General features: G+C 42.4%; 1 protein-coding gene and 1 long non-coding RNA gene across 3 annotated transcripts; one reads left to right on the top strand and one right to left on the bottom strand.

The window, feature by feature from the left end:
- The first annotated feature begins 31,401 nt into the window (after nt 1–31,401).
- On the top strand, nt 31,402–126,468 carry DYRK1A (dual specificity tyrosine phosphorylation regulated kinase 1A). Of its 2 annotated transcripts, none has more exons than XM_084614547.1 (11): nt 31,402–31,483; nt 88,695–88,894; nt 99,873–99,965; nt 102,202–102,390; nt 103,728–103,875; nt 116,154–116,440; nt 118,459–118,605; nt 119,013–119,153; nt 119,439–119,745; nt 120,091–120,215; nt 123,231–126,468. In XM_084614547.1, exons 1-11 carry the CDS (start codon nt 31,474–31,476, stop codon nt 123,846–123,848), a joined length of 2,265 nt encoding a protein of 754 aa, XP_084470673.1. In that variant the 5' UTR covers nt 31,402–31,473; the 3' UTR covers nt 123,849–126,468. The 2 variants fall into 2 exon arrangements, with proteins under 2 accessions (XP_084470673.1, XP_084470674.1); XM_084614548.1 differs by lacking the exon at nt 31,402–31,483 and adding an exon at nt 75,649–75,666.
- Nucleotides 68,450–74,978, bottom strand: LOC311515131. The gene is made up of 3 exons (XR_014710058.1): nt 74,925–74,978; nt 73,403–73,575; nt 68,450–68,782 (listed from the first exon to the last, which is right to left on the bottom strand). It is a non-coding gene; the product is annotated as an uncharacterized lncRNA (long non-coding RNA).
- Nucleotides 126,469–144,179: the final 17,711 nt, after the last annotated feature.

Here is a 144,179-nt window from a genome sequence, read left to right as displayed (position 1 = left end):
TTGATTCTCTTACAAAGTTTTTTAATTTGGGGTATACATTTAAGTTGAGCCTGTATTATAGTATCTTTAAAAAGTTTCCTTGCAGCTTGCAGGGATTTCACTTTTTAAATTTCTGTTTAACTGACTTCCTCATTTTTGTGTAGTCCCCCTTTCTGAAATTAAATGCTACAGTGGTGGACTGCTGTGGTGTTTTCCCAGCCATAGGGTTGTTAAATGTAATTATATTATGGCCACTATTAACAAGCGGACCAGATCCTGTGCTTCGCTTAGGACTAAATCAAGAATTGCCTCTCCTCTTGTGGGTTCCAGGACTAGTTGCTCCAAGAAGCTGTCATTTAAGGTGTCAAGAAACTTTATCTCTGCATCCTGTCCTGAAATGCCATGTACCAGTCAATATGGGGGTAGTTGAAATCACCCATTATTAGTGAGTTTTTTTTGTTTGTAAAGCCTCTCTAATCTCCCTGAGCATTTCACAGTCACTATTAAGAGCCATGAGATATGTTCCCCTCCCCATGCCACAAACACAGATGAATGCAGAGATGGGGAGGACACAGTAAAATGGGTATGGTTTTGCAGTGGGGATGCTCACACCTGGACTAGGCTAATTAATGTACCCTTAAAGTGAAATGTTCCCCATCCCCAAAGAAAGAATATTTAATCGTCGGATTTGTTGTTACCTTGGGGCAATAGTTTGAAAAATCTACAGATTGAGGCACCAGGATATTACTGTTCTGCACGTTTTAGTTGAGATGCCTAGAAATAATCTGTTCAAGTGAATGACTGGATAAATTAAAATAGCAAAAATTACCAATTTTCAACATCTTAATTTATATGAATGGTGTTAATGTTTAATTAAACACTTTTTTAATGAATTAATGGAGCCAACCCATGGTAAGCGTTAAAAATTATATGAAAAGATATTTTAAAGTGATTGACTTGTCCTTTCCCTGTGTGTGGTATCCTGGGTTCAAATGTAAGTATAGTAGAACCTAGGAGTTACAAATATTAGAGTTACGAACTGACCAGTCTACCACACACCTCATTTGGAACTGGAATTACAAAATCAGGCAGCAGCAGAGTTAACCCCCCCCCCAAAGAAACCAAATGCAATAAAGTGTTAAACATAAACTACTTTTTTTCTAAAATAAAGGGAAAGCATCATTTTTCTTCTACATAGTAAAGATTCAAAGCTGTATTAAGTCAATGTTCAGTTGTAACCTTTTGAAAGAACAACCGTAACGTTTTGTTCAGAGTTATGAATACCTCCATTCCTGAGGTGCTCATGACTCTGAGGTTCTACTGTAGTTAAAATTGATTGTTTTATTATTAAACCTGTTCAGTGTGTGTGTGTACAAGTTTCCACTTGTCTTTCAGAGAGCTAAGTAAACTACAGACAGCCTCTAGTTTATTCTGATAGCAGGGTCTGTTGCTGAGGAGCCAGTAAGAACTATGCACATTCATTTTCCTTGTAGAGGAAGCAGATTGGTAGCATCTGAGACCAAGGACATAGAAAACCACTATTCAAACTGAAGTAATGGGGTAAAGAGAAGAAAACTGCTGTCTGTCAGGCAAGGCAAGTGTTAAGTACTTGCCCATTTTTTTTCCATTGTCTTGAACACATGGACTCTTTCTCATGCAGATCCCTGTTTTGTCTGTCTGGTTATCACAACAAATTTTGTTAGTACACCTAAACAAATAGTTACACGAACATAACATAAGAATGGCCATACTGGGTCAAATCAGTGGTCTATCTAGCCCTGTCTTCTGGCAGTGGCCAGTGCCAGATGCTTCAGAGGGAATGAACAGAATAGGGCAATTATTGAGTAATCCATCCCTTGCTGTCCAGTCCCAGCTTCTAGCAATCAGAGGTTTTAGGGACACTCATAGCATGGGGTGCATCCCTGACCATTTTGACTAATAGCCAGTGATGGACTTATCCTGCATGAACTTTTTGAACCCAGTTATACTTTTGTATAACATAGAGGTGATAAATGATTAGGGGACTGGAACACATGAGTTATGAGGAGAGGCTGAGGGAGCTGGGATTGTTTAGCCTGCAGAAGAGAAGAATGAGGGGGGATTTGATAGCTGCTTTCAACTACCTGAAAGGGGGTTCCAAAGAGGATGGCTCTAGACTGTTCTCAATGGTAGCAGATGACAGAACGAGGAGTAATGGTCTCAAGTTGCAGTGGGGAAGGTTTAGATTGGATATTAGGAAAAACTTTTTCACTAAGAGGGTGGTGAAACACTGGAATGCGTTACCTAGGGAGGTGGTAGAATCTCCTTCCTTAGAGGTTTTTAAGGTCAGGCTTGACAAAGCCCTGGCTGGGATGATTTAACTGGGAATTGGTCCTGCTTTGAGCAGGGGGTTGGACTAGATGACCTTCTGGGGTCCCTTCCAACCCTGATATTCTATGATTCTATGATAGTTCGTTTTTAAATAAGTTGTTTTACAGGGCTGAACTACAAAATACGTGTTGGGTACAAATCCGATTACAGTCATTTGTGTTAAATGGTTTCATTTACTTTTCTTTTTTAAATAATCCAGTGATGGTAGTAGAAATTCATTGGCTGTTTTGATATCTGATTCTGGTTTCTTTATTATTGGAAATTCTGATTAACAGCTAAAAACACATTTGATGGTATACTGACAAACAGGAAAACTTACCCTGGACATCTGAAATATGGCGATAAATTTGATAATGTTATGGGAGGTGATAATCAGATGTAACGTTTGAGAATTCACTTATCCATATGTGTAATTCTTCACCTCATATTTCTGGAATAATAAAATCTAATATACATTTTTTTCTAGAACCACAGATGCATAGGTGTAGCATCTTGTACTTTTTTCTTTCTTATATGTACTAACTTCTTTGTAATAAAGGTTCAGTATAATTTTACAAGTTTAAACTTTTTATATAGGCATTCTCTTTTTATGGTATGCATTTTAACAAGTTAGGACCTGATACTGCAGATATTTACATACATGCAAGTGGTCACATTTAAAGCAGTGGGATTGGTTGATGTATGTTAGTGTGTGCAAGATAGGGCCTTGAATCTGCAGCAAGGTATTACGCCCCCCGCCCCCTTTCTCTTTTTAGCTAGTGTCACAAACTTTTGATTACAAAGTTAATATAATTTCATTGTTGGATGGCCTACATATGTCAACAGACTTTCACTGTTACTCTGTATATTGAATATGCAATATGTTTTATAAGTTTTGTTTTACTGTATGTGTTCATGAAAGTTATTTATATGACACAGCGTCTGGGACACATGGTATTACAAATGCTACGTGTGTACAAGGTTGAAGGGAAAATGTATAATCTAGTATTATTTGAGACATAATGACTATATATGAAAACTGTATCATAACTACTTCCCCTGTGTATGTATTAATATTGTTTTATTTTGTCTTACTATAGTGCTTAGAAACTTTGGTCAGGATCTGGTTGCCATCGTATTGGGTGGTGCATAAAACACAGCATAAATGCAGTCTCTGTCCCAAAGAGTTTACAGTCATAAAATCTTGACTTGACTGATTATCCATTCAAGTGCATCATTCTCCTAATGTAGGAGTTTTTTTGGTGGGGAATTAATAAATATTTCAAAAAATGCTCAAATAAAACAAAAGAGAGTGCATGCTAGTGTACTTGAAGGTCTGTTGATTTGCAGAACTTTGGCAATAGCACATCTACATTTCATTACCTGCAAGTGTGGCTAGAAACCACTGATAATGTCTTAGGGTGGTGCTCTGGAGAGAGCCTCTGTCCTGTCCACATAGGATCTATAGAGCAGCATTCCAAACTGTGTGTTTTGCACAGTAGCCCTTTGCACCTTAGTGTCTGCATGAATCCTCTTTCATTCTCTTTGCCCCTTCCTTAGCCTACAAACTTCAGTACGCTATGAAGCTAAAGTAGCCACCCTCATGTTCATAGCATGGCCTTCCTTACACTTTGAGCTTAGTGAAAGACCTTGTGTGGAATGTATTGCACATATAAAAACAGACCGTTTGAACAGAAATGCTCAGCCACCTTAACTCTAGTGGCTGGTGCCATTACCAATATAATTTTTTTTTTTAAATTGCTCTTCCCTGTGTCCCCATAGGGTATAAGTATTTCTTGTGCAAGGGGCTACTTTGTATTTAACCGCAGATACAAGGAAATATGTATGATTGCAGATTGCTTCACCATAGAAGTCTGAGTATAATACACCTTCTAAAATAACATCTACTGTCCTTTCACTTAATTTGCATAGTGCCCAGTTGCTCTCATTTACAGCAAGCTAAACATGTTTTAAAAAAATACTTCCTTAATAGTAAAGGTAAAAGGTTCCTAAAATGGGGAAAGCTTGTTTGCATTTGAAGGGGAAATGTTATATTTTATCATCAGGCCCTTATGGTTTATACCATAACTGTCAGATACCTGTTTCCCAATTCAGGTAAATATTACCAGAGTTAAATAGAGGATCTCTATGTCTAGTAGAAAACCAGAATGTTCTTACTCACCATCCATTTATTCCAAGACATTGGTACATGAGATAACAAGTTTAGTCTTTAGTTCACAAGATTAAAGTATATATTTTGAAATCGTTCTCTCTTCTACATGACTTAGAGATAAATGCTACTTCTACTTTTTATTATCAGTTTAACTACTGCTTTTGTAATGAAAATAAAAGTATACGATGATAATGTTTAGCTAAAGAACCCATTTTTTCATTGGTGTAGGGAGAAAAAGATGTATGTGTATGGCAAACTTTTTTTTTTTAAATGTGTACTTACCTGTTGTAGCCCAATGATTGGATGAATGTAGGTTTGTGCATTTAGAAATAAATTGCCATGCTAGATCAGACCACTGATCAATCTATCTCAGTATCCTGTTTGAGGGCCAGTTCTGGATGCTTCTGGGAAGGTGCAAGAAATCCCATATTGAAATAACCTGCCTATGGTAGAAGTTTCTTTCTAACTGCTTGGGGTTAGTGGTTGGATTATGTCCTGAAGCAAAAGGCTTTGTAATTATAGATAGTTTTGTCCTGTCTAATGTAACTAAAGATGCTCCTTGTTAATTTCTGATTCTTTTTAAAGGATTATAACGTTTTAAGTTTTTGGCCTCAATAACATCTTGTGATAGAGTTCCAAAGGCTAATCGTGTTGTGTGGAAAAAATATTTCCTTGTATCCGTTTTACATTTGTTGCTCTTCAATTTTATTTGTCTCTTATTCTATTATTATGAAAAAGGGTGTATGGAAGTTTTTGACTTACTTCCTCTACGTTATTCCTTTTACACACCTCTATAATCTCCTCTCATATTTGTCTGATTTCTAAAGTATAATATAGGTTTAGGCCAACATTTTCAGTCCTCCATGCCTAAGTGTTAGGCTCCAAAATCCATGTTTAGGCATAAGTAAATCCTGTCTTGAGTCTCCCCATCCCCCTGCAAAGACACTGAGACGTCTAGTTTTTGTTGACTTGCTTGAGCTGTGTGTGTTCAGCAACTCTAAAAATGAGGCCACTTTTATTTTGGTGCCTGAATATAGGATTAGGAGCCTAATTTTTGGTCAGATTTTATCCTTAATCTTTTTAATCTCCTGATGTGACATTAGTTTCATGTATTCATTGCCTTTCTCTGGACTTCTGTTATTTCTGTTATAGATATTTAATTAAATTGCACACATGTTAATGCAATGTTAAGGTTGTATAGTTACACCTGGGACCTGTTGCTTAGGGAGCTCACAGCGGAAAGCTCAATGATGCGTTGTTTAGGAAGTATACAGTGGGACAGTATACAATTCCCAAGTTACGTGCCGGTGTTTAAAGGTGCTCCTAATGGAAAATGATGGAAAATAATCAGTGTCATGGCTAGGGGAAAGATGTGATTTGGGATGTGTGTGTCTTAAAGACAGCCTTTCCCCTTACATTCTATCCTAAGATGATGATGAAATTACAAAATTACAAGCTATTTTTTCCACAGGACATATGCCTCATTCAGAGGAGGTGCTTTGGGAATGATGCAGCATTCAAAATTTGTTTGTATTCTTTTCAGTGTGTGGCCACACAGGTTACTTTGGATGGTGCTGCACACCATCCGAACCTTGCACTAAATAGGGAGTTAATCATGGGCTCAACAGTGCAGTATCTGAGCCTAACAAACACTGTTGAAGTTATTCTCCTAGCACCGAGAAGCAAAACTCTCCATTAATCTTGGCTATCTCAATGATTGGACACAGAACTTGAGAGACAGGGCCTGATTTTTCAGAGTACAGCACGTGGCATTTTTTTTTTTTATTGGACTTCTGTGTCTACATAGTGCTCTGAACATACCATTAGTTCTTGCAATAGCTGTAGGACATTGGTTCTCAAACTTTTGAACTGGTGACCCCTTTCACATAGCAAGCCTCTGAGTGCGACCCCCCCCCTTATAAATTAAAAACACTTTTTAATATATTTAACATCATTATAAAAGCAGGAGGCAAAACGGAGTTTGGGGTGGAGGCTGACAGCTCATTACCCCCCCAGGTAATAACCTCGCGACCCCCTGAGGGGTCCTGACCCCCAGTTTGAGAATCCCTGCTGTAGGAGGTAGGGAAATAAGTATTAACTTGTTTTACATAGGGGGAAAACTGAAACAGAAAGGCAACATGACTTTCCCAAAGCTACATGATGAATCAATGGGAGAGTCAGGTTTAGAACTCTAGGCCTTCTGGCTCCCAACCCTGTGCTTATTTCCTCTAGACCTTACTGCCTGAGATGATGAACATCTACATTTGCGATTGATTTTAGCTGAAATTGTGAGGGTTCAGTACTTCAGAAAATCAGGCCTTATGCGTCTTAAGTTGGGGACCCAGAAAATGAGAATAAAATTAGTGGCCACATCACAAAACTTTGGTGTAAGGGACTTGCCATCTTCACATAGCAAGCCTATGGTGGGGTCAGGGATAGTAACCAGTTCTTTTGTGTGGCATTCATCTACCTTAACCATATTTCCACCTCTCCTCTTCCCAAAGTCTCCTGCCTCATTCAACACATGTCTTCCAACTTTGCAATAAATTATGCAGAGTTCTTATAATCCACCCGTTTTACTGCAGAGCCTGGATTCATTCTCTGTGTGCTCAGAGAGGCAGGTGTCCTTTAGATAAAATAGTATGTGACCATGTAATTAAAGACTATTGTGATACATATACATGGATAACCTTAATTCTGGCATTTCCTAACTTTTGAGTGCTCGACTTTTTAACCTTAGTAACATTCTTCTAGATTTTGTTTTTAGAATGTAAGTTTGTTAGATTGCTTTCCTTTTAATTAAAAAAAATGTATGTGCAGCTGTAATGCCACCTGATATTAGCAAGATTTGAACCTGGTTCATCAGCACTGCAGCACACACTGCTGCGATTTGATCCAAAGAACTAGCTACAGTAGGAGTGTTCTGTTATCTTTGGTGTACTGGCCACCAACTGATCCACAGTATGGTGAAACAGTGGCTTATAATATACACAAGTAGCCCCATTTTACAGGCAGCTTTTTTGTGAACTTAGGTTTAGCGGATTCTTTCTTGACAGTGGATAAGTGATTTAAATGTGATATTGGAAATCTAGGTTCAGTTTCCAACTTGTATAACCTCTTATTGGCGCATGAGACCTTGCTTAATAAGTAATAAAGGGTTTGAAATGGCACAAATTTACTACCTGTTACTATGAACACTTGAACTCAAGATCTCTTGGGTTATGTCTCACAGCCCGAGTCAACTGATGGGCTTGCTCTGCAGGGCTAAAAATAGCTGTATAGGGCAGTGGTCTCCAAACTTTTTTGATCGCGCACCCCTAGGGAAAAAAAATGTGACACAGGCGTGCAGCTGAAGGAAAGGGGGAAAAGTGTGGAAGAGCCACCGCAGAACCAAAGGTGGAAGAGCTGTGGCAGGCATGCTGGCGGCGCTCCTCCTGCCATGCACCCCCAGGGATTGTCTTGCGCACCTCACTTTAGAGACCACTGGTATAGGGATTCAGGTTTGGGCTGGAGCCTGGGCTCAGAGACCCTATCCATTGCCAGGTTTCAGAACCTGAGCTCCAGCCTGAGTCTGAACTACTACACAGCTTTTTGTAGCCCTGCAGCATGAACCCCACAAGTCCAAGTCAGTTGACCAGGGCTCTGAGAATCTCTGTTGTGGGTTGGTGGTTTTATGTGTGCATTTATGTATGCATGTAGCTGTATAGATCAGTGGTCTCCAAAGTGGGGTGCGCACAAGATGATCTCTGGGGGTGCGCGGCAGGAGGAGTGCCGCCGGCACGCCTGCTGCAGGTCTTCTACCTTTGGTTCTGTGGCGGCAGGAGGAGCGTGCCTGTGGCAGCTCTTCCACATAGCAGCCCCTCCCTTTTCTTTTCTGCGGCGGCACAACTGCGGCAGCCCTTCCCTTTTCTTTTCTGCGGCGGCGCGCTTGCGGCAGCCCCTCCACTTTTTTTCCTTCGTTGGCACGCCTACATCAAATTTTTTTTTCCTGGGGGTGCGCGATCAAAAAAGTTTGGAGACCACTGGTATAGATGAACCCTTGGTTCCCAGCCCTTCCTATAGGCCACAGGGAGATGGGAGAAGTGCAGGAGGATTCCATTTTTTTTCTGTCACATCCAGGGTGTATTCGATTTAAATCAAATTGATTTAAATCACTAGTTGGGAAGACTCGATTTAATCATGGTTTTCTACATAAAAGTGCATTCTTGTTGGTTGTTATAAACTTAATACATATTCTTCACAACTCAGAGATAGATGTAGGTTTCATTTTTAGAAGGTACACAGTATATATTTTCAAACAGTGATTTATTTTGAAAACTTTTCAGATTAGTTTTACAGCTATATCAGAAAATGAATGATTGGTTATTTCATTTATCAAAGGTAATTGAAGCAGATATTTATGAAGTCATTGGGAGGTGAACTATCTCCAATTCAACAGGATAGTCATTAATATTTGGAGGATTTTCTTGCCATGATGTATTAGGAGACCATCACCGGACAGACATTTAAATTGTTTTATTTAATTAAAACAATAACGTTAAGTATTCTGGATTTTTTTCTTCAACAGCAAACATATAATATTTTAACAAAACAAGCATATGTCCCTCGCTTCTCACATTTATCTCCAGACTTCTCCTTGTCCAGATCTATTCTGCCCCCAACCATCTTCTATTCATTGAACTTTTAGAAACTTTGCACTTTTAGAGAGAGAGAAGGGATTGACTGTGTACACAAATTTGCAGAGGGACAATAGAGTTGAGGTTTTTTAGGTCTCACCTCTATTTATTTATTTATTTTAAAATATTTTTGCTGTTAAAAAGGATTTTACTTCTGGAGACACAAATCCAGTTTGTGGACTGCAAAACTAAGTGTCTCTGATGGTATCTTCTAGACTGAGCACTGAATCCCATTGGATAGATAGAAGGATTAATCTAAATAATCTATACAGAAGCCTGTGGAATCCCATAAAATTCGGTTCCTAATCCATGAACTACTGGAACTCATTTACAAAACTTTTCTTAAACTTTACATGAATATATTGTCTCATACTATAGAATTAGAATTTATAATCCCTATTCCATGATGAGATATCTTTGAGCTATAATGTATCTTAATTAAAACAATCTTTAGATAAGTTTTTTCCTCAAAAAGCATTTTATCAAAAAATCCAATTTAAATCTGATTTTTTTTTTTTTAATTTAAATCATTGATTTTTATTCACCCTGGTCACATCTAGAGCAGTTCTGTGTGGCATGCTGAAGTGAGACACCAGGGTGGTACATGTGCCGTGCTAACAGAATGTTCAGGGTTTTTGGCAACAAGCCAGGAACAAGCTGTGCAGAGGAAAAGAGAGACAGCAAATGCAGGATTTTGAGCACTGGTGTCTTGCTCAAATCTGAATGGACTCTTGTGGGGCCAGCAAAAAAGGCATTTTGTTGTTGTCCCCAGAATTAGTCTTCTGCCAGAGTTTAACCTCCTGCTGCAAACCATGGAGATGCTAGAGCTCTTTGATGAAAACCATTGGAAGAATATTTATAATAGAAAGTGTTAGTTGAGGTATTGCTGCTGCTGCCATTGCCTCTGTAACAAACTGCACAAGGTAGGGAGGAAATCTACTCAAGATGACCAGTCCTTATCAGGGACATCAACTTAAAGCACATTTGAAATTTCTAGACTAAATCTAAAAATTTGAAATCTGAATTATGTTGAGTCACAAAAGTGTTAGAAATAAATCAAAAAATGAATATACAATTTCTGGACCCTCACATCTTCCAGACTCATCTGATGTACCTCTAACATTTCCAGTTAAATTATACCCTGACATAAGATCATACATACAAAATCTTTGTATGGATTGGCTTTTTGCTTGGCAAAATTGAAGGTTTATACAAGGTTTTCAAAATTGAGGTTATAATGAAAGGCTTGTTTCAACCTTACTAGTCTTGGAGACTAGCATGTCTCCGTAATTTGCAAAAATTAAATTGCAAAATTAAAAAAAAAGGGCTTGTGGCCTTTTCTTTATAGTGTAGGACAGTGGCTTTTGACTTGTGGTCTGTGGACCCCTGGGGGTCAGCACACTATGTCTAAGATTTCCAAAGGGGTCCGCATGTCCATTTGAATTTTTTAGGGTTCTGCAAATGCAAAAAGGTTGAAAACTACTGATGTAGAAAGAAGGTCCGGAATGGTATTTTCTTCTACCTGCCACCTTTTTTAAAATTTATATAATAATAAAAAGAAAAGGAGTACTTTTCTTAGCGGTCAGCAGGTTTCCGGTATAGGGCGGTGTTTATGTGTTCCGCCCTATACCGGAAACCTACTGACCGCTATTCCTACCTACATGCCTCCAGCTTTCACCCAGACCACACCACACGGTCCATTGTCTACAGCCAAGCTCTACGATACAACCGCATTTGCTCCAACCCCTCAGAAAGAGACAAACACCTACAAGATCTCTATCAAGCATTCTTACAACTATAGTACCCATCTGCTGAAGTGAAGAAACAGATTGACAGAGCCAGAAGAGTACCCAGAAGTCACCTACTACAGGACAGGCCTAACAAAGAAAATAACAGAACGCCACTAGCCATCACCTTCAGCCCCCAACTGAAACCTCTCTAACGCATTATCAAGGATCTACGACCTATCCTGAAGGACTATCTCTCATTCTCACAGATCTTGGGAGACAGGCCAATCCTTGCTTACAGACAGCCCCCCAACCTGAAGCAAATACTCACCAGCAACCACACACCACACAACAAAAACACTAACCCAGGAACCTATCCTTGCAACAAAGCCCGTTGCCAACTGTGCCCACATATCTATTCAGGGGACACCATCAGAGGGCCTAATAACATCAGCCATACTATCAGAGGCTCATTCACCTGCACATCTACCAATGTGATATATGCCATCATGTGCAACAATGCCCCTCTGCCATGAGAATGGGGTGGGGGGAGAAAACCTTTTGAAGTGATAAACACCCATTTTTTCATGGTCTGTGTGTATAAAAACATCCTCACTGCATTTTCCACTTTTATGCATCTGATAAAGTGAGCTGTAGCTCACTTTTGCTCACTTGTACTCTTTTTCTTTTTGCGAATACAGACTAACACGGCTGCTACTCTGAAATATATAATAATAGAAATTTCCATCTTGTCTGTCATGGAAGACAGAACCTGTGGGATTATGATATCAAATACAAGGAAGTAAAAACTGATGGGAGAGAGAATTTTTATTCATACTGTTTTATTTTTAATGTCTATTTAACACTCGAGAGAATAACTTTTTAATTGAGAAGACAGGTGTGGTGAAGCCTTAATGTTTGAGACATATTTGAACTATCCAAGGAGTTCTCTAATAAAAACTGGGAAGAGCAGCCCTAATATCCTGAAATTTTAAGGTGAAAAACAAGCAAAATCTTCTTTCTCTCACCCTTTAACCCTTTCTTTTGTGGAAAACAAAACCTTTTAGGCCTTCGTTACAAAGAAGCCAAAGGAAGAGGGAGTAAAACCCCTTCTTTTTATTTTGCAAATCGGATTTACAGATCTGCATAAACATTAACTTGGCTGGACTGCACATCCTGTGTGTGTGTTGTATGTGTGTGGTATACATTTTACAGTAGAAATAGTAATATATTAAGCTTCACATTTAACCAGTAAAACAGGAATAGAAAATACCAATTACAGAGAGACCACAGTTTGACTGTAATCTTGTCGGACATTCAAAACACTTGTAAAATCAGCTTTTCCGACAACAAATTCTGTAAAGATGTTATCAACACAGGCTCTTCACTCCTGCCTTTCTCATGGTAGGAAGCACAAGACCCAGGACACTCCCAGATTTAGGGCTTCTGTTTCCTAAAGGCAGCAGTAGTGTATTGGGACATGAACCATGCCCCTACTAGTGGGCACATGCTACAATTCTAATTGGTGGCCTTGGAATCTTCTAATCAATAAAGAGTTTCTTGCAGGTGCTTCATCTATTCAGCTGCTGCTCTGGTTCTTTATGGTATCTAGCTTCCACTTTCCGTTGGGTATCCTGTTTGTATGCCTTCCTACTTTCCAGTGAGGTCTATTTATTATACTTTTAAAATAGTATCTTTCAGGGTTCTGTAACGTTTTGACTTCTTCTAACCAAGAAGCCCTGCTCAGTCTCTGGAAGCACTCAGTCAAGTCAAGGTTTACGTGCTTTGATGTTTTGCTTTGGTGTCTATATCTCAGCACTGTATTTTTTTCACTAAGCCTTGGTGGTGGTTTTTCTCCCTGCGGGTTCAAAGTTCTCAGTTTCCTGCTTTGAGTGTCTTCATTTGCCCTTCAGGATATCATCCATTTCCTCAAGCCTTTAGGAGGAGGGAAAACTGTTCAGTCACTTCAAGCAATGTCTGCGTGACTGAAAAATCTCTCATATATTAGCATGTTCATCAGTATCGTCTTGATCACACAAGTGTCATGGGTAAAGCTTCCAAGCCTACCACAAGAAACCCCCTAGCAATTCCTGCAAGTCCAGCATGAAGCTAACCTGGAGTGCTCCAAATGAATATCTCTCCAAGTGAAAACATAAGTGGGCCTTCACTGCTAAATGCTGGTACTGCAGTGGCACAGACCCAGCTGCCTCTCCAGGTTGGCCTAATGGAACATCTTCAACTCTCCACCACAGTGTCTTTCAACATCTCCTCTGCAGCTGGGGACTCTGCCATGTGCTAAGACCATGTAGCCATTAATTTATCTTTTGGATCAGTGGTTCTGAGCTCTGGCTCATTGGATGAGATCTCATTTCTTCATAAGAAGTGCTGAGAGAAGGAGCTGAAAGAGCCAGCAGCTCTCCAGCTCTGAAGGCTGCAGCTTCTTGTTAAGGCACCTGGCATCCTCCTTTCGGTAGGGTTCAGGATAAGTAGACGAGTCAGGAATCCTGATTACTTCTGTATATTTGGGAACCTGGACAAATCACTCCTTATTTCTGTGACTGTCTTCAAGGTTTCTTCATTATTTCCTTCTTGTCCTATGTTGGGAATTGGCTGAGCTTGATGGGCAATGGGAGTGATTTTTGTACAGAGATCAGCCCCCACTCAACACTGGGAGTTGAACCATTTACTGGGCAGAGTATTGGTTCTGACTCCTGAGACACTGTTGATGACCCATGCCCCTCAGTTGCATCCACTTGTGTGAGGGCAAGATCTTGATCCTACTGAGATTCAGAAATTGGGCACTTCTCATGCCAAATACTAGGACTTAGAAACTGGGGCACTCTTCAATGCCAGATACATCTCCATGGTAGGATACAGTGATTCTACATGTGAGGATTCAGCTTCCCATCAGCTTCTCAAAAACTTACCACGTCAATTGGCCTTGAGTTAGGGTTGATACAGATAACTGTCAAGGCCTAAAGTGGCACCTGAGCCAGTAACTCCTCTTCAACACCTCTGTGACCTTGCACCCCTATTTTGGAACAGCTGATGGTGTGGCAGGTACTTTACACTGCTTCTGCTTTCTTAGAGGTGGTTGGGGGGAAAGAACTCCTCCCCAAGGACGCCTCTGGCCACATCTTCCATTCAGCACATTGAGGTATCACCTTATATTCTCTTGTGGCCATGTCCTTTCTCTTTTGCCCTTTTGTGAAACAGAAAAAAGAGGGCCTGCTTCAAAAGTTATCTTTTCCAATCACAATACTTTTTAAGGGAGCATAGTATATATTTACATAAGATGCTCTGCATCTGTAGCATTAGCAGTCACCAAAGGATACTAAGCCCCCTTTCAATAAGCACAAAAAACAAGTTATGAGGGGCTCTAGAGCATCTAGTGATCCATCCATGGTTAGTATCTGCTGGCATTTCAAGGGAGACAAGGGGTGTTCTAATTCCTATGGCCCTGGTCATCTCAGACACCTGGTTTTGAGCACTGTTTGGTAGGGCTCTACAATCAGGTTTTTACAAAGCCCTTCAAGTTCTCTCTCTATTATGCCATCTCCTGCTCTCAGTCACATTCTGTTAAAACTCTTGAGAATCTTATTGGGAAGAGATGCTTTCAAGAAATCCAATCCCTCCTGGTAGAGACTTGTCAACGTTTAGTGTTGTTTCAGGTACTCTTTGGTAATCAAAAAGACAGGAGGTCTCCCACTAATTCTGTATTTCAGGGTCCTAATTCAGTGTTTTGTCAGAGAGATTCAAGTTGGTCATCCTGAAAGAAGATATCCCTGTTGTAGAGCAAAATGATTCGGTATGCACTCTAGACTTTGGACATTTATATGCACTTGGAAAATATCTTATCCTTACAAAATTAATAGTGCAACTGCCATATTGTATCTTGCCTTTTGATTTGGCATTAGCATTGTGTGTTTGTATGAAGTGTGTGGTGGTAGTTGTATCTGCTTATACAGAACAATTCTAATCCCCCTACTTAAAAATTGGGTAATCAAAGACACTAGTTTGGAGGATGTCAAAAGATTGTTTTTTTACCATTAGGGCATTGGAGGTGCTAGGGTTCAAGTTCAACTACCCAAAGTTTCAATTAGTTTCCATCTGGCAATTAGATTACATAAAAGCCTTGCTAAACAAAACTCATCTGAATGTTCTCATGTGAGAGAGCCTCCAGGGGCCTTGAGATCGTACGGGAAACAACTATCACATCTGGGCAACAGGTGTCTTCTGGACTTCCCTGTTCTAATAGCAGTCTAAGGACAAGATTAATTTAGGATTTGAGTTCCAAACACTTCCCATCCAAATTGTGGTGAGCATGGCTGTATCCAGCTGCTCATCATTGTTATGGAAAGGAGCATAGTCCCAAATTCATGAAGGATGTTGAGAGCTGGTATACCAAAAATTAGCCCCAATTTCAAGTGTACAGTCTGACCACAATATCATACATAAACAAATTTGGTTGTACCAGTTGTGTCTCCAGTGCCAGAAAGCCCTGCAGAAGTGGCAATGGTCTCTGACCTCAAGTGTATTTCTGGTTGCCTTGTATCTAGCATGTAGACAGAGTCAGTCCACAGTAGATCTGCAGGAATGGTCTCCGGATTCAAGAGTTATAGTAAATAGTTATCCACTGATGGGGGACATAAGAGGTGGTGCTTTTTGCCACCTGTTTGAACAAGTTATCTGTCTTCTGCTCATGGCACCAAGAGAAGAGTTTGCTGCCCAGAAACGTTTTCTCCGTCTGTTGGGGTACAAGGCTTCTGTATGACTTCTCCATCAATACCTCTTATAATGTGCGTTTTGGCAAAACCCAGGAGAAACCAAACGCTCAATGATCTTCTTAAGACAAGTTTTGGTTTTCAACTCTTTTGTATCAGAGGGCACTGCACTTAATCCAGCCCAGGAGCATTTTTCCTGGCAGCTTGGCTCATGTCATGGTCCAATTCCATAGGTACCAGAAGGATTTAGAGTGATAAGTAGAATAGGTTTGAAGAGTGGTGCAAACAGCCCCAGATTTGACCCCTTGACTAATATTGCTCAAACTACGTGACAGTTTTACCTCTGTCTGATTTATCTGCCAAATAACTCTGATTGAATTAATCTAATTCAATTCATGGAACGCTCCAAGATAGACCAGTATCTCTGCAGCCTTTGTTAAGTTCATGTAGGGCTTAATGCTATTAACCTCTAATTAACATCATGCTATTAACTTTTCTTTAAGAAAAAGCCCTTGCGTCATAGGACATTGGCAAAACTTTTTTGAACCATTTAGTGTCTGCTAGTTTAAGATAGACAAGTCAGACAGGAAATAATGCACAAATATTTAACAGTGAGGGTAGTTAACTCAGTTGAACTATCGAGATGTAATGGATTGTCTACTACTTGATGCCTTTAAATTGATTTGATGTATTTCAAAGAAAGATGCTGTAGCTCATCCAGAAGACATGGGCTTGCAGTAGAAACTACTAGGTTAAACTGTGTGGCCTGTGTTATTTAGAAGGTCAGGCTAAATAATCAAATGGTACCTTCTGGGCATAGTTTTTTTGATAGAATGTAATTTTCCTGTTGGCAGTGACTTCAGGTCACAAAGTGAGAAAGTTTCAGTCTCTAGTGATTGATCTACCTTTTATACCATATTTTACAAGAATAAGGTGGTGCCATGAACTCCATCTGAGATTCCTATCCAAAATGATAACAGATTTCACCTTAAGGAACTTATCATCCTGTCAATATGCTTACCATGTCCTTATGGTCATCCCAGTGAGGCTCTTTCCCACATACTCAACCTTTAAAGGTCCTTGGAGTTCTGCTTAATGGGCTGATGCTCTTAGAAATTCCGTCAACTTTTATTTCCTCTGAAACTTTTATTTCCTATTCTGTAGGCAGTGAAGTAAGTCTTTGTGTGTGTATTGTGAGCTCATGCCTTAATTGAAGGGTATGGTTGTTTTACTATATTTACAGGAACATATTTTAAGTCTATAATTAGTCATTGAAGTCCAATGAATGCTTACAAATTAATAACATCCCTACATTTTAAATCTGACTAAAAACTTGCTCATTACTCCATTTAAGGTCAAGAAGTTCTTTTAGAGAATTTGCAGTTTGAGACCTGCACAATTTGCAGGATGAGAAAACTGCACAGTTAGAGCTGAAGAAATCCACCTCTTTCTCCCACTGGAACCTTTTATAAGTCTTGGTTCAGAAATCCCTCTGAGCCAGGGTCCGCAGAACCACAATTAAGCTGGTAAAGTCTTCCAAACAGGCTGAGGAGAGTTTTGATGCTGGGGAATTAAGCCTTCTCACTACTTATCTCCCCCTTCCTGGGAAGAAGAAGGGGGCGGGTTTTAATTCTTTTAGCCACCAGAGTTCTAGAGCTGCACAGTAAATAGTAAATAGACTAGTGGTGTCCTTGTCCATGCTAGGACTACTACTTTCGTGGAAAATTGGGGGAATTTTTTAGGTTAAAAATTATAATGTAGATTACAGCCATATGGGTGGTTTTACGCTCTCTGGCTGCTGGCATCTACTCATATGTATGCATACAATTTGAATATCCTAAATTACAAAAGTCAAAGGACAATTCAGCTCATTGTTTACTTTAAATTAGGCAGGGTCTGCACTTAAAACTACTCCTGGGGGAATTCTGTGCCAAAAAAATAAAAAATTCTGGGCACAATATTTTAAAACTCTGCAAATTTTATTTTTCAAAATAACACTACATAATCACACCAGTTTCATTTATTTTGGTAATTTATTTCAAAATACCTGTCAGCAAGTATGTCCGTAACAATACGGACACGCACAAATTCCACCAGGAGTAGAGAGTGAAAGAAACACCTATGACAACCCGGTTCCTGTTTCTCTGCCCCTTTCCACTTCAGAGCCCAGTCGGGGGGTAAGACACCCACAATCCCTATCCCCAGAGCCCAACCATAGCCTCCGCCCCCCTCCCCCACCTGAGCCCAGCTGCGGGGCCCCTTCTTGCCCTGTTACCTGCAAACCTCCCCCCCCCCCAGCCACAGGGCCCCTTCCCCCCCCAGCCCAGACACCTCTCCCTCCCCCCCAGGGCCCAACTGTGGTCCCCCCAGCTCAGATACCTACCACTCAGAGCCCAGAGATCCAGAGGGAGAAATAGCCTGATGCTCGGTCCTGGGCTTGTGTAGATTTTCCTGCGTGCTACCGTCTCCTTCCCTCAGTGTGTGCGGGGAACTGCAGATGCCGGGAACCCTCTAGCTCCTTCCCCATCCCCTGGCAGTGTCTTCTAGGTATGAGTTGGCCTCTGTAGCGTCCTGCGGCCCCTAGTGACGGGCAGCAGAACTGTAGCCCATGGGGGAAGGAAATTCTGCATGCACATTAATTTCTGCAAGATTCTGCATTGTGCAGTGGTGCAGAATTCCCCCAGGAGTAACATAGTTAAGGTGGTCAGGTGTGAAACATCGACGCCCCTGAGTGTTGTATCTATACCAACCTAATCCCTGGTATAGATGTAACTGTGTGTTGAAGAAGAATACTTCTGTTGGCCTAGCTATCGTCACTTGGTTTTTCTACAGCAAGGAAAAACCACTTCTGTTGCTAGGCTGTGTTTTTATTATGGAGTGGAGTTATGCCTGCATAGCTACAGCACTGTAGCTGCGTTGCTACAATCCTGGTAGAGTAGATGCAGCCTTAGTCTTTGTCCCCTTTTTGGGTTCCTTGCTAATAATACCAGCCAGCTCATTGCATTGCCCAAGAAGGCCACAGAATGGGGCACTGCAGCTGTTAATGGGATGACATTGAAGTGTGAAGCTGCCTTACAAAGGATCTAGTAAGTTTCTTTTATTCCATGGTATGGTTAAGACCATTTTAAAATTCCTGTATATAATCTACACAAGTTGCTTGTCTGATGCCATGTAACAGTGGTTTTTAACCTTTTCCCATTTGTGGACCCCTAAAAACTTTTGAACGGAGGTGCTGGACTCCTTTGGAAATCTTGGACATAGTCTGTGGACTCCCAGGGTTCCGCGGACCGCATGGTGAAAACCATTGCCGTATAAGAAAATACTGTGGGTTTGTCTTACTGTAGGAAATTAGCTTGATTTAGTACACTTGGGTTATTAGCCTTGCTCAAGTGAGAGCAACCACATTGCAAAACAATACTCAAGCTACACAGAGTTGATTAGAAGCACAGAGTGATTGAGTTAGGAGATGATGACCTGATGTAAGCTGACCAGCTGCATTCCCACAGCATTACTAGCTACAGCATCAGCAGCATTAGAGTTTCAGCCTATCCTAACAGGCCAGCTAGCTTGAGCTAAACCAGTGATACTCACCCTTCATTGGTTCAGGAGCCAAATTAGTGATCAGCATTACTCAAAAGAGCCACAGTAGTGTGAATTTGTTTCATTTACTATTTTTTATATATAATTCCCACAGCAAAATGACTGACCAAGTATTATTTTATCAACTACAGTTGGTTAATAACATAGAAAAAGCTTCCCAATTGGTTAATAAGTTCGGTTAATAATTAAATCACACAATCTGTATTTTACTATTGTGCTGAAAAGAGCCACAGGGAGACTCATTAAAGAGCCGCTTGTGGTTCTCAAGCCTCAGAGGTCTGAGTATCACTGAGCTAGACTCAAGTTAGAGACTTTTGCTTGAGGACAGGAGTTGGGTTAGAGGTGAAACTTGAGTTATACCTTGAGCTAACTATTAAGTGAAAAGCCATGGCAAATACCCGTTAAAAGGTATTGCTTACTTTTAATCCATAATTTTTTGTGTGCAGAATACTGTAGTAGTGGCTGTGTTTCAGTGGAGTAGAGCATTTTGACATCCTTCAAGATGAAAGGTACTGTATAAATGCCCCCCCCCCCCAAAAAAAAACAACAAAAAACACCCTAGCTCTTCTATAGGGCTTTTCATCAATAGATTTCAAAGCGCTTTACCAAGGAGGTAAGTATAATTATCCTAATTTACAGATGGGTCAGCTGAGGCATAGGCAGGTGAAATGACTTTCCTGATGTCATCCAGCAGGACTGTGGGACAGCTGGGAATAAAACAGTCTCCTAAGTCCCAGTCCACTATTCTCTCCACTAGCTCAAACTTCCTCCCCATGGTATTTGATGTATTCTGACACATACCAATACATTTACTTAATTTTTCTTAATTAGCACACCACCTGTAAAACAAAACTCAGGGAAGATTCTTTGGGTCAATGACGGAATGTGGGAAAAGTCTTACTGGTTTTTTAGACACATGATATGATGACAGCTGTGCATCTTATTACATAGGGATTTTTTTATATCACTTGTAAATAATTTTTCATTTCTTAGTTTATAATGGTCTGTTTGAGCAGGTTTTTACATTACTCAATCATCTATTCAGAAAGAGTTACTATGTCTTTTTTTGATCTCTTGACCCACGTTACAATAATTTTTATCCTTAAAACATATGAAAATGATTTGTAATCATCATTACGCAAATCAGGGTCTAAAACTACATTATGTCATTGTGTGGGACTTGTTCTATTCTGTATCAGAGCAGTATCGCAGAACTGCTGCTAGAGCAACAAACTAGTAATTGTTTAAGGTCCAATAGCTCATCTTCCATGTTGTTTAGAAACACACCTGTGGACCATTGGAAAGCTGTAGTTCACATAGGTTTATTCACAAAAGTTGACCCTTAAAATTATGCTATTTTGATTAGCATTTTGTTTTATTACAGTTGATAGAATTTCTACCCGGTTTTTGCAGCTGCCCTTGAGAACCATTGGAGGTTTAGAAAACGGTACCTTCTAAAACTTTGTAATTACAATTGAAGTGTTCGGTGGGGAAAGCTAGATGATGATCTGATTAATAGGTCTGACATTTTGCAGCCTTTCTTGAGTTAGTAGCACTTCATTACAGAATACTGATGGTGAGAACTCTTGTAATACTTCTCAAAACTTTGGTCCTGGACGAACGTTAGTTATTTTCATCCAAAGTAGATTTCCCCCATAGCCAAACCCCTTAAAACATCACAGCTGTGTTTATTGAAAGGGACAATGGAAACAAAATTATTACATTATAATTAAAGTACTAGTCAACAACCACCCAATAATGATGTGGTAAACGTATAGATATACTAGTATGTAGTAAAGATCTGTGAGTTGTCGATGAGTGATTACCTGCCTTTGAACTTGTTTACATTAATTTTAATTTACGAAGTGCTGGATTAAAGGGACAGTTTTAATTTAAATCTTACGTTTGTCTTAATATTTTTTCCTGCTGTTATCAATACTCAAAATAACTATAACTCAAAAAGATTAGAAAAAAATGGGGAGGCTCACATCTTTTAGAACTGTTTCTGGCTATCTGCAGTTTAAAGAATTTAGCTGTGGTTTGGTTTAAATTTGGTTTGCATTTTGAAGGCTCTCTTCCCAACCACAAGGACTAAGAACAGTTTTATATGAAATCCTCAGTTCTGGAGATCAACTCTACAGCAAAAGATGGATTCTTCAGTAAATTTCACAGCGCAGCGGTAGAATCGCACAATATGTGGAGCCCTACCTAGAATGGGATGAACTGATTTACAGTATTCTCTTAAATGTTCTTTGTGGTACTGTAAGATTACGTGTGTGCTATCACACTATACATTTTTAATACATGCAACACAGAAACTAAATATACTCTGTTAGTACAATTACACACAAACTTGTACATCACATACCATCTTCTAAAGAAATTGTGTAGGAAGTACACATTAACAAGAAAAAGACCAGCCCAGGATTGTTTTTTCAATATATGAAGTAGTTTGAGCAACTTCCAGTATTTAAATAGTTTAAAATATATTCATTTAACACCACACAGAAATAACTCCTACAGCAAAGTATTCAGTTTTTAGAAACGTAATTATAACTTGTTTCCGATGTGAATTTGTAATGGAATTGTTTCCAATTATCACATAAACATAACTCTTTAATAGTTGTTGTAATATTCAGTAAGCTCATTAAATGCTGCTAAGACAAGCATGTTGGTTTAAAGATTTCATCAGCAGTCAAACAGTAGTTCTGAATATTTCAGCTGGGGGATGGGCAGCTGCTTCTGAAGCATCTCTTTGCTTCCAATACATGGGGGATGGGAATGTAAACAGAGCAGCATGACTTGCTGTTGTAACCAGAATCTTAACTCCATGCTTATAAACCTGACTATATTGCTTTCATTTAACAACATAAAACTCCACTTTCCCCAGTTTTATTGTGCATTGTCTAGTCAACCAATTACTAAAGCCAACTTAACATTTTTATATGTTGTCAGTATAGGAGCATGAAAAAATTCTGCTGGAATTCCATATATCCAGAATCACTAGATTAGCAATAAAGATTTCATTTTTTTCTTGAGATAGTTAATAATCTCTAGAACGATAGCCCTAGTTAGAGATTTATTCTGTCCTTTGAATAGCTATCAAAAACAGCACTTGCTAATCCTTACAGTTTTTGTATTGTTTCCTGTATTTGAGGTGAAAATAACAAGGGACTAAGTAGTGAAAGCTAATTCTCATTAGAATCATATTAACTGGACAATGTGGGATTTATTTTCAAAATATTTACTACTTTTTTGTGTGAAATGAGGGATAATATGTGGCTACAGAACGGACTTTGAAAAAAATTCAAAATAGCATTACCTGAATTAATAAACAGGCATGGATGGCGTCTTCCTAGCTTCTACTGTGATAGCTACACGTCGTATTAGTCCTCACTTTGCCTGGGTTGAACTCAGATAAGAAAGATATGTTTGTGTTGCACAGTAGAGGCTGACTACACATACTGTCATTATCAGAACTGGAGCACAAGTTGAAGTTCAATTTAAAATACAAAAGTGATATACTATGTAAAACTAGTCTCACAAAAATTTTTTCACTGCGGGCAAGTAATCTTTTTTGGAACAGTGAGTTAAAATTTTAGTTTTCTCACCATCAGAGCGGTGGTAATGGTGGAGTAGATTTTGTGTTAGACCTGGTAAATTTTCATAACAGTTTTGCAAGTTTGTAAACTTACAGAATATTTCCCTCAGAAATGTATATAAAAAACTTGCTTTGAATGTACAAAAAAAACCCCCTAAATTGAAAGTGTGTGTTATTGGTGAACGATGAGTAAAGATACGTTTTACTCACAGGTATTTTTAGTAAAAGTCATGGATGGGTTACGGGCTGTAAACAAAAATTCATGCCACATGACCGGTCCATGACTTGTACTATATACCCCTGACTAAATCTGGGGGAGGGGGAAAGCCTGGGGGTGCAGCGGTGGCCCAGGACCTGCTCTGGTGTTGGGGGCGGGAGGGCGGGGAGAAGGAGAAGGGGGTTGGCGGCATTGGCTGGCTCTGCACGTCCCTGGAAGTAGTGACATCCCTCAGATGCTAGGCAGAGGCATGGCCAGGCACCTCTGTGCGCTGCCTCCTCCCCGAGAGCTGGCTCCGCAGTGCCTGGCCAATGGGAGCTGCAGAGGCTGTGCACAGAGCCCCTGGCTGTGCCTCTCCCTAGGAGCCGAGGGATGTTACTGCTTCCAGGGAGCCCCCTGAGCTTAAATGCTCCCAGGGCCCTCACCCCTTCCTGCGCTCCAACTCACTAGTGCTGAGCGCCTCACCCAAACTCTTGCTGCTGCTGGGTGAGGGGGAGGCACAGCGGCCCTCTGGCCAGCCACACCGGCTGCTGCAGAGGTTGCAGAAAGTCACGGAATGACACACTCGCAGCCTTAACTATGAGTCAGTCAAGTTTAAGGTGAAGTAGAACAGTCTTGAACTGGCTAACACTCAAAGCCTGTAGATGTCTGAAAGGGATGCAACCAATTTGAAACCTGGTTGTATTCACCTATTTTAATCCCAGTATTGGTTTACAAAAGACCCACACTAAAATGATCCCATGCACAGTTCTGTAAAATGCACAAAATAACCTAAAAAGAGAATATTTCAGTTGCATAGGTTCTTAACTTTGAAACCTAGAGATGACCTAGCCACTTCAAGTATTCCACTGCTGATCGTTTTAGTTGGAACATCCAGCTAATATGCTTATTCCACAATACCAAATCACCTAGCCTTCACAAACAAGTGCCTTTCCACTTGTTTGAAGACATTTGGATTAGAAGTAAGACGTTTGAAAAGTCAAATAATGTGATCAGTATGCTATTTTCTACTAAATGTTCAATGTACTGTGCACCAAGTATACAAGCAAGCAGGTTGTGTAAAACTGGAGTTGTATATATTGATTTACACATTGATATAAAATGTATCTAGTATTTTTATTTGAATGTTTGATTCTCTGTATACCTTAGATTATGTACTGTTTATTTGGATAAATTTTGCTTTGTACATTAGATAAAAGACGTTACACTGTATTTGTGTGTTGAAATATTGGTTGAGTATCACTCTTGTTAGGCCTTTAAGGATGGAAACGAGTATATACTTGATCATAAGCTGGTTTGTTTATAAGCCGACTCCCCCAAAAAATGGATAAGTAAAAATGGAAAAATTTTATGACCCTATAATTCAGGGGTCAGCAAACCTTGGCTCCTGGGCCATCAGGATAAGCTGCTGGCGGGGGCCGAGATGGTTTGTTTACCTTGAGCATCTGCAGGCACGGAGGTAAATCTAAGTAAACAAAGTGTCCCGGTGTGCCAGGGGACGATGTCTCTGGCCTGGCTGGAGCTGTTCCGGCAGGCTGGGCTGCGCGGCCGCAGCATGTTCCAGTGGGCTGCACTGGGCAGCATGGCCGCAGCGTGCTTTGGCGGGCTGGGTGGCGCAGCCACAGCCTGCTCTGGGGGGCTGGGCCAAGCGGCGTGGCTGCATTATTGTATCTTTTTAGTTCCATTTATACATAAAAATGAGTGCCTATGCCATTGCCCCAGCTTTTGAGCCTTGAAAGCAGTAAAATACACAAATGTACTTTTTAAATGCACGAGAATCAAATTCATTCACCGTTATACAAGGCACTGGTGAGACCTCATCTGGAATACTCTGTGCCGTTCTGGTCTCCCATGTTAGAGAAGGGTGAATTCAAACTGGAACACGTACAGAGAAGGGCTACTAGGATGATCCGAGGAGTGGAAAACCTGTCTTATGAAAGGAGACTCAAAGAGCTTGGCTTGTTTAGCCTAACCAAAAGAAGGCTGAGGGGAGATATGATTGCTCTCTATAAATAGAGGGTTTAGCTGATCGCCATATTTGGGGTCGGGAAGGAATTTTCCTCCTGGGCAGATTGGCAGAGGCCCTGGGGGGTTTTCGGCTTCCTCTGCAGCGTGGGGCACGGGTCACTTGCTGGAGGATTCTCTGCACCTTGAAGTCTTTTAACCACGATTTGAGGAGTTCAGTAGCTCAGACATAAGTTGGGTTTGTTATGGGAGTCGGTGGGTGAGATTCCGTGGCTGCTTGTGTAGGAGGTCAAACTAGACGATCATAATGGTCCCTTCTGACCTTTAAAGTCTATGGCTTCCACAGCAATTATAACTTGGCCCCTTTTCACACATGTATCTTGTATTACTGTGTATTATCGTAACTTACATGTATGTATTGGACAATAAAAGTTAAGATTTTATACTGTAATACCAAACTGTATGTTCAGGGTAGTTACAGTTGCTTGTAAGAACCATAATTTTGAATTGCCTCAGTAGTACGTATTCAGGATCCTGTCCTAGAAAGTAAGGGTAGACACAACTTGCAAGATTGGGTCCTTACTGTTGAAATTTTGACATATTAGTAATTCTTGGCATTTTATTTATATAGTATTTTAAATGGAAAACAAACTGTATTTACGTATGATATCTTTTTAAATTTGGCAGATTGTTTCCTATAGAATGTCTGCATGAACCAACATCATTGTCATCGTAGCTTCAAGAATAGGCTGTTGCAGGTATAGAATAAAGGAGCACAAGAGTGATTTTCTGTTTGGTTCTACACCAATATCTGGTCAGTTGTATGTTTGCTAGATGGTTTGATTTTGCTGTTTATGTACTCTTGGATGTTTCTACTCTAAGAACATAAGAATGGCCATACTGGCTCAGACCAGTATTCCATCTAGCTCAGTATCTTGTCTTCCTGGCGTTGGCCGCTGTTGGTGCTTCAGAGGGAATGAAACAGAACAGACAATCATTGAGTGATCCGTCCCCAGTTGTCTACTCCCAGCTTCTGGCAGTCAGAGGCTAGGGACATACAGGGTATGGGGTTTTAAGAACGTATGTTTCTCACGTTCAGGTAGGCCTGTTGGTATCAATGTATCAAGGACTATTGATCTAAATGTTGCACGTTTTTGACTACTGTTCCCTATATCTGTAAGGAGGAATATACGGGTTTCTTGTATGCCTCAGGAGAATTGCTATTAGAAGTTACAAAATAGCCTTTCTGTGGAGAATAGAGGTCCTTCCAGAAGCTGCTGTTGAGATAGACAGTCTTTCAATCCTTTATGAAAGCTTCTATTGAGTCTTGTGCAACAGTATTGAGCAAAGAAAGTTAATCTGTAATAATAAGTAAAAAATTCTAATAAAAAAAATCCATGTAGCCCTGTTCATTCATGCAGTGTTTTGTGTATGACAAAGATAGTTGATCCTTTAAAAACTTTTATTTAAATTTTGTTCTCAGAGGAATGTTTTGATTGCTATAGAGCAGGGATTGGCAACCTTTGGCCCGCGGCCCACCAGGGTAAGCCCCCTGGCGGGCTGGGTCAGTTTGTTTACCTGCTGCGTCCGCAGTTTGGCCGATCGTGGCTCCCACTAGCTGCAGTTTGCCGCTCCAGGCCAATGGGGCTGCGGGAAGTGGCGTGGGCTGAACATACCCTGACGGGCTGCGTGCCAAAGGTTGCCAATCCCTGTTATAGAGCAACAGTGAAGCTGTGGTGAAAATGTTTTCTGTGGTGCTAATTATAGTTCATGAACTCTGTTGCTTGCTTTCTGTCTTTTGTCCTATCCAGTAGTAAAATGTAGTACTTTAAACACTACTTACTCTAAATTTTATTTTAACAGTTAAAGTAGAATTTTAACCTGTGTTTTAACGTATCAAGTTGTAGTTCTCCAATACACCTACAGATTTAAAATTATGAAATGTGGACTTCTAAAATTATTATTATATTCGTACCTAGAGGCCTTAGTCTGGATGGGTATGCCATTGTGCTCACATGTAGTAAGAGATGGTCCCTATCCCAGAATAATCTCAGTTTAATTTGAGACCCAATGCAATAAGTGAATTTGACATAAAAAAAAGAAAATGTGGGGAGGGATGAAGACTAAGGGTAATTAAAATGACATCATAGCATTGCACAATTTAATGGTGCCAAATCATTTTACTTCTAAAAAAAAAAAAAAAAATTTAAAATGTCATCCTGACTCATGCACAATCTACCTGTTGTTGGTTAGCTGGTTTCTTATAGAGGTCACAGCAGAAGTATATTCTGAGGAAGGTTTCAAAGGAGGAGAGATTTTTCTTTTTTATATGAATGGTGTTAAGGAGCAATGTGGAAGAAATCATTGTGAGAGATGCTGACAAATAGGCAAATGAAGGCTGGTTGGGTGAGGGACAGTATAGGTGGGTCTACATTACAGAACATTATTATTTTTTGTGTGTTGTTGTGAAGAATAGTTAGGTACCATGTCGACCAGAATCTTCTTATAGCATATCCTAGGATGAATTGTGTTCATCAGTATGTAAGTACACTGAGTAAATATTTTGTAAGAAAAATGACCCCCTAGTTGAGTTTACTGTGGTGGAGAGGGGAGCAGTGGAGGGATTTAGAGTAGAGTGATCCAATCAGAGTGACTGGTAAGGAAATTGAACCTGTCATTTATATTTTTAATGGATCATAGAGGAGCAATGTATGTGTTGGGGACATTAAAATAGAGGTGGGTCTCATTTTTTAGGTGAATTGTAAATTTGCTGAAGAAAGCATTTGGGGGTGGAGGGTGGCATGGAAGCTATTCAAATTCAGGTTGAATTTGATGAATAGTTTTGGTCAAAAAACCAAACCAAAGCCCCAGAAAACCAAAACTTGACTATTTGTTTTGGGGAATTGTTGAAATGAAAAGTTTCAACATTTGTGAATTGGATAATTTTGGCTTTTTATGTTGAATTGACTTTTTGTTTCAACTCAACACGTTCTAAACTTTTTGTTTGTTTTTTGTTTTTTTGTTTGTTTTTCAACTTGGTGATAAATTTTTTTAAAAAGCAGTGTTCATTTTTCTGACCCCCCCCCCCCATTTTTTCACTTTGGTCACCAAAACAAAAAAATCTATTATTCACTCAGCTCTACAGAGGAAGCAGCAACAATAATTAAGTTGAGAGATAAGAGCCTGAACGAACGTTTTAACTGTATTAGTATTAGAGGATTGATGAAGACTTGCATCTGATCTATGGTGACCACTCTTGTCTCTTGGTTTCAAATCAAATGAAGCTTTTTAAATTAACTCTTTTTGCTTGTAGTGTCATGCTCAATCCTTTGTCTCCACCCTCCTTTCCTATCTCTTTCCTAACTGCCCTTTGTTTCTTCCTGTTCTTCCACAATTGCTTCATTTCCTATTTTCAATTCTTCTCCCTTCTTCTTTGGTAAAGTAGGTCATACTGGATTACACACTAGTCCATGAAATCTGAAAGTGGTACTTCTTTTGAGGAGGAAGTTGGTTTACTCTCTTAATGACCTAACAAAGAGCGTGGTGAGGGAGATTCCTTCTGGACTCTTGTGGTGATCAATGTATGTTGTGACTCATGAGTCCATGTGCCTCTATTTTAAATTATGCAAAAACGTATCTGTTGTTGGTCACAAAACTATCTGGCCCCTTCTTAAAACTAGCACTTCTTTTTGTATGTGACCCTCTGTGGCTTTCAGTTTCAGAGGTTAAATAAGGGGGGGAGGGATAGCTCAGTGGTTTGAGCATTGGCCTGCTAAACCCAGGGTTGTGAGTTCAATCCTTGAAGGGTCCATTTAGGGATCTGGGACAAAAACTGGGGATTGGTCCTGCTTTGAGCAGGGGGTTGGACTAGGTGACCTCCTAAGGTCCCTTCCAAGCCTGATATTCTATGATTCTATGCGTTATTGAAAGTCCTAGACAGTTCTTTGATATTTCTGATCCTAATGGCATACCTTTCTGATGTTAGTGTTTGGTAACTTGAAAAAGTTTGGAACAGTGTTAAGGAGACAATATTAAAACAAATATGCTGGATTGCAATTGTTGTGGCTGCTTGGTTACATCCACCCACTTTATAACTGTTGATTTCCTTTTCCTAGGACTTTACATTTGTTGTTAGTGAATCTCCCGTTATCGCCTGCAGCTCCAGTCTGCTCTAATCTTGCTGGATTGCTTTAGAATTTTAATATGTGAGAGATACTCTTCCAGTCTGGTGTCTTTTGCAAATTTGATCGTGACTGAATTTTGCCAGACATGTCACAAAAAGATACGCAGCCATGCAGGATTCACAGAGGGATGTGCGTGCTTTTTTAAAAATTGTGTAGAAGGGTACTGGAATAGTTTGCAATTAGTGGAAAGCATAACTATTTGTATATGAACAATCTGTTCACCACTGTGACAGAATCAGTTATGTAAAACTTGGAACAGTTCTGTAAGATGCAGATTGAGAACTCCTAAATTTTACTGGATGTTGTAATTTTATAAAGTTGTCACTTTTTTTTGTATTATGGGACAGAGTAAGTAAAGAGGAGAGATTGATCAGTATGACTTCAAACTTTTTTGATTCCCAGTCCCATTACCCAGGAGACCGTGCTCTCTTGTGGTGTAGCAGTCAGAGTTGGGAACGATACTTCAGATCATGGAGTACCTTTATTCAGTATATCATATTTTCTCTTCCTTTAATTCATACAGGTGTCCATTAGCTTTATATAATTGTTACTTTACACAGGGCAAGTATCTTTAGTCAGCTATCAATGAAGACCTCAAAATTTCTTTCTTTGGTGAATGGCACTAGCTTAGAGCCTGTTGATGTGTTTTCATTTTCATGTGCCATGGTGGTGAACACTGCATACGAGTCCATTTGCGTGTCTCATCCTCGCTAGTCTTTATGAAAAGAAACTGTTCTGTGTCAGACTTTCACCAGTTTGCCACCCAACTCTATCCTTCAGAACAACACAAGTTTCTCTTTTGTCATTATTGTAGTATGCAGTTCTCTCACACCCACTACACTTTTCAGTACCTCTCACTGGCCCACTTTTTCTCTGCTTTAAGAACTTGGGTGCAACCGTAAGCTGAATTTGCCATTTTGTTCAATTCCTCTGAATGATTTTACGTTTCACAAAACTTTTGCTATAAGAAGTGCTGGAATATGTAGGAAATGCATGAGTATGTTTCCGCTTGTAGACCGAGAAAGTTTATAAAGCGACTAAAAACGTAGTTTCATGCTTGAAAACTGAGCAGGTGGTGGTGGCATAAATTATGACGAGATGAAGTTCAGTAGGCTTAGTTTTCTTAAGAAGAAAATGATTATTTATTAATTTTGAAAATTAATATCTCAGGAAGTGCTTGAATACTGATTTGGTGTTGTCAGAGGATGCAACGTAGAATAGAGATAAACTTGCTTGCACTGAATCTGAACACAGATTTTGCATATCAAAACAATTAACCAGTTTAGTAATTCAAAAGAATGTCATCTAAAATACTGAGTTCTTAAGTATTTTGATATTTTGCATAGGTTGCATAGTAAGTAAAGGCCACATATCTTGGAGCATATTTTGAAAATGGGCCATTTTTACAAAAAAATGTCTGGTTCTTTGTAGATACTTTCTGCTCTTTATTTTTGTTGGAGTAACAGCTTTCTTCCTTACAGCTCACCTTTTCTTTCTGATTAATCTTGTTGTGAAGTCATAATTCTTTGGTTCTGAAAATATATTAATATTTAGAAATGATGCTGAATTAGATCATTTATCATGCGAGATCAAGCAGAAAAGCTGGACTATATGAGGGAGATCCCTCCTTACACTAGGTGTGTCTATGAGCTTTCTGTAGTGGTGATTCAGTAAAGTCATACAGAATTTTAACATTATTTATTAGTTTTACAATATTATTGTAGGCTTCTATAACACTTAACATCCAAAGATATCTAAGAGCGTTGCCAAGGTGGGTAAGTATTTCCATAGAGGAACAGATTAGCTAAGAGTCTGATTATTCAGTGGTGCTGAATTAGAGGTGGGAAATGGAGGGTGAGCAGCATCTCTGAAATTTGGGCACTGTCTGATTTGTCACTGACAGTTGGGAATAGAACCCAGGTCTCCTGATTTCTACTCTTTTATACAGTAACAGCTCAGCACTTCTTCCTTCCGTGTAAATATATGATTTCTTTGAAGTTGTGTATGTCTTGCACTAGCACCTAGAGGCCATGACCAGTGACTAGGGCCTCGTTGAACTAGGCACTATACCCACACACATAACAAAAAGACTGTTCTGTCCCCAAAGATTTTAAAGTCTTAGATCCTTTATTAGAAATGGATTATCAGGGTAATTGCATCTTGTATTTTTGCCTCTTGTTTTAAGCTATTTTTCTTCATTTTACAGTGTTGTGTTTTGCTGCTGGACACTCCCCTGCCACCCACCCCCACAGGATGATATGAGACTTGAAAGAAGACGATGCATACAGGTGATCCTACTTTTGAAATTCATGTAGAAAGATAGATCTATATTGTTATTTTGATTTCTATTCTTCCTTTGGATTTTTTTCCTACACCCCAAAACTGCATCATTACAACCTTCATAAAACATATTTACAAAAGGAGTAGAAATCATTGAAGCACCTTTAATTTTTCGGAAATGACTGTCTAGAAATTATAGTTTGAAATGTCCAGTAGGAAAACTGTTTTCCTGAATGTAGATTCTTTTCCAGTTTTCTCTAAATAGATGGCCAGGCAGTCAAAGTGTTGGGAAAGCATATTGCTTTTATATTAAGTCCCCCTTTCTTTGTTAATATTCATACCTTTCATACCTTTCCCAGTTACAGATTTCCAGTTGTGTTGTATAATTATGTGAATATAAATTTTAATGTTAAAATAATGTATTATTTTTGATCACTTTGTAAAAAAGACCTCAAGTATGCATCTGACAAACTATTTTAAGCAAGGAAATAGTTAACACTGCTTCATCTCTAACTCTCACCATTGGACCTAGATTTCGTAATGGTTTCATAGGAGTTGATGATATAGCCCTCAACTGTTGCAGTATACAGCCATTCTTCAAGCTGATGCTTTGTTTTTGTGCCTTTTTTAAAACTGGAAGTTCTAAAACAAGTGTGGATAAAAAAATTTCAAAACCTTTTCAGATATCATACCCTTTTTGGGGGGAAAAGGGGGGCGCTGCTATGTGGATCTCTCAAAATGTCGTGTATATTTTGTTTCAACCAGAAGGGCAGTACTATGGCCAAGCCTCAAATCCCGGAAAATGGGATACATAATGGAAAAAAAACAAATGAAGCAAAGTAGATTCCTTGGGCCTCATAAGGCTGGAGCAGGAGTGTAACTGCTTAGTTGCAATTAGTTTTACCAAAAGTTTTGATATATGTGGAATCTATAAGTTAAGAAATCTTATTTCTGATGATATACATAAATTCTTTTTTTTGGGGGTATGGTTAATAAGTTGATCTGAAAAGTGCTGATATTCAAGAGATAGACTTGCACTTACATAAAGTATAGTAACAGTAGCCAGCTAAGACTATAATAATCAATTGCTCGTATTCCAAAGCCTCTAGAGGTGAACAAACACAGAACAGAGCAAGAATTTGTCATTTGTTTGTTTCACTTTAAAACTCATGCATACTTAATTAAAAGACAAAAAGGATAGATGGCTGCATGCATGCATATCTTTTGATTGAGAGTCCTTAGTTGCATAGATCCTTCATGCATGAACTGCTTCACATGATGTATTTACATGGAGCAAACCGAATTAAGTTTAAGATGCTGTAGATGGATATCTTTCTTTCAAAATTAAGTATTTTGTCATTTCGTTTAAATATCTGAAATATCTTATGGTGATAGATATAAAAAAAAAAGTGCTTTTTTCTGGGGACACAGTTGAAGAAAATTGTTGATGCCTGCCACCCAATGGAGCTAGGAATGAGGGCTTCAGAGTGTGGGAGGGGGCTCTGGGCTGGAGCAGGTGGTTGGATTGCGGGAGGGGGTCAGGACTCTGGGCTGGGGGTTCAGGCTCTGGGGTGGGGCCAGGGATGAGGGGTTTTGGGTGCAGGGAGGGGTTCCAGGTTGGGGGGGGAGGGGTCAGGACAGGGGATTGGGGCACAGGGTTGGGAACTGGACTTACCTCTGGTGGCTCCCGGTCAGCAGTGCAACCGGGGTGCAGAGTCAGGCTTTCAGTCTGTCCTGGCACCATGGACTGCGCTGGGCCCCGGAAGCGGCCAGCATCAGGTCTGGCTCCTAGGCAAAGGCGCACAAGTAGCTTCAAGCGACTCTCGCCTGCGGGCACCGCTTCCCCTCCCTCCCCCAGTTTCCATTGGCCAGTTCCCGGAGTGTGGAGCTGGTGCTCGGGACAGGGGCAGCGTGCGGAGCCCCGTCGCCTCCCTGCCTAGAATCCGGACTCGCTGATGACCGCTTCCGGGGCGCAGCACGGTGGCAGAATAGGTAGGCACTAGTCTGCTTTAGCTGGACAGCACCGCCAACGGGAATTTTAACATCCTGATCAGCGGTGCTGACCAGAGCAACCCCAGGGCCTGACTTGCCACGACCCAGTACTGGATCACAATCCGAACTTTGAAAAACGCTGGCCTAGTGGACACGCAGCATATACCAGCAAAAGGAGTTACTTTGTGTGTGCAGTTAAACCACCTCCGTGAGCATCATAAGATATACCAGCAAAAGGACTCTCTTTCTGGTATAACTTGCATCTGTACAGGGGATTTTGCTGGCATAGCTGTCAGAGGTGTGATATTTTTTTTTTCTCCTCACATTCTTAAGCGATATAATGATGTCAGCAAAATTTTGTGATATACTCCTGGCCTGAGTGCTCTCATAAGGATATCCAAAAACAGTACTGAGAATCCCCTTCTGTTTTAAGGCTACCACAAACACACTGGTGAATAAGCATGTTTGGGAGATCATACCATGCTAATGGTGACAGCATGAAGATGGGATAGTTATCATGTTTGGTCAAATTCAAATACTTATGTATGGTGATCGAAATCTGTGGCCATGTTAAATAAGGAAATGTATGTCATGGGTTTTTTGTTTTTGTTACTGTGCAACAGAATTTATCAAGTATTAACTCCTTAATCTCAGCCACCTATATGGTTAGGACAGAGCTCAAAGTGGATAAATTACATATTTTTATGTATGTTGATCATCCTATATTCAGTGTGAAGTTATTCTGAGCGCACCATGAGATGAGCTGTGGAATGATAGATGTCTGAAATGTTAAGGACTGGAAGATTCTGAGCCACTGTATGTTACATTTTAAAACTTCTAATTCTGAAGTTGATAGAAAGTGTAATAATACTATATCTTACTTCAGTCTACAGTTGTAAAACGCTGCTCGCTGGAAAGGGAACAAAGCCAAAGTAGTGCTCCTTCTGACATTGTATTACAATGTTGATATTCTACAGTTTTTTTTTTAAATTTTTTGTTTGTTTTTTGTGGTCAGATTGCTTATTAAAATTATTTGGAGAAAGTTCGAACACATTTTGGGAAATAAAGAGTACAGAGCTGGAATTACAGATTTGTAAAATATTTGGGTGTTGGTTTTATGTAATAGTAAAAAGAAAATGACAGTATGAAGGGTTGGACTGTGCCTTCTGTGTGATTGTTTCTGACATAGTATTTAACTGCTAATTTTATTAAATGTTCACTGCACCTGTTTTAAGAGGGTAACTGTTGTGCTATATTATGAACAAGATCTAATGTTGCTTCTTCAATTTTTGTAAATCATTTGTTCTTTGAATGATTGTCCACAAGTATTCCGCTTCTTGTACACATCTGCATGAGATTAGAGTCTTTTGAGTAACAGTTTATTTTGGTGCCATGCTGCACCTGCAAGCCCTCTGGTCACCCTGAAGCTGAGGGTAAAACAATAGTGCGGCCACAACCACTCTCCAGTTCTTTCTTACTGCTCATAGCTGTGATACAGAACACCTATAGTGTCTGCATCTCTGTATGCTGTACAGTTTTTCTTTCAAGGTAGATACAGTTTAATTCTTTTAGTCCATTGACTTAAAAAAATGGATTTTAGGGTCTTTGAGTCCATGTGCTGCTTTTGTCACCCGGACCTGCCTGTCCATGGTGGAGACAAATCCCCTGGATTAAAGATCTTCCTCTCTTTCAGTGGAAAAATCCCCATCAATGATGGAGACTCCAGGTGCCTCTTCTGTCTGGGGCAAGTACACATATCATGAAAGTGCTCTATAGCTGCTTTTCAAAAAGAACCCAGAGTCCATGTGTCTTGACTCAAACTTTTCTTCCTCAAGAGCTCAATGAGGGTTTTCTTGGCACTGGAAGGCAAGAAGACTGGTCTTTACCAGACCACCTCTCAGAGCTCCCCAGTAAGCCATCTGTCTGTCTGCTGTGGCTTCCAGAGCCCATTTGGGGTTGAGGAAGTTCCATTTCTGTGCTATGGAGTTGGTCAGTACCTCCTTCATCTCTTCAGCCCAAGCCTCTGATGAGAGAGGATGGAAGGAGCATCACTCTTGAGGTGGCTAGAAAAGGAGATCCTCCTTCTCTGGATCTGAGCAGATCCAGCCTAGGAGGCAGTTTGAGGCCCAGATCAGGTCCTACTGATGCCTCAGCACCAAGCAACCATTGACCAGCCTCTGCGGATGTTCCAGAACCTGACAGTATATTTGGTACTGGCGACCGAGGATCAAAGTGCTTGGCGCTGAAACAATCAGCACAGAGACACTCTGCACTGAAACCAACAGTATAGAAGTGCTCTTTGGACCTCCTGGCACCAACACGGTAGCCCCGGCACCAGAAAAGTGTGATCTGACTGATAGTTTTCCTTCAATACTGAAAACCTTGGCACTGACTTCTGCCCTGTGCTCTGTGGTACCAACCATTCTTCCTGAAACTTTGCCCCGGAGCCTCTTTGTGGTACCAATGTGGTTCATGGTACCAGTAGATTTAGTATAGGACCAACCTGCTGTTCTATTGCTGTCCTCCACTAAGAAACTTTCTACACTGGTTTCAGTACAGGTTACTTTCATATTCTCGAGACATCTACACCACCTATGGAGGGTGGTAAATCCTTGCTTTCTCGTCTGCCTCAGAGGACCAGTGTGAAACGTCTGCCTTAGTCCCTAGACCCATACAACTCTAGGTTGTCTGAAACGGTATTCAGAGACTGTCTCTGTAGTCCCTCCTGTTGGAACAACCATGAGCAATACCCTGCATGGTACCTATCATGGTCTGAACCTCACTTTTCCAGAATTCCATGCAGTCAAGCCCCTTCTGGGCCCCGGGGCGGGGAGTATGCTCTACTGACAGGGTTCCCACTGCCTCTCTGACAACTAGAGCAAGGCCCTCGTAGACCTCAAGATGGTCACGGTACTCAGCTGGAACCTCATGTACTTGATACAGAGAGCGAATAGAAGGACTTTCAGGAAACTGAAAGTCAACCTGCCCAACAGCAATCTCATCCTCTTCACCTAATGAAGCAGTGGCCATGATAGTTCTAAACCAGCCTGTAGATTACTGGATCTTTGAGAAACTTCCAGGAGGATGGCTGACACTCTGGAAACCCCAGTTGAGACTATGCGACTACTTCTCATAGACTACAAGGCCAGAAGGGACCATCAGGATCATCTAGTCTGACCATCTGGACATTGCAGGCTACAAAACCTCACCAACCCATTCCTGTAATAGACCCATAACCTTTGGCTGAGTTACTGAAGTCCTCAGATCATGCTTGTAAAATTTTAAGTTACAGAGAATCCACCGTTTACACTAGTTTAAACATGCAAGTGCCCCATGCTGCAGAAGAAGGAGAAACCCCCCTGGGTTCCTTGCACTAACTTCTTGACATCCTGCACTTGTTGGCCCCTGGTAGATTGGCAGTACAATCGTGTATGGTCATTAATGGACTCCAGTATGCAAGATCTCTTTCACAGATGTGGGTGCCTGACTTCAGAGCTGTTTGCATCCAACCAGAATGTCAGATGCTCTAGAGCGGGAGCCAGTCCTAGCTCTCTGCCTTTCTGATTCCATGGGCACGGGATTGATGTATGCCTACCCTCCAATTCCCCTGATACCCAGAGTCCTCAGTAAAATCACAGAAGACACAGTTCAAATGATGATGCTAGCCTAGCACTGGAGTGGCCCAGATAGTTCTAGTTCTCAGACTTCTTGAACTTGTCAATATGGCCTCGACCATGCTCTCACATACCCGGACATTAGCATGCAATTGCAGGGATAAATCCTGCACCTAGAGATATCTCTCCATCTCACAGTCTGGATGCTAGCTAGATGATATCCACTGACAGATTTTGCTATTTAGCGGTTCAAAACATCCTGATTTTCAGCAGAAAGGACTCCACCAGACTGAACTATACTGCTAATTGGAAGAGATTCTCTATCTGGTCCTTGGAGAATTGCCTCTCCCTGGGATGCACCTCTGTCTGCCATCCTGGACTGTCTGCTTGCTTTAAAGTATTTGGGCCTTTTCATTAGCTCCATAAAGTGCTTCTCTTGGTGATCTCTGTTCACCATCCCCCAGTGGAAGGTCACACTGTTTGTTTTTTCTCAGTGACTAGATTTCTCAAGGTCTCATTCATGTCTGTCAAAGAGGCCCTCCACCCTTCTGGGACCTCACCATTGTTCTAACAGGTTTAATGGGAGGGGACCCCCTTTTGAATCTTTGATGACTTGCTCTTTGTAACGCCTCTCTGTGAAGACTGCATTCCTACTGGCCATAACCTCAGCCAGAAGGATAGGAGAGATTGAAGTCCTTATTATGGTCAGGCCAGTTTATAGAGGTTTCCATGGTTGCAAAATGACTTAAAGACCTCAGTGAATGACTTCAGTCTTAATCGAATAATCCACCTACCAATCTTCCCTAAGCATCACTCCATTTGAGGAGAAGCTATAATTCACACTTTGGATATTGTCAGGGTTTTTTCCTACTGTCTAGAAAAAAGTCCTTCAGAAATTCTTCTAGATTGTTCCTCATGTTTGCTGACAGGATGAAAGGTCGGTCAGTCTCCATTCAGACTGTCAGAATAAATCTTGGATTATATTGAAATGTGCTATGTGGTGGGACACTTAGATCCATCTGGACAAGTTAGAACTGATTCCGTCAGGGCTCAGGAGACCTCGGTTTTCTCTCTGTGCATGTCCCTACCTCAGAGGTTTGTAAGACAGCTACCTGGAGTTCAGTCTATATCTTTTACTCAGCACTATCTCTTAGTAGAGGGCTCCAGGTTAGACACCTATCAGTAGACTCCCAAGTATCCACCTCCAGGGTACGAGTTACTGTTGCTTTTGAGGGGAATGCAGAAGTGGAATGCATGTGGACTATCACTCGAAAAATGGTTGCTTTATAGTGATTGGTTGTTCTTCGAGTGCTTGCTCATATCGAGTCCAATTAGATGTGTGCGCGCCGCGTGCGCGATCGTCAGAAAATTTTTACCCCAGCAACACTCGGTGGGTCGGCTGAGGTGCCCCCTGGAGTGGCGCCTTCATGGCGCCGGATATATTCCCCAGCCGACCCAGCGCTCCCTCAGTTCCTCCTTACCGCCCATGATGGTTGTTAGAACTGTGGGGTGCAGTGTAGCTGATCTTCACTCTCTCTAGCCTTCTCTCTTAGTATCTGTTAATAGTTGTAATTAGTTGTTAATAGTTAGTGTAGTTAGATTAGTGTACTTAGTAGGGTGGAGTGGGGTCTTCTCCCCTCTCCTCTGTCCTGGAACTGCGGCTCATGCCGAGGTCTCTCGGCTTGATTGAAGCTGATGCCAACGGGAGACCCCCATGACTCTTGCCTAAGGTGTCTGGGGGAATCCCACCAAGCAGACAAGTGCTGCATTTGCAAAGCCTTCAAGCAGAGGACCAACTGTAAACTCAAGCAACTCCTTATGGAGGTGGCACTTAGCTCGGTCCCTTCCTCCGCGCACCGGGACTCGGCGTCATCTTCGGTGCGGAGTGCCCCTGCGGCACCGACTGGTCCAGCATGGCGTTCAGACTCTGCTGAAGACTCATGGCGTCGGGGCCCCCCCCGGCACCTCCACCACCGAGGCGCTGGTCCCTTTCTCTGGGCCAGAAGAAGCAGCAGCCCAAGCAGGTGACGACTGCTTCTTCTTTGTCGGTTTGACAGCCACTGATGCTTCCTGCATCGCAGCCAGAGCCACGTCCATTGCTGGAGCGCACAGGACAAGTAACAGCTCCTGCACCGTCGACTCCGCCTCCATGTTGTCACGCTCACAAGGTGGCCACCATGCCTAGGACCAGGGTGAGGACGGTGCAGGACAGTGGCTGGACGAAGGCCAGGACCCAGGCCAAGGACCTCCACAATGGTCTTTTTGGACCCCCTGGGCATACCATCAGGCCCAAAGGGTTCATTTAGGGCTTCCTGTTCCGCCCCTTTGGAGCCCTGAGTACTGAAGTCTACTCTGTCTCCCCCCCGGGGGGGTTCTGAGGGGACTGCTCCAGTGCCAACACAGGCCCACGCCCCTAGCGTGGTGGACCTTGGGCAACAAGTTCCTCCACGTGAGGACCCCACGGAGGATCCCTTAGTCCTGGGGGTATCTTCCTCGTCCTCGCCTGATGAGGCAGTGGCAGGGACTACGGTTTCGGGCCCTCCTCCTATGGACCTCCGCGCCTACCGGGAGCTGCTCTGCAGGGTGGCACACAATATAAACCTCCAGGGAGAGGAGGTGGTAGAGGTAGAGGACCTGTTGGTCGACGTTCTGTCTGCGGAGGTACCGTCCAGGGTGGCCCTCTCAGTTATATGGACTATACAGGCCAATGCCAAGACAATCTGGCAATCTCCAGCCTCTCTTCCACCTATGGGTGGAAAGGAAGTATTTTGTTCCCTCAAAGGAGTACGAGTACCTCTACTTGCACCCCCAACCATGTTCCCTTGTTGTGGCTTTGGTCAACGAGAAGGAATGGCATGGTCAGCAGGCCCCAGCGCCCAAATCAAAGGATGCTAGATGCCTAGACTTGTTTGGACATAAGGTGTATTTGGCTGGAGGCTTGCAGCTCAGGGTGGCCAACCAGCAGGCACTCCTGAGCAGATACGATTGCAATTCATGGCACTCTGTGGAGAAATTCAAAGAGTTGGTTCCACAGGAGTCCAGAGAGGAATTTGGAGCTCTAGTGGAGGAGGGCAAGAAGGTGGCCGGAACCTCCCTACAAGCCTCTCTGGACGCGGTGGACTCGGCTGCTAGGACCCTGGCCTCAGGCATAGCCATGCACCACATCTCATGACTGCAGGTCTCTGGCTTCCCACCAAAGTTGCAGCAGACCCTCCCCTTTGATGGCCAGGGCCTATTCTCAGACAAAATAGACTCAAGGCTGCAGAGTCTGAAGGACTCGAACTATTATGCGTTCTTTGGGAATGCATACCCCAGTAACGCAGAGGAGGCCCTTCAGACCACAGCCTCAGAGGTCCTACCCTGCCCCTTGGCCAAGATAGGACTTCTTTAGAAGACGCGGCCAAAGTGGTAGAAGACAACAAACTGGCTACCAAGCTGGCCAGGGCCCTCCCAAGCCATCGGCTGGGCCTAGCAGAACTTTTGAAGGTGCGCCCGAGGACTGAGCACCAGTCTCCATTCAGGATTGTTCCCTGCCTTTCCAAGATCATCTCTCCCATTTCCTCCGTGCATGGTCTCGCATAACATCAGACCGTTGGGTCCTTCGCATGGTGGAAAGGGGTTACTCTCTTCAATTTGCTTTCCCCCACCCTCCTACCCTGTCTCTCTTCAGGGACCCTTTTCACAAGCACCTCCTTCTACAGGAGGTCCAATCGCTCCTTGCTGTGGGGGCAATAGAGGAGGTTCCAAGAGAGTCAAAGGGCAGGGGTTTTTATTCCTGCTACTTCCTAATCCCCAAGGCCAAGGGCAGGCGTCAGCCCATCCTGGACCTACGCGGACTCAACAAATTCATGGTAAAGTTGAAGTTCCGCATGGTCTCTCTAGGGACCATTATTCCTTCCTTAGATCCCGGAGACTGGTACACCGCCCTCGACATGAAGGATGCATACTTCCATATTGTGATCTACCCAGCGCACAGACGCTTCCTTCACTTTGTGGTCAATCAACAGCACTTTCAATTCACCGTCTTTCCTTTTGGCCTATCTGCAGCCCCCAGGGTGTTTACCAAGTGCATGGCTGTTGTGGCTTCTTTCCTTCGTCGACAACGGATCCAAGTGTTCCCATACCTCGATGACTGGCTTATTCGGGGCCGCTCCAGGGATCAGGTGCAGTCTCATGTCCAGCTCACCATGAACATGTTCAATCGACTGGGCCTCCTGCTCAGTGTCACAAAATGTACTCTGATACCAACCGAGAGGATAGAATTCATAGGAGCAGTCTTAGACTCAGGCCTAGCCTGAGCACTTCTGCCGGAAGCATGCTTCCAATCCCTGGTGAACATCGTCCACAGCCTGCAAAATGTCCCAACCTCAACCGTGAAAACATGTCTATGCCTCCTGGGACGTATGGCCTCTTGCACATATGTGACCATGTATGCCAGGCTGTGGCTACGTCCACTCCAAGCCTGGCTATCAACAGTATACCGCCCAGCTTGAGCACGGTGGCTACCGTCCGCCAGGGATATTAGCCTCTCTAGACTGGTGGCTGAACCCCAAATCAGTGTGCGAAGGGGTGCCATTTCACGCCCCGCAGCCCTCCATACACAGGGGCTATGGTCGGGAGGAGAGTTATCCCTGCACATCAATGTACGGGAACTCAGCTGTGCACCTGGCGTGTCAGGCATTCTGAGAGCGCATTCCAGGCTGTTGTGTTGCAGTCCTCATGGAAAACACAACGGCCATGTTTTACATCAACAAGCAAGGGGGAGCCCGGTCATCCCCCCTCTGTCAGGAGGCCACTCATCTGTGGGAATTCTGTATAGCCCACTTGATCCATCTGGTGGCGTTGTTTCTCCCAGGAGTCCAGAACACCTTAACAGACCACCTCAGCAGATCATTTCAGACTCAAGAGTGGTCGGTTTGCCCGGACATCATTCACTCTGTCTTCCTGAAGTGGGGCTTCCCCCTGACAGAGCTATTCGCCTCTCGCGAGAATCGGAAATGCCAAGTGTTCTGCTCTCTACAAGGACACTCTCCAGGTTCCCTGTCAGACGCCTTCCTCATACAGTGGAAGGATCACCTGTGCTACGCCTTCGCTCCATTCCCGCTAGTCCACAGGGTGCTGGTCAAGCTGTGCAGGGACAGAGCCTGTCTGATTTTGGTCATCCCAGCGGGGCACAGGCAGCACTGGTATACCACTCTCCTAGAGTTGTCGGTGGATACTCCAATTCCACTCCTTCTGTGGCCAGACCTGATCACTCAGGACCACCGACAACTCTGTCATCCCGACCTGCAATCTCTTCACCTCACAGCATGGATGCTGCATGGCTAACTCAATCTGAGCTGTGCTGCTCTTGCTTGGTACAGCAGGTAGCAAGAAGCCCTCTACCAGGTCCACATACTTAGCTAAGTGGAAGCTTTTTTCCTGCTGGTGCGCTCACTCATACGGCCCAGCTACAGGCGTCAGTACCTATCATCTTGGACTACCTCCTGTCCTTAAAACAGCAGGGCTTGGCAATATCATCCATCAGAGTGCAGCTGGCAGCTATTTCGGCTTTCCACCCGGGCGAAAACGGGCGTTCGGTCTTCTCCAATTCCATGGTCAGCAGATTTCTCAAGGGGTTGGAGCGCCTGTTCCCACGAATTCGACAACCGGTCCCTACGTGGGATCTTAACCGTGTCCTCCCCAAACTCATGGCCACCTGCTCGCTCCTGTACGTTTCCTGGAAGACAGCCTTCCTCGTAGCTATCACTTCGGCGAGGTGTGTCTCTGAGCTCTGGGCACTCACATCAGAACCGCTGTATACGGTGTTCCATAAGGACAAGGTACAGCTGTGGCCCCACCCGGCCTTCCTCCTTAAGGTGGTGTCCTGGTTGAGATGGAAGGCAGACGTCTTCCTCCCTGTCTTCTACCCGAAGCCGCATGCCTCTGGACGGGAACAACAGCTGCACTCCCTGGACGTTCACAGGGCCCTCGCCTTCTACATTGAATGAACGAAACCTTTCAGGAAAACATTGCAGCTGTTTGTTGCTGTGGCAGACCGGATGAAGGGCCTTCTGGTCTCCTCCCAGCGCATCACATCATGCATTCGTGCGTGCTATGACTTGACTGGTGTCCTGACTACGCACCTTACAGCCCACTCCATGCGGGCTCAGGCTTCATCTTCTGCTTTTCTGGCACATGTACCCATACAGTAGATATGAAGGGCAGCGACTTGGTCTTCGGTGCATACCTTCGCCGCCCACTATGCGATAATTCAGCAGTCCAGGGGTGATGCCGCATTTGGTTCAGCGGTCCTTCACTCCGCGACATCTCACACCGACCCCACCGCCTAGGTAAGGCTTGGGAGTCACCTAATTGGAATAGATATGAGCAAGCACTGGAAGAAGAAAAGACGGTTCTTCGAGATGTGTTGCTCATATCCATTCCAAACCCGCTCTCCTTACCCTCTGTTGGAGTAGCTGGCAAGAAGGAACTGAGGGGGCGCTGGGTCGGCTGGGGCATATATCTGGTGCCATGAAGGCGCCACTCCAGGGGGTGCCTCAGCTGACCCACCGAGTGTTGCTGGGGTAAAAATCTTCCGATGATCATGCGTGCGGCACGCACACACCTAATTGGAATGGATATGAGCAACACATCTCGAAGAACAACAATTACAAAGGTGAGTCACCGTCTTTTCTCTGAGACTTGTCCACATGTATTCTACAGCCTATCCTTTCCCTGATACTGGATTCTGTTTTTTGTGAAGGAACTGGAGAATGGTTGCAGCAGCCCTACCAAATTCATGGTCATGAAAAGCGGGTCACGAACTGTGAAATCTGATCTTCTCTGTGAAATGTGCCTCTGTGAAATGTGCCTCTGTGAGGGCAGTCCAACTGCAGCTCCTATCATGCGCTGGGCTCCAGCTGCTAGTCCTGATGGGGCTTGGGAGGGACAGGACATCCTTTTCTCCTGTAGGGACCATTGCTGGGTTTGGGTCAAACCCATCTCTGGGAATCTCCCCGGCTACAGGAAGCTCTGCCCCCTGCTCTGTTTATTGCTCTCATCACTCCCCAGCTGCGGGGGGAGGGATCACTGTATGGGGAGAAGCCATGGAGCTCCTTGCAGCTGGGACAGGTTCCTGGAGATGAGTCTGACCAGTTCTGTTTTGTCTTGATTCTGGTTGGTGGCTTATGTATGTTCCAGTCTAAATATATTGGAGTAATCTTTTTGTAACTTTTCTACATATCTTGTACTGGTATTGCTTGTACTTATTTGCTGTACAGACATGTCTAGACATGGTAGAGGTTTCTTAAAGGAAGATGTCAAGAAGATAGTCCACCTTGGGTGAAAGGTATGCCTATTGACAATGTTAGTTATATGTAGCTAATGAACAAGCATTGTGTCAGGATCCTGGCTGTCGGGGTGTGGGCTGAGGCTGGGGCCTGAGTTGGAGGGGACCTAAGAATGTGGTCCGAGTTCAGTCTAGAGGGCCAAGACCTGAAGCAGCAGTCTGTACCAGTGTAATGCTGTAGGTAAGTTGGAGTTGAGGTCAATGAGTTGTACCAAGTCAGAGCCAAATGAGTCAGCTGAAGTAGGATTAGTGGAACAGAGGCAAGGTGAGATGTCGGGAGGGAGGCAAGGTGACTGGGGATCTGGAACTAAGAGCATGGTAGGTATTGGGAGTGCACAGCAGGTCTGTTTGCAGTAGCAAACCAGGGATCCACAGATAGCCTCTGGGTGTTTTCCCTTGGTCCAGATATGCTATTTAAGGCCTATCAAGGAACATGGTAGACTCTGCCAGTCTTCACCTCTGTGGGCAGGACATTCTGTGATATTTGAACCCGTAGGGCTCGTAGGCTGTTGTTCCTCACTTTGCCAGAGCTGTTGGGTGCTGGTGTGAACACACTGACGGATCCTCACATGTTGTGGGTGAAATATAATTTTTTTCTTGGGATAGACTAATGGTCTTACTTGAATAGAGGCCAGGAAGGAAATCTCAGTCTCTTGGTGGTGGTGGACAGAATGCAGTCAGATATGAATTGAACACAGTGGCCTGTTCCAGGGCAACAGTAGTTATGAAGAGTTGCACATCATGACGGAAGAGGAAGCCTAGCTGAAAGTGGAATTCTGTCTTTCAGGAATCTAGTTGTAGTCTACTCAACAAATGAGAACCTTGACTTCAAAACTAGATGTGTACTATAATCTTTGAATTTTGGGTTAGAGTTTTAAAAACCTTTATGCCTGACGTTAGACTCCTAAATCTGTATTTAAATACTTGAATAAAAGTTGCTTGATCTATTCGAAGGTACTGGGCACCGGTTGCTCCTCATGACACCAAGACACTGAAGTCCAAAATTTTCAGACTTTAGTGTCTTGGTGTCATGGGGAGCCACTGGTCTTCCCCCCCATCATTGTAGCAAGTGTTTATGGCACTACAGTGGCAAAGCTGCAGTACTTCAGTTGTGCAGCTGTTGTGCCTGTGATGTAAATAAGCCCTAGGTTTTCATCTAAGAGGAAGTAGATGCCCACTAAATTTTTAAAATAGGATTTTTCCTCAACCATAGATCAGCACAGAAACTAACTTACTTTTTTCCTAGATAGGAAAGGATTTAAAACAGAAGGCATTATTGGCAGCCCCTATTTTCTGTTTGTCTCCTATGAGAGAACAATTTTGTTGGGTTTCTTGAGGGACTCAGACCTTTCCTAGTGGGTACCTAGCCTTTTCTTTTCATCCCTGGGGATTGCCTTTTCTTTCCTTGTGGCATGCAGTGGAGTTATGTCAGACAAATGAGTCTTAGAAATACATATAACTAATATGACAGGTTTCAGAGTAGCAGCCGTGTTAGTCTGTATGCGCAAAAAGAAAAGGAGTACTTGTGGCACCTTAGAAACTAGCAAATTTATTTGAGCATAGGCTTTTGTGAGCTACATCTCACTTCATCATATGTGTCCAGATGGTATTTTCTGTTCAGTTTACTCTGTGCTGCCATACCCAGTCCTTTTTCCTGTTCCTTTTTTGGGGGATCCCTTTTTTAAGAGTCTCTAAGGTGCCACAAGTACTCCTCTTCTTTCTTAAGAAGGAAAGAGAAGCCTCTGTCTTCTAAATGTGAGCAATATAGAATCTGCACCAGCATCATAAGAAGGCATTTTATTCCCCCTCCTCATTTCTAGGAACGATTTTTTCTATATCTAGAGTTAAATGAAGGTTCACATAATCCTTTCTGAAAGCTAAGAGACTGGTTTGTGCCTTTCAACCCAGCGGTGTTATATTTTCATATATTTATTGGCCAGCAAAAATACCTTTAGTTCGGAATTACCAGTACAAAGTGGTTACTTTTGGTGCTTTTACAGCTCCCAAATTCTTCATTAAATGTCTAGGTGTAATGTCTGTACACTTAAGATGTTGAGGTATCTACATCTGTCATTACGTGAATCACTGGTTGAAAGGTGAATGAGAGCACATCTTCGGGGAATTCATTGTGTCCTATAGATAGTGGATGTAGTTCCAGGGTTTGGGTTTGAGGAGAAACTGAGAAAAGCCTTCTTTTTGCATAAACTTAGACTGTGGTGTTTATAGGGGCTGTTCTGGAATCTGCCAGAGAGACACATGTCAAGGGATGCAGAAATCTGTGCCTGTGAAGGACTTCATTGAAAGCCATATGGATCATTCGATTTTTGAGATTTACATGGCTTCTTGCATTTAAGTGATATTGTTTATTAGACTCAGGGTGGAAGCTCTGGCAGTGTACTTCTTGGGCAGTATATCAAAATCAAGAGGACAATATACAGTCCACTTTTACTGTGCTTTGAACTATCCAAGGTTCTCTACTGGGGTGGATAGTACCAGAAAAAAAAATTCAGAAAGTACCATTCAGTCCTCCTTCATCAATTGTAGCTGTGACAGATGCCTTGGTCATAGGTTGGAAAGAACTCAATGAACAATCCTGGGTCTCTTAAAAACCATAGTCAAAACTTCATATAAATGACTTAAGAGCTGAGAACAGTTCAATTTTCATTCTTTCATTTTGAGCTTTTCTATCTCCAAATCACGTATTGGTGGATAAGTCTTGATGGGCACCACTATGAACTCATATTATATAAGATGGCAGGGTTGCATTCATTCTTTTCTGTCTTACGAGAACATTGTGTGGTTTTGTGAATGGTTGTCAGATATCAAGTCATATCTCTGACCCTTCATTTTCTATCAACAGATTTAGAAGTCAGAAACTACATTGTTTTACACAAATAATCTTTACAAGACATTAGTCAGTCAGTCAGACATTTTGTCACAAAGGAGAGAGACGCATGCCTTCAGTTTTGCTTTAGAGGTGCAAAAATTCTAGTTCCTTGATAGATGTTTTCTTCTATACGGAAGTAAGTTGATATGCACCTGCCTTTGGCACACCTGCAACCAAGGGTCCTTTAAGAAAAGAGAGGACAAAGTTCATGTGATATTAATAGGTAAAGATACAGTTATATCATGGTGGTCACCACTTCTCATGGAACCCATGCATTTGTCTCTTTATTTCATCTCGGCCATGAAAGGTCGCAGAACTGTGAATGTTGCCATTTATATAGACCCTGCTGCTGCACATTAGCAGTTCATTAGTTTGTTTTGATCAGTCGCATAGTTTGCTTTGATTTAGTCCCGTTGCAAAGGGGGCTATGTCAAAGTGAACTAATGAACTGCTGTTCCTCAACAGCATGGTCCAGAAGGTTGCCATCATCATAGCGTGAAATTATCTTTTTTTTTTTTAACTATGCTTGTGCTGTGAATTAAATATAATTTTACTGTGACAAAATCGTATCCAGGCTAATAAGTTTTTCTTGGCGGGTTGCTTCTTACTTCCATTCCTTGCATTGAAACCTAATCCATTATCTGTACTCTGGACCTCCTGTCTCAAGGCCAGAATCCAGTTTTTCATCTGAATCTAAATTCTCTTGGGCTGGTCGGTTGGGGTTTGGCATGTTGCTGATTTCTGATTTTGACTGTTCCCAAGAAGTTCAACAGATCCTTCAAGAAGTTCAAGAGGCCCCTCTCACTCTTAAGAGAATGCTGCTAATCTCTTGAACAGCCAAAGAATTGAGACTTGTGGGACATCTTTTTATCCTCTCTGAGGGCCCTAGAAGGAAAATAAAGAAAGGTTTTGGTGGTGAAGTCGTGCATCGTCCAAATCAATTCTTTCCAAGTGGATAAAGTGTCAAGTCTGAAAGCTTGCCTCTCTGCAGACAAAGTCCACTGCACTGGAAAGTTAACTGTCATGGGCTGAGAAGGTGTATTCATTGCTATTGGAGATGTATAATCCAAGCTTCCTGGGTTACCTATTCTACACTATTTATTTTCTCTGAACACCACAGATTTATGTTCAGTTATCAACTAGCATATATTATTCAGTAACTGTGTGTTACAGGCAGTCTTCTTAAGTTTGGCACTACACTGATTTGGGAGGTCCCAAGTGATTGGGATTGGCATAGATGGAAGAGAAGAAAATTCTCCTTACCTCTGTTTTCATTGAGATCTCTGATGCTGGTCTAGATCTCCTCCTCTTTGCTGCCTCTTTGAGGATAAACTCTTGTTTTAATACAAAGATTTTTTTGTGGGATGGGGAATGTTTGTGAGCAAGTTTCATGCTAGTGTTTCAGGATCTCAGGTTTGTGAGATTTGTATTTTACTTAGTATATTACATTTTTAGAAGATACAACCGAGTTCTAGTAACAGTTCTAGTAATGTTAGTTAGGCTGCAATATTTAGATTCTATATTAAACAAGTTGATTGGGGACTATGGCTCCTTTATGCTACAAATATAACCATGTTGCAGACACATTTACAATGTCATTGTCTCCTGACCTGGTTATAATATGGCTAATGTTCTATTTGTATCACAAACTGAAATTGTGTTGCAACTGGGTCCCATGACACAGTTATTTGTAATGTAGATGAGATATTTATTAGAGCAGAGCTAACCCTGCAGGCTTCAATTCTTGTTAAGTTTTCATATTGAACTTGTGAGGTTCAGTTCACAGGTTAGTAAGTTTAACTCTAAAGAGTTGCATAGTTGTTTTGTACTTAGTCCCACATAATCCCTTCAATGCCCTTCAAACAAGCTTTTGAGCCCCCTTCATTACATTAGAGGTCCCTCCTCTGCCTAAAAACCCTCTTGCTATGGCACTGGGTCCAGGAGGCTCCTCTGTGTCTACCTTATCTTTTAGCCACCCTGAAAGGGGTGGTAGAATGTTTGTTTTCACCCCTGCTCTTCTCCCTTCAAATCAGGTATCTTGGTAAAGATCTCAGTTTCATATCTCTGAAAGAATCTTATGGTGGACAGGATGTACCTATTTCTCTTCTCCCCTTCTCCCACAGTAGTGCAGCAGAAGCAGCAAACAGGCTGCTCTGAGTAACTTGCTTTGGGCGGCAGGGAGCAGGTATACAATGCCCTATTAAAAACTGGGGAGACACACACACACACACACACTCTCTCTCTCTCTCCCTTCTCTACAAAATTGTGGGTGGAAAGGGAGATGAGAATTGTTGGGCTTATTCGTGAAAAGGGGGAACAGATGGAGATAGGTCAGTACAGAGTGGGTCACAAAGCTAAACGTGAGTCTCAGCCCAGGTTTCTGAAATTCTTGTCACCAGGGGCTGAGGTTTAAAGAAGCAGGGAATCTTAAATCTAGGGTAAGTTTAAGATTTGTTGTAAACAATTTGCACAGCTCTAAAACTTATAAACTATCATTTCCAGAAAATCACAGTCGTGAGTAAAGGAATTTCAACAATTTCTGGAGTACAGACTGCTTTGATTGTAGACCAGAAACATGAGAACATATAGATGTCGAGATATACAAAGTATAATACTTGGAAAATAAAAAATTGTGTGTATTATATATATATATATAGTTAAGTAATATACCCTTTTTTAATGTTGTGTTGTATTTAAAGAATCTTAGTACTGCTTTGGGCAAATAAACATTCACAAACTAAGTTTTACTACTTCAGATTTCAGTTTGCGTTCTCTCTAATGAGAAGGTAAATCAAGTAGATAGGAAACAGTGCAATTTATTAACTGGGATGAGGTTGTTTAATGCTTTCACAAAGTCTGAGTGTAGAGTATCAGGAACTAAAAGTTGAACGGAGACACTTCTGATTTGGGTTAAATACCACTGCCAAAATATGTAATTTTGTTAAAGAAATACCTGGCTGCTTCTTTTCAAGTGCACTGATTTTATGAAAATAGGAAAAAAATTATTTTAAATAGTTTTAAGTATGGTTTTGGTAGATACACAGGAGAGGTGTGTGTAAATAGTCTGAAATTTTTTTAAGTCTGTTCCAGTTTTATTTGTTTAAAAGCACATATATTCACGAAACTCAAATAAATTGCTCTAATCTTTACACACCTATTCTTTTGTTTGATTGAAGTCAACTAAGGCCTTGTCTGCACTAGAAAGGGTTTGCTGATACGAGTTACGTCTCTAATAGGAGGATTTGCAGCAGGGTGGATTTAATTTAACCATGGATTTCTACATAAAGGTGCACTCTTGTTGGTTGTTATAACCTTAATACATATTCTTCACAACTCAGAGATAGATGTAGGTTTCGTTTTTAGAAGGTACACACTATACATTTTTAAAGTGATTTATTTTGAAAATTTTCAGATTAGTTTTACAGCTATATCAGAAAATGAATGAACGATTGGTTATTTCATTTACCAAAGGTAATTGAAACAGATATTTATGAAGTCATTGGGAGGTGAACTATCTCCAATTCAACAGGATAATCATTAATATTTGGAGGATTTTCTTGCCATGCTGTATTAGGAGGAGAGCATCACCAGATAGACATTTAAATTGTTTTATTTAACTAAAACAACAACATTATGTATTCTGGATTTTTTTCTTCAACAGCAAACATATAATATTTTAACAAAACAAGTGTATGAATTTTTGAATTTAGTTAAACATTTAAGGTTTTTAAACTCAGGTTTGTTTTTGTGAAAAATTTTTTTTAACTAAAATAGTTAGTTAAAATATTTAAATAAAAAGACAACAAAAATTAAATCAACTGTCAGCCAGGTCCACATGAGAAACTTAAAATATTGGCTTCTGCTGCTAACTCGGTTATCTTCACTGTCATTTTCCTGTTTGTTCATAATCTGGAAAAGAAAAACAAGCTTTCTTGCTTTTTCAGGTAGCAAATGATTTCTCAGTTTTGAATGAATTAGTCCAAAGGAAGAAAATATTCTTTCTACACTGGCAGAAGAAGCTACTGCTGTTAAAAGTGAGATTATCACTTCAACAGTCTCAGAATCCAAGTGCTTAAGGGACTTCCACCGGTTCACTGGGTTTGATTTTCTTTAAAACATCATCAGCAAACATATATTTCTTGAATGGTTCACGCTTAGCTCTGAAGTTTATTATAGTTGGCTTTATGGAGGGATGATTGCTGGATGTCCATGTCACAGCCGACTCCTCTTCACCAGTTAAAGTTTGACCCTGGTACCGAGTATTGAGAATATTTGGAAAAAAAAGAGCTGGAGATAGTGCTTGTCCTGTTTATTTTTTTTAATGCTTGTAATTTAACTGTCATTGACTATTTCTCTTTTTAAGATCTCACTCAGTTCCTTGCAAATTTCAACAGTGTCAGCAATAAAACAGCTATTTCACTGCATTTTGTTCAAGCTACAGAAATAGACTTCAGGGTACTCAGCATGTGTTCAACATTTCTCTTATGCCCAGTGTTGAGAACTTTGGCAGTGACAGTGCTATCTATATTTTTCACGATTTTGTTCTCAAACTGTCGTCAGATTAGGCCAGTTCTTGATCTAGTGCTCAAAACAGTCCACTACTGTGTTCCATTGCATGTCTTGTGGGAGAGTTAGCTTGGTTCCTCCCACTTTTTTCAGAGCAGCTGCTGCAAAGTGGTTGCTATGGAAGTATTTTGCAATTTCAACAACATTAGCCTTTGTTTCTGGAAAACTGAAGTCTTTGGTTAGGAGGTGCATCAAATGAGTACTGCAACGTATGTTGTTAGCTTGGGACTCTCTTCTAAATAATTTCTTCTCATCTTGGATACATTTGCAACATAGTCTGTGACCAAGTTTCGTACTAGACATTTAATTATTTTTCACAGTTTGTTATAGCTTTTACTATACTGTTTATACTGTACTACTATTTGCCTGCAACATCTGCTTTTGGGTGGACTGTATCCTGGTCTTATGACTGAACCATGTTAATGAAGTGTGGGTTCTCAATCCTATAGAAAGGGGAGTTTGTTGATTAAACAAACCAGGCAATTTTTTCATCAATTACCTCTTTTTGTAATCTGTTGGTTCTTATCACAAACTTATCTATGGTGGCTTCTGGATGATGGAGAGTTTTTTTATTTTCTTTTTGCTAAAGGTGATATACTGTGACTGTGTGATGTACATGATGTGACTGAAACACTATCATTGACAGATAACTCTGAAACTATAGAAAATGATGGTGATCTTGAAGGTTGATAGTCTTCAGAATCTTGTATGTTGAGGATGGATTCTCCTAAACAAAATAAGTCAGTGCAGTTATTTAATTATTATTACCATAGTGCTCATTTAGTATTATTCATTGACACTCAGTACTACTTTAAAGGTGAAATTGTAAAAGGAAGATCTGCCTATATCAGCTATTTTTTTTTATCACAACTGCATCTAAAATGATTGTACCATAAAGTAACGACTGTATTTTTTGTTCAAACATGAGAATGCAAGAATAGTCCAGAAGGAAGACAGACAGTCCTTAAGAAAAGTATGGAATAAAAAAGTTTAGCAACCTGAAGATCCTGCGTGTTCAGACATGTTCCTTTCATAATCTTCAATGCAGCTTCCTCCTGAGAGGGAACACTTCTCATGATATTGTTTCATTGAGGCAACCAGGCCTTGCATTTCTTTGTTGCACTGTTTGCATTTTGCATGCATGCCTTACCCACAGGTAGAGGAACTTCTTTAAAATATTCCCAAACTGGGTCTCTTTTACAGTCTCCTACCATTATAGGTTTTCCCTTCTAGTGAGAGAATAGTATGGTAGATCTCAAATCAGAAAGGCCTCAAGACTTCTGGAATATGCTGCTCAAACAGTTCCACTTTTGTTTCTACTGCTGGTTCATCCCTTCTCACATTTATCTCCAGACGTCTCCTTGTCCAGATCTATTCCTCCCCTGACAATCTTCTGTTCATTGAACTTTTTGAAACTTTGCACTTTTAGAGAGAGGTAAGGGGTTGACTTTGTGTATACAAATTTGCAGAGGGACACCTCTATATATTATTGGTTTAAAAACATTTTTGCTGTTAACAAGCACGTTATCTCTGGAGACACAAATCCACAGTTTGTGAACTGCAAAACTAAACATTTCTGATGGTATTTTCTAGACTGAGCCCTATTTGGTAGATAGAAAGATTATCCTAAATAATCTATACAGAAGCCCCTGGAACTCTATAAGATTGGGTCCCTAATCCATGAACTATTGGAACTCATTTACAAAACTTTTCTTAGACATTACTTGAATATATTGTCTCATACTATAGAATTAGAATTTATAATCCCTATTCCATGATGAGGTATCTTTGAGCTATAATGTATGTTAATTAAAACTAGCTTTTGCTAGGTATTTCCTCAAAAAGCATTTTATCAAAAAAATCCAATTTAAATAAATCCGTTTTTTATTTAAAAAAAAATCATTGATTTTTACCCACCCTGATTTGCAGTGACAACTAGCTATATAGAAGTTCAGTTTACACTTGTTCAAAAGGACTTTGTTGCCAGTATGACTGCACCTACAACAAAATTTTTGCCAACATAGCTGTTTTAGTTGGGGTGTGATTCCCCCCCCCCCAAACTCCTAACCCATGTGGCTATGCCTGCAAAACTTAAGTGTATACCAGGCTGAAGGCCACACTGCGAGAATGCTTGTAGTAGCTGTAGGATTAGGCATTATCCAAAGCCTTTTGGTGGAGGGAAATAAAATTCCAAAACCACAGGACTTGTGAATATAGGAATGTGTTTTATAGTATGCTTCTTTTCAGTATTGTATGAGAGATGAAGCCTACCTTTATGGTACGCATTAAAGTGCAGTCTTCATTGAGTTCATATAATGAAAGTAGCTTGATAATTAAGGCAATTGTTAGAAAGCAGATTTTACAACTGAATTCTAAAATGAAGTGTATTTTTAATCCAATTCATGTTTGTCATAATTATTCAAAACTATAAAACTTCTTTCAGACCCCTGCCTCTGGCCAGTCTGTTTCCTTGGTCAGGTATTACTGATTTATATCATGTGAGACTATTGCACATGATGTATTCATCTTTTGTTTAGCTCTTACATTAACAGTTTGGCATGTTGGCTGTGCATACATAGGATAGATGTTTCCCATTTCTTCTCTACCAACTGTTTAAATATATCTCGTGCCTCAGTATCTACACATGAAAAATGACTTGAATTATTCTGTTTCTCTTGCTGGCACTTATGTATATAGGAAGAGAAAAGTCTAATTTCTGGTTGTACTATAGATTAAGAAAAAGTTTATGAAGATATTTAGGATACTTATAATGGACACTAAATTATGTATAATTGAAAAGACATGGGTTTTCCTTTTTAGCAGTAAATGGTCTTGTATTTGTGATTAATTATGTTTACAGACATTAGGCTAAGGTGGTCTGTCTATTGTTGTGTGTGTTTTATCCCAAGAAAGTTCTCAGTCATCTTTTTTTTAGCTCTATGCTAACTGTAGGGCATTGTTTCAGTACATAATTATTAGTGTAGGATTCACCTAATGTATTACATGGGTATGATTGTGCAGCAGGTAACTTATGTTCAGTCTTATCTGTTACTTTGCCTTGTAAACCATTAAAAATTTTAAGTATTGGGAATTGATGTTTGGTCTTTGGAGTTATGGAGATGAGGTTGCAGCAGTGTTAGAGACCCCAAGTTAGCTAAACCACTGATAAAAAGCTTTACTTCTCCTGAGGAGATAGTGGAGCAGACTAGTTGAAGTATTAGTGCTGCAAAGTGTTGGTCCAAATAGATTGCTGAAAATCTTGTAAGCTTATGGTCAGATAATGCCTTCCTTCTGCTCTCTGCCAATGCTGCTGCAAAACTGTCTGTGCAGTAGATATACTAGATGGGCATAAATTGAAAGGCTGTAAAAATTTAACTGTTCAAATGAGATAAAGAATAAACTGATTTTAATGTAACTACTAGGTGGCATGTTTATACTGAGACTGTAATATGATGATGTGTCCTGAGGAAATGTAAGAAGAATTATTTTCATTAGATTTCATGTTAACAACTTTCATTTTGAACATGTTTCAGAGTAACAGCCGTGTTAGTCTGTATTCGCAAAAAGAAAAGGAGGACTTGTGGCACCTTAGAGACTAACCAATTTATTAGAGCACATGGTTCTTCCAAGTGAGGCATCCCATATAATTTTTTTTATATTAAAATTGTATCATGGAGATAAACTTTTGACATAAACTTTTGCAAATTGTGTTTAGTGCTCAAAGTTCTGGCTGGTATAGGGATTGGTAATGAAATACAGAGTCTGTCACCTCTTCAGCTGTGACCTGGATTGGGCCACTAGTATTTGAAAGTCGTTACCCTCTGACAGCTAGGTGATGGACAGAATAGTATTATGGCCCATTGACAGGGTTGGGATGCATATATTGCTGCTACTTCATGTACCTGGCCTGTGGTTTAAAAGATGACCGTTTCCAGGGCTGTCAGACACCTTTCACAAGCACATAAGAAAGTGAATTGCATTAACACTTTCACTTCACTGCAAATCTGTAGAAAATGAGGTAAAACATCTAAAGAATCTCTTTCTTTGCTACATTATAAAGTTAAGATATGTAGCTGCATTCTGCTTTTAAATGGAGGCAGAATGGTGCAGAGAAATAAATCTGAGTTAGTCTTTTTGGGTCTTGTAATAGATGTTTAATTTTAAATGGACTGAATCACGCTGAATTTCAGAAGAAACATATGTATGGGATGTGAAAAATTCTCTTAGAACTATGGAAAGTATTAATGGTCAATACTGTTGTTTGTATTTATACATATATAATTTGCCTGTTAGTTATATAGATACTTATTGAAACACATTAGTTTTATTTTACTTACATCCTTTAAATTTTGTAAATGATGATGATTTGAGGAAAATCTAGCCATTCCCTTGCATTCTAGTGTTTATATCTTGGCACTAATCTGTTAATTGAAATAGAGTTGAGTGTATGGAGTATTGTAAAATATTAAAGTAGCTTCCTATTTTATTTTATGCTTGTCCTCCACAATGATCAAAATATCTGGAACTTTGGTGCATGGGATTAAAGGGAGTTTTTTAAAGAAGTGTATTTTAATTTTTATTATAGCAATTGTTCTACGTATACTTCATAAAAACAAATCCTTGATAAAGTAAACTGTGTTCCTCCCTTGCTATAATTGTCGGCTTTATATATTTAAAATGTTTTACATTTTTTTGTTTAAATTCTTCCCTATTAGAAGTGTATGGCTACCTTTTGCAGTTGTATACTTTAAAAATCCCAGAACTTTGAATGATTTTTTTTCATGCTTACAGTGTGGCTATTCTGTGAGAAGTTTAAATCCTAATGCAGTACTTAGCTATAATCCTTGGGTATCATTACTGTATTACCCCTTTCTTTGGGGGTGAACTGTAAAGCATGATTCTGATCCTTTCTGGGTGTAGCTAATTTTGCTTTAAACTTGAAAGTGTGAACAACTTGAAAATATGATAAAGCTCAGTTTCATTTCTTGTTTATTGCTTGTTTTCCTATTGGACAATAGGAAGCAGCTCTACCCTGGCAACTAAAGTATGCTATTTGCATAACCTGGTTTGATTGGCCAGCTCGCTGACTAACTCTTCCAATCATATGGTGTCGTTTTAGTGGTAGGCTATGCTAATTAGCTGCTGTTGCTGGGGTTCCCAGTGGTTTCTGTGTGCTGTTCTGCTGCATTGTGTTGCCTGGTGAGAGACATTGATAAATGAGTATTTAATGATCTGCAGCAGTTCCCACTCACTGCAGGCAGACACAGATTTTAGAACAGAAGTGGAAATAAGGATTTAATTGCTGTTAAATATCTATAACTGCTCTATATACACTTAATATTAGGTTGATACGTAAAATGCTTGCCTTTATGGAATACTTCATAGATTTTTAAAGAGGAAACAGTGCAGTGTAGATGGGTTTTATTCAAGGAGGAGGGCTGGGGTTTTAGATTTTAAAAGGGCCTAGTATCAAAGTAACAAGACTGATATAAGCATGACTTTGTCTGGGAACATTAATGACGCCAAATTAATATCTGTACTACCTATATAATATCCCCTTGTTTTCACAAAAAATGTTTAGACTGTGTGTCGATACAATGTATACCCAGATTGAACTCTCTCCTGTAAGCACAGTAAATTCAGATGTCATTGGGTTTTTCATATAAATGTGTTTGAGAGGTTAGCATGCATGCTATCTAGGCAGTGTAGTTCTGGACTGAAACTCAAGATATCTGGGTTCTATTCCCAGGTCATCTGCTGGCTGGCTGTGACACCTGGGGCAAGTCACGTGTCTCTGTGCTTCAGTTTCTCCATCTCTAAACTGGGAAGAATAATACTTGCCACCTTCGTAAAGCATTTTCCTGTTGTGTGGTGCACTGATGAAAAGCATTCTGCGAGAGCTAGGTATTAGTATTATTATTGGTTCTGCTTAAGAACATTGGTTCTTCTTCGAGTGCTTGTTCACATCCATTCCAATTAGGTTTGTGTGCGCTGCATGCACTGATGTCGGAGCTTTTTCCCTTAGCAGCTCTCATCAGGATGGCAGGGGAGCCCCCCAGAGTGGCGCCCTCATGGCGGTGTATATAGTACCTCCCTTCAGTTCCTTCTTACCATCCATGGCGGTGTTGGAATGTTCTCTCTCTCAGCCTTTCAGTCTTCTAGTTAGAGTTGTTCTTAGACAGTTATCAGTTAGTTAAATACTATTGTATTCAGGTGTCTGGAAGCTAGTTCCAGCACCAGCCTTGGGCTGCAGGGCGTGCCGCAAGTCTATGCCTAACAGTGACCCCCCCATGACTCGTGTCTCTGGTGTCAGGGAGAGGCTTGTCGGGCAGAGCGCTGCAAAATCTGCAAGGCCTTCAAGCTGTGCACTAAGAAAGAAAGAGACTTTTGCCTTAAGCAGTTGCTCATGGAGGCCGTGTTACAACCACTGGCCCTAGACCGACTGGCACCGCCTCCAGCTTCCTTAGTGTGAAGTGCCCTGGCATCCGTGTGCGATTTGGCACCGTCCAGGCACTGTAAATCGCCAGCATCGAGACGGGACAGCTAACCTTGAAACCGGTTGACCTCTCTGCGTAAGCGTCACAAGAAAGGGGAAAGAGGGTGCTCTCCCCAAATTGCCGCTAATCCTCTCAAAAAGTCCCTGGCGTGCAAAGACAGATTGTGGGCCTGAGCCCGGAACTGGCACCATAGTCTCTGGCACCACAGGCCCCGTTGAGTCCGGAACCCAGCGAATTTAGTGCCGATGAATGTCTGGAAGAGGTCCTGGAACACCCCTCCATGCCTGACACTTTCAAGGCAGCGAAAGACCTCATTGAGCTGTCGGTCCCAAACCCCCGCCCGTACAGGGAGAAGCCTCCGGCACCACCCAAGAGGCTGCTGTCCAGAGGGAAGCCGGCAATGGTACACTGCTCAAGGTCACCATCTCGGCACCGCTCACGGCACTGTTCCCGTTCGAGCTCGGCATCCCGCTACTCCCTGGCACCCGTGACCCAGCGTGAGGTTATGGCACCGGAGGTGAACCTGCGAGCGGTACCCACGGCGACTACACGCCGATCCATGACATCATCGGTTGTGCGGCACCGACAACCTCACCGGCACAGAGTAAGAGGCACTGGTCCCGGTCCTGAGACTCCTGGTACTGTTCGCTGTCCAGGTCAGCCGGGCTCCGCTCCCTGGCCCCTCATGTTGTGGCACCCTATGGCTGCTCAACATTCGGCATTGCCCTGGTCCTCTCAGTCAGCATCCTCCAGCTCTGAGGCCAACACCAGTCGCTCCAGCTGTAGCAGACATCGGATCGTGGCCAGCAGAGAATCCCACTCGGCATGGCAGCCACAGTGGCCTCCTCTGGGTCAGTGGCCTTTCTGGACCCCATGGGCCTACCATCAGCAGCAGTGCACCATATCCGGAGCCTCCAGGTCCGGATACTCCATGTGTCACCATTCTAGGTCGCCATACAAACATGCATCAGGGTCAAGGGAGGCCACTCTCTCCAGGCCGCCCCAAGAGTAACTGGAGATGCCAGGCCCAAGGCCCGAGCCTGTGCCAAGCACTGCTACACCTCGAGAGGGGTCAGCCCCATCGGGCCCTGAAGTGACCCAGGCCTATGGGGACACACAGGAGGGTCTCGATGAGGACAACCAGCAGCACCTCACTTCCTCCTTTTCCCCAGACGAGGCTGTGGCGGGTACATCCGTGTCAGGACTGCCACCAATCAACCACAGGGCTCACCAAGAGCTGCTCCGCAGAATCACCTTCAATTTGGGCCTTAAGGCGGAAGAAATTCGAGCAGAAGGATCCGATGGTGGACATCCTGGCTCCCGAGGGTCCCTCCAGAGTCGTGCTCCCTCTCATAAAGACCATACAGTCGAACTACAGCACTATATGGCAGACCCCGGCCTTGATCACACCGATGGCCAGGGGGGTAGAAAGGAAATACTTCACCCCTTCCAAGGGCTACAAGTTCCTATTCTGCCATCCGACTCCCTCCTCCCTAGTTGTTTCAGCAGTCAGTGAGAAGGAACAACAGGGCCAACAAGCCTCAGCCACAAAGGCCAAGGAGGCCAAACGTTTGAACCTCTTTGGTAGGAGGGTCTACTCCTCTGAGGGCCTCCAGCTATGCATAGCCAACCAGCAGGCTATCCTTAATAGGCATAACTTCAACTCTTGGATGGCCGTCTCCAAGTTTTAAACATCGCCTGCCCCAGGACTCTCACTCTGAGTTTGCTGTGTTATTCAAGGAAGGAAAGGAGGTGGCTAAGACTTCTCTACAAGCCTCCCTCAATTCGGCTCACTCTGCTGCCAGAACCATTGTCTCGGGGGTGGTCATGCGACACTCAACATGGCTCCAGGCATTGGGCCTCCCTTCAGAGGTCCAGAACACCCTCCAAGACCTCCCCTTTGAGGGCTTGGGCCTTTTCTTGGAGCAAACAGACTCCAGGCTGCACAGCCTTAAGGATTCTAGGGTCACGCTGAAGTCGCTAGGGATGCATACGCCGGCAACCCAGAGAAAGCCCTTCAGGCCTCAGCCTCCTCAGCAGAGGCAGTATCAACCCTGCCCCAGACAGGAGCGGTATCACAGGTGGGGCAGAAATAACAGGCGTAGACCGCAAAATAACATGCCTGACCAAGGCCAGAATAAACCCCAGCCTGGAAACAAGCAAGGGTTTTGAAGACACCCTCGAGGACAGTGTACCAACCCAGTACCTGAATCCATCTCCTCGGTTTTTAAACCAGCTATCCCACTTCTACCGTGCATGGTCCCGTATAACATCAGACCTCTGGGTCCTATGCATGGTATAGGTGGGATCCTCCCTACAGTTCTCCTTTTTCCCTCCCTCCCACCCACCTTCCCTGTCCCTCTCATGAGCAACTCCTTATGCAGGAGGTTTGTTTGCTCCTCGAGATAGGGGTGGTGGAGGAGGTTCCACAGGAGCTAAGGGGAAAGGGGTTTTACTCCCATTACTTCCTAATCCCCAAGGCAAAGGGGGGTCTTCGACCCATTTAGACCTTCGCGGGCTCAACAAATCTGTGGTCAAACTCCGGTTCCGCATGGTCTCCCTAAGCACTATCATTCCATCACTAGATCCGGGGGATTGGTACACGTCCCTCAACATGAAGACACCTACTTCCATATTGCCGTTCATCCGGCGCACCGACTCTGCTTCTGGTTTGTTATAAACCAACATCACTACCAGTTCACGGTTCTCCTGTTCGGCCTGTCCACAGCTCCTCGAGTGTTCATGAAATGCATGGCGGTGGTGGTGGCCTTCCTGCGAAAAAGGCAAGTCCGAGTGTACCACTACCTCAACGACTGGCTACTGACAGGTTGTTCCAAGGACGAGGTCCAGTCCCACATGACAGTGGTCATGGACACAGACTGGGACTCCTCCTCAACGTACCCAAATCATCACTCATACCTACCCAAAGGATAGAGTTTTTAGGGGCAGTCCTAGACTCGGTACAGGCAAAAACGAGCCTTCTAGAGCCCAGGTTCCAAGCCATCGAACAGATTGTCAAAACAGTGCCTCAGTATCCCACCACGACAGTCAGGTGTTGTCTGCAGCTAATGGGGCATATGGTAGGTTGCACGTATGTGGTCAAGCATGCCCGACTGAGACTCAGGCCAATACAGGCGTGGCTCGCACTATCTTACCGTCTGTACCGAGACCCCCGGACCTTGTGGTGACAACCTCGGGAAAGATACTAGAATCCCTGCATTGGTGGCTGGACCAACCAGTGGTCTGTGCAGGAGTCCCCTTTGCCAAGCCCCAACCTTCTCTGACGTTAATAAGACGCATCAGATCTGGACTGGAGTGCACACTTAGGGGATCTGAGGACACAAGGCTTGTGGTTGAGGGATGAGATACCTCTCCATATCAACCTGAAAGAGCTCAGGGCGGTTCATCTGGCCTGTCAAACCTTTCATGCCACTTTGCAAGGTCACAGCGTGACAGTCATGACAGACAACACCACTGCCATGTTCTACATAAACAAACAAGGCGGAGCCCGCGCCTCATCTCTCTGCCATGAGGCTCTTCTTCTCTGGGACTTCTGTATAGCGTGATCCATTCAGTTGGAAGCATCCTACCTTCTAGGGGTACGGAACGAAGCTGGCGGATCGCCTCAGCAGGTTATACCACATGAACGAGTAGTCAATCAGATCGGACATTATACAGTCAGTCTCCCAAAAGTGGGGGTATCCCCAAATAGACTTCTTTGCCACCAAGAGTAACAGGCAGTGCCCTCAGTTCCGCTCATTCCAAAACCACAGTTGGGGCTCTATTGCCGATGCGTTCCTAATGCCCTGGGGCGAGGGGCTGAAGTATGCCTTCCCTCCTATCCCGGTCATCCACCGGGTCCTCCTGAAAATTCTCAGGGACAGGGCAATGGTTATCATGGTTGCCCTGCCTTGGCTGCGGCAGCATTGGTACATGACCATCCCAGAGCTGTCCGTAGATGACCCGATAGCCCTGCCTCTCCACCTGGATCTAATCACACAGGACCACGGGCGCCTCCTCCACCCGAACCTGCAGTTTCTACATCTCATGGCTTGGAAACTCCATGGCTAAATCCCATGGAGAGCCAGTGTTCTGAGTCGGTGAGACAGATTCTCCTTGGTAGTAGGAAACCTTCCAGTAGGGCTACCTACCTGGCGAAGTGGAAAAGCTTTTCCTGCTTGTGTGAACCCAAGTGCCTTCAACTGCTCCAGGTTCCTATCCCGGTTATTTTGGAGTACCTCCTACCCCTTAAGCAACAGGGTCTGTCCCTTTCCTTCATCAGAGTGCACTAACAGCCATTTCAGCTTTCCATCCAGGGGAGTCTGGGCACTCAGTGTTTTTGAATCCCATTGTGGGGCAATTCCTCAAAGGGCTGGAGAGGGTGTTCCCATACTCTCGCCCGCCAGTCCCAGCCTGGAACCTGAACCTGGTCTTCTCCAAACTCATGAGCCCGCCGTTTGAGCCCCTGGCTACTTGTTCCCTCCTCTACCTTTCTTGGAAGGTGGCATTCCTGGTGGCCATTACACCAGCAAGGAGGGTGTCCGAACTGAGAGCTCTCACCTCTGAACCCCCTTGCACTGTGTTTTATAAGGACAAGGTGCAGCTTAGAGCACACCCCAAATTTCTCCCCAAGGTGGTCTCCCAATTTCACATGGGTCAGGACATTTGCTTGCCGGTGTTCTTTCCGAAACCCCACAGGAGTCCGAGACCCCGCAGCCTACACACACTGGATGTCTGAAGAGCCTTGGAGCTCTACATAGAGCGCACAAAACCTTTCCGCAAATCAACCCAGTTGTTTGTCACCTTAGCCGATAGAATGAAGGGCCTTCCTGTCTCTATGCAGTGCATATTGTCCTGGATCACAGACTACATTCGCACGTGCTACGAGCTGGCCAAGGTCCCAGCGCCAACTATTACAGCCCATTCAACCAGAGCGCAGGCATCTTTATCTGCCTTTCTGGCTTAGATCTCCATCCAGGAGATCTGCAAAGCAGCCACCTGGTCTTCAGTGCATATGTTTACAGCCCACTATGCTGTTCACCAACAGGCCAGAGATGATGCGGTGTTCGGCAGAGCTGTTCTTCAGTCAATCGTTCCATGACTCCTACCCTCCTCCAATGGTAAGCTTGGAAGTCACCTAATTGGAATGGACGTGAACAATCACTCGAAGAAGAAAAGACAGTTACTTACCTCTCGTAACTGTTCTTCGAGATGTGTTGTTTACGTCCGTTACAATACCCCTTCCCCTCTGTTGGAGTCAAAAGCAAGAAGGAACCAAAGGGGGGTTGGGCTGGCAGGGTACTATATACACCACCATGAGGGCGCCACTCTACGGGGCTCCTCTGCCATCCCTACTGGAGCTGCTAAGGGAAAAAGTTCCGATGTCCCAGCACGCGCACACCTAATTGTAATGGAGGTGAACAACACATCTCAAAGAAGAACAGTTACAAGAGGTAAGTAATCGTCTTTTTTTCACCTTCGACTGATGTATACATCATTTTCCTTCTTGCTGCTTTCTTGCCTGTTCATAGACCAACTTACCTCCTTTAGCCTTCTGTTTCTCTTTTCTGTCCACATTCCCAAAGAATCAGAGAAATGTATGGCTGGAAGTGACCTTGAGAGAGCATCAAGTCCAGCTTCCTGCATTGAGGCATGATCCAATAAACCTAGACCATCTCTGGCAGGTGTTTTATCCAACTTGTTCTTAAAAGCCTCCAATGACTGGTATTCCACAACTTTCCTTGGAAACCTAATGTAGAACTTGACTACCCTCATAGTTAAAAAGTTTTCCCTGGTATCTAATCTAAATCTTCCTAGACACAGATTAAGCCCATTACTACTTGTCCTACCTTCAGTGGATGTGAAGAACAGCTTGATTGCCATCCTCTTTATAACAGCCCTTAATATATTTGAAGGTCCCCTCTGTTGTCTTTTTTGAAGACTAAATATGCCCAGATTTTTAACCTTTCCTCATACGTCAGGTTTTCTCAACCTTCTATCATTTTTGTTGCTCTCCTCTGGACTGTCTCCAGTTTGTTCACATCTTTCCTAAAGAGCGACGCCTAGAACTACACACAGTACTCTAGCTGAGGCCTCAGCTGTGCTGTGTCTTACATATGGCACTCTTCTTAATGCCCTTAAGAATGATACTGGCCTTTTTTGCAACTGCATCACACTGACTCGTATTCAATTTGTGATCCACTATAACCCCCAGATCACTTCTAGTGGTGCTACCCATTAGCCAGTTATTCCCCCTTTTGTAGCTGTATATTTGATTTTTTTTCCTTCCTAAGTTTAGTACTTTGCACTTTATTGAATGTCATTTTGTTAATTTCAGACTAATTCTCTAATTTATCAAGGTTATTTTGAATTTTAATCCTGATCTCCTAAATTTGAGCAAGCCCCTCTTCTCCCCCCACAGTTGGTGTCATCCTCGGATTTTATTAGCATACCCTCCATTCCGTTATCCAAGTCATTAAAGAAAATATTGATTGGCTCAGGACCCAGGCCTCTGACCCCCTGCCGGGCCCCACTAGATACAGTATTACATTGTTGACATAGATTTAGTTGGTGATTCACTATAACCTTCTGATCCTTTTCTGCCGTCCACCTTCCTAGGCAGTCATTTGCAATTTTTTATTTGTGCAATGGATTATTCCTTCCTAAATGTAGTACTTCGCATTTGTGTTTTAGTTTCATTCTGTTTAATTCAGACCATTTCTCTAGTTTTTCAAGATCATTTTGAATTCTAATCATGTCCTCCAAAATGCTTGCAGCCTCTCCCAGCTTGGTATCATCCACAAACTTTGTGTACTCTGTATGCCATTATCCAAATCCATTTATGAAGATATTGAATAGAATCAGACACAGGACAGATCTCTACAGGACCCACTTAATATGCCCTTCTAGCTCGATTGTGAACCATTGATAACTGTGCATAGAAACTGGCAAAAAAGGAGGCTAAAAAGGCAATTGCAAAGGCAAGAACGGAGGCTGATCAGGAAGAATTATATAGAAAGCTGGAGGAAGATGGCAGGAAATCAATTTTTGGATTGGCAGTAAAGGGGAACATTGAAACACAAGATATGAAGAAATATTTGTGTGTGAAAGATGGGAACTGTGTGGTGACTAAATCTAAAGAGACGTTAGAAGTATGAGAAAAATATTTCCAAAGGCTGTTAAATGTGAAGACAGAGTTGTGAGTGCTAGGTCCACCAACAATTATTGTGAAGCCTCTCAAATGTTATCAGTCTCTGTAAAGGAGGTAAAAGAAGCACTGAATAAGATGAAGAGTGGTAAAGCTGCTGGTGAAGATGAGACAACTGTTGATATGATCATGGTATTCTGAATACAGGACAGTCTGAATGCAGGAAAATAGTGGCTACAAAGATTACTTGGTGGATCAAGTTAGATAACAGAAGACTAGAGCACGGGATTGATTGTGCTTCTTTGGAAAGTTAAGGGTGATACAAATGATTCAAACACCTATCAGGGCATCCCCCTTTTAAAACAGCTTGTTGACAACGTGCTTGAGAGAGTTCTAGAGGTTAGGTTGAGGTGCAAGGTGGAGGAAAATATAGGAATGGAGTAATATAGCTTTAGGAAGGGAAGGAGTATTGTAGATGCAAATGAGGTCAGTTTGAAAGAAAGATAAATGGAGGGTTTAACTGCTAGGTAGCATTTATTGCTCTTGAGAAAACATGATCTTGGTTCTGTGGGAGTTGGTGTTTGGAGTATTAAAATGGATGGGTGGGGTCTTCAAGAAGTGGAGATGATAGAGGAGTTGTATCAAGGATCAGGAGCTAAGGTGGTGACAATGCAAGGAATTTGAGTTTTGAGGTGACAGTAGGATTGAGACACGGCAGTGTGTTGCGTCAACTTTTCTTCATCCTAGCTGAAGAGTTCATTAGTAGGAGAACTAAGCCTTTGGAGACCCAGAGAAATTTAACATATGCTGACAATCTGGCCTTTTAGCAGACCGGAAAGAGGACTTGGTAAATATGGTATAAGAGAGGGCATTCATGTTTGAAGATCATGATTTGAGGGTATAAACAAAGAAAATTGAAGTCATGTAAGTGGGAAATGTAAAAAAAGACCTATTGATTGAAATTTCAGGAGAGAAGCTGAATCAGAAGTGTACTCTGGAAGTATACTTAGTGCCCTTAGAGAGACATCTGGGGAATTGAAAAGAAGAAGCTGATGTGCATGTGTGGCAGTCAAAAAGATAGCAGAAGTAGTGTGGAACCGGCAAGTAAGTCACAAACTGAAAGGAAAAGTGTATGTTTTGTGTGTTTTGTCCCTGTCTACTCTATGGTTTGGAAATGGTGGGTCTCAAAGAGATGGAAGAAAAGATGATGCAGGTAGTAGAAAATATGCAGAGCAAGATGGCAGGCAGCGGAGGGTGTACAAAGTGTGTATGGAAGAAATAAGGGAAAAGATGAACTTCGGCCTCTCAGGGATAGGCTGAAGAGTGTACATTTGAGGTGGACTGGGCATATGATAAGAATAGGAGAAGAATGACAATCAAAGAAAGCATGAGAGGAAAGCTGTTTTGAAGAGAAAAGGACTGGAACTCCCAGACCTACATACCCATGCCATCGACTGGAAGGAGTGGCAAAGAACTGTGGGCAATCCAGTTCCAAGTAAATGGTCAAAGGAGTTGAGTAGTGAAGTGATTGAACCGCTCCACATACATTTGTTACCACGTGTTGATTTGTAACTGAGAATGCATTACAAGGTTAGTAAGATTACCTTTGTGTTCTAGTAATGGTGTAAGCTACTTTGACCCTTTGGCATATATAGAGCCAAATTCAGTCTTGGTGTGAGGAAGTGTAAATCCCTTAAATCACAGATGGTGTTCACTCCTGGCATAATTGGGTACATTTGAGCCATGTTTTTTGTTTTTCAGATATTTTTGGAAAACATCTTTGCTCCCACTTTTCCATTTTTAAAAATGTCAAGAGACTCTCTACTTTTAAGACAAAAACACCAAACCTCTGATAATTAAGGGTTTACTCTTGGGAAGAAAGCCATTTGAGAGTCCATTGGGTAATAGCAGAAAGGGTATTTTGCAGTGGTCTGCAGCCATTTTCAGTAAATGTTGACGTGAGTTGGTGTAGAGGAATACGCTGAAGTATAAAGCAGTATTGGGAGTATCTTGGAATATATTTGGATTTAAACTAATAGTTTTTCTACTTTTAATATTTAATTATGTTTTGTAAACCGTGATTTGAGAAAACAGACATGGGCACACACAACTTTTATTTGAGTATAAACATTTAACAGTTTCTTTTAACAGATTAATTTAAAAATTGGCAGTACATATGTCAAGAGGCTGGAAGATGATAATGTGTGATATTGGGGAGTATGGTTTGGAAAGGAGAGTGTTTGAGGCCTGGAAAAATATGAATTTAGTGGTTCCTTAGCAGCTTATATCTGGTCAGTGGAATGGAATTTATAGGCAAATATCAACTTCAAAATAACATTTATCTGATTTTATTTTACCTACTGTTACAGGATTACTATGGCTGAAAGAGAGACAAAATATTTTTGTCTTTCAGTTTACTTCATGCATTTGTAACACTGTATATAATCAATTTCTCCTATTCCTTGTATGGGTCCATAAAATTGGCATTGGGACTCAAACTACATTTAACAATTTTTTAAAAAACTGCTTAAAGTTCACAGTGTCAAATAAAAAGAGTACTTGTGGCATCTTAGAGACTAACCAATTTATTTGAGCATAAGCTTTCGTGAGCTGTAGCTGTAGCTCACGAAAGCTCATGCTCAAATAAATTGGTTAGTCTCTAAGGTGCCACAAGTACTCCTTTTCTTTTTGCAAATACAGACTAACATGGCTGGTACAGTGTCAAATAAAATAGCTTGTAAACATTCTAAATATGTAATTACATTTACATTTTATTCTTTGTTTCTCTGTGTATTGTTTTGAACCTTTTATTGATCATAAAATACAATGTATCCATTTTCCTGCAGGTGTATATGTTCAGTTTGTAGTAAATACAGGGATTTTCATTAAGGCAAAAAAAAAAAATTACAAACTGTGTAGTCCAGTAGACTGAGTTGTGTACTTGCAGAACACGTATTAGAGCTATAATAGATCTGAAGGAATCTGTGCTTCTGGCGGAATTCTGACCACTGTGCGCGGGCAAAATTCATGTCCCTGAAGATTTCTTTGCTTTCTCACAGAAAAGTTTTCTGACTGGGCAGCAAAGGGAAGCTGTAAAAGTGGTCACGTGCTCCTTCCCAGCAGCATAGGCATGTTGTTCAGGGTGCCTGGAGGAGCCGGTGGAGAGGAAGGCAGGGCTGGAGATGCCCCGAACTGGTGGCTCCTACCCTGTGCCAGGCTCAGCTGCTAGTCCTTGCTGGGATGGAAGCAGGGGAGGATGGGACTTGCTCTTCCCCTGCAAGGAGCAGCCAGATCAGACCCACCCCTGGAAACCTCCCCCAGCTGCAGGAAGCACCGCACACTCCCCCATCCCTTGCTTCCTGCCCCCATTGCTCCTCACCCATGGAGGGAGGAGTCACAGTTTGGGGAGCTGCTCCCCTGTCTCCCCAATCCCGTGCATCCAGACCCCACAATAACCAAACTCCCCTGGCAAGCCTCACTTCCCACCACCCGAGCCCGCATCTCTGAGCTTCAACCCTGGCATCCAGAGTCCCGCTGCACTCAGACCTCTTTGGGTCCTATGCACTGCATCTGGACCCTACCTCTGCACTCAGACCACCCCCCACTTGAATCCCCACCCTGATGAGCCACACCCCGATGAGCCTTACCAAGGGTGGATTTGATTTAAATCATGAGCTATAATGCATCTTAGTTTTTCTCTCAAAAAGCATTTGATCAAAAAAAATCTGATTTAAAATTTTTTTTTTAAAAAATTGATTTTTATCCACCCTGGCCTATCCCCTGCATTCACAACCCCCCTGCATGCAGAGCCACCCACTGAGCCCCAATCAGCTGCACCCAAGCCACCACTCACCCAGCACCTGAATCAGCCCCATCTGCCCTCGCCTAAACTCACTCTGCTGCACCCCAATAACCTTCACCCCCCCTGCAGAGTCCCATTGTCCCTGCACCTGGAAACCCCCCCCCCCAAAGAGGCCCAGTGCATCCAGATCCCATGCACCTGTACCTTCCACTGAACTGCCCTCATCCAGATTGCCTCATACAGAACCTTCTCACCCCACACTAAGTCCCTCCACCTTTGGATCCTGCTGGATTGAGTCTGCCTGCCCACACCTGGTATGGAGAGGCAGGGTCCCAGGGTGTTTCTGGGGCAGGTCCAGGCCTTGCAGTGGGTCAGGTTCAACCTCACTGTCGAGTCCGTTCCAGTGACGGGAGGCCACAGGGAGATCTCCCACATGCATGCAGCCAGTGGCCTGTGCTCCCCACTGCCATGCTGGAGCCAACATTTATTTATTGACAAATAAGATTTGCAAAATTTTGCATATTTTTAAAATATTGTGCGCAGAATTTTTTTTAAACTGGTGCAGAAATCTCTCTAGTAAATCTGAAAAAGGCAAGGATGATGGTACTGATGTAGCTTCACCATCAGCAGTATCCTCTGAAAAATAAGTAAATCTGTAGTACTGTTTAATCTTGGATTTATTTCTGACCTTTTAATCTGGCAGATACTGAACTATATTTTCCTGATTGGTCTTTACATGCCAATCTCTAGTTAGCCCTCTGTCTTTCAGAGAGAGCTTCTTAAGCACTTTCATTTTATAAGCAAATGTTGGTTAGAACTCATTTTCTAAAGTTACCTATTGAATATCACCTGTTCACTTTCATTTGCTGCAATTAAGTTCATGTGTATGCAATTTGTCTGAAGTAATCTGCAGTTTCTCAGACAAATTGGACAGTTTAATTGTACTTTGTCAGAACAGAACAAGCTAGGTAGCTCTTATGAAGCCTCTCATTCGGTTTACTGGATCAGTACAACTGTCTGACATCACAGCTTTATGAAAGGGACAATCTGAATTTATTGCCATTGCTATTAATTATACACTAGTGCCTTCTGGCACTGATGAGCCATGTTCTTCTTTAGTCTGTGACACGAAGAACTGAACTGCCTTTCCTTAAGTCTGAGTATTTCACTGTCAACAGAATTGAATGTCTCACCTAAAACTCTCATTACATCTGCACAACTTTCAATAGTAGGAAATCTTTCTGGCTTATTGAGTGCTTCAGTTTTCTTCCTGAGAGTTCAGTAAACCAAAGTTTTTTTATAGACTTAAGCACTTCCCAACGTTTTTCTTACACAACAATTCTGAATGATCTGAAAAATCCAGGCCTGGGAACCCTGAATTAGTGAACAATTTTGACCATAATCCCTGTACCTCTGTTCCTCATTTGTAAAATTGAGATTCCTTACCTCAGAGGAGTGTTATGAACATAAATTTGTTGTTTGTAAGGGACTCAGATACTCTGGTGATGGGTACTTTAACAACTCTTTATTCAGAGCAAGTTATGAAGAGTGCAGTAAATAAGGCATGGGGCCATCCAGTGAATGAGGAGGATAAAAATGTTGAATATCTGCCAATTTAGTGATCACTGTCCATCCTGGGCACTGTGCAATATAGGAGGCCAGACTAGATGATTACAGTATTCCCTTCTGACCTTTGGAATTTATGAAAAAGGCAGGCATCCTATGGAATAAAATAGTATATGAGCATGTAGTTAAAGACTGACAGAAGGGGATGAATTAAAGTTGCACAGCTCTGCCAAGCTGCTTCAACTGATCCTTCCACCATTCAATATAGGTACACCTAACACAGTGAACCCTGCAGGAATGTGTGCAAATACTGTAATTCAAATCTGTGAATCATAGCACAAACAGTGGTATGTTCTTAGTCCTTTTTCATCTGCTTATTGTAGATTTTTTTTTTTTTAAGGCCAGAAGGAACCATCAGATCATCTAGTCTGATCTCCAGTTAAGAGATCAGAGAATTTCAGCCAATTATTCCTGCATTGAGCCTAATAACTTGATTGACTAAAGCATCTTCCATTAAGGCATCTGGTCATGATTTGAAGACATCGTGGGATGGAGAATCCACCACTTCTTTTAGTAGTTTAACCTTGTGCCACACCTACAGAACCATGCCCCAGCAGCTATTGCCTGTTCTGGAGGGCAGAGTTAAGGTTGCGTTGCAGGGGTGGCATGTACCTTTACTTTGTATTTCCTGGTTTCTAAAGGTTTAAATTTAGCCCGTCTCCATATTCTGGAACCTTGCATACCAGTGGACAGCCTTAATTTTGTGTTAACTAAGGCTTTGTCTACACTGCAGTTTTAAGTGGACCTAACATAGGTTGACTTACAGCCACCGCATTAATTACTGTGGTGGCAGATGTCCATGCTACCTTCTTGCCTTCACACTCCTCGCTGGGAGGAGTGGGGGCAGCAGTGTGGGGCTTTTTGCCTCGGGCAGGGAGGGGGCAGCAGGGCTCCCTCCAGGGAGCCTAGGGAGCAGTTCAAGCCGGGAACCTGCGTGGCAGCCTGGCTTGGAGCAGAGACAGGGCAGCAGCCTGGCTGGGGAAGCTAAGGAGCAGGCTTTCTGGAGCCATGAAGTTGACAAGAATGATAACAAACAGCCGATATAAGTAAGGCAATGCCCACACAGGCTCGGTGTCGCCCTAACTACACTGCCATAAGCCCTATGCCTCTCATCAGTGTTGTTATAGCAGAGGATTTACATCGACGGGAGGAGCATTTGTGTGTACACCTTCAGTTTTTTCAACAAAAGCCGACTCTTGACAAAACTGTCATGTAGACAAGGCCTAAGTTAGAGTATTTAATATGTATTCAGTGTATAGGTATAAGTAAAATACCATGTATGTTATGGTATTGATATTTAGAGATTATAGTATGTATATTATACATTGTGACAAAGTTCCTCCTATGCGTTGGTGGCTCCTGCACTTATTGGAGGATTTTCTCACCTCAGAGGTTCACTGCAGTCCTCAGTTTGGCCACTTTTATGGCCCAAATCTGCCATTCACTTAGTTAGCCTCATCACTGGCCAGCATGGGGGAAACAGAGAATACTTGCAGTCTATGTGTCCCACGTGGTAGGTCAGGGACAGGGCAGCTCCCTTTCCCTTACCTTCACTTCTGGTGTTTCTCACAGACCAGGTCAACTCCTCCTGTGTCCGATCAGGAGTTGGGGGGATGGGAGGGAACCCAGGCCCACTCTCTATACCGGCTTCCGCCCCAGGGCTCTGGATAGAAGCTTTCCACAATGTTCCCTGTATCAGCTGCATGACAGCTACAACTCCCTGGGCTACTTCCCCATTGCCTTCCCCCCAGCATCTTCTTTATCCTCACTGCAGGATGTTCCTCCTGAAGCCTGATCATGCTTGAACTCTTCACTCCTCCAGCAGCACACCTTCTTACTCCTTGCTCCTGGTGCACTCCCCTACTAACTGATGGAGGGTCCTTCTTAAACCAGGTGTCCTAATTAGCCTGCCAGCCATAATTGAATCTAGAAAGTCCTTAATTGGTGCCAGGTGTCTTGAGTAGTTTGCCTGTCTTAACTCGTTCTGGCAGGTTCCTGATTGCTCTAGGGCAGCCCCTGCTCTGGTCACTCAGGGAACAGTTTTCTGTTCACCCAGTGGCCAATATATTTGCCTTCCACCAGACTCCTGTATCCCACTCATCTGGGTCTGTCACAACATGTGTGCAGATCTAGTTATTGGACCCATGAAACATGAACCAAAGGCCTCCATGATAAGAGAACTAGAAATGTAAAGGAGAACTTCAGTTTTCTTTGTATGAAGTAATTTTCTAATAGTCTTCCTTGGGAAGATATACAGTAGAACCTCAGAGTTAAAAATACCTTGGGAATGGAGATTGTAACTCTGAAATGTTCGTAACTCTGAACAAAACGTTATGCTTGTTCTTTCAGAAGTTTACAACCGAACAATTACGTAATACAACTTAATAAACTTTACTATGCAGAAGAAAAATGCTGCTTTTAACCACCTTAATTTAAATGAAACAAGCACAAAAACAGTTTCCTTACCTTGTCAAATCTTAACTTTCCCTTTATCTTTGTAGAAGTTTACATTTAACACAGTACTGTATTTGCATTTTTGTTTTTATTTTTGTTTTTGCTGCTGCCTCAGTGCAAACTTCCGGTTCCAAATGAGGTGGGTGGTTGACTGGTTGTAACTCTGGTGTTCGTAACTCAAGGTTCTATTGTAAGTGGCCAGATAGTGGGGAAAAAGAACGTTAATGGACATCTATTTAAATTATAAGTACACTCACCTGGCAAAGCTACCCCATAACCCAGGGGTCGGCAACCTTTTAGAAGTGGTGTGCCGAGTCTTCATTTATTAACTTTAAGGTTTCGTGTGCCAAGAATACATTAACGTTTTTAGCAGGTCTCTCGCTATAAGTCTGTATAACTAAACTATTGTATGTAAAACAAGGTTTTCAAAATGTTTACGAAGCTTCAATTAAATTAAAATGCTGATCTTACACCACCGGCCCGCTCAGCCTGCTGCCGGCCTGGGGTTTCGTTCACCTAGGCCGGCAGCAGGCTGAGCGGAGCCTGCGGCCGGGACCCCAACTGGGAAGGGGCGGGCAGCCAGAACTCCAGACCAGCAGCGGGCTGAGCGGGGTTGGCGGCCGGGACCCCAGACCAGCAGTGGGCTGAGCAGCTCAGCCTGCTGCTGCTCAGCCCACTGCCAGTTTGGGGCTCTGTCCGCCGGCTCCTGGCCCTGCTGCCGGTCTGGGATCCCAGCCCTGTCCACATCGAGTGGGTACCTACCTTCTCCCTGGTTCTAGCCATTCTCTTCCTCTCTCTGCACTGAGATGAGGGTGGGAGTGTTCTAAGTACAGGGCTGGGGGGTGAAGGAGCAGGCTGGGGGTTGGGGTGCAGGTTCTGGCCAGGAGCTAGAATGAGGGAGGGGGGCTCAGGGTTGGGGCAGGAGGGTTGGGTGTGGAGCACTTACCTGGGCAGCTCTCATTTGGTGCTAGGGGTGCAGATGGGACTGTGGGTGTGTGTGGGGTGCAAGAGTCAGGGTAGGGGTCTGGGGGTGTGTGAGTAGGGTGCAGGAGTCAGGGCTGGTTGTGTGTGAGGGGGTGCAGGGATCAGGGCAGAAGGCTGGGGTCATGGGGGTGCTCCCAGCCACCTGCCCTGAGCGGCTCACGGCAGGAGGCTGGAGGGGATATGCCGATTCCACCCCCTTCCCCAGGGTCCCCCGAGCAGAGATCCTGAGCATGCTGTGGCTCTACTTTTCCCTCTCTCCCTCTGTAGCAAAGGCCATCAGCTGATCAGCCACAGGGAGGGAGAAGAGGAGGGGCAGGAACCCAGCACACCCGGGGAAGCTCACCTGCCCTGCAAGGAGAGAGCAGTGGGCAGGGAGCAGGGAAGAGCAGGCTGGGCCAGATTTTTAGTGACAATTAAAAATTGGCTCACGTGCCATCTTTGATGGCAGCTGTTGGCAGCCAACCTTTCACTGCTAGAGTTGCTACATTTCCCTGGGCCACTTCCCCACAGCTCCCTCACTTTTCTCTCTTAATGGCTTCTTCACCCTTACCTTAAGGCTCCCTTTCCAGTGGCTTGAGGATGTCTTCATTACCCAGCCCTTCAGCTTCACTTCCTCTCCTCAGCTGACTGGAGTGAGCTCTTTTATAGTATCAGAGGGGCCTTAATTAGAGTCAGTTGTTCATATTAGCTTAACAGCCTCACCTGACTCTTTGCAGGTTAATTGGAGTCAGGTGTTCTCATTAGCCTAACGGCTTCAGCTGACTCTTTGCAGGCTAATTGGAGTCATGTGTTTGCCCTAGCCTGGAGCAGCCTGTGCTCTGGTCAGTTAGGGAACAGAAAACTGCTTCTCCAGTGGTCAGTAGCTCTGCCCTCGCTCCTCTCTGATAGCCCTCTAGCTTGGAGGAAGATGGGAGGCTGCTGCTGCTGCTCCTCCAGCAACACCGCTGGCTGGGCCAGGCCACCCCCTTCTCTGTTACCTGGTTGCTGGCTGGTGGACACCCACCCCTACCCCCCTGGAACCTTCCATTACTGCTGTTCCTGCTGCAGCCCCTTGGCGAGGCCTGCTGGCTCGCTCCCCAGAGGAGGGGAGTGAAGGGCCCCAGCCGTTGCTGCTGTGGACACCACCACCTGAGTGGGGTCCTTCCTGCCTGGTCACTAGATTGCCTGCTGGAGCTGCTGTTGTTGCCTGGGAGCTGCTGGAGCCTCGAGGAGGAGGAAGAAGAGGACTGTCCGCTGCTGAGGGAGCGCGCAGAGACTCTGCAGACCACTGTGGAGGGGGCCTTTAAGACTGAGTAACTTTTGAACTATGCTCTTGTGGTGGGGGGTCTTGACTGTGTTTGTGGGGATATAAGGGGTGTGGTGTGGAGCCTCTCCCCTCCCCTACACCACCCCCACTGGCTGCTTATCATCTGCCTCAGCTCCTGCCTCTGGGACTCAACTGCTTGCCTGGCTTGCCACACCCTTTTGGTGCCATTTGGGTCTGAAGCAGCAGCCAGCAAACGTTGACATTGCCTTTTTTTTTTTGCAAGCGCACGTGGGTGCACATAGCCCCCCTCCCTCGGGACTGACCCTCCCCCCCTTCCCTGCAGCAGTCTCCTTCTCTCCCCCCCACCCCCTTGCAGCTCTTTGCCCTCCATTTCTGTCCTAGCCCCTCAGCAGCTTCAGTTTGCCTGCCCCAGCTTTTTCCCTCTGCAGTTTTTGCTTGTTTGTTTGCCCTGCCCCAGCATCTGAAGCTAGCCCCTTGGTTTCCCTGCCCTACCTTCAGCCTGGTTGTTCACCCCCCCCACCCCCGCGGCCCCCTACCCTGACTGGCCCCTTGCTCTGTGCACCCATGCCTCCTCCCATGCGCTTGTGCCCCTCCCCTGTTTCAGTTCACTGCATACCGCCCTCCCATGCTATTATAACTCTCCCTCCCCTAGTGCAGCTAGGGGAGCTGGAATTCCTTCCTGAGTTGGTGACTGACACCCCTCCACCCCACCCAGTCTTTGCCTTCGTAGGCCACCTCTATTTAGCCCCCTGCTTCTGGCGCCCTCCTCCCCTGCCTAGAGCCTAGTGGAGAGGAGTGGTTGACCTGTTTCATTGAGCATTGCCTGAGCATTGCCTGGCCACCACGGATGTCCTCCGGGAGATTGTCAGCCATCGCTCTCTGATGGACGTCTGGCAAGACTACCACCCGGACAATGTCTCAACGTTCATCTTTGACCGTGTGGAGGCCCATTGGTTGCTCCACTCCTGGTTGGATTTCATATAGCTATCACGCCGTCACCTTTCACGGGCCCACTCCTCCAACATCCGGCCGGCCCTGTTCTCGGATCACCACCTGGCGACTGTGACTGCCTCTCTGTGTGGAGAGGCCGAGGCTGGCCTATTGGCATTTTAATAACAGCTTGTTGGAGGATGTGGGCTTTGTGTCGTCCTTTCGGGAGTTCTGGCTGGCCTGGCTAGGATAGAGGTGCGTCTTTCCCTTGGCGCGGCACTGGTGGGATGTGGGGAAGGTGCGCGCCCGGCTCTTCTGCCGCGACTACACCCTGGGCGCTAGCTGACAGAGGGATGCGACGATAGAGCAGTTGGAACGGGGGGTCTTAGAGCTGGAAAGGCATCTGGCTGCTAGCCCCAAGAATCCACCCCTCTGCGGAGTGTGCCGGGAGAAGTGGGAGGAGCTCCGGGCCCTTGAGGACTATTGGGCCCGGGGCGCCTTTGTTTGATCCTGCATCCATCTCCTTCGGGAGATGGATTGCGGCTCCCGCTTCTTCTACGCCCTGGAGAAAAGGAGGGGGGCCAAGAAGCACATCACCTGCCTCCTGGCAGAGGACGGCACCCCCCTCACGGATCCAGCAGAGATGTGCGGTAGGGCCAGGGCCTTCTATGTGGGCCTTTTCTCCCAGGATCCGACCTATCCTAATGCTTGCAGAGTGCTCTGGGATGGACTCCCGACAGTCAGTGCGGGCGCCCGACAGCAGCTAGAGCTGCCTCTCACTCTGGCTGCGTTCTCGGAAGCCCTCCGCTGCATGCCCACTAATAAATCCCTGGGCATGGGCTGGCTGACTGTGGAGTTCTACCACGTGTTCTGGGACATCCTCGGCCCAGACCTAGTCACCATCTGGGCTGAGTCCTTGGAGAGCAGGGTCCTCCCCCTGTCGTGCAGGCGAGCCATGCTTGCCTTGCTCCCAAAGAAGGGGGGCCCTTGCGACCTTTGGAATTGGCGTCCCGTCTCGCTTCTCAGCACGGACTACAAAGTTGTAGCGACAACCATCTTGCTGCAGCTACGGTCCGTTCTGGCAGACGTGGTCCACCCCGACCAGACGGACACCATCCCGGGCCGTACCATCTTTGACAATCTGTATTTGGTCCGGGATATCTTGGAGCTTGGGTGTAGGAATAATCTGTCGTTCGCCCTTCTGTCCCTGGATCAGGAGAAGGTGTTCGATAGGCTGCACCACGGGTATCTCCTGAGCACTCTGCGAGCATTTGGCTTCAGACCCCAGTTTGTGGGTTTTCTCCGGGTGTTGTGCACCTCCGCGGAGTGTCTGGTCAGGCTCAACTGGACCCTGACCGAGCAGGTCAGCTTCGGGCGGGGAGTACGGCAGTGGTGCCCTCTCTCAGGCCAGCTGTATGCTCCAGTGATCGAGCCCTTCCTCTGTCTCCTCTGCTGGAGGTTGACGGGGTTGGTGCTGCTGGAGCCGGAGTTGCGGCTGGTCCTGTCGGCATACGCTGACGATGTGCTCCTTGTGCCCAGGTGTCTTGGTGTGGGTGGAGGCTTGCCAGGTTATCTACTTGGCGGCCTCCTCTGCCCGGGTCAGCTGGGTCAAGAGCTCTGGCCTGGTGGTCGGGAATGGGTGGCAGGTGAGCTTCCTCCTTCCCGCACTTCAGGCCATCCGGTGGAGCATGGGTCCACTGCTCTGTCTCGGCGTTTACCTTTCTGCCACGGATCCGTCTCTGCCAGAGAACTGGCAAGGTTTAGAGGGCAGGGTGGTAGAGCGGCTCCGGAGATGGACAGGACTTCTCCGGTGCCTCTCCCTCCGAGGGAGGACACTGGTGCTCAATCAGCTAGGCCTGTTCATGCTCTGGCAGCGGCTCAACACACTGGTCCCGGCCCCGGATTTCCTGGCTAACCTCCGAAATCAGTTCTGGAGTTCTTCTGGCCAGGACTGTACTGGGTCTCTGCAGGAGTCCTCCACCTGCCCCTGGAGGAGGGAGGACAGGGCCTGAAGTGCCCGCACACTCAGGTCCACGACTTCCGCCTCCAGGCCCTGCAGAGGCTCCTTTATAGTGCAGGTAGTCTGGCGTGGAGCGTACTGACGCACACCTTCCTGCACCGCTTCCGAGAGCTCAGATACGACTGGCAGCTCCTTTATCTCCATCAGAGAGATCTTCACGAGACCTCCTCCGGACCTGGAAACTGCTCTCGGCGACCAGGTCTGTGGCAGCCACCGAGGGGGCGGATCTCCTTGTGGAGCTCCAGCTACACAACCCCCAGCTCCATGTGCAGGTGGCGGAGTCCCCCTCAGTGCGCCAGCGGTTGGTCCTGGAGGAAGTCACCAGAGTCGGAGACCTCCTGAACTACGACCGGGGAGACTGGCTGGATCCCCTGATGCTCGCGTGGCGCATGGGGCTCTCCAGGCCTCATACTCCCCGGTGCGTACTTCAGGAGGCAAGGGCCGCTTTACCGTCCACAGCTCGGGTTTTCCTCGACTGGGTCGTGCGAGAGGGCATGCCCCACCCACCCTCCACCCCAGGCCCTTTGGACCTTTTCATCAAGCCCCTGCCCTGTGGACGTTCCCTGCCATCCCCGCCCCTTTACCGTGAGCTGGCTGCACAAGTTGCAACCGCCTCGGTTCTGGACTGCGCCGAGAAAACATCTGTACACGCTTGTGCTCCACACCCTTCACTTCCTCACCCTTGCATCCCGTCCCGACACGAAGTCGCGGGACCTTCTGCCACCTCTGGAGGGTGAGGAGCCCCGGTGGGCCATCCTATATTCCACCCTGGTCCCAAGGCCTGCTGGGGACATCAGCTGGCAGCTCCTTCACAGAGTCTTGAGCACGGGTGTGTACTTGGCTCAGTTCATTCCCCTCCCACACACCTGCCCCTTTTGCGGCATGAGGGAGACCCTGGCACACGTTTACCTGGAGTGTGCCAGGTTGCAGCCCCTATTCCCACTCCTCTTGGACATCATGTTATATTTTTGGTTGCACTTTTCCCCTCACCTGTTCATCTACGCACTCCCCATCCGTGGCCTCACAAAGTCGCAGGACCTCCTTGTCAACATTCTCCTAGCCCTGGCCAAAATGACCATCAACAAAACCAGGGAGAGGAGGTTGGCCAATGGGGGATTCCTTCGCCTGTGGGGCCTATTTTCGCTTCTCAGTCCATTCACGTATCTGGGCGGCATCCGCTGGCTCCCTTGACACCTTCGAGGAGCAGTGGGCACTGTCCGGGGTTTTCTGCTTGGTGTCCCCGTCAGGTTCCCTTTGTTCAGCTCTGTGACCTCACTCCCGATCCTGTTATCTCATTAGGTGTCACACGGAATTATTTGGTTTCCTGGACCTGTGGATCCTCCCCTTAGGCTGGTGGGAGGTCCTTTAGCAGTGGGCGGGCTTTACTTGCCCACTTCCTGGACACCAACAGGACTACTCTACTGTACCCAACTGGCCTTGGTCTATCACAAAGAGAAGAAAATTTAGTTCATCCTCAGAATAGGTTTGGAGCCACTCAGCCATTAAATTAAGTGCAAGTTTAAAACATTGAGTGTGGAGAACTTCTACCATCATTCAGTTGTTTTGAGGCCATAGCCCCTCACGCATCTCAAGACAGACCAGAACAAATTAGTGAAATCAGTTTTAGGGTTTTTATACTGGTGCATTGTAAAATCTGAGGACTTCCCAGGTTACTTGGATTGGCATTCGGAGGTATCTGATGGTCTTGTTGGAGTCTAATGTTCTTTCTTTTCCTTCATTCTTTTCTTTTTTCTTGTATTTGTAGGATGATATAGTTATAAATTTAAGCTTTTCCATCAAAACAAGAATTAATCAGGAGGGTTATGATGCATGGTGACCTAAAAGTGGTCAAGCTCTGGATCATTATAATCTTTTCTGAAAGTTCATTCCACATCTGGATCCCCTAGACCAGGGGTGGACAAACTTTTTGGGCCAAGGGCCACATTTGGGTGGGAAATTGCATGCTGGGGGAGGGGGTTGGGGTGTGTGTGTGGGGGGGTGCGGTGTGCAGGAACGGGCTCAGGGCAAGGGATTGGGGCAAAGGAGGGGTCCAGGATGTATGAGGGGGCTCAGGAAAGGGGGTGGGGTGCAGGAGGGGTTCAGGCTCTGGCCCAGCACCGCTTATCTAAAGTGGCTCTGGGGTGGCAGCGGTGCACACCGGGGCCAGGGCAGGCTCCCTGCATGCTTGCCCTGGCCCCATGCAGCGCCTCTCTGGGAAGCGGCCAGCACCACATCCCCCTGGGGGGAGGGTGGAGTGCACACAGCTCCACGCGCTGCCCTTGCCATGCCTCCAGGTTCCCCGTTTCCGGCCAATGGGAGTTGCGGGGGGCGGTGCCTGGAGGCAAGGGCAGTGCATGGAGCTCTTTCCCCACCTCCCCCCATGGGGGGCAATCCCACGGGCCAGATCCAAAGCCCTGAGGGGCCTGATCCGGCCCATGGGCCATAGTTTGCCCAACCCTGCCCTAGACTGAAGGTGCCTTGTCTTTTGAGTTGCATGGTTTGTTCTGAACGTTATAATCTCTGTTGTCCCTGAGGAATGCATCTTGGATGGCAGTTTGTAGATGCTCTTGCATTCTTCTAAGTAGCTAGGATCTGATCTATTAATGGCCTTAAAGATCAGGACCAAGGCCTTGATCTGACAGTGGAAGACTGGAAGAGAGTTGAGGGACCAGAGCAAAGGGAATGATGCACTCAGAGTGTCTTAACTTGTTAAAGAGGTGGGCCGCCTCTATGTATCAGCTGGAGCCTGTCCATTATTTTTACATCAGTTTAGATATAGCAAATTACAATAATCCTCTCTGGAGGTAACATACTCAGATTACCATGATCAAGTTATCTTATGGGAGGAAAGAGCAAAGTTTGCTAGTAGGATGGAGATGAAAAACAGGCCTTTTTCCCCATTTCTTTAATTTAAAAAAAATAAAATAAAATCACTGACCGTACCAGATCATCCAGGCTCAGTGATGAGGCAGAAAAATAACAGATGCTTTACCCAACTTTGTCAAACTGGATGCATATTTTCAAAGAAAGGAAAGTGTCCCATGTAGTTTCTAGAAAAAGCAGCAGCAGTGGCTTTCAGTGGGCTGATGCTGTGTTTTGATTTATAAGCCTTGAAAGGTTTGGGATGTAGCTGAGATAGTGTCTCTGAACCAGTGACATATTATTTCAGTTAATATCAGCAGAGGTGTTTGAGCTGGTGTTCCTTCAATATAACTGAGATTTGCTGGCAAGCCTCATGTCATTGGAAGAGGAGCTTATGCTCTCACTGTATTTAATTGGTCTCGTTTACCTTTTGCAGAAAAAGATAAACGATGGTTTAGATGAGCAATTACAGCTACAACTATTGGTCCTGAAAAGAAATGACTTGAGTTATTGAAGTGCTGTGCTGCCTATGCCTTGTCTATCTAATAATGCAAATTGTGGAGATATAGCCATAATCATGAAGACAGGGTCTTTCAGTGGTCTTTCACATATACTGTGTCCTTGTCTGAAGCCCAGCTGAGAGGCATCCAGGATGTTAGCACATGCCACTTCCTCACAGATTTTTGCCTGAGAGTCTGAGGTTGAAGAAAAGGTCATAGTTGGAATGGTCTTCTGGATCAAGTATTCAATTTCTGATGATCAGGTGAAGTTAGTTTTTCAGGGAGATTCTCTGAAACAAGGCTGCGATGGTTTCTTTTACGAGTGAAAGGCATTGATCGTTTCTATTAGGTGCTTTTCCCAGCCGGCACAATTATTGAATTATTTCACATATGGTAGCTCTGATCTTTTCCAGAGTTTCTTGAGATTCACCAGTGCAATGGAGCCAAACTCTGGGAATGGGTAATGTAGTTTGGTCAAGTAGATCTAATCTACGTGGATTTCAGTAAAGCATTTGATACAGTTCCACGTGGGAAATTATTAGTTGGGATTAATACGAGAATCGAAAGATTGGTAAGGCACTGGTTAAAGGAGAGACTGCAATAGGTATACTGAAAGGAGAATTGTCAGGCTGGAGAGAGCTTACTAGCGCAATTTCTCAAGGATCAGTCATGGGACCCAATCTTATTTAACATTTTCTTTCATGACCGTGGCACAAAAAGTGGGTGTGCGCTAATAAAGTTTGCAGATGACATAAAGTTGGGAGGTATTGTCAGTATGGAGGAGGACTGGAATATCATACAAAAAAATTTTGACCTTGAAAACTGATGTAATAGAAATTGGATGAAATTTAATAATGCAGAGTGCAAGGTCAAGCACTTACGGGCTTACAACAAGAATTTTTGCTATAAGCTGGGGACAGATCAGTTGGAAGCGACAGAGGACAACGAGAGACCTGGGTGCATTGGTCAATCATGGGATGACTATAAGCTGCCTATGTGATGCGGCCGTGAAAAAGGCTAAGACAGTCCTAGGATGCATCAGATGTGGTATTTCCAGTAGAATTAGGGAAGTGTTATTACTAAGGCTATTACTTCGTAGTAAGGCTACAGTTTTGTCATGAAGGTCGCAGAAGTCACGGAATTCGTGACTTCAGCCCTGGCGGCTGGGAACTGCAGGGTCCTGCTGCCTCCTGCAGTGGCAGGGAGCTGTAAGGTACCCCACCGCCTGAGGCAGCAGGCACCCAAGCTTGCAGCCGCCATAGGCAGGTGGGTACCCCAGAGCTCCCGGCTGCTGCGAAGGACACGGGGATCCTGGCAGCTCCCCACTGCAGCGGTGGCAGGGGAATTCCCAGAGTGCTCCCTATCGCTGGGGAAAGGGCAGGGGAACCCTGGAGCTCTGAGCCCCCCCATATGGTGGGGCCCCAGAGCTCCCAGCCATCCCGCAGCTGCCCAGTCCCTTCCCATTTTATCATGGACAGGTCACAGGTAATAAAGAAAAATTCATGGCAGTCCATGACCACCTGTCCCTGACTTTTATTAAAAATATCCATGACAAAACCTTAGCCTTAGTTATTACCATTATACAAGGCACTGGTGACAACTGATCTGGAATACTATGTGCAATTCTGCTCTCCGTTCTTCAAGAAAAATGAATGCCAAATTGAACAGGTGCAGAGCAGGGCAACTAGGATGATCAGAGGAATGGAGAAGACTCAGAGCTTGTTTGCTATGTGGAACAGCTACATTGGCCATGATTTTGGTGCTGTGATAGTGGAAAAGAAGAATGCTTTAGTTTCTTTACTGTGATGGTGTAGTCCTGTGAACAGTTTTTTGTGCTATTGGCAGATGAATTCGGGTCCAGTTTTGTACTACTTTCATTGTAATCCTCTGCCTATACATTTTTTCCACAGCAGTTCATCTGAGCTATGATGGTCTATGGTGGCTTGGGGCCAAAGTGTCAACTGTAATGGTCGTCAAGTCATGGTACTTATTGGGAACTTTACTTTGTAGGTGGGTGCCTTGTTTTCCCAGGATGAGTTGAAAATTGAATCATCAAATATTTTCAAGGATGAACCAGCCTTGATTGCTTCCCTAGTAAAATGAAGGAAAGGCCCTGATTTTCGTTAGGATGTGGCAGTTGCTGGCCCAAAAAAGTAAATGTGATTTCTCCCATACTGGAAATTGGTCCCGAGTGTATTTGGCTAAGTGTGAGAGTTGGGGATGGTGTGAAAGCATCCAGTGGTTCCCCCGTAAACTAAAAGATCACACACTAATACTGGCGTTTACTTATATGGAAGTTGAAGTTGCTGAGTATGACCACCCTTGAGGTTCCAGAACCCTCCTGGCCAGCGGATCTATTATGTTTTTCCAGGAAGTTTCCAGGATTTTCATCTGAAGAGTCTAGACCACCAAGAGGCCTAGCTTTTTTTTTTTCCCTCACAGATTAGATGGGTGCACTCAAATATTACTGTTTCTGTAGTGCAGTGTCCCCTGCATCTGAGGTTAGTGGGATTAGGATGGCTATTCTGCCTACTTATTTATTCTTTCTAACTCATTGGATCTTTCTTGGCTTTCAGTATATTGTAATGACTACATAAGGATTAGATGTGCTAGAGTAGGGTTGGAAGTGGCATTGAACCAGGTCTGTGGTGCAGGCAAGATCAGGTTTCAAGGATCAGATTTTGAATGGTGGTTGTTTTTGTTGATGGCTGACCTTGTATTCATCAGCAGAAGCCTGACTTTCTCTCAGTTTCTCTGTGTCTCCATCCCAGTGACAGCAGGAATTGGTAAAGTTAGGAACAGTTGGTTTCCAGATTTTTCAACAGGCCTTGTATTCCAGTTGTTAAAATTCTGAGTGTTTGACATTGATGTGCTGGCCTCTCATGGAAAAGGTTTGCATGGTGGAATTGATCTGTGGAACCAAGCACACAAACCTTGCACATTTTTATGTGGAATTGTTCCAGCTGGTGAATAGCCTGGTTAATTTGGGCTGCCTCCAACCTGAAACAGTCCAGAAGTTGATACAGAATGTAGTTGCCCACCTATTAAATGGCGCTTCACAATAAGCGTACATACAGCAACACCGCTGCTCAGTCGATTAGTTTTCTTTTGGCTTCCATGTTGTATTTTAGTTATTTAACAAATAATGCCCTAAATGTAATGAAACTTGGCCATCTGAGAAATCTGTATGTCTGTGTGATTACTGCAGCTGTCATCTATAATGAAGCTTGAGTGAGATACTGCTTGGTTTAAGTGGGTGGAGACTACTAATGAAGTATTCTGTTACTGGTCTTCTCTGGAAGTTATTTTACCTCTAGATCCACTGGAACCTGGTTTTGTTTAACCATGTAGGTGTGCTGCAAATCTTAGTGTGTCAGGTTTTTAGCTCAACAGGGGACATAAGCCCAGGATCCTTGTCTGATGCCTTTTTAATCTAATGGTTTGGTGTATACTTAATTGCCAGTTCCATTGATTTCCAGAGTGCTCTGCAAGAGAAGAAGGTACTTGGCCAAACTATATGGATGGCTCTCTTGTGGTTGAGGCAGTTTTGGTTCCCAAGCAGCCTGAACCTGTCAATCTGCCAACCAAGGACCTTGCATCTGCTTCTGGATCTGCTGTTGCAGGATGAAGAGAAGATTCTGTACCCAGATCTGAATTCCCTTGATCTCACAGTTGGGCTGCTGGATGGATGTTGGAAGTAGAGCATTTGTGCTCTTTACCTGTTCAGAATATTTTAGTGAACAGTAGAAAGTCTCTTTGAGGTGCTCACCTGGTGAAATGGACAAGGTTTTCTTGTGGGTGTCATCAGAAGTCCCTGATTCCACAAGAAACTTTGGTGCTGGAGATTTTAGACTACTTTCTGGGCTTGAAGCAGAGTAACCTTTCACTGAGCTGAGAAACAGTCCATCTGGTAGTTTTTTATGCACACCATCCGCCTATAGAAGGTCACAGTGTCTTTTCTTATCCAATTGTAATCAGATTTTGAAGAGCCTGGCTAAGGTGTTTCCAGCTGTTTAAAAAAAAAACCAGTCCCACCATGGGACCTTAACTTAGTACTTTTGGCCCTGATTGGGCCTCTGTTTGAGCTGATGGCAGTCTGTTCCCTGTTACTTTTCAATGAAAACATCCTTTCTGGTTGCCTTTACATCTGTGAGGATGGTAGAGAGAGAGACCCACCCATTTATTTTTTATTTATTTAAATATTTAAATTGTAAGCTTTATTTTTTAAATAAAATTCTGTTCAACCCTGGAAGACAGAAACTAAAAAGTGTTTTTAAGATAAAATCTTGAGCAGAGTAGAAACCAATGAAAGGACCTCTGCAGAGTACCTGAAACAGTAGCTCTTAAAAGGAGTGAACCCAGTTAGGGCTCTGTGGACTCCATGATGCCTGGGAAAATTGGCATTTTTCAAGGTGTTCTAGAACTCTGCATTTTGGCCACAGAATTTTTCATTTTGATGCAACAAAACATCCAGCCTTTATATGTCTCTTTCTCCCTGCCCTGCAGTTGCCTCTTGCACTTCAGTTTTTCCTGCCTAAAAGGTAATAAATTGGGTTGTAGTGCGTGCTTCCTGGTGGAGCTGTGCAACAGGGATCAGAGAGTTAGGGCTAGAGTCCAGCTTGTAGTCAGGGAATATGGATCCAGAAATGCAGATTGGTGAACTAGGCTGTCTGTAGAAAAGCAGAGTGGCTGAGGCCCCAGGGAAATGAGCTGCTGAATCTGTATACAAGTTATCCTCTTCCCTGGAATGCTTAAAGGAAAGAGTTACTTTTGTCAAGGCGCCTGGACAACATCTTGGGAGCAGAGGCCTGGGGATTGTAGCTGGCCTCCTTGGAGATCATAACAAAAATTCCCATCTTTGAAAATAATCACTGACATATTTTATTGGTATTTTTAATTACGAATCATAGGTGAGGGTGTCTGTGAATGGGAGTTAAGGGTTACAGTACTCTTCTCTCTGTGAGTATTCAGCCACAATTGAGATCAGAGGTACTCAAGCTGAAGCTGTCTCAGTATAAATGAGAGGAATCCTGCTCAGAGGGCCTTTGTTTTGGAATTTGCTTCCCACTTTGGTCTGCCAGAGTCCAAGTTTGTTAACATTGTGGGCACACTTCAAAACCATCTTCTGTCTCTTTTCTGATGTCGGGGATGGGGTAGACTGCACGGATATGATATGGGCAGTCCTTTCATTATTTAGGTATTTTAATGTATGGGATAGGCCTCTAAACGGACCTTAAATTGCATTTTAGATATTTCAGTACATAAAAAATGGTGGTAGAATAAATTAATGCTTTTAAAGAATTTATGGGTTATTGCTGCAGAATTTAGTCCATTGTGTTGCAGCATACACAGGGCTCTGAAGTTATCCTCTATTTTAAACAGTGTCCAAGACATTTTATAACTATTGTTTAAATGACTCTGAAATTAAAAATTTCCTACTTTCCCAAGTGTTGTGTGTCAGCATAATTTGAAAAGTTCCCTTTGGGGTGTCTCCTTTGTCGTAGTCATAGACTTTTGAAGCACTAGGTTGTGGCGGCGATGTCTATAATTTAAAAAAAAATAAATACTCAACATGAGGAAACCTTGTTTTAACAGAGACAGCTTTCCAGCATCAGCCTGTTAAAAAAAATTGTTCATTAAAATTCTTGAAGTGTCTTATCTTGGAAAGAGTTGTGGTCTAGTGTTCAGAATTGAAGACTTGCCTACATTAGGAAATTGTAGGGGAGAAAAAAAATCTCAGTGGTGTTACCACTAGATCAGCATCCGTAGGAGAGCTGGTATAGAGAAGGGTTCAGCAACTGGACCCATTTAACCTTGTCAATTAAACCTGCTTTTTAGCAAGTTGAACATAGCAGTAATATGTCAGAACCCACCAGTACCTCATCTGTTATCGCTTCTGCTTAAAACTAGTTTAGTTTTAAAAAATTGTTTTCCAAGTATTCTGCCTAGAGCTGGGCAAAAATAGATTTTTGATTTGCTGGTAGTTTAAAAAATAAAAATCTTTCAGGTTGACCCAAAAACAAAAATTCAGAAAAAAATTAGGCAAATCAAAGAAGTCAGTTTTAGAACACTTCATCTCAAAATGTTTTGTTTTCAGGCATTTTTAAAGGACTAAATTCATGAAATGGGGGAAGTTTTTGTGCCCTACTTTTAATTTTTAGCCCAGTTAGTTAAGACAGTCACCTAGAACGTATGAAGCCTGTTTTCACTTCTCCCCTCTGCTTGATATGGAACAGCTCTAATTCCACCTGAATGTCTATTCTTTTGTTATGATTCTGCAATATTTTCCATTTGTTTACATTTATGTTTTGTCCCTTTCTGCTGTGTGAAAGACTCTCACGATCCAGGAGAACTGAAATGATGAAATTGATCGTATAGAAAGATCTCTCATGGCATTAAATAGAGAAACCACACAACTATATTTTCTTCTTATCTCTTTTCAGTTATAATGGTAGATGTTACTTGTAAAAGTGGGAGGTAAACAACTTTTCTAACACATTTTTTAGTTTGTCACTTCAATGCATCTCTGTGCCACAACTTTCCCATTTGTAAAATGGGGTGTAATAATACTTTTTACTCACCTTTGTGCACTTTAAGATCTCTGGATTAATGCTGCTGTATATGTGCAAAGTATTGTTTTATCTGGTATTATTTATTTTATGGCCTTGGAAATGGAGGTCAACTGGTGCAAATACCATGAGGATGTAAACATTACACTAAAATCTTGAATTGTTTTTCTAGGAGGAGAGACTTCAGCATGCAAACCTTCATCTGTTCGGCTTGCACCGTCATTTTCATTCCATGCTGCTGGCCTTCAGATGGCTGGACAGATGTCCCATTCACATCAACAGTACAGCGATCGTCGGCAGCAGAACATAAATGACCAACAGGTTTCTGCCTTATCCTACACTGACCAGATTCAACAACCTCTAACCAACCAGGTATGTGATATCAGGAGAGAGGCTTTTCTGTTTTGAGATACGTGCTTTCTTCCCTAAATATTTAAATATTTTGGGACACTTTACCCATAACTTTGTTTAAAATAGAAACCTCTGTGATTACAAGGTTCACATCTAATGCATCTAGATCAAAACTTTTGATATTTTTAAAAATTGAGAAATACTATTGCTCCTTTGTAAGAGGCTTCAAGAGACAATCATTTGGCAGTTAAATAAATACTTGCCTTATTTGTAAAAGGAAATATTCTATTCTAACCATTCTTGACGTGGAAAGGAAGTAAAGTAATCTGAGGGGAATTTATGGCAATTGAAGATTAATCTAATGTTAATCATGAAAAATGTAAATTGAAGTCCAAGTTTGACTGCTTTATTTTTATAAAGAGGGAGAATTTTATAGGTAACTTTGGATTGTAAAGTTATTATACAGAACTTTATAAAGATCTTGATTTCAAAACAATAATACAAATTTATACTATCACTGGGACTCTTTCACTGCTCCTCTCCCACGTCAGAGTTCTGCATTCTCATATATTAGCTTTTATCTTGCATAGATGAAGTGAGCATACTTGGGGAGTAGGAGGACTCCAGCTGGGTACTTACTATCTGGCTGACATACCTTCCCTAGTGTCATTGGACTATGGCAGCAGCTCCCCACGTATGAGGGCTAGATTACCCCCTTGCTCTTCCCGAGAGTATTCCTCTGTAGTTCCCCCCTTCTTGAAAGCAGCAAGGAAGCTGACCGCCTGCTTAAAGGGGGCTGTTTAGCACCTGCTCCCTGCTTACACCCAGATTGACTGACTGATTTTGGATTTAGGAAGTCTTTAAATTTTGCCTTCAAAGCATACAGGATAGTAAAATGAGCCCAACATAAGAGGAGGGAATGCTGCTGCTGCGCCCTGGTGCAAATCATCCCATCCCCATCTAAGCCACCTTGGATGTGCTGCAATACTATCATGAGAGCTTTACCAGGACTCCCCAAGTGTGTTGCTGTGTGGAAAAGCAAGATGAGGGAAGGGACCACAGAAGAAGAGGAGAAGAAAGAGATTAGAGAAGATGAGTGTGATCAAGATCAGCCCTAAGAGATGCAGGATTCTCTGGCATGTAGGGGGGAGAGGGAAGTTCAGGCTGTTCAAGTGAAAGGACTTATCAGACTTACTTTCCAGGATTGCTCAGCTCCTGAAAATTGGAAATGGAAGAGCCAGGTGATCTGATACCAAGCAATCCCATCCTACCTAGTTCATATAGGTCCCAGAAAACTCCATATGTTAAAAACAAGACATGATGGCTCAAGAGTAGAAATCTCTGTTAAGAAGTTGCCTGCAGGCAGGCTTGTGAAGATCCTATATCTGCCAACAGAGGAAAAAAGCCAAGATCTGACTGTCCATCAGTGGATATAGCCACCTCAAGAGTGGCAAAAGGGGTGATAGTACCTATCAGAAGGCGTGTTTTCCGTTTAAAACGGTTGCTTAAGAGAGAGGTCAAATCTGCTTTTAAAGGAGCATTTAGCTCAGGAACCCTGCAGGGGACCCTGTATGTGATTTATTCTTCTAGGGTAATGTTTGGTGAATGCACAGATTTTTCATGTTCTCTAATGCTAAGGATAAATAGATGGTGATGGCTGAAATGCTGCCCTTGTTGGAAGCTGCAGTGTTTTTCATGGCAGATGCGACATACAGCTTAACCAGGACCACCTTAGTAGCCAGGGTGATGTTCATAACAGTAAAGAGGTCCCCGAGGGCTGAAGCAGTGGTCAACTGATTAGATAGCCAAGGCCAGCCTAGCTCCTCTACCCTTTAGGACAGCAATCCTGCTTGGCAAAGAGCTTCAGAAGCTGTAGGAAAAACAGAGTCTTCCCACAGTACACCACCTGCAGACACTGGTACAAATCTCAATCTTGGCCGGCTCTTGCCTCTCTAAACCTACCCCCATCAACCAGGGAAAAGAATTTGGCAGGCTTCTTTTTGAGGAAAAAAATCTGTGCGCTTCTCTGTGGGTACAAAAGTAATTAGGAGCCCCAGGCAATCAGCATGAAGGTATGCAGACGCATACCGCATCTTTGCCACTTCCTAAATGCAGAGGTTAACACCACTTCAGATCATTGGGTATTGCATGCAGTACCCTGAGACTTTTGAGGAGAGACCCACTCCAAAAGCTTTTTTTACTTAATTACTTCAGCACCAAAAAGAGGCAGGATGTACAAGACCATAGACACCCTGCAGAATTTGTAGCAAATCCCCAAAATCATTCCAGTTTCCTAGAATTTAGTGGGAACAGGGGACCTATTAAATGTACTTCACATTTCCCAAGACTAGCAATGGACTGTGCCCAGTTCTGGACCTGTGTTTGGCACTAGTGTGACTGCTGTTGGGATAGTGTGCCCCTTTCTGGGGTGTAGAGTTCAAGAAAGATATTGATAAATTGGAGATCGCTCAGAGGGTAGCCATGGAATGATTAAAGGATTGGAAAATATCCATTATAATGATAAACAGGTTGAGCTCTTTCAGCCTATCTGAACATAGAGAAAGTTAAAGGGTGACTTGATCACAGTCCATAACTACCTACATAGCAAACAAAAATTTGATGCTAAAGAGCTCTTCAGCCTAGCAGATAAAAGTATTACAAATAAAAATGACTGGAAGCTGTAGCTAGACAAATTCAGACTAAAATAAGGCAAACGTTTAACAGTAAGGGTAATTAAGCACTGGAACAGTTTACCAAGGGATGTGGTGGATTCTCCATCACTGGAAATTTTAAAGTCAAAATTGCATGTTTTTCTAGAAGATATGCTTTAGTTCAAACAGGAATTAATTCAGGGAAGTTCTATGTCCTGTGTTATACAGGAGGTCAGACTAGATTATCATAATCATTCCGTCTGGTCTTAATTTGTGTATCTATGAAAATAAATTCTTCATTTCAGGGTTAGCGAAAGATCAAATCTCAAATTAGGGATTTGGTCAGTCAATTCAGGAATTTGCCTGTTCCCTGGATCTTCAAGATGCCTGTCTATACATCCAAATTTGGCATTATATCGATTAATCCTATTTTACACAATATTTGGAGCATTTCCGGCAATATCAAACTCTCCCAAAATAGGACCTAGATATGTACTGTGACTGCGATGAATTTCCTCTGACCCAAATCAGGCTCCAATATGTAGAGCCAAGGTAGGATCATCAACAGGGGGTTTCCTGTCACAGTGTCAGCAGCTGGCCTGTCTGTGAGCCCAGTTAACATACAAGCAGATAAAACCTTAATTCAGGGCAGGTGTCGGAAGCAGCAATACCAGTTGCCAGCCCTGTTGCAACTGCAGGTAGTGTTCTCCTGGGATTACGTATGGGTGCTGGAGTCTATGGCAGCATGCTTGACAATAGTTCCCTGGACCGACTTCCAAATAAGCATGCTACCATGTTTTCTGTTTTCAAACTGAGCAGAATCAAAGAACTCCAGGCTATATCATCAACTGCTCTCTGCATTCAGAATGGCTCTAAGGTTGTGGCTAGACAACACAAATCAGAAGGGTTGCTCCCTCGGTTGTCCCTGATAATTGGCTGATTAAGACTGGAAGCTTGTTAGGATAGGGAAGCCAACTAAGAGAGGCTGTGGCTCAAGGGAAATGGTCCACAAGGGAGAAGAGCTTGTAAATCAGCCACCTCAAAATTAAGGCTTAAGACTCACCTTGCTCCACTAACACACAGCCTGGAGTTCCCCTCCTCTAATTCTATTTAAGATCCACTCCAATCTGGCTTTCACCCCTTGTATTCCACTGAAATGGCTCTCATTAAAGGCTGTAATGACCTCTACCTAGCCAAAGCTCAGAATCAGTATTAGATCCTTATCCTTCTTTACCTGTCAGCCGCTTTCAACACAGTCAGTTGTACACTTCTTGAAATCTTTTCCTCCCTTGTCTTTTTGTGACTGTCCTCTCCTAATTCCCCCTCATCTCTAATCTCTCCTTCTGGATATCCTTCGGAGGATCCTCCTTATCACCATCTAGTTTTATCAGTGCGTTCCACAGGGATCTGTCCTTGGTCCCCTTGTCTTTTCCCTGTATAGCCTCTCTAAGTAATCTCATCCTAAAACACAAATTCAGCTATCAACTCTGAGTTGATGACTCTCTACTCCAGACCTGTCATCTTCTGTCCAGACTAAAGTCTCTCACACACTCTCACACACTCACTCTCGCTCAACTTGGCTAAAATAGAACTTGTAATTTTTCTGTCCAGGTCTTCCCTACTACCTCCTTTCTTGATCACTGCAGACAACACCACCATCCTGCCTGACACTCGGGCCTGTAACCTGGGTGTTATCTTTGACTTGGACCTCTTTAGGTCCTCACACTAAGGCTAAAGTTTTGCAGATTCTTTCTGCATAAAATCTCTGAGATATGGCTTTTCCTATCCAACTGCAGTTTAAGTTCTCATCCAGGCTTCTGTCTTCTCACATTTTGATCACTGTAACATCCTTTTGTCTAGCCTTGACAAATGCAGTCTTATCCTTCTGAGAATTGAGAATGCTGCTGCAAAGATCATTTTCCTATTCCTTTGCTTTGACCATGTTGCCCCATCTGCATCCCTCCATTGGCTCCCTCTTCAGGATTGAATCAAATGTAAGCTACCTGTCTTCACTTTCAAGGCCCTTCATTCCCTATCCCCACCCTACTTCTTATCTCTCATTTTCTATTGAGATGCCAACTTCTAGCTCCAATTGGCACATGATGCCAGTCTGCATTGCCCACTTGTCAGGTTTTCAAACAAGCACTTCTGTGCTTTCTCCCATGCTGCCCTTCATGCTTGGGAGGAGCTCCCAATAAGCATTCTCAAAACTAACTCATTATTCTCCTTTAAAACCTTTCTCAAAACTCTACCCATGTTGCCTACAAAAAAGCTTGACAGTGGCTAGCCTGCTGATACCACTGCCCATCATGCTGACCAAACTGTGTAATTGTTTCCTTGTACTTCCGCGTCTGTTGTCTTGTCTTATAATTTTGTAAGCTCCTTGGGGCAGGCTTTGTCTTTTGCTCTGTTTGTACAATGCTGAGTACAATGGGGTCCTGCCTATGACTAAGACTGCTATGTTGCACAGTGATACAAATAATAATCATGGACTTAATGAGCCCATTTAGATAGTCCAATATTGTTATCCTGGGCACATACACACATTGTCAAGGAGGTACGAATAGCAAGGGCATGGTTAAGAAGCTGCTCATGCTTATGACCTGGCCAGAAAAAGCATTTTGAAAGATGTCACCCACAAATAGCAGGGGATCAAAATGACACTGTAGACTGGCCAGGCAGGCAACAGGTATGTCCATGAGAGGTGGGAACTCAGTTGTAAGATGCTTACTGTAATATGTCAAACATAAGGAACCCCGTAGATCGATCTGATTGCCATCAAGATCAGTAGGAAGACAGAGGTGTACTTCAGCAGATGTAAGGAGCATAACTCCCTGGGAAATAGGCATTCTGCCTCTCCCAACGGGTTTTCTCCTCACACATCACCATCAGTAACAGGATACTATGTACCAATTTACCAGCCCTGCCGCACACAGTAATGGTTTCCAATGACAGATCAAAGATCCAGTTTATTGTTTTGGTGCTACCGTACATAGCAGCCTCAGGGTCGCATGTTACCCAAAGGGAGGAAGCCGCCTTGGGTATGATTTCTTAGTTCAACCAGATGTTCTGTAATACTCTCTTGCAAGACCTACACACCAAAAAAGTGGTGGTGTGGTGTTTTTTGTGTTTTTTGTTTTGTTTTTGCTTTGTTGTTTCAGTGACTGTATTTGTACACAGTGTGAGTGAGGGTCTTTCTCTAGCGGTTTATTTGCCATGCTGAGATTATTGGACAAAATTTTTAGTTTTATAGACTCCAACCTCCATCTTCTGGCCAGACTGCTGCACTGCACCACTTGCTCCTGTTCAAGTTCAGTGCCTTGGCTGGTGAGTTCAAGTGCTTTTGCTCTGACAAGAGACTTTCCTCAAAATTCCTAAACCTTCCATATCTTGAACAAGCCTAATTCTTCCTAATTTCAGTAAAAATTTCTGTTGGATTTTTAATAGCTCCTCTCCAAGCCCAAATGTTGTATTAATATTTCCTCAGCCTCTATCTCAGTGGGACAAATTAAGGAAATCTTTTTTCAGTCTCCAGGACTCCTCATTTCTTCTTAGTCTCCTTGTTTCTAGCATTTAGGACTGAAATGTTTTCCACAAAGATTCTGATGTTGGTGGATACCAAAGGGAGCACACAATGATTTGGAAGAATATACAGATTTCTCTAAAATGGCCTTCATATCTATTGTCAGTTGTCTCCTGTCCTCTATGATTGCCAAAGGTTGTATGGCTTATTGTTGGGATAGAGCATCCAGCAAGAGGAAAAAACAACTTCGATCCAGCAAGTTGACTCTGGTTTTTATTTATGGTATTTTTGATACTGCAAGCAGCCATTCAAGTTTATTTACATTTATGGGAAATAATGCTGCCTGCTTCTTATTTACAATGTCACCTGAAAGTGAGAACAGACATTCATATGGCACTGTTGTAGCTGGCGTTGCAAGGTATTAAACTGCCAGATATGCTAAACATTTGTATGCCCCTTTATGCTTCGACTTGTAGGCTCTAAAGCAGGAGTTCTCAAACTGGGGATTGGGACCCCTCAGGGGGTCGTGAGGTTATTACATGCGGGGGTCGTGAGCTGTCAGCGTCCACCCCAAACCCCACTTTACATCCAGCATTTATAATGGTATTAAATATATAAAAAAGTGTTTTTTAATTTATAAAGGGGGTCGCACTCAGAGGCTTGCTATTTGAAAGGGGTCACCAGTACAAAAGTTTGAGAACCACTGCTCTAAAGTAGTAATAATTCTACATTTGAAAGTGGCACTTTCACGATAGATTGTACTAGAGTACTTGTATGAGATGTATTGAAAAATACTGTTATACAGTGCAAATATTTGTAATACAAATGATATAAAGTATTCTGTATTGTAATTGAAATCAATATATTTTAAAATATAGAAAAATGTCCAAAAATATTTATAATAAATTTACATTGGCATTCTATTATTGTTTAATAGTGTGATTAAAACTGTGATTAATCACAACTGTTTTTTAAAATCTAGTTAATTTGTTTTGTGTTAATTGCTTGCTTTAACTGCAATTAATTGACAGCCCTAAAAATAAGTTAACTGGAATTTTTAGTTAGACACAGTGGTATAAAATATAAATTCCTTTCATTGTACTCCCTTTGTAAACAAAGTCACACTAGATGTAGCCAGAATCTCTGCTACTCCTTGTTATACTCAATTTCATTTTTTTTTAAGTATCCAAATATCTCTTGATGGATTAGGACATCTATTTTACAAGATATATATCCCCTGTCATAAAAATTCTCATAATGAAATAAGGTATATTTAACAAGAAACACCACTGCTTTGGGCAGTAAAGAATGGGACCACATGAAGAAATTTGTGACAGTCACTTAATTATCTATTCCCTCTTTTACCAAACACTGCAAAATTAACATTATTGTCAGCTGATACATGGTCCTTCAAGCTGCTCTGGACCAATTAAAAAAATGAAAATAGATCAATTTAATGTGCATAGCTGGGACTCTTAGGCTTGTTGTCTACTCTGTTTTTATTATCTGTTTTTATTATTTGGTTGTTTTCCTGTTCTGACTTTGTGCTTCCTAACTTTCATTTGCATACCGACAAATGGGTCATGTGAAATTGAAAATTTGACTTTCTTATTTGTAATTTTAATTTCTCTTAGTGGTACCAATCCCTGCTATGCATGTCCTGCTCCATGAATCTGTTAAGATGATAAAATGTTGTTGTTTATTTACAAGTATAATTGCAATGAAACCACTTGATTGTCATTTATCTTGGCATTTATACATATTCTCTGAGTTATGTTTTCCAACCTTCACATTTTGGAAATATCTCGTGGGGTTTCAATTAGCTATGTGGCCAGCTGGTAGAGACTGGAGTCTGCAAAGCAGGATTTAAAAAATTAACCAAGAGAGCCGCTTCAAAGCCAAAGGAGAGGCAGGATTACCTAACAATACAGTATGGTATGTTACCACTATGCAAAATAGGCATTGTCCCCTTCTTGTGCCATCATTCTCTCCTTTCATTCATCAGAGGAAGAGGTGGTTATATAATTGGAGCAAGATTCAAATCTTTCATATTTTTCTGAGAGGATCTTGTTGTACCATTGGAATGTCCTGATTAAGAATATAGCTAAGCATTTTAAAATGCAGCCTATGTAGGAATCTGCCCCCTTTTTCCTCCATTTTTTTCCTTTCCAATCTTCCATCCCATTTTTCAGAAGGTAGAGAGGAAAATACTGCCTCTTTAAAAAGTTAATACAGGTCATATTATGTCCTTAATAATAACTGAGCTGCTGTATTAGTTTTAGACTATGTCTATACTGCCCTGAAGTTGGGACTATGGGGATGTGAATAGCAGCACGCACCAAAGTGCTGTGCTATAACTCCCCTGTGTGGATACTGCAGGAACAAATGAAAAGGTTCCTAGTTCCCATTACTGTGGTCCTATTTGAAGAGGACTGTGATAATGCAAAGTAGGAACCTTTTGGCTTGTGGCTGGAGCATCCACACAGGGAAGTTGCAGTACAACCCTTTGGTGTGTGCTGCTATTCACACCCCTATAATCTGAGCTGTGAGATAGTGTAGACAGGCTCTGAGTGATGCTGCACAGGTGTAATTGAAAGCATGATTTGGAGATAAAGGAGTTAGGGTTGTCACTGTGAAGCTGAGAAGGGCGCAAGTTGGCCTGCAGAATCTTAATTATTGTTTGTGGTTCACAAGAAGAAAAGAAAACCAGCCTGATTTTCTGAGGTTGAATTTTCAGGGCTGTTGCTAGAAAAATGTTTTACTTGTAAAGTGAACAAATTTGAGCTAGAAATTAGAGGTGGACATGGAACCCCTGCAATGCTGTCCTACAAAGGAGAATATGTATGGGTCCTACACATGCCTATCACAAGGGGTGAACCTCATCTGGTGCACTAAATGCCCCAATAATGATGTGGGTGAAACCAGACAATCACTATGCTCTTGAATGAGTGAACACTGGAACATGATAGAAGACAGAAACACCATAGCACCTATGAGTGAACACTTTTTGCAAAGTCCTCATTCTTAAAGGAAACCTGCACAACACTTTTTCAAAAGACAAGCCAGAGAGCTTAAATTCATAACTTTTCTAGATACTAAAAATCATGGACTGAAGGATTTGTGGCTTATTACAACACTCTATAACCCACTAGTCCTGCCACTCCCCTCTAACCTCTCTCCCCCATTCCTTTTCCTCCCTATGACTGGAATGGTGTTAACGAGGGCCACTTCACCTTGAATGGTCCCTTGAAATATGTTAGCTACTTATTCTAAAAAACCTCTTCCACCTTGTATTTATCTGTGACAGTCTGTGTTTGTTTTCCAGACCTGAAGAACTACTGTGTAAGAGAAACAGGCTTTAACAGGGCTATAACAACACTGCATTCTACAGAACAGGCACGCTGCTAACTTCTTCCACAGTTGGGAGAACAACCCCACAAAGTCTAGTTGTGGCAGCAAAGAGACTGGTCATTACACCTGCCCTGAACAAAGAATAGCCTTTACGTTTTTCCCTGTGACATGAGTGGAGTGATTAATGGATAGTGGCAGAGCCTCCAGCCACACTACCAAATTCCTGCTTTTGGCTTAAATGCTTATAAGGATATTACCAACTGAAAAATCCTATTTACATATGTAAACTTTGTACCATGTAGGTTTATAAATAAACCCTACTATTATTATTATTACTATTATAATAACTGTAACAGATTGGCGGGAGAAATAATTCCCTTTATTTAAATTTATTTTCTTCATTTTATAGCACTTTATTTTATAGTCAGTTTTGCTGTCTTGTCAATGGTGCACACTGCTCTTTTTGGCTCTGCAAAAGGGTGTTTATCAGTTATAGTGAAACCGATGAGGCTGTAGGCTACATTGTGTACACAGCGAGGAGAAGTGTTCCTAAGCACATTTGGTGATATCACGTTGGCACTAGAGCAACACAATTCTCTACTCTTTTTCTAATTCCTGTTCACAATTAGTCTTCCACGTGCTGTTTAAAGGTTTTTCTACCAGAAAATTGAATGTTTTAAAACTAGTCAGTTTTGGAAAATACAATTTGTGTTCCTTTTTAAGTATTTTAAAAAATATATACTTTTGATTTGTCTTTAACAGATCCATTTATGTCTAGATCTCTCACATCATATAGATTGATAGATTCCAAAGCCAGAGGGGATCATTGTGAGCATCTAGCCTGGCCTCCTGTATAAAACAGGCTACAGAGCTTCCCCAAAATAATTTCTAGAGCATATCTTTAGAAAAAATATTCAATCTTGATTTAAAAATTGTGAGTAATGGAGAATCCATCACAACTCTTGGTAAATTGTTGCAGTGGTTAATTACTCTCACCGTTAAAATGTATACCTTATTTCCAGTCTGAATTTGTCTAGCTTCAGTGGTATACCAGCTTTTCTAAGCCCCCATAATATCACTGAATATAATGAAGCATTTTTGAAATGTATTGACTCTGCTGTTCCATAACAGCATTTGTGGCATTTTACTATTTAAACAGTTGGTATACCTGTATTCATTATGGTTTTATGTTTGTTTAACTGCAAGTATGTTTAAAATACAAATATTTTGCATGTGCCTGATAAGTCAAAGGACCAGAGACAGAAGTGGGGTAGGGAGGGCAATAAGGGGATATATTGTCAACTAGCTCAAAAAACTATGGGAATACTAAACCTATTAGTAGAGGTAATTTTTTATTTAAACACAGCTTTGTAAATATTAGAAATTCATCACTTAGAGTGGATAGTAATTATTTAGTTAAAGTACTAGTTTTTTCTGTCTTTCTAAAGTGATGCCTGATACTGTCATGTTACAGAGGCGGATGCCCCAATCTTTCCGTGATCCAGCTACTGCTCCCCTGAGGAAACTCTCCGTTGATCTGATCAAAACATACAAACATATTAATGAGGTAAAGACCGCAGAGTTCACCATTATATTTTTATTTAATGTGTGATAGCTTGCTAATAATTACAATATGTAGTGGTATCAAAAATATTGTTTAAAGTGTTCCAAGTAGATTTTTCTGTAAGATGCAATGAATTTAGACACATTTTCTTTTACTGGCACATTATACAGGCATTCTTTCTTAATTTATGAATTAACTTGATGAATTCTAAATTAAACAAGTCCATGTACTTTTATTGTCAGTAAAAATAACATGCAAACTACAAAAGGGGTTGTGCACTTTTTTATTCTTTATTATGTAGCCCTGAAAAATGTGTTTAAAATCTGGGTTCATCCCTTCCCCATCAGTAATGCCTTGTCTTTTTTTTTTTTTTTTTTTTTTTTTGGTGGGATGTCTCCTTCAAGGACCTGAAGTTGAAACTTTCTCTGCCTGTAATTTAAAGGGGGTTTGTTAGTATTGAATATTTAGGTCTAAATTTTCAAAAGTGACTATTTTGGGCTCCTCAGTTTTCGGGTGCCCAACTTCAGACAACTTTAGCGAGCCTGATTTTTTCAGAACTGTTGAGCACCTGCCTTTCAGTTGTCTCAATTTGAGCACCCAAATCCTGGCTCCCAAAATCAACAGTCACTTTTGAAAGTGTAGGTCTTTGTAGTTTTTTTTCTTCTTCCAGCAGTTCGTAGGGCATTTACTTTCCATTTACAAACAACACATGCGTTTTAAACACTGAATAAAAATCAGATTCCCTCCCAATTGCTCATGTTTCCCTACTTGATACCTGTGAGGTCATAATCCTACAGGCTTCCAGTCCATAACCATCTGGAAAAGAAGGCCTAGACAGCAGTTGAATTGCTATTGTAAATATAAATAAACCTGAAGGTCTTTTATATGTATCATCAGGAAAACATAAGCCATCTTTGTCTTTCATGTTATCTTTTGAATGCTTTATGTTTTAGGAAATTTGTGCTTCTGTACTGCCTCCTTAATTGATCTGATTATCTTAATTATTCAAAATCCAAAAGAAGGCAAAGTTATAAAGCAGGGAAGTGGTGATGTCCTCCTAGATGCCTGTGGTGATTGTAGAATAAAAGGAGTGGCCACTGCAGCCACCCATGATTTCACTTTGTATTTTCTTTAGTCTTGGATACTTATGGACTGTAGCCTGGCAAAGTTACTATCTCTAATCAAGGCCCCAGCAGTTTAAAAGCAGCTGCTGCTATCTAGTGGCCTGTGCTTGAGCCTGGGAATCCAGAACTGCTGTGTCATTGAGTGGCCGTAGCAAGATGTTTAATTCTTTTTCCTCACGTTTTCTACCCTACTGTTTTGTACAGCACTTGAAAGATATAAAATGTTAAGTGCCAAGTACTTCCATATTTAATTATCATTATTATATTGTGTATATACTGCAGTGCTAGGCAACAATTGAATCTTTTGTTACTCAGCTTCTCCCAATGCTTACGTATATAATTTTACTTTCTGTTGGTTACGCTTTAGTCGTTGTCTTACCTTTTTAAACATGAAAATTAACCTAACATCTTTATGTGTGTGTGTAAAGTACAATCATAGGACTGTAAGGGACCTCGAGAGGTCTTCTAGTCCAGTTCCCTGCATTCAAGGCAGGACTAAGTATTACCTTTTGTGTGTGAGAGAGACAGAGTAAGTGATTTAACCATGGTGTGTTTTCTCTTTTGTATCCTTTGTTTATAATAGGCTCAAAGGCTACGTTTTATGAATATGTTGCTGTGGTGTGCTTACAGATGTTTCTTAAATATTCATAAATATTGGGATATTTGTTTTTGGTATAAATGACTGAATTTCAGATCCTGTGATTATAATTAAAACATTGTGTGCACTTCTAAGGGGACACATTAATTCAGAAATTTCTCTTTTCCCTGAAACTTTATCTACTTTATTTATAAATATCACTTAGGATTATTATATCTAAAATTATAATTCTTAGATACATTTTCTGTTTTACTTTGTGAATTTGATAGCGCTGTGTTCAGAGATTCACTGTTTTCTCAGTATAGTCAATTAGTTATCCTGGTTTTTATGGGTGTCTTTCACACAGTAACAGGGGAGGGGAAAATAACTTTTAAAAAAAGGAAAATGGTTTTGTAAAGCCAGAAAATTTTGCTGGCGGAGGTGGGAGGGAAGACTAGAGTAATACCTGAAGCTATTCTTTACTGATTAAAGTGACACCATCAGTTGAAATTTAAACCAGTGTGTTCCTCATCTTCAGGTTTACTATGCAAAAAAGAAGAGGCGGCACCAACAGGGCCAAGGAGATGATTCCAGTCATAAAAAGGAACGGAAAGTTTACAATGATGGCTATGATGATGATAACTATGACTATATTGTAAAAAATGGGGAAAAGTGGATGGATCGTTATGAAATTGACTCTTTAATTGGCAAAGGATCCTTTGGGCAGGTAATGGATGTCAGCTGAAAAATCATTAACTCATTTGAGTTATAATAGCCATCTAAATGAGTTAATATCTAGGCCACGCCCTATCTCATTCCTTATTGTTTCCTTATTCATAAGCCCTTGGAATAAGATGTCTATTCAAAATTTCTGCATTTGTAATTTTTCTTCTTTATAAAACATGAAATTTGAATTTTCTTGAGCATACGCATCCAGTAACTGCTTTTGCAAGATAATCAAACCTGTTAATTTGGAAAAGAGACGGCTAAGGCGAGATACGATTGAGGTCTATAAAATCATGACTAGTGTAGAGAAAGTAGATAAGGAAGTGTTTACTACTTCTCATAATTTCATTTGGTGACCCCTAGTTCTTGTGTTAATAGGCAGCAGGTTTAAAACAAATAAAAGGAAGTATTTCTTCACACAACGCACAGTCAACCTGTGGAACTCCTTGCGAGAGGATGTTGTGAAGGCCAAGACCATAACAGGGTTCAAAAAAGAATTGGATAAATTCATGCAGGATAGGTCCATCAATGGCTATTAGCCAGGATGGGCAGGAATGTTGTCCCTAGCCTTTGTTTGCCAGAAGCTGGGAATGAGTGACAGGGGATGGATCACTTGATGATTACCTATTTTGTTCATTCCCTCTGGGGCACCTGGCACGGGCCAATGTCAGAAGACAGGATACTGGGCTAGATGGACCTTTGCTCTGACCCACTAGGGCCATTCTTATGTTCTTAATTTAACACTTAACTTGCGTTTGCTGTCATTCAGAATTTTTAGCACATGGTGGTATGGAAACCCAAATTTAATTTTCTGTGATTCCGGAGATAACAGACAGCATAGTGTATGTAATAAATACACATCATACCCTAGTTAACTCTTGAAAAAGGCATTTTGAGAATTAAGCATTTCTAAATAGTGAATATTTAATAGAAAGTGGATTTTACTTTAATAGTTGTTTTCTATATTGATCTTTTTTTATACTTGTACTTGAATTAGATGTTATTTCCTCAGTCCAGCTTCTCAATGACGTCTGCATCCTGTTTTTGTGGCATTTTTGTTATGAAAATATCATAGTATCTCCTATGGTTTCACAGTAGAAACAAGAAAAGAAAATGGTCTAGATAGTATGAAAATTCTTATTTTCAAGAAAAATATCTTCAATACAAGTTAAATGTACTTAGTAAAATTTTGGAATATAAACTGGATTATTAAGTATGTTTTAAATATGATTAATTTCAAAGCTTTCTTGATTTTGAAAGTCTGTTTAATAAATAAATTTAATGAAATGTGCAGTTACTTGGACATTGTATTTAGCACGTCTTTTTTTTCCCTTTCAGGTTGTAAAGGCTTATGATCGTGTGGAACAGGAGTGGGTTGCTATTAAAATTATAAAGAACAAGAAGGCTTTCCTAAATCAAGCCCAGATTGAAGTGCGGCTTTTGGAGCTTATGAACAAACATGACACTGAAATGAAATACTATATAGGTATTAAGATAATTCTTGCAAATATTTGAGAATTGGCTGGAGAACCTAAGACCGTACTACTACTTTTTACAGTGCTCATAATGTTGAGGAATTACACATTTGTTTGATTTTTACATCGATAGTTACTTTACAGCAGACTGTCGTACCTAAAGAGGTCAGTTGACCTGTGCATGTAGAACCTGATCCAGAAGAAGTTATATGAGACCATCTGACATTATTAACTCTCTTGTGTTTTTAAGAATGAGTTCTGTTGCTGTATATGACAATCAGATTGGACAGAGTCTGTTTTGCCCCTGAGAAGGGGGCAGTCTTCAGTCCCTACTGCCTCTTCTTAATATGGAAAAGCTGTTGGCAAAGCAAATTTGACCTATACCGGGGGTATAAATTCCAGAAAAAAATAAGAAGCCCAATATGATTATGGTACCAGAGAAGATCATATTGCTGGCATTTGCCCACTTCTCATAGAAACTTGCTAAAAGGAGGCAGAAGCTCCAATTCATTCCCCAGCTGGATCCAGACATTATACGTTTCTTAAACTTGGCCTTTTAAGAAGACAAGGCAGGAAGTAGTTTTTCTTATCCTCTCGGTTTACTTGGGATAGTTGGAACTCTGTTGTGGACCAGCATGTTCCCACAAGAGAAGAATGTTCTTATGACAACTAGTGGCTGCCCTTTCTCTCCCCCATTCTCCTCTACTTTCCCTGAGACAGGATGAGGAGGATAGTCAGGAAGCTGCCTGGACCATGGTCTACGTCTGGTTCCATGTTCTACGTCTGGTTCCATGTTCTCTGTTTCCTTTCTCTGATATCGTCTGTTGATGGGAGATGCTGGGATTTGCCCAGTGACCCCTGTGATACACCAGGGCCAGGGAGCAGTGGTAGAGGGGAGACATAAGCCTGAGGCTAATTATGGTGTCATTCCATGTAGACTAGGAAAGGTTACTAAAAGTTAATTGGAGCACCTGTAGTCAATTAAGGCCCTGTCAGGAACCTAGTAAAACCCCCTGCTTCAGGCAGTCAGGATGGTGTGAGGCAGGAGGGAGGACTGAAGGTCTGTTGCTGAGACTTGAAAGAACAGAGAACTGAAGGAAGGGAGACCCTGCCCCAGCGTCAAGGACCAAGGGTAACCCTACCCAAGGGGGAAGAGGATAAGAAACCCACAGGAGTTGAGAGGGACTGGGGCTCAGAGTGAGGAGCAAACCCAGACCTCTTCCCCACTTCCCTCCTCTACCACCTTCCTGGGCCACTAGCGGGGCCCTCGGCACCCCAAGAGCAGGAGCAAGGGATGGCGTCCTAGCCCTCCCGCCAAGAAAACCGCAGGACCCACCATACCAACTGTCAGGATCCTCCCACCACCCCCACTCTGAACTCTGAGGTACAGATGTGGGGACCCGCATGAAAGACCCCCTAAGCTTATTTTCTACCAGCTTAGGTTAAAACTTCCCCAAAGCACACATTGCTTTCCTTGTCCTTGGACAGTATTGCTGCCACCACCAAGTGATTTACACACACATTCAGGGAAGGGTCACTTGGAATCCCTGTCCCCCCAAGCCCCTTCACCTCCTTTCCTGAGGAGGATTGAGAATAATATACCAACCAATTGCCATAGCAATGTGAGCACAGACCAGACCCTTTGTCTTCAGGACATTAAAATCAATCAGGTTCTTAAAAGAAGAAATTTATTTATAAAGAAAAAAGTAAAAGAATCAGACCTGCAAAATCAGGATGGAAGGTAACTTTACAAGGTAATAAAAATATTTAAAACACAGAGGATTCCCCTTTGGGCTCAACTTAAGTTACAAAAACAGGAATAAAACTACCTCTGTAGCATAGAAAAATTCACAAGCCAAAACAAAAGATTACCTAACACATTCCCTTGCCCTACTTACAATTTCTGTGGTTTTAGATGGATCATTCCAGGTATATTTTCAGGAGATGTTGAACCTGCTTGTCTTCTCCCTCCATCCGGAGAGGGAACAACAAACAAATCCCCCCTCCGCCCCCCCCCCAAACCAAGAAACCTAGGTTATTTGAATTATTTAACCCCTTACAGGTAAGGCAATCCAGTACAATTGCCAAGGATACATAAAGGTTGCTACCCTTCCCTCTGTTCATGACACCAACATGGCCATTTTGTTACCCTCCCACTCCCTTCATAAGTTCCGAGGAAAAGAAATACTTTCAACATAAGTAAAGATTCTGAGGATGTTAACCAAGTACTTGTGCCCCTTATAATTTCCCTCAGGATGGCAAGCCATTAGAAGAGACTCTGTCATTCCTACTTTATCTGACATAGGCAAGCAATATCCTTCCTCCTCCAAGAAAGAGACCCTTTTAAGTCCAGCTAGAAGTCTGATGTGTATTTTCCAATTCACTTGGATGTTGAAGAGTTGATCACAAGAATCCTGGAAGAGATCTGATGCTAAACCTAGCTTAGCAAAGGCCAAACGTGATTTGTATAGGCTCCCAAGAAGGTATTTAGACTCGTAGGGTACTCTGTTATGTATAGACCGTGAAGTTACATCCTCAGTAAGGAAGTCTTCCTTTCCTGAAGAAGGCCCTGTGTCCCTGTAGGGCTCCGCTGACCATATCTTAGATTCCAGTTTCCACAGAAATCACAATTAAGTGATTGTCCATTGCTGCCAGTTATGCTATGACCCTATGTCCAAAAGCAAAGGAGGGCTCTGCAGAAACTGTTCTGAACTGTGGTTAAAGGCCTTTGCTGAATGAATCACTGATATTAAAATGCTTGGGAATACATTTGGTCAGTCTCCGACTTTCTTCATAGCACAGTGTTGGATTGATTCACCTAATCATCTCTTGTACTGGCCAACAACTAAACCTGCAGAAAGGTTTTCTGGCTTAGATCCCGGAAAGGGGAATTCCAGAACCAAGTGCATCTCTTTGCAGTTCCCATTTTAAAAGGGGTACACTTTCAAATATGTCTTGGATCAAACATTACAGGATCTCCATGACAAAACCTCCCTTCTCGTAATCAAACAGTTTGCCGTTCATGCAGGAACTATACTTTTTTTTTTTTAAACTTCTCCAGCATATCCTCGTATGGATCTGTCTTCTAGAGAACCTAAAGCTCTAAGAAGCATGAAAAAAACAGCTCAGCCTTCAAAGCAAGTCAATTCTTTTTTTTATGCCACTTCCCAATGTGTTAGTGTCTCCTGAAAATCATTTTACAAACTTGGGCTTTTGCTTGTAAATAATTCCTTTGTTTTTTTCCCCCTCCAGTGCTTTCTTCCAATCTTGATATTTTTTCACTCAGTTCACCAGCATCATTAAGAGAAGAAATCCCGTTTTCTTCAATAATGAGCTCTGAAAACAAGAAGCAAGTGGGTATTTTGCCCACATTTTAAGGGGGATTCTCAGGTAGAAAATGGAATCCCTTCTCCAGTGAGGTGCAATAGTGCACATACCTCTTCAACACCAAGAAAAAGATGCTTACTCTGTGTACTTCCTAGTCCCGAAAAAGATGAGAGGTTGGAAACCTATCCTCAAGCTCCGCAATGTCAACCGCTTTATTTGCTAGCTGACATTTTGCATGGGCACACTGGCATCAATAATGTCGTCCCCTGGAAAAAGACATATATGGTTTATAGCATCCTTCATAATAACAGCTTACTTTTGGCAGCATTGTCCGTTGGGGAAGTGCCAGCACTTTGTGTCCCCATGCCCCAACTAGGTGCATACGCGGAGGGGACACCTCAACTATCGCTCAGTTCCTACTCATCACCTGTGGCTACGGGTCAGAGCTTGCAGTGACTGCCTCTTCATGTGCGTTGTAAATTGCTAATTAGGTACTTAATTTAAAGAAGTGTTAGGAATTTTTCTAGGGTTTCTTTTTCCTTTGTGACAAAATTGTCCTTTATTTGTTTATGTGGGAGGTACTTTCAGTACCACTTCAGTCATGATGACTGAACATAAATCCCCGGGATTCAAGAATTGCCCTTTATGTGAGGCAGCATGGGCATGCTTGGTGTTTGATTTATCTGAGTGTAGGTGTGTTTTAAACCTGCAAATCATTCTCAAAAATAATCCAGAGGACGAGAGTCTTGTATTAAAATGTTCTTTTTAGAGAGGTCAGTGCACCCTGCCTCTCATCCTGGCTTGTCTGGGGCAGAATCATCTGATTGCTCCATTTCAGGGAGTGCCCCAGCTGCTGCTTCTCCTAAAGCTACCATTCCGAATTTAAAAAACCTATCATCTTCATCTTGGAGGTTCTCAGAGAAGGAGAAAACTGCATAAGTCTCAGAGAGAGAGAGAGAGAGCGCAGATACAGATCGTCTCTGGGCCCTTCAGCTTCCAAGGCCCTTTGATTTTCAAGGCCCATAAATCCTCTCAGTTGACTGAATCTAAGGGTATGTCTACACTGCAATTAGACACCCGCGGCTGACCCATGCCAGCTGACTCAGGCTCACAGGGCTCAGGCTTAACGGGCTGTTTAACTGCTGTGTAGACATTCAGGCTGCAGACCAGGCTCTGGGACTCTTCCCACCTTACAGGGTACTTGAACCTGGCTCCATCTCAAGCCTGAACATCAATGCTGCAGTTGAACAGCCCCTTAGCCCGAGCCCTGCGAGCCCAAGTTAGCTGGCATGGGCCAGCTGAGGATTTTTAATTGCACGGTGGACATATCCCTAAGGGTAGCCTTAGAGCTAAGAAGGGTTGTTACAGCACCCATTCAGATTCCGGATACCATGCCTCGGGATCTGATATTATGTTCCCTCAGAAATTGTCTGGTACCAGCCCTACAATGTCAAGGCCCCTGGTACCAACAACTATGGTACCGATGGCCCCGGAACCACAGGATCCACTTCTCTATTAGTGACTTTACCAGCACAGTCACTTTTGGTAAAAGAGAACTGGATAAATTCATGGAGGTTAAGTCCATTCATGGCTATTAGCCAGGATGGGTAAGGAATGGTGTCCCTAGCCTCTGTTTGTCAGAGGGTGGAAGTGGATGGCAGGAGAGAGATCACTTGATCATTACCTGTTAGGTTCCCGCCCTCTGGGGCACCTGGCTTTGGCCACTGTCAGTAGGCAGGATACTGGCCTGGATTGACCTTTGGTCTGACCCAGTATGGCCGTTCTTATGTTCTAAGTCATCTGTCATGGGTGTTTCACAGACTTCAATGTATGCATTGCTGAGGGTTTACTTGGTAGCAAAGGACTTCTCCGTATCCTCTGTACTGGACTTGCCTCTGTTGGCAACCTTAAAAGTTCCTTCACTAGTACCACCATCATTACTGACTTCAGTGCATAGTGTATCCTGTACACCAGTGAAATCTCAGTTGGTCTGGGCACTGAGTACACCAGCTGGAAAGTCCCTCCTTTGCACGAGGAATATTCTTTCTTCTCCTGTGAATCTGAGGACAGCAGGAAAGCTTCATCAACAAGATCCCTTGTGTCAGGATATTCAGGCAGGATATGCAGGGCAGGGATTCTAGAGCTGATTTTGATTGTCAAAGGCTGAAGCCTAGGTAAGAAAGGATATGAATCCTTAGTACCCTCCTCCTTGGCTAACAGCCTCCTATGCTTATCAACACGTGTGGGCTTATTGGGCTTTCTGAGACATATTCTGCATGCTCAAAGAATTGCTTCAGCATCACAAACCAGACCCAAATTATCCTTGCCCCAACTTCCCATGAAGGGCATATCACTCTTATGTCGGTACACTGTCCTTGATCATGTTTCTTCTTCCTCTCCAGATGAGGCTGTAATGTCAGAGTCTTCATCCACCCCAGGTGATTATAAAACATTTCAAGATCTTATGAGGGGAGTTGCCTCAACTCTAGAGATTCCTGTTGAGGTAGTCCAAGACAAACCTCTCAGACTCTTCCATACCTGTGTATCAACTTGCTTGACTACCAATTAGGCCCTGCCCAACTACTGTGATAAACCTCAGCCTCAATGGCTTCAACATCTAAAAGAACGGATGGGTGCTATCAAGCCCCTTCTCAAGGATTTGAACAAGTTTATACCTATCTCACACAAGACTCACTGGCAGCAGCGAATAAGATGAATCTCCAGAGACGACAAAGATTGATGCCCCCCAGAATTGGACTTGTTTGGCAGAAAAAAATTATTCCACCTCTGGTTTGCAAATAAGAATTTACAACTACCAAGCCTTGTTGGCAAAATATGATTTTATTAATTGGGACTCTGACAAAATTCACTGAGAAGATTCCACAGGAAGTGATAGATAAATTCAAATCCATCATTGCTGAGGGTCAGCTTGTGGCTGGAACATCTCTGCAGGCAGCACTTGGTGCAGCAGATAGTTTCCACATCAATGGTTACTTCCATAGCCAGGGGAAGGTTCTCTTGACTCCACTCCTCTGGAATTCTAAAGGAGGTACAAGTCATAATTGAAAACCTTCCATTCAAGGGATGCAGCTTTTTCTATGCAAAGGCTGATGAGGCACACTACATTTTCTTAAGGACTCAGTGGCAACCCTGAGGTCTTCAAGAGTTTATATACCTGCTCTCAAAGGAAAGCAATATAAGCCACAGCTTTACCAAATGCCATTCTTTCTATCAACAGAACAAACAGTTGGATCCACCAAGGAAATGACAACAGTTTCCTTGGTAGAAATCTTCCACTTCCACTGCTGTGTTGACCCATCAGCCTTCTTTGATTTTGACTGCTTGCTTAAGAGCCGAGTACCAATCCCTACAGATCATCCCATCCCATCCCATCTTTCTTTCGGGAACCATTTATATCTGTTTTGAAAATTCTGGAACACTATCACTATTGATCAGTGGGTTCTGAACATAGTAGAGATTGGATATACTATCCAGTTCCAGTCTCCTTGTCACCCTCAAATACCTTCCCCAAATGATCCTCGTGATGAGAGTATTTTTTGTTAAGAGGTGTGTCTCCTGATGCAACAGAAATCCTGTGTTAGTACAGGGGAGAGGGATTTTAGTCCCCAAAAGAGCACTGAAGTCTATCCTGGACCTAAGATAAGTAAACCCCTTCATCAGAAAGATCAAGTTCAGGATCATTTGCCTCTGTTACCCTATCCCTAGAGCAGAGGAGATTGATAAACCACTCTCCATTGCCTGGATGCCCATTTTTGCATCACAGTTCACCCGGCCCGCATAAGATATCTAACATTCCTAGTGGGAGATTGCTATTACCAGTACAGAGTAGGCCTGTTGTTAGCTCCCAGAGTGTTCACAGTGCCTTGAAAGAATAGCAGCTTACCTCAGGAAGTTGGAAATCCAAGTGTTCCCATGCTTAGATGACTGGCTGATTTGTGCGAAGTCTCGTCAACAGGTAGCATACTTCATCCAGCAGATACTGCTTCTTTTGCATGATTATTTTTTGTACCGTTGTCAGTACTTACTGGTCTTTATTTTCAGACTTAGAGTTCATTGTGGTCATTATAGACTTGGACAACAGTAGTATGCACGCATGTCCAGACTATCCAGAATATATCTCAGATTACTGGCCTGTATGGCATCCTGTACCTTTATGACTCAATATGCCAGACTTTACCTGTGCTGCATGCAAAAGTGACTGAAGTCTGTGTATCAGCTAAGCAAACATCATCTGGACATGTTGGTTCCTGTTCCACCGTGAGTCCTGTTATCATTAGAGGTGGATAGACCTGACAGAAGTCTGCAAACAAGTTCCAGTCTTCCCCCACCAGTGCTATCAAAGACTCTGGTGATAGATGCATCCACATTGGGCTGGGAGCCCAATCTTGGATGACTGGCAAATACAGTGGTTTTGGACCGTGAGAAACAGCTCTTCTCATAAACATGCTAGAGTTAAGAACCAGTCATCAAGCTTATGTGATATTTCTACCAACTATCAACGGGCTTACCACGTAAATCATAACAGGCAACATTAGCATATTTTACTTAAACAAGCAGAGTGGAATCAGATCCATTCTGCTATGTCAAGAGGTAGCCCAACTGTAGAACTTTTTACATATGCCATAAAGTCGCCCTGAAGAAGTTTCATCTTCCAGAAATACACAGTGTACTGTCAGATCACCTCAGCAAAAAGTTTGTGGAGAACAGGAAGTGTTGTCCATAAAAGATGATGTAACTCAATAGATGCTGATCAAGTGGGGTTCCCCTACTATGAACTTGTTCAACATCAGGCTGTACAGGAAATCTCATCACGTCTGCCCCAGAGAGGGTCAGAGTCCAGAGACTACTTTGGATGCATTCCTGATCCTGTGATCCATAGATCTTCTCTACACCACATTTCTTCCAATTCCATCAACATCAAGAGTCCTCAGGAAGTGGTCAAAATTATCATGTTAGCCCCAGCCTGGCCAAGGGAATTTTGCGTCTCAGTTTCCAAAGTCTCTCAGTCAGGCTTCCAATAACTGTGCCACTGATTCCAGACACATTGTATCATGGTCAAGTCCTACATTCTTATCCACGCACTTTCCATCTTGCAGTGTGGGTGTTGAATAATTGACTTAGCAAAGAGCATGCTCATCAGACTTTCAAAATATCCTTATTCATAGAAGAAGAGACTCTTCTCAGATGTACTTACTTGGCAAAATGGAAGAGATTCAGCATATGGAACACTTGCTGTCAATTGTCTCCTTCCGGAGCTTTCAGATCCTTGATATTCTTGAATAACTGCTGGAATTAAAGAATTCAGGTTTATCAATGAGCTTGTTAAAGAGTTCATGTACTGATTCTTTCAGCAATTCACTCTCCTTTACAAGGACATTGCACTCTCTCATACCTTGGTAGTCAGTTTATTGAAAGGATTTATGTGGATCCTTTCTCAGAAAGGGAGCCTGTTATTTCCATGGGACCTAAATTTAGTGTTAACAGGGATCATGGGCATCTCTATTTGAATCCTTGGCCTCTTGCTTCATTTTCCATCTCTCACTGGGTGCTGGACTCACTGCTGGAAGTCACCCCCTTTAGGTGATCCTGGGGATTAGTTCTGTCCGGTTCAGTGCTCCTCTCTTATCTTCTACCATTACACTCTCCTCCCACTCAAGAAGTCACAGTTCAGCTGCTTTGTGACTTGGCCCTTTGGCCAGGTCACGTTGTGATTTCCCTTTCTGCAGGGGGTGAATCAAAGAATATTGGGACCCACTGTCCCAGTCAGTGTTCTGTTTCACTGCCCCTCAACAGTGTCATTTCCCCAGTGGCTGTTAGGGGAACCTGGGGCCATCCTTTTCTCTGGATACCAGCTCAGGACTCTCTCTAATTAGCAGCCAAGGTTTGTAACATCCTAAACTGTGTTTCCTTTTTCCTGAGCCTTTTCTACACCTTCTGGCTCCCCTCCCCAAATCTGGGTTTGGCAGCCCAAACTCCCCCCTCCCAAAAAATAACTGCGGATTAAAACTCCATAGACCCAAATGAGCCTCCCTTCCCCCAGGGGAGTGACTGCAGACTACTTCCGTGCAGCCTAAATCTCCCCCTGTCTGCGGCTTAATTGGCTAATTGGTCCCTCCTGGCCTAGTCAACTCTTCCAGGTCTGCTGTGGGGAATACACCCCATCACAACACCTTTCTATCAAGACAGCCTTTACAGTGGCCCTAACATCAGCCAGGAGTATGGGAGAGTTACAGGTGTTGATAGCAGGAACAATCTATATAATCTTCTGTAAAGACAAGATATCCTTGAAATCAGACACCAAATTCTTTCCTAAAGTGGTGTCTGAGTTCCATTTAACTCAGATCTTCCATCTGCCAGTGTTTTTTCCTTAAACTACATATGAACAAAGGTGAAGAGAAATTACATTCACTAAACTCTTGGTCTATGTAGACAGAATAAAGCATTTTAGAACTTCTAGACTTTTCATAGCATATGGAGAGAGGGCAAGAAGTTTCAATGTGACCTCTCTCTAATTGGATCTCATCCTATATTAAATTGTGTTACCAATTGGCTGGTATGGCCCCATAATCAAGAGTTCATGCCACTTCAGTAGCTTCCCTGAAAAATGTTTTTAGTGCAGCCATGTGGTCTTCCGTTCATGTGGTTACCCAGTACTGTGCTATTGTAGAGGCATGTAGAACTGATGTAAACGTTGGCAGGGCTGTCATAGACATTATTTAATTAAACTCCTAGTATCCACCTCCAAAAAGGATTACTGCTTGGAAGTCACCAACAGTGGAATATATATATATATATATATGGAGAAGCGCACACAAAAAGAAATTGTTTGGTACAGTAACTGTGGCTCTTTGGGGTGTGGTGTGTTTGTCATATTTCTGTGTCCTGTCCTGTCCCCTCGTGCTCCCTGTTCCTTGCTACTGCAGAGTCTATTAACATGAAGATTCTATAGGATGAAGAAATTGAGGGGTGGTTGGGGTGGCTCTGCCCTTTATGCTGTCCGTTGGAGACAAAAGGACATTCAGGGTGCAGGCACTATTCCAACAGACGCTGTAACCTGACATCCAGGCTAAGTCTTGCAGATTCTTTCTGTGTAACATCTCCAAGACATGGCCTACCCTATCTATCTGCACAGCTAAAACTCTCGTCCATGCTCACATCATTTTGTTTTGAATGCTGTGACATCCTTTTCTCTGGCTTTGACAAATATAATCTTGGCACACTGAGATCTATTCAGAATGCTGCTGCAAAGATCTTTTTTTTTTTTTTGGTCACTTTGATCATGTGACCACTTTCTTTGAATGCTTTCATTGGCTTTCCTGTTTTCTTTGTATCAAGCATAAGCTGCGTCTCTTCATTTTCATGGCCCTTTACAACCTAGTCTCATTTTACCTATTATCTCTCATTTGGTATTAGCTCAGCCTGCATCACCCACTTGTTAAATTTTCAGACAGGCCCCTTCATGCTTTCTCCCATGCTGCCCCTCACACCGGGCACACTCTCCATTGCCATGAGACCTCCAAAACCTTGACAATGGCTAGGCAGCTGGTGTGCAGAAATCACTGCCTATCATGCTGACCAGTATTGTTCTCTTGTTTCCTTGTACTCCACGGTCAGTCTGTATTTATCTGTTGTCTTTTGTCTTATACTTAGATTGTAAACTTCTTGGGTCAGGGATTGTCTTTTTGTTTTGTGTTTGGACAGCATCTAACACAGTGTCATAACTAGAAAAGGAGTACTTGTGGCACCTTAGAGACTAACCAATTTATTTGAGCATAAGCTTTCGTGAGCTACAGCTCACTTCATCGGATGCATTCAGTGGAAAATACAGTGAGCTGTATGGTGTCATAACTGGGGCTCTTAGGTGCTGTAGTAATACAAATAACAAATAATTGCTGGCTGATAGAATCAGTGTCAAGTGTGCTGGGCGCGCACACACACCAAAAATATAACGTAACCTATATAGAAAACACCGCTTGGAGAAACCACAGTTACTTTAAGGTAAATAACTGTTTTTTTGCCTCCACTCAATCAGATTGTTAACAAGGTGAACTTTTTTTCCTGCTCCATGGATAAAAATTGATTAGATTTGGACTAGATTGGATGCTTTTCGTAGACTGACATAATGTCTAAATGGGACAGATGTGAGTGATGCCTTGGGGATTTTGGCCCATTTTATTCCATGAAATTTTGGAAGGCTGTAACCTGTGATTTGCACGGTACACCTTTTGTGGTTAGTTAAATCATGCAGGAGTTGTTGGTGAAAATTGTTAATACTGCCTTCTGGAAAGGCAAGAGACCACTTCCTTTGAGAGTTACAACTTTACTCAAGAAACCATTTCTAGATGGTAGTAATCTTGCCTAATCTTTTTTTTTACTCCATTGTCTCTTCCCCAGAAAACAGAATTACTTTTGTTTTTCTTCTTGGCTGAATGATTGCAGATATCTTATACTTTCCCATTATTAAAATAATTAAAATGTATGTTTTGGAGAGGCAGCCTGCATGTGTTTCTCCTAGACCTGGGAGATGCTATAAAGATATTCATATCATAAAAGTCCCTTTAAGATCACGTTGTTATAGCTCTATAGCTCACATGCTGTGCAGATCCATACTTGGCATCCCTTCCCATTTTTCACTTTATTGCATTCTCATCACTCACTTCCTTTCCTTTCTGTGAATGTCTCTTCTTTGTTTTTTCTTATTTCACCTCCTTATGTAATCATTTCAATCAGATTAATGAGGTGTTAAGTGCATACTGTTTTCGATAAATAATTATAGTCAGAAAATATCACTAACTAGTACCTATTTTAATAAATATGTTGGAAGTTGACCCTATAAGGTACATGAAGCACCTTGTGTAATAATTTGTTGTATTTTTGCATTTGTTAGTTATCACAGTGAATATGTACTTCTAATGTAAAATTATTTTCTTTCCTCTTTTAGTGCATTTGAAACGCCACTTCATGTTCCGAAACCATCTCTGTTTAGTTTTCGAAATGCTGTCCTACAACCTCTATGACCTGTTGCGGAACACCAACTTCAGAGGTGTCTCACTGAACCTGACACGAAAGTTTGCACAGCAGATGTGCACTGCACTGCTTTTCCTTGCGACTCCTGAACTTAGTATCATTCACTGTGACCTAAAACCTGAGAATATCCTGCTCTGTAACCCCAAACGAAGCGCTATCAAGATTGTTGATTTTGGCAGTTCTTGCCAACTTGGGCAGAGGGTGGGTGTTACATAAATGTTAATGTTTTGTCAAATTAGAAGTTTGAGGAATATTTAAAGATGTGATTTAGCAAATCCTAACACTTGATCATTGCCGATTTCAGCTTTGCTTATGTTGATTAATATGAAACACTCATTTGTTTTTATGATGTGGCAACATAAGAGGGCATATGAAAAAGAATATCTTTAACAAATTCCCAGTTAATTTTCCTGATGCTATTTCATAATGCAGAAGACATCTTCATTTAACAGTAGGAGCTTAATATAGTACAAGGGTAATAAATTAAATATTTTCATTAGTATTTTCTTTTTCTGTGTTTGTATTTCCTTTTTTTATTTTAAGATATTACTTATTTGGGATGAGTAAGAGAAAACATTCAAGATATTTGTTGGTAGTAACATTAGAATAGTTGGCTTTTAAATATGGGGCCAACCAGACTCTCTCAGAGCTTTGAGGTAACTTTAAAAAAAATATTTAGAGAGAGAGAGAACACCATTTTCATAACATTAATCTTTTGTCATAAAGTGTGTTCATTGTCAGGAATAGAAGAAAATAAGTGGTAGACTGGGAATACTGGGTAGCTCAGGGGATTGGTGATGGTGTGTGGAACTTCTAACATCTACTTTGCTAGCTGAAATTCAGTTCCAGGGTGAAAAACTTGAGCCACTGTCATCTGATAGTTGTTCAGTGGTTCAGTCCACATCACAGAATCCACCACCATAATTAGCACTGATTGGCCATGTTCTTGAGAGTCTTTCCCAAGAGAAAAACTTGAGTGGGTTTAGTGACGAAGGCCTCAATTCTGCAAACATTTAAGCATATGAGTAACTTTACTCATATGGGTAGTTGCATTGACTTCAATGGGATTATTTGTGAGTAAAATTGTGTATGCGTTCAAGTGTTTGTGGAATAGGGGCCTGAATTACCCTATGTCCTGGAGATGGTTCCTTTAGATTAGAATAGAAGCACATTGCTTGGGCAGCAAAGGAAAACTTAATTTCCATGATTTATGCTGTATGTGTTTTGAGATGACTTCAGTATTCAGGGCTATCTATCTAGCACCTTCAGTGAGTACTAATTTCATGTACAGTAAAAAAAAAATTGTATTAAACCATTTACTATAATTGTAGATAAGTATATAAATGTTGTTTTGGCTGATGCCAAAAGCCTCTCCCTTCCTGAGGAAGAATTGGACTCTCCACCTAGTTTAATTTTTAATGGCAGTCTGCTCATAGACATTATTTCAAGATACACAGAGCATATTTATTGCATCCCAATATATCCTAGTGTGCAGAAAGGTTCTTCACTGTCTGAATAGCATTCAGTCAGTGAAGAAGCATCCCACCATACATAATAACCTTTCCCTGCCTGACAGCTCTAAAACATGGGTGTCAGTCATACAGATGACTAGGAATCCTGTAGAGAGAAATTTTTCAAAAGCATCTAAGTGACTTGGGAGCTTAAGTCTCATTGAAAGCCAATGGGACTTGGTCTCCTAAGTGCCTAAATCACTTTTGAACATGGCATTTAGGCTTGCAAGTCACTTAGGCACTTTTGAAATTTTACTTGTAAAGATTAAGAATTCTTTGCAAAGGTTGAGTGTTGGGAGGAGTGTGAAGAAGGATGTTCCCCACCCACAGCGGGTACCCAACAGAAATCTGAATAGGATATTCAGAGGAGGATATTACTCTGAATTGGGAGAAATCCTATTTTTTCTTAAAGATTAATTTAAAGAAACAAAAAAGAATCACTTTGAGTAAAGCCCTATTTTTAAAAGATGTGTAGCAGATGTTGGGGCTCAGGAGAGTGATGGTATTAAGTGTTGATATGTAAATATCTGAGACTTCAAATACAAGTTCTGATTTTTATATTTATTATTACATTTTCAGACTTCCCTTTTCGTCCTCCCCAACCTCAAAAATACTTTTCTGTGGTAAAGTTCTTGTAAGTCACTAACGTCTAAATCAGGACATGACTTTTCAGAAATTGTTCATTATCTTTCTGTGCGTTTATTTCAGATATACCAATATATCCAGAGTCGTTTTTATAGATCTCCAGAGGTGCTACTGGGAATGCCTTATGACCTTGCAATTGACATGTGGTCCCTTGGGTGTATTTTAGTAGAAATGCACACTGGAGAACCTCTCTTTAGTGGAGCAAACGAGGTGTGTAAATTCTCAATGGTAGAAGTGATCTTATTCTTCATTCTTTCTAATCAGGAGTTTGATCTAATTAATTGTAAGGCACACCTAGAGGAAGCCTGTTTAATTGTTTAAGAATTGGCATCAACTTTGCTGTAGGAATATCTTTTGACAGGAGTCTAAAGCAAGATTGCTTATATCAAATTATAATGTATTGATTTCTGCAAATGTTGATACTTGTACTTATTTGTGTATTTGCTTCTTACATAAGAATTAATATTCTCAAATGTTACAGCTGATTTGTAACTCAACAGCTTTTTTAGGTAGTTCCAGTTTTCTTCCCACATGTCTACCTAGAATTTTAGATTTCATCTCATAAAAAAAAAATGTAGTAAATAATTTGGCAATAACTATTCTTTCTTTTGAACCAGGTGGATCAAATGAATAAAATAGTGGAAGTTCTGGGTATAGCACCTGCTCACATTCTTGACCAAGCACCAAAAGCAAGAAAGTTCTTTGAAAAGTTGCCAGATGGCACTTGGAACTTAAAGAAGACCAAAGATGGAAAAAGGGTAGGTTAGGTATCCGAGTTAAGGGATGGAGTGTTCTAAATAAGTTTCTGTGGTAACTATTGTACTGATTTTAAAATGTTTGTTCTTCTGAAGACTTAATTTTAACACTGTTTAATATTATTCAGTGTGATAGAATTGATTTGAAAATTAAATCTATTAATGTTCTCAGTACTGACAAAGAACTCCCGACTTTCATTTGACTGATTTTTTTCTTTTATGATTTATTTAAATGGTGATAATGTCAAGTTTAGCTTGAATGACAATCAACTGCTAACTTCTCAACAGGAGTACAAACCACCAGGAACTCGTAAACTTCACAATATACTTGGAGTTGAAACAGGGGGACCAGGCGGACGGCGTGCTGGGGAATCGGGTCATACTGTAGCTGACTACTTGAAGTTCAAAGACCTCATCTTAAGGATGCTTGATTATGACCCCAAAACCCGAATTCAACCTTATTATGCCCTGCAGCATAGTTTCTTTAAGAAAACAGCAGATGAAGGTACAAATACAAGTAACAGTGTGTCTACGAGTCCTGCCATGGAGCAGTCGCAGTCTTCAGGAACCACCTCTAGCACATCTTCAAGCTCAGGTACATTTCTCATTAGTAAATTGTCAAGATAGTATTATTTGAAAGAGAAAATATTGTAAAAAATTTCAAATCAGCAATTTTTCCATATAAATGTCTTCATTTTTTCACTTCCGAAAGCCTGTCTTTTTAAAAACAAAAATGTTTAAAAAATTCGTAATAGTTTTCCACTACAACCTATAACTTAAAAATCCAGTAGAATTTTTTTCATCTAGACCTATTTCTGCTTTATAAGGAATAAATTGTTTCAAGATAAAAGCCTAAGATTATGTTCCTAATGTAGTTGTTCTATGGAATGCTGTAAATATTGCTAATGTTCTATTACTGCTTGTGTTATGATTGTTATAGGCGGATCTTCTGGGATAAGCAACAGTGGAAGGGCTCGGTCAGACCCTACACATCAGCATCGACACAGTGGTGGACACTTCACTGCTGCTGTCCAAGCTATGGACTGTGAAACACACAGTCCACAGGTATGCTCTTGAACAGAGCTTCTCCCTGATGCATTTATAAAAATGCAATGGCTTTTATATTTTGAGAAGATTGAATCCATAAACTATCCTGTAATGTCAAGATTTATGCTACTTAACACTTCGAAATGAGGAAAAAGGGTGGGGTAGGCATGGAACTGGGAGTTGGAAGACTTGGATTCTGCTAGTCCCAGTTCTTCCACAGATAATCCTCTGTGAATATCTTGGGTAAGTCACTTCGGCCAAAATAGTACCAGCAGCCTTAATAATTTGTCTAAGTACTGGGGAATCCTGCAGCTATAAGGGGGAAGATCCCCCACTCCCTAACTAGGGAGTACCAACAACAGAAAGCATCTAGGGCTCTTGAAGCTTTTCCTCCATTTCCCTGTTAAGGACCAGAGAATCCAAATAGTCATAAATCTTCCAGTCCATCCCAAAGAGCAGTTTGAACATAGACTTTAAGGCCAGAAGGGATCATCATGATCATCTAGTTTCTAGAATCTCACCCACCCACTCCTGTAATAGACCCATAACCTCTGGCTGAGTTACTGAAATCTTCAAATCATGATTTAAAGACTTTAAGTTACAGAGAATCCACCATTTACTCTAGTTTAAACCTGCAAGTGATCCACGCCCCATGCTGCAGAGGAAGGCGAAACCCCCCACAGGGTTCCCGCCGATCTGATGGAGGGGAAATTTCCTTCAAACAACCCCAAATATGGTGGTCAGTTAGACCATGAGCATCTGGGCAAGACCCACCAGCCTCACAGCTGGGAAAGAATTCTCTGTAGAAACTGAGAGCCCTCCCCATCTAGTGTCCCATTGCCACATGTTGGAGATATTTGCTGCTCTCCGTCACAGATTGGCAATATGCCATTGTACACAGTCTCATCATACCATACGCTCCATAAACTTATCAAGCTCAGTCTTGAAGCCAGTTAGGTTTTTGCCCCTACTACTCCCATTGGAAGGCTGTTCCAGAACTTCTCTCCTCTGATGGTTAGAAACCTTTGACTGATTTCTTCTAATGTTGATCACCAGTTTATATCCATTTGTTCTTGTGTCCACATTGGTGCTTAACTTAAATAACTCCTCTCCCTCCCTGATATTTATTCCTCTGATGTATTTACAGAGAGCAGTGATATTTCCCTTCAACCTTCTTTTGGTTAGGCTAAACAAGCCAAGCTGTTTGAGTCTCCTCTCATAAGGTAGCTTTTCCTTTCCTCTGATCATCCTAGTAGTCCTTCTCTGTTCCTGTTCCAGTTTGAATTCATCTTTCTTAAACCAGGGAGACCAGAACTGTACACAGTATTCCAGGTGAGGTCTCACCAGTGCCTTGTATAATAGTATTACTACTTCTGTTTCTCTACTAGAAATACCTTGCTTGATGCATACTAGGACTGCATTAGCCTTTTTTCACAGCATCACATTGGCGGCTCATAGTCATCCTGTGATCAACACGCAGGTCTTTCTCCTTCTCTGTTGCTTCCAACTGATAAGTCCACACCTTATAGCAAAAAATTTTTGTTATTAGTCCCTAAGTGCATGACCATGGACTTTGTACTATTCAATTTCATCCCATTTTTATTACTCCAATTTTCAAAGTCATCCAGGTCGTCTTGTATGATATTCCGGTCCTCTTCTGTATTGGCAATACCTCCCAACTTTGAGTCAGTCACAGTCTTTATTAACACACACCTGCTTTTTGTGCCAAGGTCACAACAGTATTGCAGAGAACCCACACAGAGCTTGCAGTGGCAGGGTCTGTCCCCAGGTAAACTTGTGCGTCAGTTTCTTTCTTTATCCTCATTTGACATTAATGTTTCTGAGACATATTAATGTTTCTGAGGCATATTAATGTTCTTGAAGGAAAGCCACTATACAAGTGCAAAGTAGTAGTAGTATTTTTTGTTGCTTTTATTATTTGTTGAACTATGGTCTTGGTTAAAAATATAAATGAGTATATGTCCACTTGGTTTACTGATAAAAGAATAAACTAAAATGTAGTAGTTTACTGGCCACTGCTGCTCATCACTTTACAACATAAAGCTAGTGGAAAAACAGAGCTTCTCTGTATTGCCATCACTATTATAAAAGGAGTAATTTTACTTCTTCCCAGGTGAGGGGAATAATTATGAAAATAAACTTATGAAATCAGTTTTATTAGCTAATATTTTGGTAGAGTTTTAAATACTCTTCTGATGCTATTGACATCTCAGTGCAAGCTTCAAACTACAGCATACTTGTCTAATAATATTAATTACAGTAAAAGCTGTTTTATCTGGCACTTCACCAACTGGAAAGCTCTATAAAGCAGCCAGGACAGGTTGCCGCTTGCGGGGAGCCGCCTGAGGTGAGGGCCTCTCGCATCCACCATCTCGCACTCCCTCCCATGCCCCAGCCCGCTGCCTCGAGCCCGCACCTCAGGCCACTGCCTTGAGCTCCTTCGCACACCTGAGCTCTCTCCAAGAGCCCATTCTCCGCACCCCCTCCCGTGCCCCAGCCCCGCACCCCCTCATACATCCAAATTCCCTCCGTCTTAGTTAACCGGCATTTTTCACTTACCAGCAACCCCCATTCCCCCAACATGCCAGATAAAACTGCTTTTACTGTCCTAATAATTTGTTTTTCAATACTAGAGGCCCCAGTCAGAAATCAGGGTCCTGTTGTGCTAGGCTCTATGTAAACACATACTTACTGATTACTACCATTAAACAATGCTGCCTCTGCATTTGCTTTTTACAACTTTTGCAGTAAGGTCACATAATTGGATTTTTTTTCTTGAGTGTATCAGCAATATTAAGTTAAGTTTCTGTCCTAGTTTTTCTTTTCCAAAGATACATTTAGAAAAGCATATTAGAAATATTTCTAAATTTGTACTTTTACCAGTTTTTATGCTACTTAAAATTTAGATATTTTTTTAATGTTCTTAAATTTTAATGGTTTTTAAGCTCTTTGTATAAATGGTATATAAAACATATTTGATTACATTTTTTATTTCTTAAACTACGCTCATAGGTTCGACAGCAGTTTCCTCCTCCACTTGGTTGGACAAGCACTGAAGCTCCTACACAGATCACCGTTGAAACCCATCCAGTTCAAGAAACCACCTTTCATGTATCCGCTCAGCAACAGAATGCATTACATCACCACCATGGGAATAGCTCCCACCATCACCACCACCCCCACCACCATCATCATGGACAGCAAGCCTTGGGTAGCCGGACCAGGCCAAGGGTCTACAATTCTCCAACAAATAGCTCCTCCACCCAGGATTCTATGGAGGTGGGCCATAGTCACCACTCCATGACATCTCTGTCTTCCTCAACTACTTCTTCCTCTACATCTTCCTCTTCTACCGGTAACCAAGGCAATCAAGCCTATCAGAACCGCCCAGTGGCTGCTAATACCTTGGACTTCGGACAAAATGGAGCTATGGACATGAATTTAACAGTCTATTCTAATCCACGCCAAGAGACTGGCTTAGCTGGACATCCAACATACCAGTTTTCTGCTAATACAGGTCCTGCTCATTACATGACTGAAGGACACCTTGCAATGAGGCAAGGAATTGATAGAGAAGAGTCTCCCATGACAGGAGTTTGTGTTCAGCAAAGTCCTGTGGCTAGCTCGTGACTAAACTGAAACTAAGTTTGTTTCTTGTGTGTTTTTATAGAAGTGGTGTTTTTCCAAAAAACAAAGTGCAAAGCTGCTTGAATCAGAAGGAGATAAACTCACTGAACCGCTACAGGAGGGCAAAGCTGACTATTTTTTTAAACTTGAAAAAGATTGCAAAGGGACAATGAAAGTTTTTTAAGAGCCATGTCCAAACCCACCTTAATGGATAGCTTAGAGGTGTTGTCTCACCTTTTGCTTCCCCCTTTCCCCATTTTAAGTTGTTACAACCTAGTCATAAATTTATTTTTTCATCTCCTTCAACAGGGGTTAATGTTCAAACGTTGGTCTTAGTTGCAAATTCTTTTTTTTAAAAGCACTGCACATGATTTACATAAAAGGACCCTTTGAGGTTGGCGGGGAGGGATTGAGTAATATGGGTTTTTTAAGTTCCCCAAATACACATGGGCACAGAAATGGAGTACTGTAAGGAAGAGGGACCTTCAGATTACACAATATATAATATTCAGCTGTAAAAAGGGACAGTTGTAAAGGAGTTTGTAAGGCACATTAAGCATGCTAAATGGCGGTGATCAGAACTCTCCTTATCTGAATCTACTGAGGATCAAAGCAGCAATTATAATGGGATTCTGTGTGTCTCATATTTTAGAGACCACAGTCAGCTAGTATTGGAATATGACTGGTCTCATAACTAAGGTGCACTGAGAAGCAATCAACGGGTTGATCCTGGCCAGTCTTGGGGAGGTCTTAAGTGGTGGTCTTTGGGATAACCTTTGGCCTTATGGATTTGGACTCTGAAATTAGAAGAGCCTACCATTTCAGATGCAATCACTTTTGGACATGCTTTTGCAGACAGTCCTTAATGCTGAAAACAGAGAATGGGTAATTCAAGAGGCCTTTCTTTTAAAATAGACTTTTGTGACCCACTTATTGTAAGGTATTGCAAGGTCACTTTGCGTGTGTCATAAAGTTGACTTCCTTATTGGTTGAAGGTCACAGAAGTAGTGGTTTGCGTTTGATGGAAATAGCTACAACTGTGTCCCTTCCTGCTTTTTTACTTTTTTCTTTTGCTTTTTCTCGGCACGTGGTTTCTCCACCATTACTTCTGCACAAATATGTCTTCTGTTCATTCTGAACATTTTAAAAAAATGCAGAATTTTATGTGACTGCTTTTTTGCCTCACAATTATGCTGTGAATTTTACAAAAATTTATTTTCTTTTTTGATAATTTATTGTACCAAAGCTGTTTTTATAGCACATAGATGTCTGTAACCAATAATGTAGCAGTTTTGCACTTTGACACAAGGTGTAATTAGACCATTTTTAAATGTCAGTTGAAAATTATGGCTGTACTATTGCTTAAACAAAACTGGAACTGTTGTTGAATTCGTAGCCAATACATTTACAGCAATCTGTGTACTGAACATAATAGATTGACATCTAATTCAAGACTGTAACATCTGTTACATTATAAATGTATTCAGGCTTCTGAAGGTAAAAGGGACATTAGATCCAGAAGCTATGAAACCAGCAGTTGATTCTTGTATTCCCTATTAACATAAATGTGAACTTGAAGGCAAGACCTTAATTGCATGAACAGGTCCAAAACAATAGTATGAGTAAAGCAAAAAGCTCATGAGAGACCTGAAGTTAGCAGGCTGTATTTAACAGGTGCCTAATTTTTGGGTTATGCTGCCTTAATATAACACAGTCAGCTTGGCAGTTGCTAAATTTATGGGCCCACATAAAGATTTATAAATATTAGGAATAAAAACTCAGTGAATTAAAGTGAAAAATAAGGGTAATTCAGCAATTACCCATCCCAGAACAATGTTTGCCCATTAGATATTACAGAAGCAGTGATCTACCTCTGCCAGTAAGCCCTTTAAAAAGGTAATTCAGCAGAAGAATATTGCATACTTGTACTGGTCAATTCCATGTGGCTGGCTAAGTCAGTTGTGGTTTTTTGTTTTTTTTTTAACGAGGTTTTTTTATTGTTTTCTTATACTTAACAATGGCAACACAGCAGCTGAATACTGTGTAAATGCAAATGAGTACTTGGGGTTTATCAGTTTTTGTAAATCACAATTTTTTTTAATCAAGGGATCCATATTTCTTTTGTATTGACATGTCAAGCCTGTGAATGAAAGTATTTTTGAACTCAGTAGTTTAGAAAAGTTTACAGCAATTGAAATTCTGTCATCTTAGAAACAGAGCACTGAGTTTAGCAATATAAAAAGGAATCCAGTACTTACTGCTGTCTAGAAACATAAAAGTAATATAAAATATGGGTAATTTTTCCTGTGTTGGTTGCCACACTTTAGCAAGCACCAAAAATTAAAGCCGTTTAAAAAATATTTACATAAAGAAAAATAATAAAATCCAATGCTTCTGCATACTGTGTTATGTTACAGTCCAGTTTTGTGTGCTTTACTACACAGTTTGGTTACAGGACTTCTGTGCATTGTAAACATAAACAGCATGGAAAAGGTTAAATACCTGTGTTCAGATTGTAAGATCTAGTCCGGACTTGCTGTGTATATTGTAACGTTAAATGAAAAAGACAAGCCCTTTGTATTATAGTCATGCAGTCTTATGTATGATAAACAGTTGAATAATTTGTCCTCAGACTCTTTACTGTGCTTTTTAAAAAGTAATTTAAGATAAAAATGTAAACATAGTAATATCTTCCTATGCAATTAACTTACTCCAAACCTTGGTTTGGTAGGTATAACTATAGTAAAATATGTAAATATTAGATACATTGACACAGACTTTTAAAAAATTACAGAAGTAAAAGTTGGAGGCGTAACAGATCATTTTGAGTTTTTAATTGAAACAGCAAGATATATAAATCATTGATGTATAAACACTGATGCATTTGATCTCTGCTTGATTCCAATTGACATATAGTATTGCTTTTAATTTCAGAATTGTTTATATTCTCATCCACTAGTTTCAGAATATTACAGAGATCTTCTTACATGCACTTCGGAGCTCCTACGATTATAAACCAATTGATAGATTTCAAGGCCAGAAGGGCCATTATAATGATCTAGTCTGACCTCCTGCATAACACTGGGCATAGCATTTTATCTGGTAATTCCTTCATCAAGCCCATATCGTTTCGTTGAGTTAGTATATATGTTTTAGAAAGACCTCTGGTCTTGATTTAGAGGTTTCAAGAGATGTAGATTCTCTGTCATCTCTTGGTAAGCAGTATATAATTATCCACACTTAAAAATTATTCTCCTGGCTCCCAGTTTAAATTTGTCAAGCTTCAGCTTCCAGTATTGGGATATTGTTATGCTTTTGCTTACTAGGTTAGAGCTATTTAGTTTCAGACATCTCCCCCGTAAAGAGTGAGCAAGTCACCCCATAACCTTCTCTTTAATAAGCTGCCTTGGTCAGGCCCCTTACGTCTCTAACTGCCAAGCATGTTTTCCAGACCTCAAATTATTCTTGTGGCTCTTCTCTGAACTTTCTTCAATTTTTAACATCCGTTTTAAAGTGTGGATACCAAAACTAGACAGTGTTCCAGTAATGGTCTTAATAATGCCATATACTGAGGTAATATCACCTTACTCCTATTTGTTTATACCTATTCCTGTTTATCCATCCAAGGACTGCATTTTAGGCTTTTTAGCCACAGCATTGCACTGGAAACTATGTTTAGTTGGTTATCCACAATGATTCCTAAGTTCTTTTCAGAGTTGCTGCTTTCCAGGATGCAGTCAACCATCCTGTAAGTATGACCTTATATTCTTTACTAGAGTATGGCTTTGCATTTGACTATTTTAAAATGTATGATGTTTGAATGTGCCTGGTTTACAAAGCAATCCAGTTCTGTAGAAATGACCTGTCCTTTTTATTTACCACGCCACCAATTTTTATGTGGTCTGCAAACTTTATCAGCAATGATCTTATATCTTCTTCCAGATAACAGATGAAAATATTGAAATAACTTTTGAGCTGAAAGCCATCCCTGTTGAATCTCTCACTAGAAACACCTTCGATTGTTGGTGATTTCCCCATTAACTGTTATATTGAGATATATTGATTAGCCAGTTTTTAATCCATTTAATATGTCCTGTATTTATTTTTGTATGATATTATTTTAATCAGAATGTGGTATACTTTGAGGTAGCATGGAAATATCTACATCTCCAAAATAACCAAATAACTCGTAAAGTGAAATGGTATATAATTATAAACTTAGCATGCATGCAAAATTTATAATATCAATATTACCAGTTTCTTATATATGATTCAGCATGTCTGTGTGGTAAGATGTATCCTGATGTAGAGGTGCACATCAAAATATTAGAATTCTACAGGATATTATGGTTGCCAGACAAACAGACATACACATCGTCTCTATAGGATAATAGGTGATCTGTGCACACCATTGTTTGATTGGGTCCTGTTGAATCACCCCATTGTTGGGTATATCAAGAAATTTCTAATGATCTTTAGAAATTAGCATTTATTGTCCACCTGATGATTACCTTTAAATTCCTAATTTTTCCATCTCTCTCTCTCCTTTTTTTTTTTTTAAACCTGCTTAGGGCACTTGTTTAATTTCTATAATATTTCTCCAAGATAGTGGTGTGAAATATGCTGGCCCCCTCAGACCTAAGTGATTGTGATTTCTAGAACGAATAATACTGTACATAGATTTATTATGAAGCACTAACATGCACAATACTGCATAAGACACAAACACGGTACCTGCCCCAGAGAGCTGAATGACAAATATAGATGTGATACACTGGGTAAGCTAGAGGAGAAGATAAGATATACATACAAATACAAACTACAGCTCCTACTTTTCTAAAGGTTGTGTAGAGAGAACAATCTAACTCATCTGGGTTTGTGCTTATGGGTCTCAGAGAAGAAATGGGTCATTAGGAGAGATTTGAATTGGGAGTGGGTTAGGACCTAGCACAATGGAATTGAAGAGAAAATCTATATGTAGTGGGCAAATCTGGAGGGTATGCGGGGGGGAAGCTCTGGGTGAGGCTGGTATTGTTGGTGGAGTGATAGGGTTGAGAGGCAATAAAACAAGTAATCGGATACGAGATCAGGGTAGAGTGGAATTGTGTAGATCTTGAAAATGAGAATGAGAGGTTTAATTAGATTGATCCTGGGAGACCTAGTGAAGGGATTTGAAGAGGTAATGAATGATGTGGTCGGATTGGTCGAGGGAAGATCATTTGAACAGTTGTACTTTGGATTGTCTGGATGGAAGCAATATGGGTCTCAAGGAAGCCAGAGAAGAGCAAATTCCAGTAATGAAAATGGGAGATAACTAGGGCATAGATAAATGTTTTGGCTGTTGGGACAGGATTGATTTTCAGTATGTTATGTTATGGAGGAGGAGGAAGTGGCAAGACTTAGCAGTAGTCCTGATATGCAGGATAAAGAAGAGAGGAAATGAAAGATCATAGAATATCAGGGTTGGAAGGGACCTCAGGAGGTCATCTAGTCCAACCCCCTACTCAAAGCAGGACGGATCCCCAATTAAATCATCCCAGCCAGGGTTTTGTCAAGCCTGACCTTAAAAACTTCTAAGGAAGGAGATTCTACCACCTCCCTAGGTAAGCATTCCAGTGTTTCATCACCCTCCAAGTGAAAAAGTTTTTCCTGATATCCAACCTAAATCTCCCCCACTGCAACTGGAGACCATTACTCCTTGTCCTGTCATCCGCTACCACTGAGAACAATCTAGATCCATCCTCTTTGGAACCCCCTTTCAGGTAGTTGAAAGCAGCTATCAAACCCCCCTCATTCTTCTCTTCTGTAGACTAAACAATCCCAGTTCCCTCAGCCTCTCCTCATAAGTCATGTGTTCCAGTCCCCTAACCACTTTTGTTGCCCTCCGCTGGATGTTTTCCAATTTTTCCACATCCTTCTTGTAGTGTGGGGCCCAAAGCTGGACACAGTACTCCAGATGAGACCTCACCAATGTCGAATAGAGGGAAACGATCACTTCCCTCGATCTGCTGGCAATGCCCCTACTTATACATCCCAAAATGCCATTGGCCACCTTGGCAACAAGGGCACACTGTTGACTCATATCTAGCTTCTCGTCCACTGTAACACCTAGGTCCTTTTCTGCAGAACTGCTGCCAAGCCATTCGGTCCCTAGTCTGTAGCGGTGCATTGGATTCTTCCGTCCTAAGTGCAGGACTCTGCACTTGTCCTTGTTGAACCTCATCAGATTTCTTTTGGCCCAATCCTCCAATTTGTGTAGGTCCCTCTGTATCCTATCCCTCCCCTCCAGCGTATCTACCTCTCCTGCCAGTTTTCTGTCATCTGCAAACTTGCTGAGGGTGCAATCCACACCATCCTCCAGATCGTTTATGAAGATATTGAACAAAACCGGCCCCAGGACCGACCCTTGGGGCACTCCATTTGATACCGGCTGCCAACTAGACATGGAGCCATTGATCACTACCCTTTGAGCCCGACAATCTAGCCAGCTTTCTATCCACCTTTATAGTCCATTCATCCAGCCCATACTTCTTTAACTTGCTGGCAAGAATACTGTGGGAGACCATGTCAGAAGCTTTGCTAAAGTCAAGGAACAACACGTCCACTGCTTTCCCTTCATCCACAGAACTAGTAATCTCATCATAAAAGGCGATTAGATTAGTCAGGCATGACCTTCCCTTGGTGAATCCATGCTGGCTGTTCCTGATCTCTTTGCTCTCATGCAAGTGCATCAGGATTGATTCTTTGAGGACCTGCTCCATGATTTTTCCAGGGACTGAGGTGAGGCTGACTGGCCTGTAGTTCCCAGGATCTTCCTTCTTCCCTTTGTTAAAGATGGGCACTACATTAGCCTTTTTCCAGTCGTCGGGGACTTCCCCCTATCGCCATGAGTTTTCAAAGATAATGGCCAATGGCTCTGCAATTACATCTGCCAACTCCTTTAGCACTCTCGGATGCAGTGCATCCGGCCCCATGGACTTATGCACGTCTAGCTTTTCTAAATAGTCCTGAACCACTTCTTTCTCCACAGAGGGCTGGTCACCTCCTCCCCATGCTGTGCTGCGCAGTGCAGCAGTCTGGGAGTTGACCTTGTTTGTGAAGACAGAGGCAAAAAAAGCATTGAGTACATTAGCTTCTTCCACATCCTCTGTCACTAGGTTGCGTCCCTCATTCAGTAAGGGGCCCACACTTTCCTTGACTTTCTTCTTGTTGCTAACATACCTGAAGAAACCCTTCTTGTTATTCTTAATATCTCTTGCTAGCTGCAACTCCAGGTGTGATTTGGCCTTCCTGATTTCACTCCTGCATGCCCGAACAACATTTTTATACTCATCCCTGGTCATTTGTCCAATCTTCCACTTCTTGTAAGCTTCTTCTTTGTATTTAAGATCAGCAAGAATTTCACTGTTAAGCCAAGCTGGTCGCCTGCCATATTTACTATTCTTTCTATACATCAGGATGGTTTGTCCCTGTAACCTCAATAAGGATTCTTTAAAATACAGCCAGCTTTCCTGAACTCCTTTCCCTCTCATGTTGTTCTCCCAGGAGATCCTGCCCATCAGTTCCCTGAGGGAGTCAGTCTGCTTTTCTGAAGTCCAGTGTCCGTATTCTGCTGCTCTCCTTTCTTCCCTGTGTCAGGATCCTGAACTCAACCATCTCATGGTCACTGCCTCCCAGGTTCCCATCCACTTTTGCTTCCCCTACTAATTCTTCCCCGTTTATGAGCAGCAGGTCAAGAAGAGCTCTGCCCCTAGTTGGTTCTTCCAGCACTTGCACCAGGAAATTGTCCCCTACACTTTCCAAAAACTTCCTGGATTGTCTGTGCACCGCTGTATTGCTCTCCCGGCAGATATCAGGGTGATTGAAGTCTCCCATGAGAACCAGGGCTTGCGGTCTAGTAACTTCTGCAAGTTGCCGGAAGAAAGCCTCGTCTACCTCATCCCCCTGGTCCGGTGGTCTATAGTAGACTCCCACCACGACCTCACCCTTGTTGCTCACACTTCTAAACTTAATCCAGAGTTTCTCAGGTTTTTCTGCAGTTTCATACTTGAGCTCTGAGCAGTCATACTGCTCTCTTACATACAGTGCAACTCCCCCACCTTTTCTGCCCTGCCTATCCTTCCTGAACAGCTTATATCCATCCATGACAGTACTCCAGTCATGTGAGTTATCCCACCAAGTCTCTGTTATTCCAATCACATCATAATTCCTTGACTTTGCCAGGACTTCCAGTTCTCCCTGCTTGTTTCCCAGGCTTCGTGCATTTGTGCATAGGCACTTGAGATAACCCGCTGATTGCCCCTCTTTCTCATATGAAGCAGGAGCCCTCCCCTCTCACGTGCTCCTGCTCGTGCTTCCACCCGGTATCCCACTTCCCCACTTACCTCAGGGCTTTGGTCTCCTTCCCCCAGTGAACCTAGTTTAAAGCCCTCCTCACTAGGTTAGCCAGCCTGCTTGCGAAGATGCTCTTCCCTCTCTTCGTTAGGTGGAGCCCATCTCTGCCTAGCACTCCTCCTTCTTGGAACACCATCCCATGGTCAAAGAATCCAAAGCCTTCTCTCCAACACCACCTGCGTAGCCATTCGTTGACTTCCACGATTCGGTGGTCTCTACCCAGGTCTTTTCCTTCCACGGGGAGGATGGACGAGAACACCGCTTGTGCCTCAAACTGCTTTATCCTTCTTTCCAGAGCAGTGTAGTCTCAGTGATCCGCTCAAGGTCATTCTTGGCAGTATCATTGGTGCCCACATGCAGAAGCAGGAAGGGGTAGCGATCCGAGGGCTTGATGAATCTCGGCAGTCTCTCCGTCACATCGCGAATCTTAGCTCCTGGCAAGCAGCAGACTTCTCGGTTTTCCCGGTCGGGGCGGCAGATAGATGACTCAGTCCCCCTGAGGAGAGAGTCCCCAACCACCACCACCCGCCTCCTTCTCTTGGGAGCGGTGGTCGTGGAACCCCCAACCCTAGGACAGTGTATCTCATGCCTTCGAGTCGGCGGAGTCTCCTTCTGCTCCCTTCCTTCAGACGTATCATCTGGTCCACTCTCCGCATTAGTACCTGTGGAGAGAACATGAAAATGGTTACTTACCTGTATCTGCGTTGCTGGTACATGGACGTTCCCCTTTTTTCTTCTGGAGGTCACATGATGCCAAATTTCTTCACCGTCCTCCTGTCTCCGCTGTGCAGCCTGCTCTGAATCTTCAGAACCTTGTGCCCGTAGAATCATATCCTGACATCTGTCCAGGAAATCTTCAGTTTCTCTTATGCAACGCAGGGTCGATACCTGTTGCTCCAGACCTTGAACCTTCTCTTCCAATATGGAGACCAGCTTGCACTTTGTACAGACAAAGTCGCTTCTGTCCTGTGGAAGAAAGACAACCATAGCACATCCAGTGCAGGTCACAACAGGTGAACACCCCCCATCCATATTACCTTCCTTCTATGAGCTTCCTCAGGAGTTGTAGTAATTACTCAGAGAATCCGGCAAGAAGTAAGCCTCAGTGGGCTCTCCCCACTGGGGGAACTTCCAGGCAAACTCCTTCTGTTCGCTGCTCTGCTGGTTCGCAGTTGACCGGCTTTTTATACAGTCAGGCCCACTTAAGGCTCACCTGGAATGATGATCACAAGTATTCGTGACTGGATGAAAAGTGTTGTAATTGAGAGAGGCAGAGGTGGAGAAGAGGGCTTGGTTTGGGCCTTTTAAGCTTGAGCTGTTGTGGTGAACCAACCAGGATCATATGTCAGAGAGTCAGAAATGTGGAGGGTGAACAACAGAAACTGAAGTATGTAGGTGGTAGAATAGAGTCAGCATAGAGGTAACAGCTAATGCTGCTAATTCATTAGGTCAACTAAGGAGAAAATGAAAGGACTTGAGGACTGAGCCCTGTGAATCACCAACAGAAGACTGGCTGAGTAGGAGGAGCCCCACTACAAGAGACACTGAAAGTACACAATGCTAGAACAGCATCACAAAAGTCAAGAAGACGGTGTATTCTGAGAGAGTTATCAACTGCTAAAGCCTGTAGAAAGATTGAGGATGAGCATGGAGGAGAGGCTATCTCTTTTTCCCACAAGTTGTTTTACCTGAAAAGCCTTGGCTGTCATGAAAGCCTCAGCTGGCTGCAACCTTTGATACCAGTGAGTCCTTTGTCACCAAGGGCTCTGGCTCATGCCTCATCAGTCCAGTCGGTCTCCACTCAGCCGAGACCCAGCAGCAGGGAGCATGGGGTTGAAGTGATTCAGATCTCTCTTCTCTGAGAGATGGACCTGCCTTCAAGGCTCTAGAGGGTTATGTTATGTTGTAGCTGAGAGCAAGCCTCCCAGCGCGGGTGGCCACTTGCACTAGCAGGGCTCGAGCTAGTGTGTTAAAAATACCAATGTGGCTGTTCTGTCTATAAGGCTGGAGCTCAGGTGTATGGGGTTGGATAGGCTTGAGAGCCTGCGTTGGAATGCCCACATTGGTATTTTCAGCACAGTAGTGTGAGTCTGTCTATCTGAGTTGGGAGACTCTGCTAGCTGCAGTATAGACATGTGCTATAGTCCCGCAGGAGGTCATAAAGTGGGCACTGTTTTCCTTAGGGAGATATGCAGGATATGTGTCTGCAGCCTGCCCTTTCAGTCTCCCTGGTAACACACACTCCCCTCACAGGGCCCCTTCCCACTTCTCTCAGGGGTTTGGCCCATGGACTGGTGTAGGATATTGCTGACAATCAGCTCTTTAAGGGTCAACGCAGTCTTAAAACCTCTCCTGAGTCTCCTATGCAGTTCCTCTGAATAGGAGAAAGCTCTAAATCTGTGAGTTACAGTGAAATACCCAGGACTCTACGTTTTATCAGAATTAAGCAGGAATGACTCACTAACTTCTCAGATGCTTTTAGTTTTAGAAAATGAAACATCAATTCCTCCTCCCTCCAAATAAAAATGAAATAAAGAACCTTGCAAGGTTGAAGGGCTGTGTAATTCATTCTTACTTGGTTTATAAGGATGGATTAAGATGGAGTGGGAATTCCCTATCAAGACCTATGTATTCCTAAAGACTCAATGTCTTCATTACTCTGAAAAAAGAAAAGGAGTACTTGTGGCACCTTAGAGACGAACCAATTTATTTGAGCATAAGCTTTTGTGAGCTACAGCTCACTTCATCAGATGCATCCGATGAAGTGAGCCGTAGCTCACGAAAGCTTATGCTCAAATAAATTGGCTATTCTCTAAGGTGCCACAAGTACTCCTTTTCTTTTTGCGAATACAGACTAACACGGCTGCTACTCTGAAACCTTTCATTACTCTGCTTAATGTTAAGCTTACTCCTGACTCCTTAATAAAAAAGGGCATAGTTATGCCAGTGGAGATAGTATTCCTGACAAACTTACAGACTGGAGAATACATCATCACTCAGACTAAATTTAGATCTAGCAGTCTCAGCCCTAAGAGTATTAGCTGTAGTCTCCAACTGTGAAGTCTTACCTGGGAGGCCATTGTGAGCACATACAAAAAACACCCCAAACCACCGCAAACCTACCCTGCATAAAATCTACTTTAAAGATTTCCCTAGCAGCTTTTTCAGGACTGATGCTTCCCCTGGCTCTGATTTGTTGTATGTTGAAAACTTCCAAAGATATGTCGAAGGGGCAACTGTGGCTCCATCTGAAGAAGTTGGAATTGCAGGCTAACATCATATATCCTTCCAAATATTCTGTTGGTAAGCGCTTTGGGGAGCAGAGACAAAGCAGCCACTGAGACTTCAGACAAGGGCAAAAGTCCCTCCCTCCATCCAGTGAAAGAATCTTCAAACTACATTATCTCAGCAGGCATTCCCTTTGAAGCTGCTGCTTCTCCAGATTCCAGCACAGAGTTTACATGTTATGAGGAGGCCATTTGCTGCCTTTCCTGAGAGTTTGAAGACTAAGGCTGGGATTCTCTGGAATACTATCCCACCCCAAAAGCATCTCTTGATTTTACATTTCACAAGTCTGGGCAAACTAAATCCCCCTTCCTGCGAAGGGATGCTTTTCAATCTGTGATTGAACTACCTCAGAAAATGAGTGGTTGAGATAATCAGGGAAAGATATTCAATAGAATTCACTTATTGTTCCTGGGACAAGTTTATCCTTTGCCCAAAGTAAATTAAAATAAAGCAACACTATCCACAAGATCCTGTGTACCATAGGAAGATGAAGGTGCAATAGTCCATATCCTCCAACCAGTTCTTTGGAGACAGGTATTTTCAGAAGAATACAAAGATTCTTTGTGGTGCAAAGAGAAACAGACATAGAAATGGATGTGAACAGAGCCTACTGAGGAATAAAGGCATGTATAGCAGAGGCATTCAAAGTCTCGGGTACAACCCCTGTCATTACTGTGTGTTCTGAATATAGCTGTGATTTTGTGGGGGAAGAGATTGTACACATCTTATGCAAAAGTCTGTAAGGTGCTGTGATGATTTAAAATATCTGTCACCAATATCTAACTTTTTAGTGAGTACTTTAAAAAAAATTGATCTCCATTATTGGATAGCGTTTAAGAATTCTGCTTAGTTTAAGGTAGAGCTTCGTCATTTTCTGTTGCTTGAACTTAAGCTTACATCATTTAGTAGTATTTGTAATAATGAATTGCTACAGATTCACTTGAGGCAAGGATTTTTTGTTTATCACATTAAAAGGCTCTAAAACCACACGAAGTCTCCCAGCAGACAACTCAGTTTCTATCCTTTTTTGTGGTTTGTCCTAAAGCAATGTGAAAGGCCTAGTATTCTCCTTGAACACCACATCTTACAGGCCCATTATAACATTTAGGCATTACTGATAGGTGATGGTAAAGAATAGTATAACCTGTGAATTAAGAAATAAATTTCCAATTAAGGCATTTCATTAAGCTGTTGTAGGTTTTCAAAAATGTTTATGAATATTGTTGATTGCATCACTTCTGAAATGTTAACATTCACCAATATTTGATTAGTATTTAAGGCAATAAGAATACTACTGCTTAGCACTTGAGCAATTAGTACACCATTTTGAAAAATGTAACACTTGCAGCTTCCCAGGAAAGATGCTTTTTACAGAATGGGAAACTGAGGCAGAGCAGTTAAAGGATTTGGCTCAATGCCATGCAACAAATTAGTTCCAGTGCCCAGGTTAGTGCTTGGGGAAGCTGGCTGGCCGCCTAGTGCTCAGTTGCTTAGACAGCTCTCCCACTCTGCCTCATGCATCATCAAACAAATTAACTAAATTCCAATTGCAAAAGAAATGTCTGCCATTAGTTACACCTGTGCATGCCCAGTGAATATAATGGGGCTGTACAGGTGTAACTTGGCATGTTCAATCTTTACTGCTGATGGGGATATCAGTCAAAAAGAGCACAGCTTGACTTTCAGATCCCAAGTTTGCAGAACTGGCATTTAGAAACCCCATCATCTCACTTGTTAAATAAGCAAATTTGAAATTAAAATACTTGAGATAAAATAAACATGAAGCCCCATATTATCATTTTTACTGTCATTTTCTAGCTCCTAATTGCTCCTTCAATCTGAGACATTTAGCTTGTACCTCATTTCCTGCAAATTCCAAAGGCGATTCAAACCATTCCAAAGGGCTCTGGAGCTTGCCCCCTTCTATCTTTGTACCAGATTCTCTTCCTTGGGCAATATATGCCTTCCTCTGCCTTAGGGGAGCAAATTTTCCAATGTTCTGCACCCCCCAAATGTGATCACCTGTTGGGCTTCTTGTCAGGCCTGTGACTTGGAGAAATATGGTGGGAGGTGAGGATCCCCATCCCCTTTCCAGCAGAACTTAAGTATTGTAAGGTTGTTAAACTTGGTCTTCCAAAAAGTCAAGGCTGGAAAAGGGATCTTTCCTCCTCCTAGTTTTCTCAGAACAGTCAGCATCAGCCCAGTGCTCTTCCCAGCAACTGTCTACCCTATTCCCTTTTCCCCTTTCTCCGTCAAGACAGGACGAGACTGAGGAGCCTGGAAGTTGCTTGGATCATATTCAACAGCTGGCTCCAAGTTCTTTTCTGCCCTCATTGCAGTTATTATTGGGAGGCAGAGCAGGCTCATCCAAAGGGGACCCCTCTTGTAGGCCCTGTGCCCTTTCTAGCTTAGATTGTTGGTAAAAACCTGGAGTCCTGGCTGAGCAATATGGCAAACAATTTCCCTCAGAGAATATTAAGACATTAGGAAAGACAGCGTAATCTATCTGATTCTTGTCTGAGGCAAGAAACGCCTCTTAAATTCATCCAGAAGCCTGGTGTATGCTTTCCAATTCATATAGATTTTGACGAGTTAATCACCGCATCTTGGAAGAAACCTGATGCCTAGCCATCCTTACCTAAGAGTAAGTATAAGTTTTTATAGGCTGCCAGAAAGGTGATTGGAACTCCTGGAGCCTCTACTTCATATAAATCCTGTTTTATTCTCTCCCCCTATAGAAGGCACTGCATCCCTAAGGGACCCATGACAACAATCTACCACAGGAACGACAATTAAGTGAACAAGTCCATTGCTACCATCTGCCATGGCCCTATGTATAAAAAGCATAGTGTTTTGGTAGAGGAGGTCTCTCCAGAAACCATTTCAGATAGTGGTTGTGTTAAAAAGACCTAAGAAGGCATGTGGTCAGTTTCAGATTTTCTTCATGGTGCACTGTTGGATTTGGTCACTTTATGATTTTCTACTGGCCAACAACTTAACTGACAGAGGACTTTGTATTGGGTCCTGGAAAGGGAAATTATTTGGTGCATTCTCCAAGGCAATTTTATCTTTCCTGTGGTACAATAACCAATCCTGTACATAATATTTCAGAGAGGGGTCTGCCCAAGCGCTCTCCTCATTAACCATTAGAACGCTGAGGACAAGCATAGTTGCTCATCTCTGTATTCTGTACCAAGGAGCTGAAAACAAATTCACTTTCATTAATCTTTTCTCTCCTGACCCTAGAAAAGGAGGTTAATTGAAGATAACTAATTTGAGAAACTAAAGTACCGCTGAATTCAGTCCTGGAATATCAACTTTGAACAGAGAGAGAGAATCTCCCAATTTATATCAGTTTATTTTGTATATACCAAATGCAGGGAAATAGAAGCTACTGTTAAATAGGAAAGGGATTTAAATGAACAATGTTTTAGCTTGGTTACCTATTCCAGTCTCCATCAGTGAAAGGTTCCAAATGTGTGTGTTTCATTTAATTCATAGAACATATCACTCCAGAAATATGTGCTCAAAATAGATGGTGGTGCTGGTGATGAATATATAAAATTTAAATTCCAAAAGGGGTTGCCCCAAAAATCACTGTTCTGACACAAGGTTGAAAAATCAATTGAAGATGTCCTGGAAATGTTTAATATATGCCAATCTCAAATATGTGTACTCCCATGTTCTGTATGACCTTCCTCTGGACATACAGAAAAGTGAATTCTTGGATATTGCACAGTCTGGTAGTAAGGATCTGTCTTCTAAAACAATGGAAAGACATTTTTCTGTTCTTGGAAGAATGGATGAAAGATGGACCCTCTTTCCTCTGGGAGAAAGCAGTTTGAGATAAGATAAAAAATTTTCTGATTTATGTAAGGAATTATTACATTTACCTAAGACATTTCATAATGTATGCATGGCATGTGATGCTGAACTTAATTAGGGCTACTATAGAAACTTAAACTTTAACATTAAGCAATTGTGTATAAGAGGACTGTTGAGAATTGTTATGTTAGACTATGATTCCTATTTGATAACTTATTGTGATGTCCTAATGCATATTAACATCATACCTTTGCATTACTTTTCTGCATTGCAGCAATTCTCTTTGAAGTCAATGGAGCTGTGCCAATTTACACCTGCTTAGGATTGGATCCAGTGTCTCCTTTTTGGGGGGGAACGTGGGTAAAAGAGGGTTTTATTTTTGCTAATCCTCACCATACTGACTCCCTAAAGAATATAGAGTCAAATTCTAGGTCTTGGTCCTTGTCTTCAGGACATTCCATAACCTGGGCCCACGGTATCTAAAAAATCACTTACAGCTCCAGGATAGGACCACAGTTGACAACACTGCTTCTCATACACAAAGGAACTGTCTATTGTAAGGGTAAAGCTGGTCTGTGTAAGAAATAGTGCTTTCATGGGGACCAGTCCAAGACTCTGCACCATAATCCGACAGGATCTAAGAACAGGCTGAACCCTCCTATCTCTTAGTCAAAGGTCTACATTTTTTGACCTGGCCTTCAGTAATTAAAATGCATAACATGGTAGTGTGACCTCAGAGCATCTTAATGCCAGATGGCAAAGGGCCTCCTGCTGTGTAACAGTAAAACTCAGCTGGTCTGACCAGCTCGATACACCTCATACACTGTTGTCCTGATATTTATGTAAAAGGCGTCAGGTAAATACATCATTTGAAAACTAACACCACACTGTTTGTAACATTTCAGGTGAAATTATGGATATTCTCTAATATTATGTCTTGGAGACTAAACAGACAAAGGAGGCAAAAAATTTTTCTCCCAGACACCCAGGAAGGCAAACACCTCTGGCTTAGTGGCAAATTGAGCTAGGCGTTACCAGAGATATAGAGAATGGTCTGTTCATTTGCATTGGAGATTACAGGAAATCATTTGTATTGTAAAATCATAGAGACTGCAAAATGAACAGGGTATTGGCTCCCTGGGGGACACAGAAAACAGAGCCAAGCTGAGCCTCCAGTAGGGCTTCCTAACTTTTAAGTCAAAGATAAACTTTGGGAATATAAGGAATTGCTGAATGACTTTGGAGTATCCATCTTTGAGTGATGAAAGACACCTGCATTTTGATACTGTAAGGATGGATCCTGGCTGGAATAGCTGGTCATGCTGGGGAAGTTGTTGAAAGTGGGGAAACCATCTTGAACAAGAACTATAGCAGATTAAGTTGAGTTTAGTTTTAGAAATGTTTTTGTACTTGTATTTGTTTGTAACCATTTCTGTCTATTCCTTCTACTTGGTATCTTTTGTTTTGTTTTATTTGTATTATAACCCAACTCAGTGCTAGGGTTGAAGGGAAGGATGTATTTTACCCAGCTCAAGATAATAAGCTGTAGTGTACTGATTCTTTAAAAGAGCAGAACTTCTGTGAATGGTCAGTATGAGGGCTGGACATTGCAGGGCAGATGGTTCTGGGGAAATTTGGAACTGAGAGAGTATTGGGGTCATTCTACAAAAAGTAACTGGGCAGTGGAAGCCAGGGTGTGACCTGCATGCCTGTAGGCTGGCTAATGGTGTCAAACTGTAAGCCACAGTTATAGTGTTTAAGGTACCCAGAATTGCAAGTGGTAATGCAACCCCTCACTGGTCTGGTCTGGACCCCAAGTGTCACAGGTATATATAAAGATTATTAAAACAGCAGCAGCAACCCTCTCTCACAATTCTCCCCCTGGGCCTGGGGAGGAGAGTGGGAGAAAGTATGTGTCCCATATGATAGATATTAGTCAAATCATGCAATGCAGTGCAGAGATACTATGTTGAGGAGGTCAGTGTAAGAATCTGAATAGAATACAAATCTGTTTTTGATTTGTGTGTTGTTGCTTCCCTCATACCACCTGCTCCCTTTTACAACAAAATGAGGCCCTTCCCATAGTATCTTCCTCAGTCCGCAAAATGTACCAAAAAATCCTTCTCCCTGTAGTCCTCCAGCTCAGTTCACTAATCCTTCCCAGGTACCTCCTTGCTTCTGGCTTCCTTCACAATTCTTTCCCAGCATTACATTCCAAGCATTAAGGGAACAATGGGGTCAAGGTGGGAGTGGATGCAAGAAGGTGAAGAAGAGTTGCCGGAAGGAGGATTGGTTCTGTCCTGTGTGCACTGGTCATCCAGGGTTCGCTGCCAATCTCCAAATTGCTCCAGCTCTCAGAAGGGTTCTAAGTCCTGGGCTCCTTTGGGGGTGTTCCATTCCACGACCTCTGTTCCTGGTGGTCTTCTCCGCTTTTCCAAAACACAACGGCTCCAGGGACGCGAAGCTCTGCTCCCCACCTCGTCGTCTCGCTGGTGTTTTCCGTCTTCGCAGCCCTGGTTCAATGTACTTTTTCTTTTCTCGTGGCTGGCTGTGGCTGGATAAGATTTTTCGTCTAGCGCCGTGACCTTGGACTGGGGCCAGCTCTTATCGTCGGACTGAGCTTGCTAGCTGCAGTATTGCGTTAACCACTTCTCTGCTCTCTTTCTCCTTCCCCCTTTGGCTTTTTGCAGCTTGCAAAAGAATCTTCCATTCCACACTCACTCACACCTTTGACCCTTCCCAAAATATCCTGCAATACTTAGCAATATACAATGCTGATCTGCCTTCCCCAGGGGACCCCTTGAGGGAGGGGCCCAGCGGGGTGTGACACAATCATCTGTCAGAGAATTATCTAGTTTTCAAAAGGTTCTCTGTACCATCTCTTGCTTTTTCTTTCCCCTCCACTAATACAACCTGTTGCACCGTTTGCCATTTCCCCTTACCACAACCAGATAAAGTATTCATTGCTTTTATTTTTCCTCCAATGCAGTCTTCTGAACATGAAAAAAAAATTTCTGATTTATGTAAGGAATTATTACATTTACCTAAATTTTTATTTTGTCTATAAAAATACTGTTCACAAATTACTCTAAGTAAATAAATTCAGTGGGGCTGGAAATCAAAAGATTAGTGTCTACTGACCTAGTAACTTCAGAGAGACCTGTCTCTAACATAATCCCAGTAAGTTAGAGGAGCTGAGCTAATAACTACACAGGACTGTGCAAAGACATCAGCCCAGCAAATGACAAGTGCTGAGAGCCAATGGTATCATGGACACTTGTGCCTTGAAACCAGCTGGAGCAAGGAGATATACTGAGCCAGTGATGTCACAGCAATCTGTCCCTTGGCATCATCCCAGCAAGTTACAGGTGTTGAGGCAGTGACATCACAGAAATCTGTGCCTTGACATCAGCCTACTAAGCTAGAAATACTGAACCAGGAATCTTAAAGAAGCCAATGGCTGGAAATCAGCCCAACAAGGTGAAAGTGCTTGAGTATAGCTGGTAGGGAAAAACTGGATTCTCCCCCCCCCCCCCAATTTTTTTTTGAATGAAATATTTCAATTTGAAATTTCTTGATAAACTTCAAAACAAAATGAATTTTTTCATTTTACAGTAGAATGTCAGAGTTACGAACACCAGAGTTATGAACTGACCAGTCAACCACACGCCTCATTTGGAACCAGAAGTACGCAATCAGGCAGCACATGGGGGGGTGAGGGGAGGCAAATGCAATACAGTACTGTGTTAAACATAAACTACAAAAAATAAAGTTAAAGAAAGATTTGACAAGGTAAGAAAACTGTTTCTGTGTTTGTTTCATCTAAATTAAGATGGTTAAAAGCAGCATTTTTCTTCTGCACAGTAAAGTTTCAAAGCTGAATTTAGTCAATGTTCAGTTCCAAACTTTTGAAAGAACCACCGTAATGTTTTGTTCAGTGTTATGAACATTTCAGAGTTACAAACAACCTCTGTTCCTGAGGTGTTTGTAACTTGGAGCTTTTCAATGTTGAGAACAATACACATTTGGTTTTCAGTTATTTCCCTGTATTTTTTCAGCTGGAAAAGATGGGGGGAGGAGGGAAGCAAAAAAGTTTGGCACTGAACATTTTAAAACTTTTTTATTTTTTCCACCACTGGAAAAGAGGCAGTGAGGGAGTAAAAAATCCAAAGGAAATGGTTTTCCTCACACACATTCTCTTTTTCTTTCTATTTGAAAAATGGTGGGGAGGAGGTTTTTTTTTAAAAAAAAAATTGGGAAAAAAGTGTTACTACTACTTTGATTGTTTATATATAGTCTACTCTTGGAGTATATGCACTCTTGTGTTCAAGATCAGATTCTTTTGGATAGCACTGCCTGTTGGGGCTCTTCTATGCCCTTGTTTTTCTCATGCCCCTGACCTTGGGGGCGCATAAAGGGCAGGGGGACCTCAAGTGTCCCTCAGTTCCTTCTTACTGCCCATGGCTATGAATCGGAACTCTAGCAGCATCTATGTCTCTTGCTCACTGTAAATAGTTCCTAAGATATTTTTTAGTACTAGTTAGATAGATAGTCTTTTACCTCCTTTTAAAAAAAACAAAAACAAGTTAACCTTTTTTTAAAGCATTTTTTCTTGTGAGAATTCTCTTGTGCTGGGTTCAGCCTTTATGACAGAGCTAAACTCTCCTAGATTTGGAAACTGGCTCTCTTGCAATGCAGTGACATTGCTTAATGATGGGTTTCAGAGTAACAGCCGTGTTAGTCTGTATTCGCAAAAAGAAAAGGAGTACTTGTGGCACCTTAGAGACTAACCAATTTATTTTCTCTCACCCCCCTCCCAGAAACCTG

This window comes from Lepidochelys olivacea, assembly GCF_965140295.1.
Source record: "Lepidochelys olivacea isolate rLepOli2 genome assembly, chromosome: 1".
Classification (NCBI taxonomy): Eukaryota; Metazoa; Chordata; order Testudines; family Cheloniidae; genus Lepidochelys; species Lepidochelys olivacea.
Note: the sequence above shows the minus strand (reverse complement) of the source record. Positions and strands in the feature narration are given on the sequence as shown.

Coding starts and splice junctions, on each gene's coding strand:
- DYRK1A (XM_084614547.1), top strand. Junction 119,154..119,438: donor AGACCAAAGATGGAAAAAGG/GTAGGTTAGGTA, acceptor ACTTCTCAACAG/GAGTACAAACCACCAGGAAC. Junction 120,216..123,230: donor GTGAAACACACAGTCCACAG/GTATGCTCTTGA, acceptor CTACGCTCATAG/GTTCGACAGCAGTTTCCTCC.